Raw genomic sequence first — 144,179 nt, forward strand, 5'->3', positions numbered from 1 at the left:
AAAAGAAAGAATAGAGCAACTCTCTAGAAACCTACTTAAGGAAGAGAATGAACTAACACTAGCTATACAACAGCATTTACCCCTAGATCAGCATTTATTGAGAATAACAGCTCTCAGGGCAGAAGCTTCGGAAAACATCATCAAAAAGGCAGCAGAGAATTATCTGATTAAAAAAGAGGCCGCATATGAGTTAAGTGAAAGAGTCGGCCACATTCTAGCCGTAAGAACTAGACAGAGGTTAGCGGCGGCAGACATCAAGGAAATAGTGGATGGGCAGGGCAATACAGAAATGGATTCAGTCAGGAAGGTTTTTAGGCAGTTTTATAAGGACCTATATGCCATCGGCAACACAGGAGGTTTAGCAGAGATAGACAGGTATCTAACGGATATTCCTAAACCATTCATCACAGTGGAACAAAGGGAGGAGCTGGACTCTCCCTTCCGCCTCGAGGAATTTATGTTAGCTTTGGCTAGCCTCCCCTCGGGTAAAGCAGCGGGCCCAGATCAGCTGCCTGTGGAGTTTTATAAGGCCTTCCAAGGAGACATTGCTGGAGAAATGTTAAATGTTATGTGGCAGGCACAAAAAGAAGAGTCAATACCTGAGACATGGGGAGAAGCTGACAATATTGTGATTTTAAAGAAAGGGAAACCTGCAACTATACCAGGCTCCTATAGACCGATCACAATAATGAACACCGACGCTAAAACATATTCTAAAATATTAGCTATGAGGATCACTGGGGTTATTGAGGGGGTGGTATGCCCCATACAACATGGGTTTATCCCTGGCAAGGGCACTACACAACATGTTAGGCAGTTGATCACAATGTTCGATGCGGCAGGTACCCTGGGGGACCCTATGGCAGCGCTTTTTCTAGACGCTGAGAAGGCGTTCAATAGGGTCTCCTGGGATTACCTGTGGCAAGCATTGAAATGGAGTGGAGAAGTGTGGCTCACTGGTTAGAGGAGGCAGACCTGGAAGCAGAGGTCAGCCTGTGACCAGGGTTCAATTCCCGGCTCGGCGGGGTCTTGAGTCCTAAATTGTCCATGGACTTGACAATTCTCACTCCGGTGCCTACTCGATTCACGGGTTCACACTCTGCGACTCTGGGCAATAGCTTGCTTAATCTCCACAACTGCCCCTCGCGGCGGGATGCCTGGCTTTCACCTTGCGGATACCCTGCCAGGGTTATCTCACAGGGGAATACCAGGACGGGTTCCCTAAGCAAGCGCTTAGAAACCGCTCGGTGATTTGCGCTATATAAATTCCTGTACATTTACATTTACATTTTACAGTGGCATAGGCGAGGGCTATATAAAAGCTATCCAGACTCTCTACAAAGAGCCAACAGCAAGAATCAGGGTCAATAGGGGACACTCGGGAGCAGTTAAGATATGTAGAGGCAAGGATGTCCATCATCCCCCCTGCTGTTCGCTATATATTTGGACCCTTTCCTACGGAGATTGGAAGGTAACCCAGGGATTCTCCCAATGAGAGAAAACGGCTGCGAAGTTAAATCATTGGCCTACGCAGATGACGTTGCCATTTTGACACCTAATCCATCAGCAGCTATTGGTGAAATAGAGCATGAGGCGCAGTTATTTGGGCAGGTGTCAGGCTATAGCTTAAATAGAAGTAAGACACAGATAGTAGGCAATAGGCTTGTAGATTGTAATGACCAAAGGGTGGTAAGCTCGGCAATATAACTGGGAGTGGCAATTTCAGCAGACTTAGATGTAGTGGTACAGAGCAATATCGCCCCATTAATAGATAGGGTAAAGCTAGACCTAGAGAGAATGAATAACTTGCACCTATCTCTAGTCTGCTGCACTAACGTCATCAAGATGTTAATTTTACCAAATTTTTTATATTGTTTTAGGGCAATTCCGTTATTTTTTTTTTTAATAAATGGTTTAATGCAATAGAGATAGCTCTCAACAGATTTATCTGGGCACAAGGAAAGACGCGTAGAGCTTATAGGTTTATATCCCTGCCAAGAGACAGGGGGGGGTGGGGTGCACCAGATTTTAAATTATATTACTGGGCAGCTGCCATACAATATATGCAGGGACTGGTGGGCGCCGACGGCTTCAATCAAAGAATCACTAACTACTCCACCAAAATATATGCCGCAGTACTAGGGGCAGTGACGGAAAACTGTTTCTTAAACTGTATCGACTTTGGATATTATAAAAGAACTAAATTCAAGACAGTAGGGGCTGCCATCAAAGTCTGGAATAGTTTTTTAAAAAGGTCCCGTCTCGGGAGGTTTAATCGGTAAATCAGGCTATATAAAAACAAGTCCTTTCCGATACCAATCTTCACAGATATCGTGATGGCAGGATGGGCAGAGGAGGGGATCATCCAGTTGGTAACGTAATGAATACCGAGGGATTTCTGCAGTTTTCAGAGTTGGTAACTAAATATGGAATAGACAGGAGGGACTTCTTTAAATACTTGCAAGTAAGACGTTTTTTAAATACTAAACGAAGAGGCTTGGCGGGCTTCGTTAAAATAGATATATTGGAGAAAATTAGGTTGGGGGGAATGTACTATTCACAGTTTTTATGCATGTCTACTAGAAGGAAAAGCTGATGACAGAGAGAAATACAGTAAGAAATGTGTAGAGAAATTGAACGGAGAAGAAAGTTGGTTTGAGGACTCCCTGGATTTGGGGCGTACAATTCTTTGCTTTGCCCCCTTACAATCACAGCATTATAAAACATTGTACTCACTGTATTTTACACCAGCAAGAATTGCAAAATGGGGAGGCACTACGGGCACATTATGTCCACGATGTAATTTAGCAGAGGCAGATATGATCCATATCTTTGCTACATGCCCTCAATTGCATACCCTAATTAGAGATATAGAGAAGTTCTTAGATCAATCCCTGGATATTCAAGTTATGCTTAACCCTACGAGAATCTTATTAGGGATAGGGCCAGACATAATTGAGCCACAGAGAGAATTCCTGTTTATCGCTATGGCAGTATACAGACTAAGTTTAGCTAGGGCTTGGCTGGATAAAACCCTCCCAGCAATGCGAGTATGGTTGGCTAATCTCTTAGCGGCATACAATATGGAAAAGCCTATATACGCACGAAAAGGCAAGAAAGGAAGGATGCTAGGTCTAAGAATATGGGATCCTATTTGTAGATGGAAACGGCAGTTGGAGACTAACTACTCTTCTGGCTAGGCTGATCCCATGCCTTTAGGGGTATTTATTTCATTATTTGGGGTATTTATTATTTCTCTTATAACTTTATGTTCGGTTTGTAACCAGGAGGTGGTGCCATAATTAATTAAAGTTGTTGTAATTAATTGTAATGAAATGTAATTACAAACAAAAGATACTGCTTGTTTATTAATTGTGGAGAAAGTAAGATAGCAAATGTGTTATGATCTGTAAATATGTGCAACTTGGAAAAATAAAAACATAATAAAAAAAAAAAAAAGGAACCCCAAGTGAGTCAGCACAGGACCTTGGGGAGCAACTTTTTAGATACAACAACGGTCCCATGCATCAATGAATCAGCCAAAAAGATAAATACAGACACAGTCGATTCTGTATTAAGTGACTAAATATTTTTACTTTAAGAAGGAATACACAGAGAATTTCCTTCAACAGTTTCACGTTGTGGGGCACAAGCCTGTACCCCAATTAAGCACAAACACCTTAGTACACTCAAAGTGAGCGGGAAAGGGCTTTTAGGCAAAAAGCTTAAGTGTTCTCAAAATTGCAGTTAGAATAAGAATTTCAACATGCACCTTTACATCAACATATTAAATGTAAACTATGTATAAGGCACAAACTCGTCGACGGCGTTTTGATCACAATAGGTAACGTTACCTAGTCCCCGTTCTCCCTCTACTTGGCGTCCGTGAAGCTGTTTTCGTCTTCCTTGGCCACACTCGGCATTTTTATCACGGCACTTCCGCGCCACTATTCCCGTAAATTACACTACCGCGGGATCCTTTTCTACTCTGTTATGGTTCCGTTCACTGCAGCTCCCAGCCCACGTGATACTGCAAATATTCACTAGATCCCATACAAACCTTCTATTCTCCACTCTGGCAGATTCTCACCCACGGGAACAACTGTTAGTCACTAAGTCTACAGGCAAATCCTTGTATCTACCCCATGGGTACATGTCGTTTCATCCGTTGCCTTACTCGCACCTTGTCGCTACAACCTTTAGTAACCATAAGTTACTTTGATATATTCTGCCCGACCGAATAATTGTCTGAAGTCCTACTTCAGGCAATTTCACTTCTGTTTTTAGCCCAACCTTTAAGGATTGACTTGCCTGGTTTGTTTTTAATCAACACCACCTCTCCACCTATCACCACGTTGTGAGTCAATATCTATAAATGTCGATTTTATATATCTCCCTATATTTCTTTCCTCCCCACATTTTCTTTTAGGTTTTAGAGGCTTGAAATTAATTAGGCACTTACCAGTTGTCCTGATGATGATCCATTTGATTTAAAAGTGGGATCGAAACGCCGTCGACCAGTTTATGTGCCTTATACATTGTTTATACCATGTAATATGTTGATGTAAAGGTGCATGTTGAAATTCTTGTTCTAACTGCAATTTTGAGAACACTTAAGCTTTTTGCCTAAAAGCCCTTTCCTGCTCACTTTGAGTGTACTAAGGTGTTTGTGCTTAATTGGGGTACAGGCTTGTGCCCCACAACGTGAAACTGTTGAAGGACTTTCTCTGTGTATTCCTGCTAAAGTAAAAATATTTAGACCTCTGTCCGGCTGGACAAGTCACTTAATACAGAATCGACTGTGTCTGTATTTATCTTTTTGCCTGATTATTTGATGCATGGGACCGTTGCTGTTTATTGGCATGACATCGGTCTACAGGTATTAAAAATAAACATATAAATTCACAGGTGTTCAGCCCGTTTCTCTGGTGAAGTCACTCATTGTCATGTATTCGGCTGCTTCTTCTATTTTTAGGTGAGTACAAATAACGTGCCGTTCCCCCTCCTTCGATTCTCTCTTTTTCTCCCCCTTTTATGTCTCTCTTGCCCTCTTTATCTGTCCCCCTCTCTATCTCCCACACACTCCTGTTAGCGTTGACTACATGAATGTCGCTGCCACTTCTGGCATTCATACGACAAATCCTTTAGAATATTTGAGGACAAGGGACAATCTAGTGTGGAAGACGAGTTGCTGTGAGTGCAACTGATTGTCCTGGCACATATATGCTTTTGATGTGGGTTTTTGCTATTTCACCACATTCTTCAGAGTCTGCTGCGTACAGTGGTTCAATTCTGGTAATAAGGTACAGTTTGCCAAGACACTGAATTAATAGAAATAGCCAAGTCGGAGTGGAGCCATGAGTCACACTTTGCTATAAGGCCCAAGGCACAAGCAGATCCATCAACCGATACCAGTCTGTAAAAGATGCAGCAAACGTTACATAAAAACAAGGTATATGCTCTTTTATATCTAAAAATAGGTTATTTCTTGAACACTTGTGCTTCACTTTAGTTCATTACATGTACTGCAGTGGCATTTGTTAATAGTAATACATGCATTTTACCAAAGAAGCTTACCGTCTCCAGAGCCCTGACAACATGTCCACTCTGGGTGTGTGAGTTTATAGGTTTTATTACTAACCTGACAAGATAGCTGAAAATACCGTTGTTAGTCCCAGTATTGCTCAGTGTTGCTTTTACAGGTAGTGTGGTCAGGTGCGATTGAATGTTTTACTTTGTATCTCTTCTTCATCAAATAAAAATCAACAATGTTTCTTTTCTTTTAGTCCACATTGTGCTTGTCTCCCACTGTGTATCCTGGTGCATCATGTCGCTTTGCTATGTGAAACAATCACTGGAAACAAACACTTTTATAATTCTGCAAACACTTTTCTGTTTTTCTTCTTTACTGTTTGTCGGGTCTTCTATCATCTGGTATTTCAATGTTGCACATAATTAGAATGTTTTCTTTTTCTGTAATTCATTCTTCATACAATAACTGCACTGTTCAGGTCTGGTCTATGTCCTCAGATGTGTCAATATTATTTTTGATGTTCTTAAGTTCTTTCCGGAATCTCTACATCTCTAGCAATATTTCCATGTGAGTTAAATGTAGGAGTGTATTCACTGAGGGCTGTGTGGGATCGAACATTGACAAAAGCCCTTCTCACTTATCAGTGCCCTTATATGTTTTCCCCCTGTGTGTTTGCTTATGACTTTGTAGCTCTAATAGTAGACTAAAGCTCTTCCCACATTCATTGCACTTGAGTGGCTTTCCCCCTGTGTGCGTGTTTGTTGATGTTTTCGTAAGGTTGATAACTGACAAAGCTCTTCAAACATTCACAGCAATCATATGTTTTTTCCCGTGTGTATTCGCTGATGTCTTTGTAGGTCTGATAATTGACTAAAGCACTTCCCAGGTTCATTGCACTTGAATGGTTTTTCTCCTGTGTGAGTTTGCTACGATACCTTATTAATGAAGTGAAGCAAAAACTACTGTCACATTCACTACAATGATAGGGTTTTTCCCCCGTGTGTGTGTTCGCTATGTGTTTGGAGGTTTGATAATCGACTAAAGCTCTTCCCACATTCACTGCACTTGAATGGTTTTTCTCCTGTGTGTGTTCCCTGGTGTCTTTGTAGGTCTGATAATTGACTAATTCTCTTCCCACATTCACTGCACTTGAAAGGTTTTTCTCCTGTGTGTGTTCCCTGGTATCTTTGTAGGTCTGATAATTGACTAATTCTCTTCCCACATTCATTGCACTTGAATGGTTTTTCTACTGTGTGTGTTCGCGGATGATAACTTAATGCTGAAGAGCTACAAAAACTACTGTCACGTTCACTACAATGATAGGGTTTTTCCCCCGTGTGTGTTTGCTGATGACTTTTTAGGTCTGATAAAGATCTGTGGGGCCCCTGCCATTGGCCCCCAGAAATGGGTACAGTTCCCCAGCCTGTTCAATCCGCCCGTAATTTGGGGATAATGATTTATGACCAACTTTCCATGAGGCAACAAGCTACAAAACCCGCTTCCACATGTTTTACCATCCTGAGGTGGCTTAGGAAGCTATTATGGATGCTGCCAAGTTCGACTCAGAGGACAGTAATTTAAGCACTGATAGTCTCTAGATTGGACTGTGGCAACATCCTATATCTGGGAGCCAATAAAGAGGTAATCCGGAGATTACAGATGGTATAGAACGCTGCTGCGAGGTTGCTGTGTCATGTTCCGAAAACACCTTCCATCTCAGGCAAGCTTCGGGACCTTCACTGGCTGAGAATTGAAAACCGAACCAAATTTAAAGCCATGTGCTTTATGCATAAAATTAAACTCGGTACAGATCCTCACTACCTAGGTTCCTTAGTCCAGCCATACCTCCCTGCACGCCCATTTAGATCATCTTTCCAGTCCAAATACTCAGTTCCAAGATTTAAATCTGTCCGCATGGGGGGCGACTCTTTCTCTTATCTGGCACCCGTACTGTGGAACTCCCTCCCAATCTCTCTTCGTCATGAAACTAATCATGTTAGCGTCCATAAAAGCCTTAAGACCTGGCCACTTAATCAGTAATTCGGACTGTTGACGCATCTGTCCTTGGCGCCGGGAAACCTCCGGGTAGCTGTGCGCCTTACAAATCTATTTTAATAATAATAATAATAATAACTGCACTTGAATGGCTTTTCCCCTGTGTGTGTTTGTTGATGTTTTTGGAGATTTGATAAGTGACTGAAGCACTTTGCACATTCACTGCACTTGAATGGCTTTTCTCCTGTGTGTGTTCGCTGCTGTCTTTGTAGTTCTGATAACCTACTTAAGCTCTTGACACATTCAGTGCACTTGAATGTTTTTTCTCCTGTGCGAGTTTGCTGATGACTTTTTAGTTCTGATAACCAACTAAAGCTCTTTACACATTCACTGCACTTGAATGGTTTTTACCCCGTGTGTGTTCGATTATGACTTTGAAGGTGTAATAACTGACTAAAGCACTTTGCACATTCACTGCACTTGAATGGTTTTTCCCCTGTGTGTGTTCGCTGATGTCTTTGAAGGTGTGATAACCGACTAAAGCCTTTTGCACATTCACTGCACTTGAATGGTTTTTCTCCTGTGTGTGTTCCCTGATGATAACTTAATGCTGAAGAGTCGCGAAAACTACTGTCACATTCACTACAATGATAAGGTTTTTCCCCCGTGTGTGTTCGCTGATGACTTCTTAGGTTTGATAACCGACTGTAGCTCTTCCCACATTTATTGCACTTGAATGGCTTTTCCCCCGTGTGTGTTTGCTGATGACCTCTTAGGTTTGATAACTGACTAAAGCTCTTTTCACATTCACTGCACTTGAATGGTTTTTCCCCCATGTGTGTTCGCTGATGACCTCTTAGGTTTGATAACTCACTAAAGCTCTTTTCACATTCACTGCACTTGAATGGTTTTTCTCCTGTGTGTGTTCGCTGATGACTTTTTAGGTGTGATAACTGATTAAAGCTCTTTACACATTCACTGCACTTGAATGGATTTTCCCCTGTGTGTGTTCGCTGATGTCTTAGAAGGCTTGATAACTCACTAAAGCACTTTGCACATTCAGTGCACTTGAATGGTTTTTCCCGTGAGTGTATTCGCTTATGTTTTTGGAGGTTTGAAAAGTGACTAAAGCACTTTGCACATTCAATGCAATGATACAGCTTTTCCCCTGTGTGTGTTCGCTGATGGCTTTGAAGGCTTGATAAGTGACTAAAGCTCTTTACACATTCACTGCACTTGAATGGTTTTTGTCCTGTGTACGCGTGCTGATGAAGCTTGCGTAGTGATGACAAACTAAAGTTCTTGCTGCATGTGTATGATTCTTCTTTCTTGGTTAGTGTCTGTGGGTCGGGTATATATTTGCCTACATCCCATGACTGTATTTCCTGATGGGCCAACATGGCTGATAAAGCGCTTGTGTTTTTTCTCACACAATTTATATGTGTGCAGTATTTTGCACGTTTGATTTCTGTTTTAACAACAAAATGTGATAGGCACCAAATATTTGCCACACTCCTAATATGTAGAAGGTGTCTTTGTAGGCGATTGTGCCTTTAGATTGGATTATGGCAATGCACACTTGTGGGTAAAGATGTATCTTCCTTCTGGCCAGTGCAAATAGGGACAGTCTGTTGTATTTTAGATAGAAGAACTCCTCTTTCATTTACCTGTCTATTGTCTGGCTCAACTCTGTTGTGCTTTTCTCTGGTTGCTGTGGTTTGGCCAGAAAGAGTTTAAAATTCACCTAGAGCACTGAATGATGGCTTGTCGTCATTTTAGAAAACAGAGCACTGCGGTAATCACACTATACCGATCCCATGATCAAATCTGGTGTTGGACACTTGTTTATACAGGAGGCGGTTTGTTATTGTTGTTGCCTTAATGTTCCTAAGGTCATTTCTTCGTCTTGTGGCGTAGAGGTGCACAGCTCAGACTCTTGCAATCACTGAAGTGCCCTTGATGCTTCATCCGGGATCTGTCAGTTTGTGTGCAGGTTCCTCTGCTGCCGACTGCGCTGATGTTTTCATGGATATTGTAGCTCAATATTTCTGCTATTATTGAAGATTTACAGCATTAGCTTTGTTATTGATGGTCATTTCATACATTCAAGGCTTGTTTTCTGTTGGATGTAAAGATATTGAAAATTACTAGATTGAAACATAATGGAATGAGAATTCACAATGTTTAACTGGTTGTAAAAGACATTTCGGGGACGATTTACCAAATCTCCACACAATGCAGCGCAGCCCTCCCCAGCGAGGCTGCGCTGCGTGGCGCGACAGGAAGGGAACAGGAGAGCACCATATTTTCAAAGATATGGCTCTCTCCTTCCCTTTCCCTTGCGCCGGCACTGATTATAGCGGCTCTGTGCCATGCACACACCTTAGCACCAGATCGCTAGGGTGTGTGTGTGAGTCCAGCATAGGTTCCGTACAGGAAGGACACCCTTCCTGTACATATTACTATGCCTAGACACGAGGGAAAGCTTTTACCATATTGTATATGTGTTGCACAGTGCAGCACGCATGCAAAGTCAGAAAAGGAAGGAGAAATGAAAGCATTTCTACTTCCTTGCACCTAGTTGTGTGGTTGCACGGTACCAACCTTGGCAGGCACCCATGGCACAAAGTAATGCGAAACAATGCTATGCGCAGTGTCACATTACTTTAACGTTATTTCCAGCGCTAAACAAGTTTAGCGCTGGAAAGTAAATTAGGAAAAAAAGATTTTGCGCCATTTTGAGCCACTTTTGTGCCGCAAATACAGCGGAAATACTTAGTAAATCTCCCCCTTCTTCTTTATCGCTTTTGAAACTTAGCAAGGAATATTTCATCATACACAGATATTTAACTAAAAGTTCGGTTGATCAGGTGACATCTTATTACATTTACAGAGTAAGGGCGCTCACGGAGCACCCAAGTGCTTGAGGTATAGCTTAAGATAGAGGCATATGGTGAAGATTTCATTTAAACAACAATAGAGTTTAGAAAAAGAGATGGATCAGGCTGGGCTGCAAAATTTCCAGTAACTCTTCACGAAGTATAAAACAAAAGTAACTCTATTCACACACTTCTTCTCGTTCTTCCCTATTCACTTAAGATCATCTCAGATACCAACTCCTGTCTTTACCTCACTGTTCATAAGTCACCTTTGACACTTTCAACAGCTCCCTTGGTTCAAGCATTTCTGGTTTATTCTAACCTGGAAGATTGGAACTTTATTGTGGGTTGAGGGGGGTTTCCTTTCACCATAACATCTGTCCATCTCCCTGAAACTAGTGCAGCTTACAGCACCCGGTTCTGGCCCTGAAAGTTAACTTTAAAAAGCAAGTCTTTAGTTCTTCCTAAGGTGGATAAAGTTCTGTAAGATGCACCTCCTTCCAGAGCTTTTGTGTAAAACAGAGCGAGGGGTTCACTGTAAGGCCCGTTCTTTACATTATAAGCGCAGATAAGGTAAACAAATATTGATTCATATAATTTAATATTCAATGATATCAGTCATTTACTACTTATAGAGAATCCATCACAACCAATAATTTACCTGACATATCCCCGCAGCAGATGTGTGCCTATTACTCTGTTTCCCCCCATTTCCAACATTACATGGCATCTGGCATAACGTTGTCCTTTTGGGGCCCAGGATGCCATTTGTGACCGGATGAGCATTTGGAAGAACGGGAGGAGGTGTCAGTTATCCACAGGTGATGCGGCATTTCTACCTTTCCATATTTCTCATATTCAAGTTTACCTAATTTCATGTTCTTCGGCCCCCCTACTGCCCTCTGTCTGCACACTCACTCTGTGGGGTTCATCAGAAGTCAGATAACTGCCTCATACTCACAAGGCCATGGATCTCACTTCTTCTACAACACGTATTGCAGACAAAGGGCCTAGTTAGGAGTTTGTACAACAGATTATTGCCTCAAAACTAGGGGTGGGTGAAGAATTCCGATCTGCCAGGGGAGCTTGCGAAGTTTTGCCGACAGGTCCGGAGTTCCAAAAAACTCCACAAAGTGATACAGAACTGAGTTTTTTTTCATAAGCGGTTCGCCAACGGTAAGGTGGCGAGCGCTTGTGAGAATATATAATGCGCAAGGCCTCCTCACGGTGAGATTTCTAATTTAGGGAGGTCGCGACCACTTGAGTGTAGAAATCTGCCATTCTCGTTGATGAAGCTGCCACTCAATTAGAATGTCAATTCGAACGGCAGAAAGCAGCAGCGCCCTCTGGCGTGACGCGTAGTGCCGTTCATGCTGATTTTACAATGCGGGACAAACTCCTGGCACTAAAGATCAGTGAGAGCAGCGCAATTTAACAAACTCTGCCACTTGCGGAAGTCCTGTAGAGTGTGGAGTTTCTTGGGGTTCCGCAAGAGTAAAACTCTGCGAACTACACCAAGGCCGAATCAAAACGTGACAGATATCCGGTCTGCCTAATTTTAGTTCCCACAGGATGTAATGCATATTTAGTGGGGCGGGCAGGATACCCATCACATTTGTGATGGAATAAACCATCCGCTGAAATCTAAATCAGGCCTTTGATGTACATTGTGTCCAGTGTGACTAGCTGGGCTTGAAGGGTCTTGTGGTTTGTGGGTCTCTCACTGCTTTGAGGTCACCGCCAGGCAGAACTTCTGTCAACAGCGCCTTGTGCAGATCTTTCTTTCAGGCAGGCCCTCTGCCAGCTGTGCCTTGTACAGATCTTCCTTTCTAGGCAGTACTTCTGTCAGGTGTGCCCTGTGCAGATCTTCCTTCCAGCCTGGACTTCTGTCAGCTGTGCCTTGTACAGATCTTCCTTTCTAGGCAAAACGTCTGTCAGCTGCACCTTGTACAGATCTTCCTTTCTAGGCAGGAACTTCTGTCAGCTGCGCCTTGTGCAGATCTTCCTTTCAGGCAGGGACTTCTGTCAGCTGCGCCTTGTGCAGATCTTCCTTTCAGGCAGGGACTTCTGTCAGCTGCGTCTTGTGCAGATCCTACATCCAGGCAGGACTTCTGTCAGCTGTGCCTTGAGCAGATCTTCCTTTTTAGGCAAAACGTCTGTCAGCCACGACTTGTGCATATCTTCCTTACTAGGCAGGACCTTTGTCAGCTGCACCTTGTACAGATCTTCCTTTCTAGGCAGGGACTTCTGTCAGCTGCGCCTTGTGCAGATCTTCCTTTCAGGCAGGACTTATGTCAGCTGCTTGTGTGCAGATCTTCCTTCCAGGCAGGAATTCTGTCAGCTGCGCCGAGTGCAGATCTTCCTTCCAGGTAGGACTTCTCTCAGCTGCGCCTTGTGCGGATCTTCCATCGGGCAGGACTTCTGTCAGCTGTGCTCTGTGCAGATCTTCCTTCCAGGCAGGACGTCTGTCAGCTGCGCCTTGTGCATATCTTCCTTCAATGCAGGGGCTTCTGTCAGCTGCGCCCTGTGCAGATCTTCCTTCCAGGCAGGGGCTTGTGTCAGCTGCACCTTGTGTGAATCTTCCGTCCAGGCAGGGCTGCTGTCAGCGGTGCCTTGTGCAGATCTTCCTTCCAGGCAGGACTTCTGTCAGCTGAGCCTTGTGCAGATCTTCCTTCCAGGGTGGACTTCAATCATCTGTGCCCTGTGCAGATCTTCCTCCCAGGCAGGGGCTTCTGTCAGCTGCCTCTTGTGTAGATCTTTCTCCCAGGCAGGGTCTTCTGTCAGCTGCGCCTTGTGTAGATCTGCTTTCCAGACAAGGGCTTCTTTCCTCAATGATCAGTTCAAAGGTTGGGAGAGGTAGAACTGTTCTAGGTCATCTTCTTTATTGAAGTTCTACTGGTCATGCCACAGAGCTCGAGCTCTGAGAAGAATGAGAGTCTGGATTTTATGAGCTCTGTAGAGCATTGAGACGTCCTACCGCATCCAGCACATACTACAAGACTCCAGAAGTCAACACTACAAGTGCTTTTCCAAGGTTTAATTCAACCACTGAATCTGAACATCCCTTGCAGGAAGCTTTTCAAAACTAGGGGTACCTGGGCTTTCTCTCAGTGGCAGCTGGTGACATTTGAAAGTGGTGAGGCATAAAACAATTGTACTTCACTGTGGCGAGCGAGACTGAACCACCTACATGAGGTAGCCATATTGAAAGAAAATAACTAAGTCTTGAACTGACACACCCACTGGCTCTTTGCACGAGATGGGGAGTGAAAAACACTCGTATTCATGACTAACATTCCCTGCTGCTATTACACCAGGAAACAGCCAAGATAAAAGTGGCCCGACCCCATGGTTATGTGTTCCTCTTCGGGAAGCCCTGCAGAGGACTTCTGGTGCCTCTGCAGCTTCTGTGACTGAGAGTCTAGCAACACAGCGTGTTAGCAGGAAAAGAATAACAAAGTTCACATTCATAAAGATTAAGGACTGAGCCACACATAACAGGCAGTGAGAGTGTGAGAATCCTCCTGTTTGTCTGACATCTGGTCGACGACACTGCAGGGAAGACAATCCGTGGTGCACCGATACGTCTCTGGCAGGGTGGACTGGAGGACGGGTCATTTAGATCGTATTCCCAAGCAGGGGAGGCTATTAAGATATTATCAACATAAAACACGGCAGCATCTATAAAACGGCAAATAATATGGTGTATCAGGAGAGATGCCGATTTCCAAGCAGGAACACAAGCAGCTCGGCGGGAAGCAGAAAACAGGCAGAGAGTTCTTGCAGGCAAGGCCAAGCACTTCAGCACTCATCCCTCCTATGACTCCTGAAAAGCCTGTCATCCGAATGAAATAGTGTTTGCAGGACACAACAGATCAGTAAATATGCACATGCTATGTATATCGTATTCTAGTTTGATTTGTTTTGCTTAGTTTTACAATGCAGAGACTGCAAGATTTAGGATGCTAACGGTTATCCACAGTTGAGAGCTTAGTAAAGAACGTTGTTGATGCAGATAACTGCACTAGACATTGATACAACCGTATCGTCTACCCTGGGTGGGCGGCTTTATGTGCACCGTGTTTGAGACTCACAGACTATCTTTATTAACCAATACACCACTTGGGAAAACACCATCTTTTTATTCCGGTGTCTTTTTCAGCTCAACTGTTACGTAGCTATGCGGTTATTAAAAGAAAGTTCCTGAATAGATAGCAACGACACAAGCCCCGCAGTACGGGGTCCCCCTCAGCACTGCACTGAAGCCATAGAGCTCCAGATTAAATCGGGAGCAGGGGCTCCCCTGTGAACCTTGTCCCTCCAACTTTCGTTACGCCACTGCACAAGCTCTCCTCAAAATGAGTCGGAGGTCGGAGGATAAGGTACGCTGGAAAACCGCGATAGCATCTTGCTTGTTAACAGAGAACGCTTTTGGTTTTGTCAGCTTGAGAAACGATGGTGATCAGTTGACACTATACGTAAGAACCGTGGCATATTAATACGCAAATTCATGCAAACAGGGCAACCATGCACTGACAATCAAAGAAGACCCCTGCTGTTGATATATAGCCCAATTGTTTTCAATGATAGGGTTCCATAATTTTAGGAAGAAGAAGCATTTATGGTGGGAACGTTTAATCGAATCCCATGGTGTAATGTAAACAGTTGCGGCCGGCAAAGCGGGTGAGTACACGTGGGGGGAGGTAATCTATCAGTATATTACCTATATAAAATAAAAAACGTACATGCGTCCTCCGGGACCGCGTCACACTCCGCCGCCTTAGCTCCTGCTTGCTCTGGAGTCCTGGCGCCCTTTTAGGCAAGCTCCCTCTTCCTGCTGCCCTAATCCAATCACAACGGTTTGTGATTGGTTAGGCGCAGCCGAGATCCCCCCAGCAGGAGTGCGCATGACTACTTTGTTCGACCCTGGGGCCGACCAAATAGTCAGTACCCACAACAGTAGGTAAGCCACTCCCCCCACCCTCAAGCATGACACCCGCCCGCCCGCCCCAACCAGAAACAGAGGCACTTCTGCTTTCACGCAGTGCAAGAAGGCAGAAACATAAATGGTAGTTTTTACCATTTTTGTTTCTGCCTTCTCGCACTGCCAGAAAGCAGTGAGGCAATGCAACACGCCCCAATGGGGGAGCCGCCACTGCTTTCTCTATCTGTTGTAACTGACGATGTTAATCATTGGTAACATCTATCCGCTTTGGACAAGGTCCTCTATTTTGCTATCAAAATGTAACTCATCCTGCGCAGACCTAAACCCTCAAGTCCATATTGCATGAAGCTGGGTGGTTCTCACCCAAAAAAGGGCCCTCCATGAATTGCTGACATTTTCTTACACCCCCTGGACAGCCGTGGCAACACACAGACCAACTGCACCCCCTCAGGGATCACCAGTCTATTTGCCAGGATCAAGACTCAGATCTTTCAACCTTCTCAGCTACCCTATTTGGAACGGCCCGTCTCTGAGATTCCTGGAAGCTCCACAGTCAGTGAGCTCAGAGTTTCCTTGTAAAACCATCTCATGAGAGTGGAAGAAAAGAACAATAAGTGACACGCTCTGCACAGAAGTGTAATCTACCAGTATCATTCCATGTACCATTGTCCTACTGTTGATGTTTCGACATGCATGTTTTGCCATCTATCACAGCAGATTCTTCGTTTAAACTCTTACTCAACAGTTTGTTTTGCATCATACCTACTTAAATATGTACTGTTTCTGACGCTTACAACATCTCTGGCAGACATGCTGTGCTGTCTGTTGCTACATAAATAGGAAATTAATTGCTCCTGCAGGAAGAGTGCAGTATCCTTGCAGTCAGATGCACTTGATTGGGATAAAAGGTACCATGTTTGTTAGAAAAGCTGCAGCTATAAGAATAATAACATAGCAAGAGCTTTGCATACAATGCCATAACACAGACCAGGTACTAGAAAAACGTGACGCAAACAATGCAGTAAAACAGGCCAGGCACTAGGAAAACGTGATGCAAACAATGCAATAACAAAGGCCAGGGACTAGGAAAACGTGACGCAAACAATGCAATAACACAGGCCAGGCACGAGGAGAATCTGATGCAAACAATGCAGTAACACAGGCCAGGCACAAAGAGAATCTGAGGCAAACAATGCAATAACACAAGCCAGGCACTGGGAGAATCTGACTCAAACAATGCAATAACACAGTCCAGGCACTATGAGAATCTGATGCAAACAATGCAATAACACAAGCCAGGCAATAGGAGAATCTGAGGCAAACAATGCAATAACATAGGCCAGGCACTATGAGAATCTGATGCTAACAATGCAATAACACAGGCCAGACACGAGGAGAATATGATGCAAACAATGCAATAACACAGGACAGGCACGAGGAGAATCTGATGCAAACAATGCAATAACACAAGCCAGGCACTAGGAGAATCTGACGCAAACAATACAATAACACAGGCAGGCACGAGGAGAATGTGACGCAAATAATTCAATAACACAGGCCAGGCACGGGGCATGGCTTGGCAGCCGATGGAGCAGGTTGCATGAGCGCCGAGCTCCACACGGATCCCCGCAGAAATCCTGAAATATTGTAGCTTTCTGGCCTGCCCGGCGACACAGAGCACGGCCGGAGGGGTGCTGACCTGCCCTGGCGCCTATCCTTGGGCACATCGGACGTGGAGCGGGAGTTTGGGAGGATTTCCAGCCTGAGGTTGCTGGCAGAGGCGCGTCCTAAAATGGCGGCGGCCCGAGGACGACTACTAAAGCCTAGACCGGAGGCCGCGCATGCAAGCCAGCTGAGAGACCGAGGCACTTCTGGTGCGAAAGCGGCAGTTCATCTGCGGATCGGCTGTGAACTGAGTTGCTGACAAGAGAGGGACAGCTGCGAGCGCTGGCACCCTGCTTCGTGGTTTTTTAGAAAACAAGGGACCCCTATAGAAACAGCTAGCTATAACATAGGGAATAAAACTAGTATAAGAAAGTATTATAGCTAGATGCTGATAGCAGTAGAAATTTAGAAAATTGGAAGATTAGAATAACTCTAAAAGTATCATAAATTGCAATAAGAGAGATAGACCACCCTGAAGTATGTGATCAATAACCACATGGAAGATATTTATCAAACAGTATATTTATTTATTTATTTTATCTTTTATAAACATGATTTATTTGATAGATCAAAGTTCCAGTTGTGCATAAAGGATACATAATGATGACTACATAGAATAAAATATCATAAATTGACATTTGATATGTACAAATACATGATGGTAGACGCGAAGTTGATTTCGGCAGTGCGGCAGATGTCTACAACGCGCGTTTCGGCATACACGCCTTCATCAGGTAGCCGTCTATTGCACTAAAAAATATATATAATAATTGTGTAAATGATATATTTAGGGCACTAACATACTCTTAAATAGCAACTAGAGGTATTCAATCATATAAACGATGTTCTATTTAACATAACATTTATAATTATCTTCACATGGAAAAGTCGCCAAAATACAACACCATATTTACAATATTTACAATGTTCTTAACCTGCATATGGTGAATAAAGACATACAAAACAGCTCACTTGTGAAATACATATATATACACTAAAAATTGTTATTCTTACATACAAATATTTACATAACTTTAAAATGTCATGTTTCCATTGCACAATAGCTAATTCTGTTGACCACAAGAACATGTTCACATGGTTAGTCGGCCCCAAATTAACCATGCATTATCTAAGATTATATGTTTAGCTAGTAAATCTCTGAAATCTTGTAATAGCAAAGAGATAGATTCTCTTACCATATATCTATTTCTAGACATTCAAGATGTTATGCTGTTGCGTCGAAAGAATGTCTGCTCATAAGGCTTGATCTGCAAATAATTAAAAGCATGCGACGGATAAATAGTCACCCTGAAGATAATAAACCTCATATTGATCTCAAATATGAGATAACCATTTAGCTAGATAACAATTCGAGCTTAAAGCAGGAGGATATAATCCATATTGTGTTCATTCTGTATAAGTTCAGGGCGCCTTATATATTTCTCAGTAAATGTGGACAATTAGGATGCCTGTAGATTATTGCCTCATATGTTTACTGCCTGTTAGTGCAATGGCTGAAAAAGGGAGAATCCCATATAACGTATCTCAGTAGAGTGGATTGGTATATAAACCAATTCCGTAAAAGTCAAATAATTGCAGTTATCGTTTCTTAGATGGTAATATATTCTAAGCATAAAGTATTAAGGCGAATAATTATGTGTTATCCAAACATTATGAAATTCTTGCAAGGCTGATTCTATATCAAGTTAATTTGAAGTAAAGACTTACTGAGTAAAGTTATTTCTTCTGACAAGACCGTAGAGATGGTTGGGGGACAGGAGAGCAAGAATGTTCTGGGATGTTGTGCCGTAGGTAGCAAGTCCTGATTTTATAAACATATGAAAGGCACAAGGGGTCCGAATGAATTTGGCTTCTGGCTACAAGGTACTTAACTTAGCTCCATATTAAAGATGGATAGTTACGGAGACTACTTACGCTATGTGTTCATTTGCGAGCCAGTGGTGTCTGGACTATACAATTACGTATGTATTGACTCTGATCCGAAGATAGTATCCGATATAAACCTGTCCTGAAAATATATCAAAGAAAGAAAAGAAAAGAACACCCATAAACTACTTCTGAGTATGAAGTTCCAAATATTTCTCCTCAGAAGGTGTAATTGTATAAGGAGGCTACTTACACAATGCGGTCATGTATGAGCGGTAGCGTCAGGACAAGTATTTTTAAGAAACTACGGCGTGCCGAGGAAAATTTCCTATGGAAAAGATATAAACTATAATAAATAGTCTGTCTAGAGTATCGAGGTTTTCTAGTTATTGTTATGGTTATATTCACATATACACATTTACCTGGCATATGGATGCTTCCAATTTATAAATCCTCTCGCCGAGACGCCATGGGCTAAGGGATGGTCGGGTTTTATGTTCTGAACCGAGCCGTATAATGGGCTGATTTAAGTCTGAGCGGCCCGTGCATGAACCTATCAAAAAGTTGAGATTGTTCCGGATATGGGCGCAAGAGTATCCAATGCAATAGCCATCAAATTGTTTACGAGTGATGTCTTAATACGATTGGCCACCTAGGTAGCAAAGAACTACCACGAGGACGCTATTGGTTAGACGTGAGGGTGACGTTATATGGAGCAGTGTGATTCGTGTTTAGAATTAAACGAGAATATGGCTGCCTAGATGTTAAAAGACTACCCAGTGGATGCTATTAGTTAGTTGGTACGCTGAGATTGTGTGGAGCAGTATAATTCGCTCTCAGGGTCCAGCGTGGATATGCCAAGCTTCTTTAGTGGATAGAAGAGAGTCTACTTCTCAAAGAAGCGTGTATGTGACCTAACATACACTAATTAAAACATAAATTAGGGCCAAGACATATTTACATGTATGGGTATGATCGTATGATATAAATGATAATTCGGCAATTAGATTGATTAGCCGATGTAAACGCTTGATGAAAGCGGTAAGGACCTCCTAGAAAAAAATCGAGGAAGTCATATTACCTAGAGCTACATGTGAAGCTGTTATTATAATGAAGAATATGTGCACTATCCACCGGCTGGTGGTTGTTGATGCTAGAATTATAAATACATAGTCACATGTAGATAACAACATTTCTAGTACTACATGTGTATTGGAAATGACTCTAAATTGAATAAACTGTTAAAAGATCTTTCCTATATGTACTATTATACTAAGGTCTTTTGATCTACATTCACATGATACGCTGTTGCATCGAAATCATGGAGTAGTTTAAACGTATACTTCCTCGAATTTTTTCTAGGAGGTCCTTACCGCTTTCATCAAGCGTTTACATCGGCTAATCAATCTAATTGGCGAATTATCATTTATATCATACGATCATACCCATACATGTAAATACATAGTGGCCCTAATTTATGTTTTAATTAGTTTATGTTAGGTCACATACACGCTACTTTGGGAAGTAGACTCTCTTCTATCCACTAAAGAAGCTTGGCATATCCACGCTGGACCCTGAGAGCGAATTATACTGCTCCACACAATCTCAGCGTGCCAACTAACCAATAGCATCCACTGGGTAGTCTTTTAACATCTAGGCAGCCATATTCTTGTTTAATTCTGAACACGAATCACACTGCTCCATATAACGCCAGCCTCACGTCTAACCAATAGCGTCCTTGTGGTAGTTCTTTGCTACCTAGGTGGCCAATGGTATTAAGACATCACTCGTAAACAATTTGATGGCTATTGCATTGGATACTCTTGCGCCCATATCCAGAACAATCTCGACCTTTTGATAGGTTCATGCACGGGCCGCTCATATTTAAATCAGCCCATTATACGGCTCGGTTCAGAACATAGAACCCGACCAGCCCTTAGCCCATGGCATCTCGGCGAGAGGATTTATAAATTGGAAGCATCCATATGCCAGGTAAATGCGTATATGCGAATATAACATAACAATAACTAGATAACCTCGATACTCTAGACAGACTATTTATTATAGTTTATGTCTTTTCCATAGGAAATTTCCCTCGGCACGCCGTCGTTTCTTAAAAATACGCGTCCTGACGCTACCGCTCATACATGACCACATTGTGTAAGTAGCCTCCTTTTACAATTACACCTTCTGAGGAGATATATTTGGAACTTCATACTTAGAAGTAGGAGTTTATGGGCGTTCTTTTCTTTCTTTGATATATTTTCAGGACAGGTTTATATCGGATACTATCTTCGGATCAGAGTCAATACATACGTAATTGTATAGTCCAGACACCAATGGCTCGCATATGAACACATAGCGTAGGTAGTCTCCGTAACTATCCATCTTTAATATGGAGCTAAGTTAAGTACCTTGTAGCCAGAAGCCAAATTCATTCGGACCCCTTGTGCCTTTCATATGTTTATAAAATCAGGACTTGATACCTACGGCACAACATCCCAGAACATTCTTGTTCTCCTGTCCCCCAACCATCTCTACGGTCTTGTCAGAAGAAATAATAATCAGTAAGCCTTTACTTCAAATTAACTTGATATAGAATCAGCCTTGCAAGAATTTCATAATGTTTGGATAACACATAATTATTCGCCTTAATACTTTATGCTTAGAATATATTACCATCTAAGAAACGATAACTGCAATTATTTGACTTTTACGGAATTGGTTTATATACCAATCCACTCTACTGAGATATGTTATATGGGATTCTCCCTTTTTCAGCCCTTGCACTAACAGGCAGTAAACATATCAGGCAATAATCTACGGCATCCTAATTGTCCACATTTACTGAGAAATATATAAGGCGCCCTGAACTTATACAGAATGAACACAATATGGATTATATCCTCCTGCTTTAAGCTCGAGTTGTTATCTAGCTAAATGGTTATCTCATATTTGAGATCAATATGAGGTTGATTATCTTCAGTGTGACTATTTATCCGTCGCATGCTTTTAATTATTCGCAGATCAAGACTCAGGAGTAGACATTCTTTCGACGCAACAGCATAACATCTTGAATGTCTAGAAATAGATATATGGTAAGAGAATCTATCTCTTTGCTATTACAAGATTTCAGAGATTTACTAGCTAAACATATAATCTTAGATAATGCATGGTTAACTTGGGGCCGAGTAACCATGTGAACATGTTCTTGTGGTCAACAGAATTAGCTATTGTGCAACGGAAACATGACATTTTAAAGTTATGTAAATATTTGTAAGTAAGAATAACAATTTTTAGTGTATATATATATGTATTTCACAAGTGAGGTGTTTTGTATGTCTTTATTCACTATGTGCAGGTTAAGAACATTGTAAATATTGTAAATATGGTGTTGTATTTTGGTGACTTTTCCATGTGAAGATAATTATAAATGTTATGTTAAATAGAACATCATTTATATGATTGAATACCTCTAGTTGCTATTTAAGAGTATGTTAGTGCCCTAAATATATCATTTACACAATTATTATATATATTTTTTAGTGCAATAGACGGCTACCTGATGAAGGCGTGTATGCCGAAACGCGCGTTGTAGACATCTGCCGCACTGCCTATATCAACTTCGCGTCTACCGTCATGTATTTGTACATATCAAATGTCGATTAATTATATTTTATTCTATGTAGTCATCATTATGTATCCTTTATGCACAATTGGAACTTTGATCTATCAAATAAATCATGTTTTTAAAAGATAAAAAAAAAAATATATACTGTTTTGATAAATATCTTCCATGTGGTTATTGATCACATACTACAGGGTCGTCTATCTCTCTTATTGCAATTTATGATACTTTTAGAGGTATTCTAATATTCTAATCTTCTAATTTTCTAATTTTCTACTGATATCAGCATCTAGCTATAATACTTTCTTATACTAATCCTGCTTCGTGGTTGCATCGGGCGGTGGCGGCCTTCTGGACGGAAGGAGCTGTGACCGAAGGTGGGAACCCTAAGGCTCCGTCCCCCTGGAGCTGCGTCCTTCGAGCCAAAGAGGCTGCGACGGAACGGAGATGCCTGGCTGCACACGGAGGAGCTGCGGCACCGTCGGTCCTGCCTCGGTGAGTGGGGTGCAGCTTAGCCCGGAGCCCCTGGCTGCAGAGGCAGGCGTGGGTCTCCGGGGCGGCAGCGGACTGCGAGCTGGGGTGGTTGGTGGGTGCTGGCGGCAGGACGTGGGCCCACAGAGGAGGGACTGCCGCATGAAAGATATACCGGTTGGAGGCAGAGGCGGAGGGGAGCTGGCGGAGACACGAGCCTTGGGGGTGCGGCACTTGACCCTGGAAGGCTGCCTGTTGAGGTGCGGCGGGAGGTACTGCAAAGATCCCTCAGTGCATGATTTGGCCCCTGGACCCAAGGAGATGGATGTGGGCCTAAAGGAGGGTGTCCCTGACACAGCCCCGAGCAGCAAGGATACACCGGTGGGCTTTGGTCAGGAGATTGAGCCCCGGAATGTGGGGCATGGGTCCTTACCTGGTCCAGTGCGGAGAGCACGGTACAACTGGGGCCTGAGCAGGTAAAGGTGCTGCAGGCAAGTCCCCTGTAAGGAAACAGATTGTTGTTCCTCACCCGCCACTGCTGGACTAGTGCGCAGGGGGCAGAACGTTGCTCAGCGGGGACTGGCACCAGCGGGACGGGATCTAGCACCCGTGGATCTGCGCTACTGGGGAAGGGTGAAGATCCGTTTTCCGGGACACCTGGACCGCGGAGCGAGGAGCCACTGGCGGGCTGGGCTCCTGGGATCAATTGGAGCGGGCTCGATTGCTGGTTGCACACCTGGAGACTGGGCATTGTGGCAAGTCCATATATACCATCATGCGATCCGGGGAGCTGGAGCAAGGGGAAAACTAAAGGAAAGCAAGGTGGGGCCGAGTCCGACCAGATGGAGGCACCCCAAGATGCAGCGGCAGTTAGACAGAATTCTGGAGGCGGTTGCTGGCTTGTGCATGTCCCTGCAACAAGACATCGTACAGGTGGCAACGGGACTAGGCCTGTTTCGCATGGATCACTCTAAGCTGGTGGATAGGTTTAAACAGGTGGAGGTAACGCTGCAGGAGGTGGCGCCAGCCCAAACTGTACTGGAGACCAAGATGACAGATGCGTTGGAGCGGATACAAGCATTGGAGAAACGGGCGGAAGACGCAGAAAGCCGAAACCGTAGGAATAACATTTGCGTAGTGGGCCTGCCTGAGAAAGTGGAAGGGATGGACATGGTGCAATATTTGGAGAGCTGGCTGAGGACTACGGTGGCTGCCGATGAGATGTCGCCCTTCTACACCTTGGAACAGGCGCAAAGAGTACCTGCGAAACCACCGTCCTCCCCGTCCAGTGGTAGCAAGACTTCTGCATTATAAGGACAGGGACTTATTACTCCAAAAAGCGCGAAAAGATGGCCCGTATCAGGCTGAAAATAGCAACGTCTCTATTTTTCCAGATTATCCTCTGGAAATCCAGCGTTGCTGCGCATCCTTCCTAGCAGTTAAGAGAGAGCTGAGATCGGAAGGCCTCCAATATTCCTTGTTATTCCCAGCCAGACTGAAAATATTGTTAGATGGGGCACTCACTTCCATGATATCCCAGAGGACACATGGTCCTGGTTGGAAGCCTATAGGGCAGGGACAGACCACATGGAGAGGCGCCATCAGGAGTCCTAGGGGGAATTTCATTGGAGCAAGTCACAGCGGATCAGGAGGCGAAGGCTGGGTACGCAGAAACCATCACAGTCACAGACGGAGTTGGAAAGGCAGGGGGCTTTGGAAGCGGTGACGGCGCTGTCTGGAGAGAGGGTGTCGCAGTCATCGGGGAGTACGGACTCAGAGAGAGACAAAGCACAGTCTGACACTGAGGCCTCGGAAGCAGGAAGCCTGAGGATGCCGCAGGTCACCCCGGCCACAGCAGACGGACTTTTGGATGAATGATGTTTTGCAGTTTAGGGGGCTGTCACAGGGGCTGGTATATGTGAAGGGAAGGCTGGCCCATAGGCACTATTTAAGAAGAGGGATGTTGGCACGTTGCAGTTCACGGGGTCCATTGGGAGGCCGAACCGAGGTGAGACTTCGAACAGTGTGCAGCAGATCGCATGTCTAAGTGAAGGTGTACGGGTTGGCTAATGGAACTGTGGCTACTTGGGGGATCGAAGCGGAGATATATAATATACGCAAGCGGTCGCCAGTTGGCACTGAGCCCCCCCCCCCCATTGCCCATAAGGCACGCCCGCAGTGACTATTGGTGGGCTTAGGAGTATGTTACATGTTAAACTGGTTTGGATGGGGACTAGCAGTGTTGTTCTAGGACCTGTTCTTGGGAGGTTGGGGGGGGAGGGGAGGTTGGGGGATTGGTTCGAGCATGGGAATCACCAGTGTGTTCATATTTGTGCAAGGAGAGGTGAAATGGTTACTTTACTACGATGGGGACAATACCTGATTTACGTTGCATCACTTGGAATGTAACGGGACTACACACCATGACGAGACGACATAAGGTTCATGCGTATTTGGTCAGGAGGGGAGTTCACATAGCGTTGCTCCAAGAGACGCACCTCACAAGATCGGAGGGACTAGCATTGCAGCGCAGATGGAGGGGGCAGGTTTTTAGTACATCATACTCATTATTCGCTAGGGGGGCATTGATTTGGATTAGAGCAGGGGTCCCCTTTCAGGTGACTATGCAAACCATAGACTCAGAGGGGAGGTTTGTAGCGGTTAAGGGGCGATTATATAGCAGGGACTTAGCGTTATATAGTATATATGCACCAAATATAGACCAGGCGCTGTTCCTTGACCGCATGTCCGGCACATTGACACACTATTTCACGGGTCCAGTAGTGTTAGGAGGAGATTTTAATTCAATATCGGATGTCGCTCACGATAGGTCGCATCCCCCATTACCGGATTCTCCGGACCACAGGTTATCGAAATGTAGACAAGATTGGCAAGCCAGATTGAATTTTGTAGGTGTGTGGACAACCCATCAGCCGCATAACCGGGACTACTCTTAATTTTCGGCACTGTATGATCTCCATGTCCGACTAGATGCAATATTATGCTCGAAGTCGAGCACGGCAGAGAGGACCTACAACATAAGCGGGATGCAGCTGGCAGCCCCAGCGTGTACATGCACGATTTTACAGTGTTTAAAGATGGCCAATTAGTTGGGTGGCGGTTTAGCTGCTGCTTGCTGTATTGTACAAGTTGGATGATACGAAGTATGCATCTCAGACTACCCAATGTTACACTCCTGTTTTTCTATCACAAACTTACTTCAAATGTTTAGTTTGATTTAAGGTATTCCTGTAACTGGTAAAAACGAAGAGATGGATCTTGAGAACCCAAGTTGTCACAAGGGGAGGCTGAAAAACAAATCTGGTTTTATAGATTCCATCTTGTTTGTTACACAACGTGGATGTCACTGTGATGGTGAGACTGGGGCTGTTCTTATCAAGGAAATGCCACTGACTGCGAGCTGCCCAGACCTTTAATAGAGAGTTCAAAACCACAATCTTTTGGCAAAGAGGTCAAGCCAGGAATAAATGGGTGAGGTTTGTGCAGCCCAACTCAGTGAACTAAACATCTTGTTGGGGGTACACAAGGATTTTTTAAAGCACTTGCTACTTTAACAGAGCCCGTTTCCAAGCACTCAAAGTGTTTACAGATAAGAGAATAAAGGCATAAAGAGATAGTGATGCCTAAGATTTTATTTCATACCAATCAAGCTACTTCCTGCTTAGACTTGGCTCACCAAATGCAGCAATAGCAGGCAGAAAAGGCTTACTTTAAGGTCCAGTACTGTCTAATCTATGTTTCTTCTAAACATTAGGGGATTCAACAAAATGTATACGGTTTTATAAAAGATAAAAACATAAAAGTCATACATAGGACGCTTTTTGCAGCACGCTGCTGGGGTTCTGGACAAGGAGATTGAAATGGCTATTAGATGATTATCTCACTCACCTTCCCACCCTTCCCTGGTGGTTTCTTCTGTTGCTCCATATGCCGGTTCCCATACTCAGCCTCAGTCCCCTCAAGTAGGCTTGGTGGACATACCTCAAGATATGCCTCAAGACCAGGCTGGGGGTATCGCCCCCCCTTACACCAGTTGTTGTCACATGGGTCGGTGCCCAGTCGCCAATTTTTAGGTCAGCCCCTGACATGACCCCTGGCAATGGGTTGGGCCCAGGAGGCGCTAAAAGGAAGCGCTCCCCGGTTGGGGGCGCTTGTAAACGCAGAAAGAACATTGGATCACAGTCATCTTCAGCAGTCCACCCAGTAGTGCCTAACCTGGATGATATTTCATTAGACATGCTCAAAGCAGCCTTGCTGTCAGCACTTGGAACTAAATAGGACCCGATCCTACTACAACTTTCTGCACTGGAAAGCAACCGGTCTGCACTGATCGCCTCCTTGCAAGAGGTCCATGCCCTTCTCTCCACAAGTATCTCTCCTACAAGGTCTATGATCTCGATCACCATTTCCAGTCCCAGTGGTAGTGGCACGAGCGCAGGAGACAGAGCAGTGTCTATCACGAAGCAGCCTAGTCACATGGTAGTAGATTCAACGCCACCCATTATGCCCAGGACTGACCCTAAAGACCGTCCAGCCAACTGGCGGGGGTCACCCAGACCTCAGTATCTTTTCAGTCTCTGCAATCTCAGGGTTTCAAAGTGGGCGGATTGTACAGTTCCAATGATAGGTGGGAAGGGCTGGAAGCCATGCCACCCGGGGACTAGAATAACTATTATCCTAGTTTGGGCTCTGTTCATCTCCTACCTGAGTCCACTCCGCTTGTTGTCATGTGATTACCATGCCTCAACCCCGGAACCAAGGAAGACTTTTACCAGCTGACCAATAAGGTGGTGCACTGGCTCAATTCCAACATTGCCCCTGGGCTTAGGGTGGATAACCACATTTTCATGGTGCGCCGGACACAGTGGGTTGGTAGCGCCAAGAAATCCTGGCTGGGGGACTGTATTATCATCAATTGTAACAATCCAGTCATGGTAAACCGAATCTTAAGCCCGGTTGCCCAGTCTAACTACAGGTGTTGGAACTTAGCAATCTCGACACTTCTACAGACCCAATTATTACCAACTACGGTCCTAGAACGAGTGTCTCCAAGAGGTGGGCCATAGGGGTTGTGCAGAGGGGATGATAGGGGTAAGCACAGCAAATAGGTTTACTCCTCTGAGCTCATTGGAAGATTGCGATTGACGATATGTGGGTCTCTCGGGCCCTGTGGCACCCGCATACCAGGGTAGTGTATCGCCCCCAGAACAGGTATCGAGTGTGAATGGAGGGTGTCAATTTTGTTTTTGAAATATCGCGGGGCTGGAGAGCGAGATTGAGAACACCGAATGGTTGGCCCTTGTTAAGAGTTTTGATGTGATATACCTCCAGGAAACGGGCTGTAGACAATAATTATCACCTGGATGGCTATAAAACCCTCTTCATTCCAGCTACCCCATCCAGGACAGGGAAAGCCAAGGAGGGGCTTATCACCTTTGTTTCTCTAGCTGTGCTTGTCATCTCCGCTACCTCACTAAACGTCTCTCCCAATTTACATGTGATGTTGTTGTCCAGTGGAAAGAGCAAGCTACTTCTGGTAAACTTTTACAACCCGGGAGTTACACACCTGGATGAGGGCTATATAACTCTGCTGGTGTCTGTACTTCAGGATAGCATCTTGAAAGGTCAGAGTTATCACTACATTTTTCTAACAGGGGATTTTAAAACTCATGTGTGGGGACATCAGGCAAAGAGAAGTGGAAGCTATGGGTTGTGCACGACAAGCAGGCTTACACATGGACGATACTCCCCAGGGTATTGAGCTTAACTCCATATTGCTTGAATTTGATTTAACATCTGTAATGAAAAAGCTGCCTCCGGGGAAAACAGACATTACTCCCACCTTTATTGGAAGAGGGTGTGAGACCTTTATCGAATTCACCTTTGCATCTACCCCCCTTATTCTCTGGTTACTAATTTTTCTGTGCAGGCGAGTGAATGTAGTGACCACAACCCCATTTGTGTCTAAACAGGCTAGACCCGAACACTCGGACTTACCAAGGTGGGTGGGGGCTGGTGGCCCCCTTAAAAGTGGTGGAAGCGGGAAGGAGCGTAAAGTGGGGGTGTATTGTCCCAGAGCTACTCCACAAGTCCATTTTAACTCAGTGTCGCAGCGAGCTTGCACCCTGTCTCGGTGATGAGGCAAGTGCTCCGGACATCATGGGTGCATTTGGATCCATGTCTACTGTCATAAGGAAGTTACTATGGGCCTCAGGTGGGGGCTGTAAGCACCAGGTCCACGATGGTTCGGCATGCTCCCAGGCTTCCAGGAACCTGAGACAGGCCTTGGGTGTTAAGCCCCGAGACCGGGTGGCGCTCAAAGGTCACAAAGAGCATATAAGGCTGCTCTAGCAACTCGCGAATCTGTCCTGAAGATGGAGGTCTGGATCGATTTAGTGGAGGCTAGTACACTGCGTAATAGCTCAAAGTTCAGGGGCTTTATTAGCAGCCCATTTCTATATGGAAATAATGCTAATTTACTGGAAGCCCATATCACTGAGGACAATTGAGTACATCATTTCGAGGGTATCTTCCAGTCGGATACCCCGCCAACTGAGGGGCAGGAAAGGGTGGAAGGCAAGTCGGAACTTATTTTCACCACGCAAGAGGTGAGAGCCGGTATTCTGGGTCTGTCTAATAACAAGGCCCCCGCGCCAGATGGGATCCCGCCATATCTCTACATCGCCCACATACAAACCTGGGTGCCTGTCCTCACAGATGTTATCAATGCTGCAGTCCAGGTTGTCCACCCAGATTCTTTTGCTTTATCGATTATAGTCCCGGTATTTAAAAAGGGAGATCGTTACAGTACCTATTGTTATAGGCCCATTTCTCTTCTGGACTCTGTGGTGAAGGTGGTGGGCCACATGGTACTTGACACACTTGTATCATGGGTTGATGAAAACAACTTTTTATCCGCTATCCAATACGGCTTTCATCCAGGTCGTTCCACTGTGGAACAGTGTTTTAAACCTGTACATGGTTCTGAACAAACACACTATGGCTCGTTCCAGCCCCATATACCTAGCCTTCATGGACCTGTCCTCAGCATTCCACTGGGTCAATAGGTCCAAGCTGTGGCAGTTGATGTCCTTCATTGGCATTGACAGTAACATCATTTTATTTCTGAGGGATCTTCACCGTGATTGCCCGCTATTCAAAGGATCTGAAAGTGTCCAGTCAGCTTGACATCAAGAGAGGGGTGTTTCAGGGGTGCATTTTAGCATCCTTTCTTTTTAACCTATATATTAATTCCTTAGAGAAGGCCCTCTTGGTCACAAATGTGCATTGTCCCCAGGTAGGCAAGCGTAGCCTGCCAGTCCTCCTATATGCAGACGACGCAGTCCTTGGGCGAGGACAGCTAGGTGCCTACAAATTCTTCTGAATTCTTTTGCCCTTTTTATGAAGGACTTAGAACTTTCGTTTAATCATTCCAAGTCGTTCATTACGCAGGTGGGACCTCGTAAAGCTAAGCAGTTCACTTTTAAATTCGGACTTTCGTCAATACCGAAGACCAATGTTTTCTCCTATCTGGGAGTTGTGTTTGACGATTCCTTGAGTTGGTAGCCTTTGCTTACTTGGAAGAAAGGGGAGCTAGTGAAAGCTTTTGCAGCTGTTTTTAACTTTGCCAGCAGAGTGGGAGGGAAGCCAATAGGGGCTCTTTTGAAGACATATGAAGACAATTTAGGGGAGAGGAGTTGGCCTAATGGCTAGGGCGCTCGACCCCAGACCTGGGGAACCAGGTTCGAGTCTCGGAAATGTCGCTAATCCTCCTGTGATTCTGGGCAAATCGCTTAATCTCCCCGTGCCTAACAAAATTAATGAGTGTCCACATGTAATGTTACTGGTGCTATGTAAAGCGCTATGGTACCCGGTTCGGTTCAAGTTCGCGCTATATAAAACTCTGCAAAAAATAAATATATATATATTTGCAAAATCTTCAAACCTCCACATGCAGCGGCGAAAGAAGAGACAGACCCCACATTATCCAGGCAAGATGTTATTTATTCCGAGTGCCTTCCAAAATGCAACGTTTCGAGTACTGGCGTACTCTTGTTCACACCAAAATATATATATATATCTCAAAGGTTAGTTATGGGAGTGAGATATGGGGCCACATGGGGTAGGGGCAGTGCAAAGTGCTGCAAACTCTTTCCTGTGATGGGCCCTTTCTGTTTTTTAAAGAATGAGCTGCTGTGATAGAGAGGGAAATGAGCTGTATAAGCCTAGTGTGCGTGAGTACATTGTGTTAAAAACTGTACCAACCACCGAACCTTGTCTTCTAGGGCTTAAAAGCATCCATGATTGTTTTCTATTGACCCGGTTTTGGCTCAACCTCTTCCATTACCCCTAGGCACACCCTTGTGGATCACACAGAGGCCAGTGCCTCATGCCCTGTGGCTGCAACAGTGAGTCTCCTCAGGACATGATGCACTTTATAATGTTTTGTAGTTTTTATGCTGCATTAGAAAGTTTCATTATTCCCATTCTCAAAAAAACAGGTTTTAGGAGGGTGAGACCAGCTTTTATCTTTTTACCACTCCTCTCTAAAGGCACTGTTTTGCATACGCTTTACTTTTTACGGGTCGCTGTTAGACTCAGGTCAGGCTGCGATTCATTTCTGTACTGTAATTCATGAATTTGTATCTTGTGTTTTGATTAACTTGGACATATTATATTTGTCAATCTGTAACTTGGAAGATGTTTTATCATTTTATGTACGACTTTTATGGTTTTCTTTTATAAAACCGAATAAAGCTTGTTGATAATAATCACTAGGGGGGTTCATTTACAGGGTAGCATAGTATACCTCACAATCTCTCCATGAGTCACAGTCCACACAATGTACATGGTTGTTCCCCCTACTTCCAACCTTACAAATACCCCCAATCACCTGCCCAATCCTCTCCCTGCTGATGCCAATGTGGTCCTCCGTCATCCCACAGACCAGATTTTTGGCCCCTTTGAAACTGCCCACTCAATAAAAATGCTGCACTTGTAAATACATATCAACTACCATTTCTTGTGTTTGAAACATTTTATTGAATAATAAAAGCTAATAAACATAAGCTGATTATTAAAGCAAAACAAAACATCAGTTGCCATACAGATAAGAGACAAAAGTTGTACATAAAAATCAACATACTGTAACACAGCAAAGTTCTGTAGAGCACAATTCTTAATTTCAGGCAATCTTTAAAGTTCAACAATAGAAACGTTCATAAAGAACAGAAAAGGAAAGAAAGAAGGTGAGATACAGTGATTTCATTAATGTAATACGTCCTACATATAGAAAAACAAATCTAATTATTTTCCTTAAGCAATACAGTCTGCACACTAAAATACTAAGAGAAATGTATTGAACAATGAACATTTCATGTGTATAAAGAACAGGAAAGGAAAGAAAGAAAGTGGGATACAGAAATTTCATTAATGTAATGCTTCCTACATATAGAAAAACAAAATTAATTATTTTCCTTAAGCAATAATGTCTGCACACTAAAATACTAAGAGAAATATATTGAACAATGAACATTTCATGTGAAATTTGAATTCAATTTGAATAGTTTAACCTCCTCAGCATTATTTGACTCATGATTACAACCTGAATGCTTTCAGGAAAGGAACCGCCTCATGGGGTTCAAAATCACATCTTTTCCAACAATAGGATTCAAATGATAAACTTGAATTTCAATTAAATTTATTGATTCAGGCCGTTTTGGAGATCAGCAATTTTAAATATATACAAAATCCATACACTTTTGTAAAATTGTCACCTAAACTTGAATTCAATCCACCTTTTGATTAAACACTTCCCATTCCAGCAAGCATCACAGGACCACTTGTTGTTATCTTCCCAATTAGTGATAATGTTTCAGATGGCAACAACAATAAATATGTTTAGAATTTTACCTCCGAAAGGAAAAACATGCCATTTCTGAATCATGGTACAATAAAATGTAGGAACAGAAGGGCATTTTTAGGTATAGCATTCATTAAGGTTTGACCAGGCTTGAAACTAGAGTTCCTGAACTTTTGGACATTTAAATGTCATATTTTAAAAGAGTTCAAACAGACCCAGCACGAGCTCCACGAAAAATTGAAGATGAGTGAATTGTACTTAGAGAAAATGTGCTGATTAGTACTATATTGATGTTAAATACAGTGGTCAGGCAATGCTAGTGGATCTAATCTATTCAGATTTTAACTCCATAGTTTGTTCAATAAAGTGACTAGGCATAACACTTGAAGGTCCATCTCTCAGATCAGTTCTATTACAGTTTTATTTGCAAAAACACTAAAAGAGATCAATGGAAAATAGATTTTAAAAGCCATGGGTAGAATTGATCCTTGGTCTAAATCTAGATTATTGTCTGCAATAGAAACCAGTACAAATAGATCAAATCTAAAAGGATTGAATATGTTTATTACAGTGGTTTAGAGTAAACCCAGAAGACACACATTGGTCCTAAAACTCAGAAAATTTATATAAAGATCATGATTACATCCAATTTATGTCCAGAGACCGATTTAGATGCTTTCCTGTTTAAGTGACAACATTTGCGAATATACTTAACAAAACATTAAAGCTGGATGTCAGAAATTCTGTCTTTAAGTATTGTGTAAGAGTTATATGTGATGATTTTTATTTGATCTGAAGCAACACTATCACAAAATAGGTATGTGCACAGGTTATCATTCAACTAACATTATTAGCAAACTTAATTTGGATGGAATTGAGAAAAATTGCCTCATGTACCAAGGGTTTTATTGTTCAAAAATCCACTGGTTCGGTAATTCACAGAGTTTGCAAATGCTAAACCCCCCTTTTTGAAATGTACTAAGCCCATTTAACAATTCAGAATTTGGAAGGGGAATGTTAATAGTGTCCCTTCTGAATATGTAATACATCCTTAAGGTATGTATTAAGCTTTGAAACCATATGTGGGCTGAAAAACAGTAACAGGATGTAGTAACCCAAGGGGACATTTGTGAATCTGAAAGTAAAATGGGGTGCATTAAAAATGCCTTTATTTAAAAGCAATCGCAGACACAGTAGTGTGCTGACTCCACAAGCAACCACTTTTACCAAATGGATTATTAATACATGAACCTCAGTATTTCCTATATTGCTGAAATTTAGTCTCTAATATTTTTGTCATCTGGTGTAAATATTTGTTTCTGTTATTTTATTTCCCATTTCAATATTGTCATGAAATGTACCTAATCTTTTTGTCAAACATATTGAAATATCTTTTTCACAATTTTTGGGGCATTCTAAAAAATGTTTTCACTCTCTAACTTAAAGCTTCCTAAGAACAATACTGACGCCAGTTCCTGGTTTCTCCTAGATCATTTAGCTTTCTCACTAAACCAAGCACAATATTGATTTGAGAGAAGTGGTTATTGTAGTCATATGCACTGGGGTTCGTTTTAAAAAAACAAATATTGACCTTCCTTTATCTTTAGAAATAATACTTGCAAACATTTATATTAAATAATTTCAGATAATTTACTGATAAAGATATCAGATAAAGATCCCCTAATTTCTTATACCTTGTGGTATAAAAAATCTGCTAGAATTAACAGACTTCTCTTCTAGATAAATCCAGGTTTGAGAAGGTTTAATTGCGATTATCAAATTTCCGTTATTTTAACACATTTTCTCAGTGCACAGAGTATTTTTCCTACATTGATCACAACATTTCAAGCAATGGTCTGTGCTTAAACGTACAATGAAGGGGTAAAATGTATTTCTACCACAATCAAGAAACCCTTGGGTCTATGAGGATTACCGTTGCAAATTAAGACCTAGCTAAAATGGAATATCCCTTTAAAAGGAGGATTTCCCTCACCCACCATAGTTACCATGCTTCCTCATTCGGAATCTCCTCGCACAGTTATACCTAGTCACGGTACGGGGTACAACCCCCTCACTGAGAGGGAGGAGTTCAGGCATGTTTTGTTATAGAGAAAGGTATACTAAATACCACAATAATGAGCTCAGGGTAGTGAGGGCAGCAGAATGAAAGTTAAAACTTGGTTAAGGGTATATGGTTTCCATTATTTGTACTCCCTTGGGCCACGATTAAAAACAGGGCACTGTGGTAGAAAAATATATGCACTGTTAGTGTTAATAGGAGGTCAACATGTTTCAGCTTATTAACCCTTCAAAGAAGTGTTTGCGGCTTTCTTCAGGATGTAATCAAAAGTGCTGCTGCTCATTGTACTCAATCAATAACAAGCATTGGCATAGCCAATAGGTCTCGCCTTTGGGACCTTATAAGTGTTTAGCAATGCAGATCCAGTAACAATGTGAAATAATTTCTATTAAAAAAAAAGAAGACGGAGGAGGAGCTTCGTACGCAACCAAGATGGCCGCGTGAGCACAGGGCTCCCGAGACCCTCGCAACCTTCCGTACCTATCCTGATAATTATCCTGACTTCGTTGATGGGCTATTGAAGACGAACCACACCTGAGGCGAGAATCGTTGTCCAAATTTGAATCGGACTTCAGGGACCGAAATAACGACGATCTGAAGATTGCGGCCTGCCCCTCGGAGTTACCCAGGGCTCAAATTGGCATGGTGCCCAGGCAGAAGTTGAACAACAACGGCCTGAGGGGGTACGGACTGTCGTGCTGATTTGGACTTTCACTTTCGATTTTGAGGCTCCAGTCTGATCCTGGCTGAGAGCGTTCCCTGCGGGCAGAGGGCTATCGGACTGCACGACGATCAAGGGTGCTGTCCTGAGTGCGTGTACTGTGACTGGACGGGCCTATGCCCTCTGGTTGCCACTGATAGTTTGGTTGCGGTTCCGAGTGCTGCCATCTTCTCTCGTTGTCTATTGCTTCTGGTGATCTCCTTGTCCGCGATGGCGGCCAGGCCTGATAGGGACAAGCAGAAGTCCAAGACCACTCGGCGAGGTGGTTATACTCAAGCAAATAACATGGACCGATATGCCCAATCTAAAGCATCCCCCAGTGGACCGGGTAGGTCACTGGAAGAAACTAGGGATGGTCCGACCTCCTCGACGGAATTGACTTTGCAGGATGTCATGGGCGCCATTGACGGAATGAAAGCCTCCATCGGCCAACAATTTGAGGCTCTTGCCCACAAGCTGGACACTGTTTCGATCAATGTCAATTTGATCCGAGCAGATTTATCAAAAACGAATGAGAAGGTCGAATCTTTAGATCTGAAGACCTCCAGCCTGACGGGTGATGTGTCTGACTTGCAGACACCTCCAACGATCTTTTTGCTCGCCGGTTGGAGGACTTTGAAAGTAGGGCCCGGCGTAACAATGTACGCATTATTGGGGTCTCGGAGAAGTCGGAGGATCTGGCGGCTGATCTTTTTGTCGAGGATCTTATAATCAATCTCCTCGCACCTAAAGGACTGAGCAAGTTCGTTGCGGTTGAACGTGCCCACAGAGTACCGGGTGGTAAACCGAAGTTGGGTGCCCCGCCGCGGCCTATCATCGCCAGAATTTTTAACTTTAGGGATAGAGACGCTATCCTGCAGGCTTCGCGGGTGGGTGGACCTATGAAATATGAGAACACAACGGTAAGTTTCTACCCGGACTTTACACAGGCGGTTCAAAAGCAAAGACTGGGATTTCTGGGTGTTAAGCTGCGACTGAGAGAGGTGGGACTGAAGTACGCAATGCTTTTTCCAGCTAAGCTGCGCATTGAATTCGAGGAACGGACATATTTCTTTGATCGTCCAGAGGTGGTGGGAGACTGGCTCGACACTTTGCCTCATCAACATGGTCAGGAGGAACAATCTGAAGGATCGGAGGGCGGTCCGACGGAGCAGGAATAGGAGCATGGTTTCCGGTTTCTGAACTTTCCTGATAGCCTCAGACTGTGGTTCGATGACTTTTGTTGTGTGATTTGATGTGTCATACCCGGGGGTGGCGGGGCGATTGGTGGGACTCTTTCCTCCTCTGGGTTTCTTTTTGTAGATTAGTTTGATGCTAAGGCGACAGGCACACTGCAAGTTGGGGTGGCTATTTAGTCTTACGCAGGGGTACAGGGTGGGAGAGTTTGTAACGGGTCTTTGGTTCGGGGACGGGGGGGTGTTTGTTTGGGTGTGTTTTGGTTTCGTACAAGGCAACGTTTTGTCCTATCATTTGATCTGGATGCTGAGCTCTGAGGGGGGTTGGATTTGCTTTCACTTTCGGGATGGGGTAGGGGATTGAGACTAATGAGTTGGAATGTGAATGGGTTGGGGGACAGGATAAAACGTGGGTTTGTGTTACAACTGTTGAAATGGCTTTCCCCTGATGTGGTATTATTGTAGGAAACACATTTGATCGGTAACACTTGTCATGCCATGAACCGGAGAGGGTATCGTCTGGTCGCCCACGCAGGGTTCTCCTCTGGATCCAGAGGGGTGGGTATCCTTGTTAGGAGTTCTCTCCCTTTGAAAATTGATGCAACGGTCCTGGATGATAGGGGGCGCTACGTCGGTCTCACTGGATGGTGGGAGGGTAGAACTATATCCTTGATCTCGGTTTATGTTCCCCCGGGTTTGCAGTCAACTTCTTTTGCGGACTTGGGGCGGGTGGTGCTGGGACTTCCCGAAGGGACTCTGGTCATGGGCGGAGATTTTAACTCAGTTGTCTCTGGCAGGGAAGATCGACAACCACCCAGGGACCTCACGGGGTCACAGAATTGGCTTAGCAACTTTATAGATACACTGGGCTTGGTGGACTGTTGGAGATTGATGCACCCTACCCAGAACCAATACACTTTCCACTCGGGTGCACACGGTGGCCTTTCTAGAATTGAGTACGTCTTGATGCGAGCTGCACAGGCCCCCTCCGTTACTGAGGTTTGACATTTGGCTCGGGGAATATCCGATCACTCTCCGCTGTGGCTTCAGATGGAGTTGCGTGTAGGTGCGGAGGGACGAGTAGCTCTGATTAATCCATGGTATTTCCGTAACCCCAAGACCCGCGCTGCATTGATCAAATCTCTTGACCAGTATTTTGTTGAGAATGAGGGATCGGTGTCTTCGGCGGTGTCGCTCTGGGAAGCTTTTAAGACGGTCATTCGAGGTCAGGCGTTGTCATTGATTGCTGGCGCTAAGAAGAATAAGAATGAGGACGTGGTTAGCCTAGAGGCAGAGATTGCTGACCTGGAACGTGATCTGGAACTGGGTGTCACCCGTGTGAAGATGCATGTTTTGAGTCTTAAGCAACTAGAATATAAGGCTTTGGTGACGGATGCTGCAAAGGTAAAGAGCAGGGAGCAGCAGGGCCGACTGTATGATGTTGGGGATAAAGCTGGTAAACTGATAGCATGGTTGGACAAGAAAGAGAGGGCGAGTCGGGTGGTTCCCGTGATTGAGAGAGTGAATGGAATGCGTGTGACTGACCCCGAGGAGATAGTCCAGAGTTTTGCGGAGCATTTCCAGGACGTATAGGGACACCTGTGCCAGTGTCACCATGGTGACACCAGCATTTGTGGACCCTGGACAGATTGTACTAGTGATAATTACCTAGTGACCAACGCTAGCAATGTCACTACTACACATAGTGTGGCTGTTGTTAATTTCTCCTGGGGAGGGGTAACTGGCCTAAAAAGGGTTGTGGTAAGTGCAGACCTCCCAGTTGAATGTTTGTTGGGCAATGACCTAGAATCCTCACTATGGTCAGAAGTGGAGTACAGGACTCATGCTGAGATGTTAGGGATTTCATCACATGCCCTTGCTGTGACTAGGTCACAGGCCAAGAAGTGCCTCACTGAACCTCAGGTCTTGGATCCTGGAACAATGGACCAAGCACCTACCAAGAGTAAGAGCAGTAGGGTTAAGGCAGTGTCTTCCCTCCTACCTACAAGTGATGATCAGCCTTCAGAGGAAGCTGATTGTGAGACCCCTGAAGGAACTGTCCCAGAAGAGCTTGAACCTGACCAGGTTGAGTTTCTTGGGACAGGGGGACCTTCAAGGGCAGACTTGAGGCAGTCACAGTTAGACTGCCCCTCTCTTGAACCCCTCAGACAGCAAGCTGCTGCTGAGGCTGCTGGGAATGCTCAAGGTACCCATAAAGTATATTGGGATGATGGGCTCCTTTATTCAGAGGGTAGAGACCCCAAGCCTGGTGCAACCAGGAGGTTGGTCATAGCTCTGCAATTTAGGGGCTTCCTTCTAACCTTGGCCCATGATATTCCCTTAGCAGGACACCTGGGCCAGAACAAGACTTGGGACAGGCTTGTCCCTCACTTTCACTGGCCCCACATGTCTGAAGATACAAAGGAGTTTTGTCGCTCCTGTGTAACCTGCCAAGCCAGTGGCAAAGCAGGTGGCACAACAAAGGCCCCCCCTAATACCACTAGCTGTGGTGGGGGTACCCTTTGAAAGAGTGGGTATTGATATTGTTGGACCAATGGATCCACCCACAGCATTTGGGCACAGATTTATACTGGTGGTAGTGGATCATGCCACCAGGTATCCAGAGGCAATTCCCCTGAGGACCACAACAGCACCTGTTGTGGCAAGGGCCCTCCTGAGAGTATTCTCAAGAGTGGGCTTTCCAAAGGAGGTAGTATCTGACAGGGATGCAAACGTCATGTCAGGATACTTGACTGCAATGTGGAAGGAGTGTGGTGTTAACTACGAGTTCACCACTCCCTATCATCCACAATGTAATGGCCTTGTTGAAATATTTAACAAGACCATGAAGGGTATGATCAAAGGGTTACCTGAAAAGCTTAGGCGAAGATGGGACATCCTTCTACCCTGCCTTCTGTTTGCTTACAGAGAGGTTCCACAGAAGGGGGTTGGCTACAGCCCTTTTGAGCTTCTGTTTGGGCATCCTGTAAGGGGACCCCTATGTCTGGTGAAGGAAAGATGGGAGTTACCTCTCAAACAACCTAAACAAGATATAGTGGACTATGTACTAGGTCTCCGCTCTAGGATGGCTGAGTACATGAAGAAGGCCACTAAAAACCTTGAGGCTAGCCAGGAACTCCAAAAAGCCTGGCATGACCAAAAGGCTGTCTTGATTGAAAATCAGCGAGGACAGAAAGTGTGGGTGTTGGAGCCAGTGGCCCCAGCAGCACTCCAAGACAAATGGTCTGGACTCCACACAATTGTCGAAAAGAAGGGAGAGGTTACCTACTTGGTGGACCTAGGCACTCCCAGGAGCCCCCACAGGGAGCTCCATGTCAACAGACTAAAGGCACATGTCGACAGGGCAGACATGGGCTTGCTCATGGCTACAGATGAGGGGCAGGAGGAAGAGAGTGACCCTCTCCCAGACCTGTTGTCTCAGAACCCTGAAGATGCTTCAGTTGATGGTGTGGCCTTAGGTGGCGTGGCAGCCTCACTGACCACCAGCAAAATGACCGCAGACAAGTCTTACAGTCATTCAGACATATGTTCTCATTGACACCCAGTCAGACTAACTGGTGTACCCATGTGGTGCACACTGGTGACAGTCTTCCTGTGAAAAGCTAGATTTACAGGCAACCTGACCATGTCAGGGACTGCATAAAGACTGAGGTGCAGAAAATGCTGGAGTTAGGTGTCATTGAGCCTTCAGAGAGCCCCTGGGCTAGCCCAGTGGTTCTGGTCCCCAAACCTCACACACAAGATGGGAAGAGAGAGATGAGGTTCTGTGTGGATTACAGGGGACTCAATGCTGTCAACAGGACAGATGCACAGCCAATTCCAAGGGCAGATGAGCTCATTGATAGACTGGCTTCTGCCAAGTTTTTGAGCACGTTTGACTTGACAGCTGGCTACTGGCAAATCAGATTAGCTGAGGAGTCTAAGGCCAAAACAGCATTCTCAACCCCAGGAGGACATTACCAATTTGTGGTGATGCCCTTTAGTCTGAAGAGTGCACCTGCCACTTTTCAAAGGTTGGTGAACCAAGTCCTTACTGGGTTGGATGACTTTTGTGCAGCATATCTAGATGATATTGCCGTCTTTAGCTCCACCTGGGAGGATCACCTGATCCACCTGAAGAAAGTACTAGAGGCTCTGCAAAAGGCAGGCCTCACTATCAAGGCTACTAAGTGCCAGATAGGGCAGAGTAAAGTTGTATACCTGGGCCACCTTGTAGGTGGAGGACAGGTTCAACCACTGGAGAGTAAGATCCAGACCATTCAGGACTGGGCTACTCCAACTACCCAGACTCAGGTCAGAGCTTTCTTGGACCTGACTTGGTACTACAGAAAGTTTGTTAAGAATTATGGGTCCATTGTGACTTCTCTTAATGACCTCACTTCCAAGAAAATGCCCAAGAAGGTTCAGTGGACAGTTAGCTGTCAAAAGGCATTCGATGACCTGAAGAAGGCCATGTGCTCTGCACCTATCTTAAAGAGTCCTGACTACTCCACAATGTTCATTGTCCAAACAGATGCTTCTGAGTTGGGGGTGGGAGCTATGCTTTCACAACTTAATGTAGATGGTCAAGACCAGGCCATTGCTTTTATTAGCAGAAGGCTGACCCCTAGAGAGAAACGTTGGTCAGCCATTGAGAGGGAGGCCTTTGCTGTGGTGTGGGCCCTGAAGAAGTTGAGATCATACTTATTTGGGACTCACTTCAAGATTCAGACCGACCATAAGCCCCTCTTGTGGCTAAATCAGATGAAGGGTGAAAACCCCAAACTGCTCAGGTGGTCCACTTCCCTACAGGGGATGGACTTTACAGTGGAGCACCGCCCAGGGACTGACCATGGTAATGCAGATGGTCTCTCCAAGTACTTCTACTTAGAACAAGATGACACAACTGGTCAAGGTTAGTCTAGTGTCCCTGTGTTTGGGGGGGTTGTGTAGGAGAGTATGGTCTGCTATCCTATGGTCACCCCAATTTTTTGCTTTTTGCTTCACTGGTTTTTGACTTAATGTGGGTGTGGGCCTGCCAATTAGACCCACAGCCTGCTGTTCTCTCTCTAAATGTATGCCAATGCACTTTAGGTGCATTACCAATTGGAACATGGATCACCTTGTGAGCCCCTGTACAGTGTACCCTAGGTACCCAGGGCATAGGTGCATCCAAGGCCTACCAGGGGCTGCAGCACGTATTGTGCCACCCCTGGCCTGGCCTTACTATTTGACACAACTGGCTGATCACTCAACTGGGGCAAGGTGGTGTAATCACCCTTTGCTTTAGGTATAGTATCTCTATATCTAACATACAAAGGACACACAGTAACCTATAAGTCACTCCTATGGCAGGCCTTACCAATCCTGGAGGCAGAGTGCTTTGTTATGTGTGAGATGGTGCTCTAGCATGAGCTGAGGCTGTCTGCAGCTTTCGGAACCATGTCCTTTAGCTGTTTCCTGATAGCGTCATACCATATACTCTTAAGTGCATTATGAACCTCGCGGTTAAATGCTAACTCTGGTTTGACACCTCTCCATCTCGAGGGAGAGGTGTGGCGCCGCGGCCAGGGCGACTGACGCTGGAATCTGGGGACCACGGTTCGATCCCCGGCTCCGGCGGCAGGTTAGCCCAGCACCATGTGACTCTGGGCAATAGCTCGCTTAAACTTCCCGACGGCCCCCAGCGCCTAGAGACCCTTACGGGTGATTGTGCGCTTTACAAATGTGGACTTTACTTTACTTTACTTTACATTGTCAAAACATGTCGAGTAAGGTGTCATACGAATTGGAATACTACCCCCTCGCCAATTCTGGCGACGGGGGTAGCATTTCACCCTTCTAGAGGGACACGACATGTACAGAACCTGAACCCGGTTAAAGTTAAACAGAGCCTCAGCATCACAAAATGGATGCTGCCACCACAGACACAAGTCTGACCTCCTGCTGCTGGGAGTCCTTCCAGCGAGGAAGGCTTGGACAAAGCGTTTCCTGCCTTGGGAGGTGCTAGCACCACCCCAGACAGGATTTTGTGTAGTGGGTTAGGGAGGGCTGAATAGAATCAGACATGCCCGGGGGAAAAACACAAGATGTCCCCGTGCATATGCCAGTTCAAACCGGTGCTGGGGCACTCCAGCCCCAGCTCTGGCGCGAAACTGGACAAAGAAAAGGGGGTGTAACCACCCCCCTTCCTGGTCCCACCCATAGGAGGGACCTAGTAGGTAATCCAGCCCCTTGATTTGGTTTAAAGGTAGGAGCTGTGTCCCAAGACTTTAGATTATCCTGAACTACGCTTGAAGAAGAAGAAACTCTGGACCTTCGACATTCTGCTGCTCAGAAGACTGAAGAATCTCCCTTGTAGCCAAGGAGTGACCACCCTGTGAACACAGGCACCATCCAGCGATCAACGACTTGCTTTGCCGCTGCCTCCCGCCAGAGCCGGAGCCCGACAAGAACCAGACTCTCAGACATCTACCAGCCCGATCCACAGTCCCTGCAAAGCTGAGACGAGTGGAGGCGACCTGAGACGTGGGACCGGACCTCTTGGAAAGTCCACGAGAAGCTGACTGCGCAGCACCTGAGGCACCCTCACCGCTGTGCTTGGGGTCTTGAAAAGCCCCACCACTGAGCTACATTTGCACCAAGGACCAGCCCGCCATCTCTCACGAGATCTGTTTGTGGCCCTTTTGCTTTGTTACACTCGACGCGCCTTCCCGGTTCTTAGCCAGCTGGCTAGTGGCCATTTTGGCGACCAAACGACAACTTTCCACCGCTGGTCTGGTTGCTCCAGACTGGCCCTTGCTGCTCCTAAAAGCAGCAACCCCTCTGACCTTGCTGGTCTGGTCTGAGAGAAAAGCCTTCTTTGTTTCCTGTGTGGCTTGCATTAGCCAAGGCCTGTTTGCTCCGATCAAGAAGCCGACACCGCCATCAACTAGAGCCTTCGTGGGACAGCTCATCAGTGACTCCTGGTCGTCGTCATCGTCGCCTGGTCTACGTGGCTGAAGAGAAAAGCTTCACGACATCACCTAGATAGTGGAGAAGTGTGGCTCAGGGGTTAGAGGCGGCAGACCCGGAAGCTGAGATCGGTCCTGGACCAGGGTTCAATTCCCCGCCTCGGCGGGTCTTGGGCTCAAAAAAAATTCCACGGACTCGATAATTCTCGTTCCGGTGCCTACTCGACTCACGGGTTCACACTCTGCGACTCTGGGCAATAGCTTGCTTAATCTCCACTACGGCCCCTCGCGGCGGGATGCCTGGCTTTCACCTTGTGGATACCCTGCTGGGGTTATCTCACAGGGGAATACCAGGACGGGTTCCCAAGGCAAGCGCCTTAATGCCTTCGGGTGATACGTGCGCTATATAAATCGCAATACATTTACATTTACATTTACCTGTTTGCACCCGACAACGCCTGGTTCCTTCCTGGTTCCACGCCGGTCACTGGCTAGTGACTTTGAACATTGTCCCCTCTGCTTTCAGGTCTTCATCACTTCAGATCCACCCTTGGATTCACCGGAACTCTTCACATCAGGTCGCCTGCAGCATCAACACTCCAAGGCTCCATCTGAACTCCTGCAGAATCCCGACACACTTTGGCACCACTGCACCCGCTTCCTGTGGGTGAGGTAACGCAAGCACTCCGGTGCTCCCGAGTAGTTCCACTCTCCTAGTGTGCAGATTCCAAAGGGTTAAGTTCTAGACTGACCAGAAGACTTCCTACCTTTAACTTTAAAACTTTTACGCATCCATTGATTTCAATGTGAACTTCTTCTAACTTTGCGCACTGCAAACCAGATCCCGTGGGCCTCCTAGTTCCTAACCTTAGTTAGATCCTCGTAGCCCCAGCGACTCCCACGGCCCTAGGCCTTTCTTCCTTTCGACTTGTGGTACTTATACCACTTCTTTAGTATATGGTTTTAGGGGCCACCCGGGCATATCCATATTTTGTGCAACTTTGTATACTTATCAATTGAATTGTTTTAACGTGTTTGCTTCTGTGCTCATAAAGAGTTCAGGGGACTATTTGTAGTAAATAAATACATATATATTTTCAATATATATCCTGTGTGGCGTCCTTTCACTTGGTGTTCAAGGGGTTACATATGGTAATACAGCCGGCTTCACATGCCAAAAGAGTTTATCCTAAGACTGCTTTGTCCATGCTACCAATAGGATAGCTGGTCTATAAGGTTGACTTACAACCAATCACCATAAGGGTTGTTTGGACTGATACAAGGTGATCACTAGAACTAGTGAACATCATATATCAGGCCAACGTCTCAAAGTCTCTGCTTCACCTCTGCAAAATAACATTTCTCCCCAGACCTGGGTAGATCATTTCTACAATCTTTATTCAGTAACTCCATTTAATGAGCCGAACACTGTGCTGAGGACTGTGTAAACAGACAACTCTCTAGCTAAACCTGGCAGTTTCCTTAACCTGGCCGACATCCTCAGCTCTGGATGCAATAACCAGAGGTAGAGCTCCAGGATTAGACAGCACTGCAGCATATATCCTTCTGCTAGAAAGAGATTAATTGTCTTAGTATAACCTTTTCTTAACTAATGCCATTATCAGTGGTGCCCCAGTACCAGACTCTTGGAAGGGAGCGGGCGTCGTCCCGTTATATAAGAAGGGGGATATATTCCATCCAGCCAATTACAGGCTGATCAGCTTGATCAACTGTGCAAAGAAAATGTCTGCCCAATTGGTCTTGAGCAAGATTGAGGAATGGACTGCTGCTATGGCCAACGTATCTTCCTTTCAGACAGGCTTCAGGTAGAAGATATTCACGATTATGCCCAGGTTCGCTGGAGAACCCAGGGCCAGGTGACTGAACGATTTCCTATCAATTAAGGCGTTTGCCAAGGCTGTGCCCTGGCACCCACCCAGTTTTCTTTATATCTTAATGTTGTTCATTATCTGCCCTCAATTGATGCACCATACCTGGCAGGCACAAAACGAGCAAGTTACTTAACTTCGGTAACGATGCAACTGTAAGAGACATATATTAGTTATAGATTCCTTAGCTTACAATTACCCCCAGGCGTCAGACTGGATCTGAAGAGATTTTTTCTTAGCAGTACCCCTGCGTGTCGGTAGATGGCATCGGTCGACTCCGCGTCCGTCATCGGCATTGTGGTCGCCGGGATGACGCCGCGGTGTCTACTTAGACACCACTCCTGAGCGCTAACCACAGTGTTGACACAACGTTCAATGCCAGAAGCGCAGACCCATGCAAGACACTGGCCATTGGTACACAAAACTAGGGACCTGCAAGGGAATCCCTATCCCTATAAGTCAGTGTGCAGAATGGGGAGGGTGGGTGGGGCGGTAAGGCATCTATAACTAATATATGTCTCTTACAGATACATCATTACCGAAGGTAAGTAACTAGTTAATCTGAAAGAGACTATTAGTTATAGATAACTTACCCTAGAATAGATACCCCAGCAATTCCAACCCCGTAGGAGGGTCTGCAAACTAAGATCACACCAAGAAGTCCTGGAGAACAGAACGGCCGAAAAAGCCATCTCTCCGGACTTGGCTGTCCAGGCAGTAATGCACAGTAAATTTGTGCAGGGACGCCCACGTGGCTGTGTGACAGATGTCAACCAGCGGAACTCCACGTCCCAAAGCAGTAGTGGCTGCCGTTGGTCTGGTAGAGTGGGTGCGCAGTCCTACTGCAGGTTCCATTTTCGCCAAAGAATAACAGATCTTAATGCATAGGACGACCCATCGAGAGATGGTATCTTTGTGCACTGCCGACCTTTCTTGGTGCCCACATAATCCGTAAAGAGTTGATCGTCCACCCGGAAGTCATTAGTGCGGTCAAGGTAGATAGACAGCGCACGTTTTGGGTCCAGACAGTGGAATCTTCCCTCCTCTTTGGACGGGTGCAGAGGCGGGGAGAAGGTAGGCAAAGCGATGGGGAGACCTATGTGGAAAGAGGCAATCACTTTGGGCAGAAAAGAGGGCTTATATGGAGGACTACTTTGTCCGGATGGACAGCAAGAAAGGGAGGTCTGGAAGATGAGCCTGAAGATCACTCACCCTGCGAGCAGAGGTGATGGCAAGCAAAAAAGCAGTCTTCCAATGTAAATGTAAATGTAGTATACTTGTAAAGCGCACAGCTGCCCCAGCAACGGGGCGTCCCGGCGCTGTATAACTCTGGGGAACCCGTCCTGGCTTTCCCTGTGGGATGGTCCCTGCTGGGAGTCCCCAAGGTGGAGCCAGGCATCCCCGGAATTGGTGGGGCCGTTGTGGAGATTAGGCAAGCTAATGCCCAGAGTTGCCGAGTGTGATCCCTGATTAGAGTAAGCACTGAAGCGAGAATTATCGAGTCCGCTGACCAAGGTCCACGACCCTGCCGCGTCGGGAATCGAACCCTGGTCCCGGGCCGACTTCTGCTCTCGGGTCTGCCGCCTCTAACCAGTGAGCCACACTACTCCAATGAGGCCAAGTGGACGATTATGTAGGGGCTCAAAGGGAGCACACATAAGATAAGTGAGGAAAAGATTCAAGTCCCACTGGGGAATTACGAAAGGAGAAGGAGGAAAGAGAGGAGTAAGGCACTTCAGAAATCTGATAACAATAGGATCGATGGCCATGCTCAAGAGCTCGGGGTACCAGACTCTTTGTGCCCAGTCAGGAGCCACAAGAATGACTTGGGACTGATCGCGTTTGATCTTCTTCAGCAATCTTGGCAGAAGTGGTACAGGCACAACTCCACTCGCGACGGAAAGGGTAGCCGATCGAGATCCGCCTTGGAAACTCTAACACACAGAACTGCTGACATTGCGTGCTCTCTTCAGTGGCGAATAGATCTAACCAAGGCTCTCCCCACTGCTGAAAGAGACCTTGCACCACCTTCGAGTGAAGATGCCATTTGTGATCCATGAGGCACTGAGTTTGTCCATCCTGGCATTCAGTGAACCTGCTAGTTGTTGAACCACCAGAGATATGGCCTGATGTTCCAGCCATGTCCAAAGGCGAAGAGCCTCTTGACATAGGGTCCACAACCCCACCCTGTCCTGTTTGTTGCAGTACCACATGGCGGTGGTGTTGTACGTGAACACCTGCACAACTCTTACTTTAACAGAAGGAAGGAATGCCTTCAGTGCAAGACGAATCGCCCAGACCTCCAGAAGGTTGATGTGGTGCCTGGACTCCGCCGGAGACCAGAGGTCTCTGATCTCCGCCTCTCCCATATGGCCGCACCATCCCAGGAGTGAAGCATACGTCAGTACTGTGAACTCAGGTTGAGGAAGGGAGAGGGATCTGCCGTTGACCCAATCCTGGTTCGTGAGCCATCACTGCAACTGACTTGCAGTCCCCTCCAAAATCTGAACGTCATCGGAAAGATTCCCCTGGTGCTGCGCCCACTGGAACTTCAGGTCCCACTGCAGAGCCCGTATATGCCATCTGGCATGATCCACCAGCAGGATGCAGGAGGCCATGAGGTCCAGCAGCCTCAGGGTCATTCTCACAGAAAACCGGGATGGATGCTGAAACTTTGGTATCATAGTCTGAATATCCTGGACTCGCTGCTCCGGAGGATAGACCCAAAACTGCGCTGTGCCAGAACCGCTCTGATTCAAAGGACTTATGGGAGGGAATCAGGTGCGACTTCCGCACGTTAACTGTGAACCCCAGCAAATGCAGGAAGTCCGCTGTAGTCTGGAGGTGGGAGACGACAGCCTGGGCGAGCCTGCCTTCAACAGCCAGTCATCGAGATAGGGGAAGACTGGAACCCCTGATCTGCGCACCTGAGCTGCAACCACCGCCATCACTTTCGTGAACACCCTAGGGGCGCTGGTAAGGCCAAAGGGGAGCGTGGTAAACTGAAAAAGCTTGTGGCCTACCATGAACCGTAGGTAGCGCCAGTGGGCAGGCAAGACGCGGATGAGAAAGTAAGCGTCCTGCAAGTCCAACGCTACCATCAAATCTCCAGGGTCGAGGGCAGACAAGACCTGAGCCAAGGTTAACATCTTGAACTTCTCCTTCCGGAGAAACCGGTTGATGTCCCTGAGGTCTAAGATAGGACGCAGGCCTTTGTCCTTCTTGGGTACCAAGAAGTAGTGGGAATAGCAACCACGACCTACTTCTGGCACAGGGACGCATGTATCTCTTCTGGAATGGGATGGGAAGGCCATATGCGAGACAGAGATTAGGGAACCCTCGTCAGCGGCAGATACCCAACTCCACATCAAGCTGTTGGAGTTGCGAGCATTTCACTTGGCAGTGAAGGTCTTCCGGCCCACCATCACAGGAGGGCTGGAGCAGCTTCTCACAGACAAGACAGTCAATGGCGATGGTCTCATCAGGAGTCACACTTGAACTTGTTTGACAGCGAGCCCAGGATTCATTGGCTGCAGTTGTTTGGTACGACGAACAGGCGCTGGAACTGCTTGGTGGAGTTTGACTTTCGTGAGCAGTCCCCCTGCGTGTCGGTAGGCGTCGTCTGCGGCTCCGCGTCCGTCATTGTGATCACCAAATGACGTCACTGGAGTACTTAGACGTCACCCTCGCTGATGTCAGTTCTGTACATAGCTTTCCGCGCCAGGAACGCAGAGCCATGCAAGAAACAGACACTGGTACCATGAAACTAGGGCCCTGACAGGGAAATTCCTGAACCCTAGATATCGGTTCGCAGAAACGGGGAGGACGGGTGGGGCGGTAAGGAATCTAACACAAACTAATGTTTCTTACAGATATATCGTTACCGATGGTAAGTAAATTGTGCATCTGAAAGAAACACGTTAGTGTTAGATTCCTTACCTTAGAATAGATACCCCAGCAATACCAACCCCGGTGGTGGGTCTGCGAACCAAAATCACACCAGGAAGTCCTGGAGAACAGAACGGCCAAAGAAGAAGTCTCTCCGGCCTTGGCTCTCCAGGCAGTAATGCTTGGCAAACGTGTGCAGCGAGGCCCACGTAGCTGCCTGACAAATGTCCAGCAAGGGACTCCCCGTCTCAAACCAGTAGTAGCCGCTGTAGCCTGAGTGGAATGGGCGCGCAGCCCCACAAGAGGTTCCTTTTTAGCCAAGGAATAACAGATCTTGATGCACACAACGACCCACGAGAGATGGTCCGCTTGTGCACTGCCTGTCCCTTCTTAGCTCCCACGTAGCCAACAAAGAGTTGGTCGTCCACCTGGAACTGTTGTGTGCGGTTCAGGTAAAAGGAGAGCGCACGTTTTAGGTCCAGACGGTGGAGCCTCTCTTCCTCTTTCGAGGGATGTGGAGGCGGAAAGATGGTGGGCATGGTAATGGTCTGTCCGATGTGAAAGGCAGTAACCACCTCGGGTAGAAAAGAAGGACGAGTCCTCAGAACAACTTTGTCCGGATGGACAGAGAGGAAAGCAGGCTAAGAGCCTGGCGCTCACTCACTCTTCTGGCCGAGGTGATGGTAACCAGGAAAGCAGTCTTTAGGGTCAGAAGACGGAGAGGGCAATTATGAAGTGGCTCAAAGGGAGCGCACATCAAAAAGGTAAGAACCAGATTCAAGTCCCACTGAGGCATCACGAAAGGAACAGGAGGAAACATGTGCGTGATGCCTTTCAAGAATCTATTTACAACAAGGAACTTGAAAATAGAAGGCTGACCAGGAAGCCACAAGAAGGCTGAAATGACCGAAAGATAGCCCTTGATAGTGCCCAGGACAGAGCCCTGCTGGGCGACAGAAAGAAGAAAGAGGAAAACCTCTGAAAGAGGGGCAGAGAGAGGATCCACAGCCTTTGCTGTGCATCATGCCACAAATTTGTTCCACCTGCAGGCATATACCGTTTTTGTGGGGGGACGTCTGTCTGGCAGAATAGCATCACAGACTTCAGGAGGCAAGTCAAATGGCCTCAACTGTCGCTGCTCAATCTCCACGCATGGAGGTGGAGGCTGGACAGGTTCGGGTGGAGGACCGTTCCCTGCTGCTATGACAGAAGGTCCTCCTGAAGAGGCAGTCGAATCGGGGGATCGATTCACATTCTGAGTAGCTTGAGATACCAGTATCTTTGTGCCCAATCCGGAGCCACAAGGATGACTTGGGCCCGGTCGCGCCTGATCTTCTTCAGCACTCTGGGCAGAAGTGGGATAGGCAGAAAGGCATACAACAGACCGCAACTCCACTCGCGACAAAAAGCGGCGCCGAGCGAGTGCCGCCTTGGAAATTCCAACGCGTAGAACTGAAGACATTGCGCGTTCTCTTCGGTGGCGAATAGATCTAACCAAGGCTCTCCCCACTGCTGAAAGAGACCTTGCGCCATGTCCGAGTACAGACGCCATTCGTGATCGATCATGCACCGGCGGCTGAGTTTGTCCGCCCTGGTGTTCGGCGAACCTGCCAGGTGTTGAACCACCAGGGTGATGCCCTGATATTCCAGCTATGTCCAGAGGCGCAGAGCCTCCTGACATAGGGTCCACAACCCCACCCCGCCTTGTTTGTTGCAGTACCACATGGCGGTGGTGTTGTCCGTGAACACCTGCACTACACTTCCCCGGACAGAGGGAAGGAATGCCTTCAGTGCAAGTCGGATCGCCCGCAGCTCCAGAAGGTTGATATGGAGCCGGAGACCAGAGGCCTCGGATCTCCGCCTGTCCCATGCGGCCACCCCATCCTAGGAGGGACGCACCCGTCACCACTGTGTGCTCCGGTTGGGGAAGGGAGAGGGATCTGCCACTGACTCAATCGCGGTCCATGAGCCACCACTGCAGCTGTCTCGCAGTGCTCTTCGAGATCAGGACGTGGTCAGTCAGGTTGCCCTGATGCTGTGCCCACTGGAACTTCAGGTCCCACTGGAGAGCCGCATCCGCCACCTGGCGTGATGTACCAGCAGGATGCAGGAGGCCATCAGCCCCAGGAGCCGCAGGGTCATTCTGACCGAAACTCTGGATAAAGGCTGAAAGATTGGAAACAGAGCCTGAATATCCCAAACCCGCTGCTCGGGAGGATACACCCAAAACTGCGCTGAGTGTAGAACCGCTCCGATGAAGAGGATCTTCTGAGAGGGACTCAGGTGTGACTTCGGCACGTTGATGGAGAACCCCAGCGAGTGCAGGAGACCGGCCGTACTCTGGAGGTGGAAGACGACTGTCTGGGGCGAGCCCGCCTTCAACAACCAGTGGTCGAGATAGGGGAAGACTGGAACCCCTAATCTGCGCAGATGAGCTGCAACCACTGCCATCACTTTAGTGAACACCCGGGGGGCACTGGTAAGGCAGAAGGGGAGCACGGTAAACTGAAAGTGCTCGTGGCCTACCATGAACCGCATGTAACGCCGGTGGGCCAGCAGGACATGAATATGGAAATAGGTGTCCTGCAAGTCCAACGCTACCATCCAGTCTCCAGGGTCTACGGCAGCCAGAACCTGAGCTAAAGTCAGCATCTTGAACTTCTCCTTCAGGAGGAAGCCGTTGACGCTCCTGAGGTCCAAGATAGAGCACAGGCCCCCTTTGCCCTTCTTTGGAACCAGAAAGTAGTGGGAATAACAACCACGTCCTACTTCTGGACCAGGAACGCGCTTGATGGCCCCCTTGGTCAAGAGGGCCCTAACTTCCTCTCCCAGAAGTTGCAAGTGATCCCCCGACATGGTACTGTGGTGGCATGGTTGGAGGGGTCGCCTCAAAGGGGAGGGAGTAGCCCCTTCGGATGATTTGCAGCACCCACCTGTCCGAAGTGATGGAACGCCAGTGGAGTACGTGATGGCAAACCCTGCCTCCGACTGGCGTGGAATAAGCCTGAAAGCTCGGACTAGGAAGGCTTTGAGGCAGAAGCTGCGGGAGCTGATGTGGACTGACCGGCTCTCTGACCCCCTGCTGCGCCACGGCGGGTAGCACGTCTGCGACCGCGTTGAGGCTGTACAAACGTGTAGGGGTGCCCCTTCCGTGGCCACGAAAGAGACGAAAAGCAGAAGTTTGCTGGCGCTGGCCCGACAGGCCCAAGGACTTGGCCATAGCCCTGAAGTCCTTAAAGCGCTCAAGCTCGCTATCTACTTTGTCGCCAAAGAGGAGACGGCCATCAAAGGGCATGTCCATGAGTGTGTTCTGGACATCTACTGAAAAACTGTCGGACCTCAGCCAGGCGTGACGAGTAATCGCCACAGTCGTTGAATTTGCTCTGCCCAGCGAGTCCGTGGTGTCAAGTCCACATCGGATGGAATACCGTGCTGCGTCTCGGCCGTCAGCGACAGCCTGGGCGAGCCTTCTCTGGGCCTCTGCCGGACACTGGGGCAGCACGTCCGCCACCGTATCCCAGAGAGTGGGTGTAACAGCCCAAAAGGCATGTAGTGTTAATGGACCGCAATCCTAGGCTGACCGAGAAGAACAGTTTCTTGCCAAACTGATCTAGCCTTTTGGATTCCTGATCCGGCGGAGAGGTCGGGAATGTGGTCTGGGACGTGGAGGCCTGGATAACCAGACTCTCGGGGGTGGAGTGGGTGGACAGAAAGCAGGCGTCGCCCGGAGCCGGGCGTTGGTCCACGTACTGATCCACAGGGAGAACTGTGGAGGGCTTGGACCTAGTGCCCATCAGAAAGTCAGTGAGGGCCTCATTAAACGGCAGCAGAGGGTTCGTAGAGCTGACTGACGGTTGAAGCACCTCGGTGAGGAAGTTAGTCCTCATGCTGCTGCAGGGAGCTCAAGGGCTAGGGCCTTTGCCGCCCTGCGCAACACCACAGCATAAGTAGCCCCCTCCTCCGTAGTCACGGAGGGAGGAGAGAGAAAACCAGTGTCAGGCAAAGTGTCTAGACCACTGGCATCCCCCAGCTCATCTGCCCAGTCCTGACTTAACTGGCACTGCTGTGCCAGAGGGTCCTCAGACCCCTCCCAGTCCTCCCCTTGATCCGTGTCCTGATTAACAGGCATGTCAAATGGAAAATGTCAAAGGTTCTTATATAGCGCCTTATCACCGATAGGTCTCAAGGCGCTTGCTTTGGGAACCTGTCCTGGCTGTTCCCTGTGACATAACCCCTACTGGGCATCCCCAAGGTGAAAGCCAGGCATCCCGCCGCGGGGGGCCGTAGTGGAGATTAATCAAGCTATTGCCCAGAGTTGCAGAGTGTGAACCCGTGATTCGAGTAGGCACCGAAGCGAGAATTGTCGAGTCCGTGGACATTTGGGCTCAAGGCCCTGCCGCGTCGGGAATTGAATCCTGGTCCCAGGTCTGACCTCTGCTTCAGGGTCTGCCTCCTCTAACCAGTGAGCCACACTTGCATAAGTGACAGAGCCGGGTCATAGGTGAAGGGCTCACCCATCGACGTCGGAGACGCGCTGCTCCGACGCCAAACCGGGACTGGGGCTAAAACCAGGGACGGTGTTGTCCGAGGATGGCGCCGGGGTCAGCACCAGTGGAGGAGTCATAAGGTCAACTGGCGTCGACCGGGATCCAGGCCTGGATCCCACGGGGTCCTCCACGCCGAGACCGAAGTTGCCGACGGCACCGGGGCCGAAGCCGCCAGCAAGTTAGGACTCCCAGTCGGGCCCGCGGGCCCGAAGCCGCGCCGGCAGGTGTCGACGGCGGGAAGAGAGTCCTCTTGGCAACGAGGAAGTCTCTAATATCGCCCGGAGTCGCATTGAGTCCAGGGAGCGGAGGGTGTGGGACAGGATGCGACTCCTGAGCCGCGTGAGTGGCGAGGGGAGTCCGAAGAGCAACACTGCTTCTTTTTGACATGCCTAGACTTACCCGAGTGCGAGGACTTGGATCCGGATGATCGGTGATGACTGCGGCTCCGCGACCAGTTCCTCGACTTCCTCCCCGACTGGGACCTCGAGCGGCACAGAGTCGACTGCCGGAGCTCGAGGAGCTTACAGGAACGCTCCCGCCTAGCCTTCGACGTCAAGGCCCGGCTTGTCATCCTGGCCGCCCCCCAAACAGTAGGGACAACGGCGGAGGGGGTCGGTAACAGACATCAGTCGGTTAAAGGCATTACACAGCTTTAAACCGGGCATCCCTACTGGCACCAGGAGTCGAGTCGACTCGACAAAGATAGACAAAAATGTCCAAAAAGTTTGTCAAAAAATGACTAAAGGTACGTGCTCTTCCCGGATCTGCGCTAGCTGGCGCGGAAAAAAGAAGAACTGACGTCAGCGCGCGAGGGCGGCGTCTAAGTACTCCAGCGACATCATTCCGACGATCACGACACCGACCCGCAGACGACGCCTACCGACGCGCAGAGGTACTGCTGACGAAAAACTTTCCGTATCCAGTCTGACGCCTGGGGGTAATTCTAAGGTAAGGAATCTACCGGTGCATGACTTACTATGCCCGGTTGCTCTAAAATAATTTGAATTGACTTGCTGCTAACTGGTCTTTACTGCTGCTATTTTAGAATTGACTTTTCATATATCGCAGAATTTTAAAACTTCTCGCATTTTAATTGGAAATCATTTTACTGTGCATTGGGTGCTTTGCTTAGTGTTGTTTGGTCCCTACCTGCCTGTGCCCCGTTCCACAGCGGGTTTTCCTGTTTGCGTGGAGGACACGGCGGCAGACAGCTAGTCCCCCTGCTCCCATTGGCTGGTACCGGTCAGGTGGTGCGCCAGACTCGGGGCCGGCCATATTTAATGGGGACGACTGGAATCCTCAGTTGGTTCTCGTTACCGGTGCATGACTTACTATGCCCGGCTGCTCTAAAATAATTTGAATTGACTTGCTGCTAACTGGTCTTTACTGCTGCTATTTTAGAATTGACTTTTCATATATCGCCGAATTTTAAAACTTCTCGCGTTTTAATTGGAAATCATTTTACTGTGCATTGGGTGCTTTTGCTTAGTGTTGTTTGGTCCCTACCTGCCTGTGCCCCGTTCCACCGTGGGTTTTCCGTTTGCGTGGAGGGCACGGCGGCAGACAGCTAGTCCCCCCGCTCCCATTGGCTGGTGCCGGTCAGGTGGTGCGCCAGACTCGGGCCGGCCATATTTAATCGGGATGACTTTCTCCGCGCACAGCGGACGCGCGCAGCAGGCGTGCGCCGAAGTTGCGCCCGTCCGCGCTAAGGACGCGCAAGGGGCTAGTTGGGCTGGACCTCGTTTTACTCTTCATAAAAATCGTGAGTTATATTTCCACTCTGCACTTCTTGCACTTAGACCTGGGTTTAAACGGTGTCATTTCTCTTCTATTCCTGACAACCTGGTTAATCTCAACTGGTGCAAAGGGGTTTCTAGATCCATACGCCCTCGCCATTATTGTCTTAATAAATCTAGGGAGATATGGAAGTCAGTTTCCCGTTCCTAACGATTTAAGTGAGGCTGGCCTGCTCCTTAATGCTAGGTCGTTGGCTCGTAATAATGTTGCCTTCAACGACTTTGTCTCTCAAAAAAGGCCCCCTTGGGTCTTTATTACCGAAACCTGGGGTTCTGAAACCTCCGGCCCTGACTTCGTAGAGGCAGTCCCCGAGGGCTATTCTTTGGCCAGAATGGATAGGTCAGGACAAAAGGGAGGTGGCCTGGGTATCCTTTCCAGAGACACTTTTACTTGTAGCACTAAGCCTCTTTCTTTACCCTCTGATAAGTTTGAGGCTTTGTATTTCTCTATTAATTTCCTTCCCTCTGCCTCTTTCTCTGGTATTCTCCGTTATAGACCCCCTGGCCCCAGAACGACCTTTGCCCATGACATCCTTAAATTGATAGAGCCCTACGTTGATAAGCCCCACTTCAGTATTCTCTGCGATTTTAATTTTCACTTAGAGGCCATAGAATCGAAGGATACTGCAGTACTTGTAGATGGTCTAGCGGCATGTGGTTTGGGTCAACTGGTCATTGGCCCCACACATTTGGCCGGCCATACGCTGGATGGTATCTTTTCAAATGATTCAAGACTTTTGGCAGGAACTCCCATCCCCTCTAGGATTACCTTTAAACTCCTGTGCTTAGCCCATGGTGCTTTTTACGGCGCAGGCTCAGAAGGTATCAGGGCCCTTCTGTGTGTGTATTCCCCCAGTAGAACCCTCCGGTCTTCTTCCAAGAATTTGCTTGTGGTCCCTAAGTTCACAAAGGCAAAGTGGGGAGGCAGAGCTTTTTCTGTTCTAGCTCCTAAACTCTGGAACTCTCTCCCTTTGGAGCTCACTAGCCAATCCTCTTTAGCGGTCTTCAAAAAACACCTGCAGACCTGGCTTTTCTCCCAGGCATATTAGGGACTGCGCCTTTTGTGGCTTCCTGGTTCATCTATCTGGTAATGTGGTCGTTTTGTTTGCTTGTCTGGCGCCTTGATGCTCCTTGGGGCTAAGTTTTGCGCGGTATAAAAATGCTATTCATTCATTCATTCAACACTAACGTGTTCCTTTCAGATTCTGTCTTTCAGATACTAGCTTTTTTGGCATAAGGATTTTCTCCAGTGTGGAGTTTCTCATGGTGAGATAGCGTTTTTCTCTGCAGCTTTTCTGGCATTCAGAACACTCATAAGGTTTTTCATCAATATGGAGAATCGCTTATGGTTAGTGAGGCTGTGCCTATCAGATAGGAATTTCTGGCATTCACTGCATTGGTAATGCTTTTTCCCTGTGTGCGTCTGCTCATGTAGAGTGAGATTGTGTTTAAAACTGATGCTTTCCTGGCACTAAAATATTTTGATGGTGTGTTTTCTTATGGCGCTTGAAATTATCTCTACCTCTAAATCTTTTCTGACATTTAGAGGACTGATAATTTTCTTCTCCAGTATGGATTCTCATATGTTTAGTGAGATTACATTTAAGGCTGAAACATTTTTGGCATTCAGAGCACTGATAAGGTATTTCCCCAGTGTGGGTTCTTATATGCTGAGTGAGACTGCCTTTTTTACTGAAACATATCTGGCATTCAGAGCACCTATATGTTTTTTTCCCCAGTGTGGGTTCTTATATGCTGAGTGAGACTGTTTTTTTCACTGAAACAATTGTGGCATTCAGAGCACCGATAAGGTTTTTCCCCAGTGTGGGTTCTTATATGAATAATGAGACTGTTTTTTTGGCAGAAATATTTTTGGCATTCAGAGCACTGAAATGGTTTTTCCCCAGTGTGGGTTCTTATATGCTGAGTGAGACTGTTTTTTTCACTGAAACATTTGTGGCATTCAGAGCACCGATAAGGTTTTTCTCCAGTGTGGGTTCTTATATGAATAATGAGACTGTTTTTTTGGCCGAAACATTTTTGGCATTCAGAGCACTGATAAGGTTTTTCCCTAGTGTGGGTTCTTATATGCTGAGTGAGATTGCTTTTTATCCTGAAACATTTGTCGCATTCAGTGCACTGATAAGGTTTTTCCCCAGTGTGGAATCGCATATGTGCAGTTAGAAGTGATTTAACATTGAAATCTTTTGGGCATTCAGAGCACTGATAAGGTTTTTCCCCAGTGTGGAATCTCATATGCCCAGTTAGAAGTGATTTAAGTGTGAAATCTTTTGGGCATTCAGAGCACTGATAAGGTTTTTCCCCAGTGTGGGTTCTTATATGTTGAGAAAGAGTTCTTTTGTCTCTGAAACATTTCTGACATTCAGAGCATGGATAAGGTTTTTCCCCAGTGTGGGTTATTGAATGTTGAGAAAGACTTATTTTGTCTCGGAAATATTTCTGGCATTCAGAGCACTGATAAGGTTTTTCCCCAGTGTGGATTCTTGTATGTTGAATGAGTTTGCTTTTGTCAATGAAACATTTCTGGCATTCAGAGCACTGATAAGGTTTTTCCCCAGTGTGGGTTCTTGTATGCCGAGTGAGACAGTTTTTGACTCTGAAACATTTGTGGCATTCAGAGCACTGATAACGTTTTTCCCCAGTGTGGATCTTTGTATGCCGTGCGAGATTACGTTTTACACTGAAACATTTCTGACATTCAGAGCACTGATATGGATGTTCCACAGAATGGGTTATTGCATGTCGAGAAAGACTTTGTTGGTTACAAAACCTTTCCTGGCATTCAGAGCACTGATAAGGTTTTTCCCCAGTGTGGAATCTCACATGGGCAGTTAGAAGTGATTTAAGTTTGAAATGTTTTGGGCATTCAGAGCACTGATAAGGGTTTTCCCCAGTGTGGATTCTTGTATGTTCAGTGAGTCTGCTTTTGCAACTGAAACATTTCTGGCATTCCGTGCACTGATATGGTTTCTCTCCAGTGTGGGTTATTGTATGCCGAGTGAGACTGTTTTTGTAAATGAAACTTTTCTGGCATTCTGTGCACTGATGAGGTTTTTCCCCAGTGTGGGTTCTTGTATGCCGAGTCAGAGTGCTTTGATCACTGAAACGTTTCTGGCATTCAGAGCACTGATAACGTTTTTCCTTAGCCTTAGAGTGGTATCTTGTATGATGAGTGAGACTGCGTTTGTCTTTGAAACTTTTCTGGCAATTCGGGCACTGATAAGGTTTGTCCACAGAGTGGGTTATTGCATGTCGAGATAGACTCTGTTTGTTACAAAACCTTTTCTGGCATTCAGAGCACTGATAAGGGTTTTCCCCAGAGTGGATTCTCATATGTTCAGTGAAATAAGATTTACGGTTGAAACTTTTTTGGCATTCAGCGCACTGGTAAAGTTTTTCCACAGAGTGGGTTAATGCATGTAGATATAGACTCGCTTTGATACTAAACCTTTTCTGGCATTCAGAGCACTGATAAGGTTTTTCCCCAGTGTGGATTTGTATGTGATGTGTGAGCCTACTTTTTAAACTGAAACATTTCTGGCATTCAGAGCACTGGTAAGGTTTTTCGCCAGAGTGGATAAATACATGTCGAGAAAGACTTTGTTTGTTACAAAACCTTTTCTGGCATTCAGAGCACTGATAAGGTTTTTCCCCAGTGTGGATTCTCATATGCTCAGTGAGATAATATTTACTGCTGAAATTTTTTTGGCACTCTGAGCACTGAGAGAGGATTTTCCCAGTGTGCATTCTCTCAAATTCAGTGAGATGAGATTTATGGCTTAATCTTTTTTGGCACAGGTAACTTTTTCCCCAACTTGGGTTATTTTGCTTTGATTGAGGCAGGTTTGAACACTGAAATTGTTTTAACAGCCCGTGTTTTTAAAAGGTGTATTCCTAGAGTTAATATCTCTACATTTAGTTTTCTCTTGCTTATAAGCCACGGTAAGAGTGAACCCGATTTTAGAGTCGGGCTTGTTTAGATAATGTTCAGCATTTATCTCTAAAAGACATTGTGCGTAATCTTCTTAACACTTGCATTGAGCAAAATATGTCTGGATGCAGCCCTGTAACACATGTCGAAATGTTTGTAGCAGATAATAGTCTTTTGGTTGTAGCCTCTCTGGCAGCAACTTATTTTGTGACTGAAGTTTTTCTCAAATCTATTTGTATAGGTTCTTAGCAATGCAGTGATAAGGTGTTAGTCTGATATTTAATGATTAAACTGAGAAGTACCTTTTTGCACTGGCGTAAAGGCAGTAACTGAGAACATTAGAACGTGCACAGTACTATTGTGGATCATTAGGCGCAGAACATCAGTTCCTTTTACCCTTTCTATGTTTGGTGTAAGGTTAAGATTTGTAGTTCTGAAGACGAGGATTTATTTACATTAGCTATAGCGCAACGGTGCTCCTTTAATCCATTTTGATATTTAACAGTTTTACATATCATTCACGCACAGCAGATAATGTCGAGGCGATTTACATAGAATTACAGAACAGCACACAATAAAAAGAAAACAATCTGAGATGGTCATGAACACAATAAAGTGGTGAATTTTTAAGGTTTTCGCCAGAGTGAGCAGAGTGGGTCGAGGTGTTATATCCCGAGGCAGATAGTCTCAAACTTGCGTAACTGGTTAAAAACAGTTGTTGCACAAAGGTGATTTTCCAATCTTTTGGTTGTTAGCGTGTCAGCTTCGGAGACTTCTTTCAGTGTCTTTTCTTTGATGGTTTGCAGAAGAAACCTTTTGTTATATCTTTCTTTAATGCAGTGTGTGCTTCCTCTCTGGAATTACATGATGCTTTAGATCATGCGTGCTTTAGATGAACGTTATTCTGTCATGCTGAGGCAATTTGTCTTTCTGATAATATTTCAGATGAGGATGCTGTGATTGGTCTTTCTGGCATTATTTCTGATGCTGTGTGCACAGATATGACTTTGCTCTGGGTTAATGAAATGCAAAATTAGAGACTTCACTTACAGGTATAGTACTTTCCTCAGCTCCCACTTCCTCGCCACACCTAGATTTTGGAAATTGTTCAAACTTAGAATGCTGGATGTCCTTCAGTTTTTCAAAATAATCCTTCTTATGGCACTAACATTCAGTTGCTTAGTGCTAAATCTTGCTTTCTTCATCCGTAATTTCAATCACCTATAGTATAAAAATTAAATAGTTAATACATGTAGATTTCCCCAAAAATAATTTACAAGCCATATCAATGCAGAATTGCAGAATTTTGAAAATGTTCAGCTGTTCTTCAGACAGAGCAGAGTGTAGAATGGTAGCCTGAGAGTACTTGGATGTAGGAGTGAGGATTTGTAGAATTTATTAAGCTCACAAAGGATACATGTACCCTATGGACTTGTAACATAGAATCCCAAAGGCAGACATTAAAGTCATATGGACAGGCACCAAACAGATATTAAAAAAAGAATACTATTAATTAATTTTTAATGTAGATTTCTGGGACGGGAATTTCCCCTCCACGGACAACAGACGTTTCCCCTGCCCTGAGTTACCACCTACTTGTATCTGGTATCCTGACTTTTGAGCTCTGGACTCTGCCGCACGCAAATCTATTGTGTATTGCGAGGACTATGCCTAGACCTATCCCTCAACTATGGTTCAGAGTATGAATCAAGGGCAATGAAATTAAGGCGTACTTTCATGTGTTCATTTTGTTCCACCTGATTATCAGTTGTTAGGTTTTTCTGCACCCGGATGTACCGGGTGCAGAAAAAATAGGACATCCTTTTTTTCCAGACAGAAACATTTTACTGAAATGACGCACCAGACTCTGGGTGCAGCAGAAGCAGCCAAGAATGATGCTGTTTTTTTACTAACTGGGGAAACACACAATTCTTCCCTCTGTTAGAAAATGCTTTCCTCTTCCCTCCCCTGCTTCACCCATCTACCCCCAACCAACCACATGCATATATCTACCACCTGCTTAAAACAAGTAAAAGCAGAAAAACACTATGAAATAGTGAATGGCATGTGGTTTGACAGGCAGAAGAATCTGTTCCTCGTGGCAACTCCCCAGTCCACGGCATCAAACTTGTAACTGAACTTTACTGGGATAAATCTACCACAAAACAATTACATGAGATTTTTCGGCCACTCCAGTACTGTGCAACCTCTAACAAGGGACTACGAGAGGTCTTGGACTGGTCCTGTGACCTGGAGGGTCACATCAAGTGTGCCCTTATTTAACCCCTTGCGTGCGGCCGCGTTTCCCCCTCCGGTGCTGAGCTCTAATGAAAACGGGCGTGGTCATGACGGAACGGTTCTGTCATGAGCTGACGGAACGGTTCCGTCATGAGCACAGCTCAGCCGTAGCTCATGACGGAACCGTTATGTCATGAGCACCGAAGGGGTTAAGGCAGAGTACTGTCATGGGTTTAACAGCTAGAGCGGTGGTGGCAATGCACCCTGTTGTAAGGATCAATAGCCTTATGATATCTTTGCATCATGGTCAGTGGAGTGGCGTCCTGCTGACACACTTATGTAATGCTCCATTTCTATGCCTGTGTCCAGACTTTGCGCTAACATCAAGAGCGTGTTTAGGGTGTTGGTATGCGTAGCATAGAAGCAATGTGAGAGTGCGACAGAGTAAACCGCATCTCCTGCCTGCCAGTTATGTGCACAAGTGGGACCATCTATCCCTCTTTTATACCCTAGTTCAAAGTCCTCTGTTACCCAGGAATAAAGTGCTCTACAAAGTACCCAGGTGCCTGCTGTGACACCAGGGATGGTAACAGCCTGATAGTCTATCTAAGTTGCAGGGACATCACCTGCAGGCTGAATTACTTAATGTAGAAGCTGGGTACCTGTCCTGAAGAACCTAGAAGTCTGCCTAGAAGCCTGCATGTCTGGTAAGAAAAGGAAGGGAGTTTGACTATCCAGCAGGAGGACAAGGTTGTCCGGGAAGAAGCAAGGTCCGACACATCCTCATTCTCTGTAGGGCGGGCCGGAAAGCAATCCAGCAGGACCAGCTAGTCTGAGGGACCCCGCCCCCCCCCCAAGACTCTCCAAACAGTTCAAGGCAGAAAATAAAAGTCTACGACAACATGATTTTTGAGGCCCAGTAGGACGATTGTGTGATGCCAACAAGCCTGTTCAAGGTTTCACTTGTCAAATTCCTAACACAACAGGGTCTGAATCTATTGACTTCCTGTAGAGCCTGTGTTGGGCTTTTAGCTGCTGGATTTCTGAATACTCTGTGTCAGAAGCTCATGAGGGACTACAACTACTCCAGTGTCGAACACCCTGTCTGAGCTTACGCCTGTGGTCCAGCCAGCCACAGTGTGGGCTCAATTGCTGACGGTCGGGCCTCCAGAGGCGGCTGCACTTACCGACAGGCCAGGTGTGACTGCTACCTTGGGACTGCTGATATTCAGGCAACTGCAAAGAAAAGACAGAGTGGGTGCCCTACTGAATGCAGCACTATATCCAGGACAAAAGCACTCCACAAAAGCCTGCTGATGGGTCACTGCTCTCTCGAGTCTTCGGGCGTACCATTCAAATGTCGGGAAACAGGAAAGAGACCCAGACAAGACTGACTCATCCTGTGAAAGGGTAAGACGCTTACAACAGAGCATACAAGCATTGGGGTGACTGGAATGACAGAACTGACCCTATACTATATTCATGATACTCCTAAATGCCCCTAAAGGGGAAGAGGGTATCAGAACCGGACGCACCAGTCTGCAGCACATGATAGTCTAGCATGCCTGCACCATCCTTTCACCCAGACTGTCCATAAATTTGATTTTAGAGCTGTTACGCACATAGCAGGGGGAATCTCAGACCATTCGCTGGTGGAGGTGCAACTCGATGGTCCGGTTGTGGACTTCATCCTACCCCCAGGGGTTGATCTGTGATATTTAAAAGACAAGACGTTCAAAGCTTGCATGAGAGATAGAGCAGAATTCTATTTTAAGGAGAATGGGCGGCCTGTTGAATCAGCTTGCATGCTATAGGGTGAATTCAAGGCAGTGATTCGAGGCCAGACACAAGCCTTGATTGGGAGAATGTCGACGGAACGTAAATTGAAGTGCGAGGCTCAGGACAAGGAATGTGCTTTCCTGGAGGTTCGCTTGGCAAGTGGGGAATCAGTTTCTCTCCCATTACACCATCAACTGAAGCAGCATACATTAAGAGCACTAATGGAAAATAGCGTGCACTAATGCGCTGGCTACCCAGCATTGTCTATATGATGTCGGTGATAAAGCCAATGAGTTGCTTACATGGTAAGAGAGACCAGACAAAGGACGGAACTGGATCCTTGAGGACACTGACAACAAGGGGACAGAAACACTGGGAGAGACTTCCTGAAAGACCTGACCCTGCCAATGCTAACAAATAAGGACCTAGACGCACTAGACCAAGACCTGACAGGCTAAATAAATTAGACATTAGGAACCTTGCAAAAAGGGCAAGCGACGGGACCTGATGAGCTCCCTTTAGAATTATATAAAAGCATGGTGGATAAAATCAGGGAGTACCTCCAGAGTATATGAAAATAAGGGTGTCTCCCGGAGGACCACAGAACGTCTGAGGTGGCGGTCATCCCAAAAAGGACGAACCAGCAACTGAGTGTGGGTCTTATTGACTTATCTCCCTGCTTAATTTTGAGACTAAGGTCCTTGAATAGGCCCGGCGATCTGCCTGCGAACAGTAGCTTTATGCCACACCAGGGAACGCGCTTAAATCTCTGACACCTTAATGGATTACTACACGCAACAGGGGATTCCTTTGCTGAACCAGTGGCACTGCTGTCAAGCTCTTGAATGCTGCCCCTCTAGAGTGCATGCACGTCAATAACACAGTCTCCCGAGTCTTTGCCGTCCGACAGGGATGTTCCTTGTCTCCTATGCTCTTCACACATGCGTGGGTTCGCCAGGACCTCTCATATGGGGTATTCCAGTTGATCAAGAGTGGGATGAGAGAATCTCCGTCTACGGTGATGTTTTGCTGTAGGACACGTAATCAGCCTTCTCGAGTGAACAAATCCTACAAATCTTTCACATATTTGGAGATTATTAAAGATATAAGATCAATTGGAAGACGTCCTTAATATTCCTGCTGGTGGCAGGGACCCTGCGGCTGCACTCTAGGTGCACAGTTTGAGTGGCACTACATGGCTTTAAATATTTGGTTGTGGTCATTACAAGAGAGCACAGGCAGGAACATACTCCCGAAATTAGACCGGCTTCGCTGGGATGCCCCACACTTGTGGGCGCTCCCGCTCTCCTTACTGGGCCGAGTGGCCCTATTTAAAGTGATGACCCTCCAGGGTTTCCTGTACATCGTGCAAAAAACGTCCTTTAAGATCCCACCAGACATTTTCTTTTAAAAGGTAGACTGAGAACTTTGGCTCCTATTGTGGGATGGTGGAACTTCACACTGAGTAAGATGCAGAGGGGAGTTTAAGGTGGACTGGCGGTCCGGAGCATTCGCAAGTATTATTGGGCCACGCAGCTGGTGGCAGTCAACAACTGGGTTTTTCGGACTGTGAGGATCCTGCTTACCGGGTAGATAGATTGGCCATGGGCAAGAGAGGTTACCCCACGCCGTGCTGTATCGAAGAAAGTATGAGTGCACCCTACCTACTCATATCCATAAAGTGGTAAGGGTGTGAAGAGAGGCTACCAAGTGTTTAGGCTGAGAAGGTAAGCTGACTGAAATTACTCCACTGTAGGATGGTGATCTCTTAAGTGCAGTGGGAGGATTGCAGGGCTTTGCAAAATGGGGATTGATTAGCTTAGAACGGCCGGGCGATGTGTGGAGGAGACAGGCACTTGTGTCCTTCACAATCCTACAACAAAGGTATATTAGGTGACTAAAGATGGTTCTGACATTTGCAGGTGGGTCACGCTCTGCAAGGTCACATATGGAAAGGGGGGAGTTGCCTGATGCATCCCCAATGGAGGACCAGCTGCTAACTAATCCCCAACCGAAAAAGCAATCTCGACCATCTATAGGAAGTTGATCTACAATTCTCTGGATCCCTTGGGGATGTTTCCAGGCGGCCATTCAGCAACTTTTGTTCCAAATCTGGAGTTGATTTTTAAAAACCAATAACTAATCACCCTCACACTCTTGGAACTTTCTCCCTGATTAATTTTCTCCCAGGAAGTGGGATTCATTTAAAAACAAATTCTCATCACGACTGCCAGGTATTCCCTGGTGGTCCTGAATAAGAGAAACATATCAGACAGCCTGATCTAGAGAGGAAGGGCCGTCCAATGTATTTACATCAATGCCACTCAAGTAAGGCTGGACACATGACAATCCAGCTGACTTGCATTAGGTCAGGCAGACCATCGGTTTGTTGGACAGGATACTCCATCACGCTTGTGCAGGATTACCCTGCTCACCAAACTCTAAATCAAGACCTTTATCTTGTCTGTGCTATGCATGTATCTCTAGTTCTGCTTCATTATGTCCATCAGTCTTTGTATTAGTTACTTGTTATTGAGGCGTGTGTGTTTAGTACAGCGTAATCTTACGGTGTGTGTGTGGGTTTATTTGAACCCTGCGGTTTAATCTGCACTTGTTGTTTATGCGGTGTTATCACACCCTTGTAATTATAAAAAGTATGTTACAGGCAGCCAGGTGTCTCTTGCCCGTGACTTCTGCGGAAGTAATGGTGCACAGTTAACAGCAGCAACATTGCAAAGTGTCAAGAGCCTGATTTAGAGTTTGCTGGCAGGGTTAGTTAGACACAAACGTGATGGATATCCTGGCCGCCGTATTACAAGCACCACTGAATATAATATATGAGAGCCTCATTTCTTTCTTTCGTACTTTCTATTTCCCTTGTTTTTATTATCTTTACTAGCTGTACCCGGCCACGCGTTCCTGTGGCTCAGTCTGGTTAAATGGAAAAGAAAGAAAAGAGTAAACGTACGTTTCTAATATGCTTGTGGGTATACAATATTTTTTGTTGTTCCATTGTCTGTGCAGATGTAGAGATTGTCTGGTTTGCCGACTCCAGAACACGCAACATATAATTGTCCCTGTGAGAAGCAATCCGTGTCTAGATCTAAACCGCACAATTCTAAAGATTGGCCCTGAGCTTTTTTTTTTAAATGTTTTTAAAGAAACTGTTTCGAAAAACACAGTTTGTAGTACATGTATCATAGCAAGTACTCATGTTTTTTTTGCTGCTTGTTATCCAGTTTTTACCGATATCAATTTGATACATGTTTAAATCACATCACATCAATTAATATAACAGAAACAAACAGTACAGATGGTAGCTTTTGGGCGCATCCTTAATATATAACATGTAACAGAACCGCAGGTCGCGGTTGCATCGTGTTCTTTTAAATTATGTTGCAAACTGAACCAACTCCTCCCCCCTTCCTCCACCCACTTCACGTTCTGCCATCCTGACACCAACTGTCCATCCTAATATATGTAGACTATTGTCTCTATGCGTCCCTTGTAGTTGTTGCGCATCAACCAAATCGATAGGGTCTGTTCGGGCTTTCGATTAAAAACACGCACGTATTCGACACGCACGTATTTGAATCCAACGTTGTGTATATAAAAACACGCCCGTTTTCGAATCCAACGTTGTGTCAAAATTTCAAAGCAATCGGTGGAGTACTTTCGGAGATTTGAGATTTTGAACAACAAACAGTTACATTTTTATTTATATAGATAGATTTTACTTTTTTTTATCCTCTTTCTTTTTCTGTTTCTCTCTATTCCTGGCTTATCTTTAATTCATTTCTTAATTTAAGAATGCTTAGCCTCCTAAAGCATTTTATTAAATCATTTTAATTTCTTCTTTCCTGTCATGGGGATGACTGCACAGATATCCTTACAAGTAGGATCTTTTGAATTCTGCATGAACCTATTTACTAATGGTCCTAGTTGAAGGTGTCATTTAGAAGTTAATTATATGTTTCTTATGTGTGGTAGGGTGGGTATGTGTGAGAATGTGTGTGAGTGAGAGAGTGTGTGTGTCTGTGTGTCTATGTTATGTTATGTTATTTGTACTTGTAAAGCGCACTGCTACCCTAGGATGTCCTGCCGCTGAGTACTGGTGACCTGGGGAGCATCAGCTGTTTAGTGGGAGAAGATTCATGTTTTCAAACCCTTGCGAAAAGAAAAAAGGTTTAGCACATTTCTGAGAGGGAACGGAAGTTCATTCCATGCTTTGGAGGCACAGTGGAGAAAACTTCTGCCTCCCCAATTAGTTTTCTTAAAGTTGGAGGTTTGGACTAATTTGGATCCGGAGGAACGTAGGAACATACCATGTAAATCTGGTTTTAAGAAACTCCGGACCAATCCTATTAATGGCCCGAAAGACGACACAAAGTGCCTTGAAGCGTGATATAAGTGGAACTGGGAGCAAATGCAGTTCTTAAGTTCTCCTTTGACCAAAGCAACCCTACGGGTTCCCGTCAGCATTCTCGCTGCCGCGTTCTGGACCAGTTGCAACTTGTTCATATGTTGTTTCTGAACATTAAGATAGAGGCTGTTGCAATAGTCCAGACGGGACATAATGAGTGCAGTGACAACCGTCCTTAGGTTGTCTGCCGATAGGAAGAACTTCATTTTTTTGCTAAAGTTGCCTGATTCACTTGGTCCCCTATGGTGAATTTGTTATCCACCATGACTCCCAAATTCTTAGCTTTCCTAGAGAGTGTAGGGCACGATCCCAGATCCTCCGGCCACCAGTCCGGGGTCCAGACCCAGGGATTATTGCCAAATTTTAACACCTCAATTTTAGCCGAGTTGAGTTTTAAACGGTTGGACGACATCCGGGTGGAAATAGAGCTCATGCAATTATAGAACCTCTCCCCCGCCTCCCTTTCCGCTCCCTCTGTCAGCGATAGCACAATTTGTGTGTCATCAGCATAGGAGGTGACCAGGAAACCAAACGACTGGATGACACTGGCCAGGTGTACCACGTAGATGTTAAAAAGCGTAGGGCTCAACGCCGAGCCCTGTGGCACCCTGCCGAGCCCTGTTGCCATCTAAATCTACCGTCTGACAGGAAGGAATGTAGCAGTTTCCATGCTGAGCCCTTCACACCAATATCAGAGAGCCTGTTCAGCAGGACCTTACGGTGGACCGTATCAAAGGCCGCGGATAGGCCCAGGAGGATTAAGATGGCATTACCTCCCCTATCCACGGCTTCTCTGATTTCCTCGGTTGATTTTATTAAAGTCAGTTCCGTACTGTGAAAAGCTCTAAACCCATATTGCGATGCGTCCAAGGAGTTATTGGCAGAGATAAAGTTGCTGATTTGGCTATTTATTTCTTTTTCCAGTAATTTGGCAGGTAGTGGAAGCCTAGAGATAGGGCAATAATTATTCGGGTACTTAGGGCCAAGAGATTACTTCTTTAGAAGAGGAAGCACAGAGCCTTTTTCCAATTTTTGGGAAAAATTCCGGACCGTAAAACTGCATTAAGCAGGGGTGTGAGCCGTTCCAAAAGTTTCCGGAATTTGCTTACCAATTCCATTAGGACACGGATCACTAGGGGCACCCGATTTTAGCATAGACAACAATTTGACCAAATCTGCTTTCTCAATTGGGGTTAAATGCTCCAGTAGTTCTGCCGGGGCACCTAAACTTCATGATCTGTTAGATTGAAATCAGTCTGAGTATCATTGATTAGACCATCGAGTGAGGTAAAAATTGTTTCTACTTTACTTTTAAAAAAGCCAGCTATTTTATTACAAAATTCTGCATCCCCCTGTTTCTTTGGAGTGGCGGGGTTAGCTAATTTAGAAAAATCATTCCACTTTTAAAAAAGCCTTCCTTGGAGTCATCGGACCCGAGTAACATCCGTCCAATTTCCCAGCTTCCTTTTCTGGCTAAGGTTACTGAGGCATATGTGAACTCAGTCCTGGCACAATCTGTCGAGTATTTCAAGTGATGGCGCCACCGTTTCATTCTCACATACATGCTATTAAACACGGGGTTCCTCAGGGCTCTATATTGAGCCCTGCACTTTTTAACATCTTTGTACAGCCCCTAGCCCTGCTGGCAAAAAGCAGAGGGTTGTCATTGGTTTCATACGCCGATGACACCCAGCTAGTCATCACTTTTTTCGAGGAACTGCCAAGACAATCTCATCACATTGAAAGAGGACTTGGTAGCTATCTCTGACTGGATGGCAGCTAGTTGTTTACAGCTGAATGCTGCCAAGTCAGAAATTCTAGTGCTGGGTAGAGACAGCTCCTAATATTTAGGCGTCAACAAGTCCTGTATTGTCCGCCTGCAGAGAATCCAGAACCCAGCAGCTGGCGCCCTGCTAGCTTTGCCCAGATCTTGCTCAGTCTCGCACCTTCTGCCTAAAATTGCACTGGCTACCGATAGCGAAAAGAATCCAGTTTAAGTCTTTGTGTGTGGCTCACAAAATATTGACCTACCAAGGACCGCAGATTTTGGCGAATCTGCTGGCCCATTATGTACCGGACTGCCTTTTGCTTTCGGCTAATGCGGGCTTGGTTTGCACTTCCCGTTTTCTCAGAGCTAGAGCGGGCGGTTGATCATTTAAAGTTCATGGTATTTTGTAACAAGAAGTACTCTTTTTTAGCTTCCAAAAGAGCTTGCTTGTAACTGGAAATACAAGTTTTTAAATTCTCCTCTGCTATGTCATAAAATTTTCGCCAATTCACCTCTGCAGGAGAGGCCCATTTGGGAGTCCACTTTTTGTGAGAAACAAGCTGATCACAGGCATCCAAAAACCAATTATTATAAATGGTCGTGGCCTCCTCCACATCCAGCGGGAGCTGGTACATCGAGTTTTCCAAGACATTTCCCAGTCCTTCAACATCCAGCTTGTCTGAGTGTCTCAGGTATTCCGGTCACTAAATCCACAATTATAGTTGTCCGTAGGCACCAGGATCTGGTCTAAATCAGGATTTGTACGTCAGGCTGGCCGGGAGCTGCGGGAGACTACGTCCTGATGGCCATGTTGCTTGGCCATGCCCGCATACATGTCAATATTGACTGGAACAGGTTGGCAGTCAAGTTCACCTCTGGTTTTGAATATTAGCAGGATTTAAGGTACAGGGGTCACTACTGACTGGAGTTACTTAGCAGGATAATAGGTCTCAGGGAGCCAATACTGACTGAAGCTGGTTAGTATGATCACTAGTCCTCACAGACTCCTCACATTCCTCTCGAGAGAAGATCCTGCCTCCTACTCATTAGTGTCGTTTCAGTAACTGTTTCTATCATGTGTTCAGGTTTCATTGTCTTGTATTAGGAGAAAAGTGTATAAAAATACATTGTGTAGCATTAGCATTATATACTCCAACTTGCTTTAGGGTGGATGCTCTCGTCCATTGCAAAGACAATTGTCACTTGTTAGTTTGCTTGGCCTTTTGCTATTTCTGCATTAAATGTATGATAGATTTGTTGGCCTCCCAGTGTGTTGTGATTTATTTTACATATCACAAGAGATGACGAGGAAAATGACAGTCCAGTATACACATTCTTCATATAAATCAACTCACAGTATACTGTTCTGGAGGTTCAGTCCCACAGACATTATCTCTAACTGAACGCGGGAACCCTAGGAAGCAGGTGCTTTTCAAACCAGTTGCCCTCTGATGCGGCGTCTGTCCTCGTTATTGGATAAGTCAGTATGTCCTGAATTTTAGGAGGGTTACCGTATCTAGTGCACCCTGTTAGGCAGTGCTCACCTGTGGTAGTAAGATGTTAATAGGCACCTTATCACCTATGCACGGTGCAGGGCTTTGAGTTACAGAGCTCCTCACGCTGTGAAGAAGATTAGGTCACATTTACCCATTTTCCCATACTTGGTCCTGATGAAATGCCAACAGATTGCTCCATGACTACACAAGGCATGAAAAACGTTGACCTGAAGTATAGACCCCAGCTTACCAGCAGGCTTATAGGTGATCGACACTTTCACACAGTGATAGGGGTCATTAGTTCCTCAATTTCTCTGCTACTGTTTTTAATCTCAACATGGACCAGGTAGATCACATTAACTATATTGTGGCAACTGGTCGATAGTTGATCTTATATTCAGACTTCACTAATCTCACATCTTATGACACAACATCTTCCGTCCTACTATGCTCATCCGTCATACTTAGTAAAAGATCTCTGACAAAGTGCGCTCTTGTGCTGCCCGCCAGGCATTGTAGCGCGGCCTGGTGAGGAGTATAGCCCAATGATGAAGCATGTCACCTTCAGGTGAGTGAAGGCAACTTGTCTTAAAAGCACATGCTTCCTAGGGTGTCTGCGTTCAGTTACAGATAATGTCTCTGGGACTGAACCTCCGGAACAGTATACTGTGATTTGATTGTGTTTTATTTTAACAAATGTACATAGCAGATATTGGTCCTTCCTTCTTTCACAAACATGATCGGATACCTGCCTCGGAGCGCACTTCTTACAGACGAGTATGGGGTTATCATGTTGCTGCTACAAGCTCCTTACCTGTGCGAGTTATCGGGAACGATGCAGGGCCAGACCGAAAGCAGCCACACGTGGAGATCAATGACAAATACTGAAAAATGAACAGAGCTTCCAAGCTGGTGACCATTACTTAATTGACCTTGAAAATAAGAGACATGTTTTTAGTATTCTGGTGACTCATGACCATAAAAAACAAAGGTTATAAATTCAATATTGTGTCAAATACTTAAAAAGTGGAACTGGATGTGCTGAATCGGATGTTGTCCCAGGTCATGCGTGACACCTTCCACCACTATTGCTTATGGGACTTGTAGTTTGGTTTTCCTCATTAAAAGGATGGGCTTTAAAGTCCCAGTGTTCTAAGCGATGTTGGTCAAAATCAGAGGCCTGAGTGAGGGTGAAGCATGACATGGCTCTGCTTAGCAGTGAGATGAACGATAGTTCCTCAGCCCTTCCATTCTTTGACAGACAGAGCCTGGTCAGCCGCTTATATTTTTTTGCAATGGGAAAGAAACTTTTATTGCAGCTTCTGTCCTCTGAAGAGATAAAACCCCTGGGCGTGTTTAATTGACTTCTGACAAACATGAACAATCAAGAACATGAGTTTCTGGAAAACTATCAAGCACCCAATCAGAATCAGCCGCCCTCCACACCCAGGAATTCTTGAGGCTTTGGAGAGGGTGAATTGCACGTGGCATAAGAGGAACACTACATCGACTCAAAGCTCACTTCTCAGGGATGTACTGAAATGCCAGCCTCAGGGCACACTTAGACAGCTCTTCACCTCCTCCTCCTCAAACTGTTGACCAGCTATCAGGGCAAATGAGCCTTCAGCAAAGCATTGCTGGCTTGGTTCCACACCGGACCAGGCAAGGCGGTCAACTCCATGCTCCTTCAAGTCAGCAAGCACTCTTGTCGAGCCAGTCCTAACCCCACATGGATGTTCCCCATCACAACTATTTTAATGGTACTAAGTTATGTTTCTGCTAAATGTATGAGTCAAAAAGTGAAAGATTTAACTAGGAAATGCTGAAAGAGAAATCATGACGTTTTTCAATATTTCTGAGTCTGCCACAGTACACAGGAGCATTATTTCTCCAGGATTGAATCTTTCATAGGTTCACATGCTTGTATCTTCCCCGTCGTCATGGTGGGAGTCTCACGGTAACAGAATGACCAAAGCAGTATCATAGAGAAGAGAAAACTGCATAGATAAGCCCATAGGGCCTGAAACTATTTGGTAACCAGACCTCCTAGTTGTTTGGTCCAAAACTCAGCCAATCAGCACCCCTGCCCTGACATCACACTCCCCAACAGAACCTTCCTGCCTCAGATTTCCAACCGCCTTCGTGTGAGAAAGGGGTCTCCCTGAGCTCTGCTCAGTTTGTTTGTTCCAGTGTGAACTTTTGACCTTTCTAACTGAATTCTTTCTGGATATAAGGTATTGTGATCTATCTTTTTACCTTATAATGGCTTAAAGCTCAAAGAAGAAGCTTTTCAGGCCTTGCCGATCCTGTGGGAAAGCTAGGCTTTTTTCTGAAGACCCACATAAGGACTGCTTATACTGCCTTCATCCCAAGCATGTTGCTAAGGACTGTAAATACTGCAGAACTTTCTCTGCCAAAACCTTACGGGGACAGAGAAGCTTGCCTTCTGTTGTGGCTTCAAAAGAAGAAGGCCACCTCAGATTCTGATTCTGGAGAGGAATCCTCAAGTCAGCCTCCCAAAAAGAGGTAAACTTCTCATTTTGAGGAGGTGGTGGATCCTAAAAAGGGTAAAAAGAATGGAAAGGAGGCGTCATCTCTTCCTCCTACTCCCTTGAAGAAGCCGTCTAGTCTAAAAGGAGCATCTTCTGCTCCGTCGACCAGTTCTATGGTGTCTCCTGTTAAGATTGTGGTGAAACCGTCGACGACTCCGTCAACCACTACAGTGTCGATGACGACCATTCCGACGGCGACGACTGGGATCAAATCTATACCGCCGACGACTACGCCGTCGAGACCAGCTACCCCGTCGACGAGGCAATCTTACTCGACGACCACATCGTCGACAACAGGATCGATGACGAAGCCATCGACGACCTCGACGACGACCTCCTCGTCGACAGTAATTCCGTCGACGATTACCCAGTCGACGACAGCTCCGTCGCCGATGAATATAGTGTCAACTGCGAAGGCTTTTAAATCTCCGCAGTCGAAGACAGTGATCTCTTTAAGATCTTTTCAATCGTCGACGGGATCGCCGACGATTAGGAAGTCATCAGAATTTATGGCATGGACAAAGATATCCCCTCTGCCTCCATCCACATTACTGGAGCAGGATTCTGAGGATGAGGAAGCTTCTGGAGTGGCATATAGTCCTTCTCAGCTTCACATTAAGAGCCAAGACACGGATGAAGAGCGAGTTTTTTCTTTTAAAGATACTGCTCAATCCAAATCTTCGAGATATGAATCTTTTCAGGAACCTTGTGACTATGATGAAGAGGAGCAGCAGGAGGAAGCAAGAGAGGAATCAGTCTCGCTACCAGGATAACTTGCTGCTTTTAAAATTATAGCGCACCTACTTTGTTTGCTGGCACCTTCAGCTCGAGCGTTCTGTGCAGTGGAGCTAGCGCTGTCACAGAGGCTGTATTTACTCTATCTCTGCCGCCATTGACGGCGTGCAGCGAGGCCACGCCCACTTCGAGGCCCCGCCCCCCGCCCTGTGTATATAAGCGCTGAATGCGAGCGCTGTGTGCATGAGTCACTTTCCCTCCTGAGGCAAAGAAGCCGGGAGACAGATTTACTATTTTTTAACCTTTGTGTCACTGATAACTTGCTGCTTTTAAAATTATAGCGCACCTACTTTGTTTGCTGGCACCTTCAGCTCGAGCGTTCTGTGCAGCGGAGGTAGCGCTGTCACAGAGGCTGTATTTACTCTATCTATACCGCCATTGACGGCGTGCAGCGAGGCCACGCCCACTTCGAGGCCACGCCCCCCTGCCTCTCTTAGCCCCCATAAAACATGTGCTTTCACCGGACGCGCAGCAGACGGGCGCAGCGGGCGCGCCGTTTGCGCGCCGAAGGCGCGCCTAAGGCAAGCCCGTCTTCGCCCGTCCTCGCCAAGTCATCGCCTCTCGCCAGTCCCCCTGGCCGGACATCATCAGTACCCCATCACTATGACAGGGACAACTACTTGCATATAACCTGGTAAGTCCTTGTGTCCACCTAACAGGTACGCTTGGTCAAACATGCCTCAAATGTAATAGCGGTAACTTTACTACTGCTACCCCCCACCGCATCCGACAACTCCAGAACTCACCTATAATTATTCCTATTACGGTCCTGCATCTCAATGTTAGGTCACTCTCCAAACACTATTCCGAAGTTAACACCCTCTTACTGGATGAAAACCCGGATATTCTGTTCCTCTGTGAAACCTGGTTACGTGATGACATCTCTGTCATACCTAATCTTACGCTTCCAGATGAATACCATATGCTTAATCTGAATAGAGATGGGAGAGGTGGAGGCATTGCTGTCATCTACAAGAAAATTTATACTTGCACATTCACCAAAGAAGAACTTACTAACTGTGAATGTGCTTACTTCAAAATCAATATTAACCCTAACTTCACTATGTCAGGTCTCTATATTTATCGTCCTCCAGGACCTGCCTCAAAATTCATTGAAGCTCTTCTTGAGACAGCTAACTCGTTAGTGACTAAAACAGCGAACTTTACCATATTAGGTGACCTCAATCTTCATTTTGATCTACCTAATGACCCTACGATCAAAAGTCTTCTTGCTGACCTCTCCGCCTTGCAACTCAACCCCCTGATCCACACTTCTACGCATTTAGCTGGACACACCTTAGACCCAGTATTCACTAACATCGAAGAGGCTAAAACTGAGGTGCCCCTTCCAATGGGATGGACTGATCATCACCTCATTAAATTGACTATTCTAAAATAAAACTACGTACAAAAACGCACCAGTCCAACGGCTAAAAAGACCATGGCACAAACTTTCCACTAGTGATCTTCAGGCCACTCTTGGGGAAATCCATCTTGAGAATAACTCAGACATTGACTCAGTCTACAGTAGATTCCATAGCTGGATCACGGGAGGACTTGATACTCTCATTCCAGCGAAGTGGACGAAAGGACGTAGTACACCGACTAACCCTTGGTATAATGACATCCTTAAAGCCATGCGCAAAGACTGTAAAAGAGCTGAGCGTCTATGGAGAAAAGAATACAACAACGAAGACAAAAGTAATTATCCAGCTAAACAAAAATTGTACCACAAAGCCATCCGTGGAGCACGATCCGCCTTCTATGCTGAAAAAATCAACTCGAGTGCCACTCCCGCCAAAGAAATCTTTAAGCTTGTTAAAGAACTCCAGAGCTGTAAATCCCCCTCCCCCAATATCTCCACTGCCCAACAATGTGAGGAGCTTGCCACATTTTTCGTCGCTAAAGTACAAAAGATCTACAGCTCCTTCCCACAACACTCCCCTAATCGTGTCAATTGCACTAACCTCCACCCTTACGGCACAATTATGACCAACATTCCAGCAATATCCGTTGACAACCTCATCAAAATGTGTCGTAAAATTAAAATTGGTTCCCCTTCAGACCCCATGCGTCCGGCACAATTTCTGGAGTCTCTTGACTTCTTCCTACCTTCCCTGGCCTCTGTTCTCAATCTCTCCTTCTCTTCAGCCACAGTACCATCTGCATGGAAGCAAGCTTGGGTTTCACCTATCATCAAGAAACCCTCCCTAGATCCTACCAAACTGGAAAACTTCCGACCGATCTCGCTGCTTCCATGGCTGGCTAAACTTGCTGAAGCCCATGTTAATAGTGTACTGTCCCAACATATGGTCCAGAATAACATCCTGGACCCATCCCAAAATGGGTTCAGACCGGGCCATAGTACGGAGTTTGCTCTTTTGGCCACTACCGAGTATCTCCGGACGGTCCTAGATGCCGGTCAAAGCGCTGCGCTGATTCTTCTTGATCTCAGCGCGGCCTTTGACACGGTGTCTCATGACATCCTTCTTGATCGTCTGGAGACATTCGGAGTATCTGGCCTGGCTCTAAGGTGGTTCCATTCTTTCCTTAAAGACAGATCCTTCCGGGTCTCAGCACCCCCTTTTCTATCGAAATCTCATCCAATTGCACAGGGAGTTCCGCAGGGCTCTGCGTTGAGCCCATCTCTTTTTAATCTTTATGTGCAACCTCTTGCAACAGTGGCTAAAGAGTGGGGTCTGACACTGGTGTCATACGCCGACGACACACAGTTGGCCATTATTCTTACGGAAGGCCCGTCCATCTCGGCTGCTAGATTCAAAAATGGTCTCTCGGCAGTTGCCCAATGGTTGACGGACAACTGTTTACAGCTTAATGCTGGAAAAACAGAAGTGCTACTCCTTGGTAAGAACACCAGCCATTGGAATGAGCACTGGTGGCCGTCTTCCTTGGGCACCATACCACCTCCCAAATCCCTAGTTAAAAATCTAGGAGTGTGGATGGATGCCAGACTTAACTATCAGACCCACACCAAAAAAGTCGCCGGCACGTGCATCGGCTTGCTGAGAAATCTCAGCCATATACTGGGCTTTTTTGATGCTAAAATCCGCCAGCTTATTATACAAGCAACCATCCTCTCGCGTCTTGACTACGCCAATGTTCTCCTTTTAGGTGCTAACAAAGGAGAGATAGCACGGCTGCAACGTGTACAAAACTCCGCGGCGAGAGCCCTGGTCGGCCTTCCACGTAGATGCTCAGCCAGAGCTACCATTCGCAAACTACATTGGCTACCTGTTGACGCTAGAATTAAATTCAAAACCCTAATCATGACTTTTAAAATCCTTAAATTGGACAGTCCCACACTACTCCGACCCCTCCTCACCCCTTATGTCCCATCGCGCATTCTGCGATCATCTAATCAACATCTTTTATGTGTTCCTCGCACTAAACTCTGCCGCATGGGCGGCCGCTCCTTTAGGGTTTTGGGAGCCAAGTTATGGAACGAATTACCCCTTAACATTCGCTCTTTAGAGAGCTTGTCTGCCTTCCGGAAAGCTACTAAAACTCACCTATTCCCTGCCCCGTAACTTCCCTCTCCTCTACGCCTCTGGTCAGGTCTGTGACTTCATTAGCGCCGGGACGCCTCATTGCTGGGGCAGCTGTTTTGCGCTTTACCAAATAAAGAATAGAATAGAATAGAATAGGATCACTGGTAACGGATCTGAGACTCATGATTATTGATTACTATCGTCGTTTCCCCGAGGCTAATGCTCCGGTCTCGACGCCTACAGTACCTCGAATGCAAGATCCAATGGCTCAGTCTACGCCTCAGACGCAAAAGCTGCGATCGCCACCTGTGGCTACAATCAGAGATGATCTGACCGACAGTGATGGGGATGATCAACCTGAAGAAGGTGAACTTCTATAGGATACCACAGAGGGACAGGAATGGAATCAATATGTGTTACCAACAACTCCTTCTCCTTCGCCTACTCCAGCGTCTTCGCCTCCTCAGGACATTGGAGGTTTTCACGATATCGTGGAAAAAGCAGCTAAGCAATTTGATCTGGAGATGCCGGTTCAGGAAACTGAATGTTTTCTATATGATTTTAAGGATGACTCCAGAAAGTCAACAAGATCAATTCCAATTATTGAACATATTTGGGATGAGGGTCTGAAAATCTTGAAGACGCCAGCATCAATTTCTGTTTCGGTTCCTAGAATCGAAAAGAAATACCGTGCACCAGAGTCCTCTCCGGCCTGTCTGATAGGGCATCCACGCCCAGAATCGGTGGTGACGCAGGCGGCGCAAAGAAATTAGAAAAATCTGGTCTCCACTTCTATGGTTCCACCGGATAAGGAAGGAAGGAGAATGGATGGAGCTGGAAAAAGATTCGCAGTTATGGTGGCGTCTACCATTAAAGATGCCAATGCTATGGCACTACTCAACCGCTTTAACAGGCAAATGTGGTCAGATATAGCGCCACTTTTGGCTTTGCTTCCAGAAGATAACAAGCATTTGCAATGCAATAGGTCTCGCATTAGGAAAGTTTGAGCTATTGGTATTGTAAATGAGAATTTTTTTATTTATGTGTTGGTTTTGAAAATAGTGAAATTAATATCTTTGTCATTTACAATGCCAATAGTTATAACTTTCGCAAATGTGACACCTATAGCATTTGTAATGCAATATGTGTTGTATTTACGTGACTTAGATAAATTGATATTACAAATAACAATGACTTAATTTTTGTAATAATTAATACTTAAATAAAAGTGATTGTAATTTATAATGGGATTAGCTTAAACTTTTGTAAATAACTTTTGTGAAGATTATGTTCAGTGTATTTTATTGTGACTAAAATCCAAGAACAGAAGTGAAATATTAACATCTTTTTGTGACATTTGTAATAAAGATTGAAACATTGAGAGAACATATTTGAACCAGATGTTGAATGGTTGCACAGATTGATGCTGTGGTGGCGCTGAGTGATGTTGTGGTGGCGACGAGTGATGCTGTGGCATTCAGTGATGCTGTGGTAGCGCATAGTGATGTTGTGGGGCCCCTGAGTGATGCTGTGGTGGTGCTGAGTGATGCTGTGGTGATGCGATAGATAGACAGAGTGAGTGCGATAGATAGAGTGCGATAAATGGAGTGAGGGCGATAGATAGAGGAGGGCGCTATAGATAGAGGGAGGGCGATATAGATAGAGTAAGGGCGATAGATAGAGTGAGGGCGATAGTTAGAGTGAGGGCGATAGCTAGCTAGCTAGATAGTGAGGGTGATAGATAGATAGTGACGCACTGGCGGCGCAAAAGTGACGCAAGGGCTCATAAATAAGCCCCTAAGTTCACAATGAAGAATCTCGGGATGAATGTTGGGATGCAACCTCCATTTTTATTAACTTGTTTCTGTTACAACATCAGGCTTTTTGAATGGTGGCTCACTATAGGCCCCTAGCTACTCACTGGGGGTAGGAACCAATATGTGCATTTGACAAAAGTGCAGGAGTGATGTGTGACTGGCACACGTGTAAATGTGTTAAATAATATTCCTAAAGAAAATCTGCATTTTCTACCCTGCCATACTGATACTAGCTAATTATAGTATGTTGAGCATGCCTCTAATCCCCTTTCCATGTTTTGGACCAGTCAGTCAGGTGCTAATCCACTCTGCACGGGTCACGACCACACACCTCAACTAAATGCTTTAAAAGCATGAATTGAGTACTACAGAAATCCATTATATGCATGTATTTCCCTGCTTCTGCTGCCTAATTAACAGTCAGTTGATTAGCCATTGTAAAGCTCAAGGCGAGTCTGCAGTTGAATAAAACAGAACAAAAATAGCTTCTTTCCAAAGGCTTGTGCATTCGTATTTGGAGGATAAGGCGTCTAGTTTCTATACTTATAGCATTATTTGTTATCCCTAAAAGTGTTCTGTTCCATGTGCTGTCCATATAAAGGAAGCGCTGTCTGCACACCCACAGCTCCAGGTACATAGCACAGCTCTTACACAGCTGAAATACAATCAATCCCTCCTATTATACCCATACAGGGCATGTAGCTCTGTTTCATAATGTGTGTGAACGCCTATTCTGGAAATCCAACAGTGACACGTCCATAGCACTAATGAACCACTCCCTTCACTTGTAGCTGCAAAGAATGCTGTATCTCTGAGGATTTCAAAAAAATGTTGCGTCATTCAATGAATTGTAGGCAAACACCTAATAAATGACTACTCACATGACTTGAGTTGTTGAGTCTTCCATGCTCTTGTCTCCTCCTCACATAGAGTGTTCGGTGCTCCTGTTCTTCTAACACAAGTGCGTGCACTGGCGTGGGTGTAACTAAGTGCGTCAGCGCGCTGCTTGCAGAGCAGACTGCACGCTGCTATTCATCCCGCGCCAGGCAACAGTATTTAAGGGTGTGTGGTAAAACAATATTATCTACGTTTGAGCACTCTGGGCTTCATATTCCACCGGTGAATGACAGTATAATAGCGTTGTGTGATGGAATGTCGGTTTTGCAATGCTGTTGCTAAGTGCCTAATTACCTACAGGTAATGACATCGCTTGAAGTGTTTGCCTTATAAATAAGTTCCTTTCGTCGACAAAGAGGGTGTACTTAGCCTGAAGAGGTGAAAACACTTCCAAAAATAAGCCCTCTGTACACATATTGTGTTGTGAAACAGCAAGGCATTTGCCATTTATCCAACGAGCGGGTACTTATAGCAATAGTTACACAGCGGATGCCTCAACTGGTTTTTGTCACGTGGTCAAGACCGTTTGTACAACTCGGAGGATTTAAACAAGGAAATTACTGGGTCAACATTGGTGTCTTCTGTCCCACTTAGGACGTTCCGGAAACATAAAGGACCGATCGTGCCATAAATTAAATTCATATCTCCCGCAAGTGCAAAATGTTCATTATTCATAAAGCACAGAATTGTGATGCGCCCAAAGTCACTCGCATCCGACATCGTGTACTTTACACAGCTTAAGAGTAACTTATGCACTTGTGAGTACACTATGCACGGGCGAGTGAGAGAGAGTAGGGAAAAGCAGGTGGGCATTCAGAGGCGAAACCCGAGAGTGGCGAGGCTGGCAGTGCAGACTAGAGGAACACCCACAGGGCTGGTTCGAAGAGTTGGTGTCCCCGGCTGAAAGAGAATGCGCGAAGCCCCTCTTTAATTTGCATACACTGACACATTGAGGGGCTGTTTGCATCTCATCAGATGACCCTGCTCCAGGAGCTGCTTGGTGCAGACCTCTCCTGTGCTGCAGTCATAAAAAAATCTCAGTGTCAAAAGCAGTAACTCTGCTATCTGCAAAAAATAAACATCTTTCATCTGCATGATACAAGTTTACTTCCCTGTAGACACATTAGCCCTCTATACTACTTTATGACTTAAAGCGTGACTAGACAAAACACAGACCTTGAAGTTTGCATGCAGTTCCTTGAGGCTGGTTTATAGCTCACTGTGTTATAATTGAAGGATTGCAATTTATGACCTGCAAGTCATAAAAAAAATCTCGGTGTCAAAAGCAGTAACTCTGCTATCTGCTAAAAATAAAAATCTTTCATATGCATGATACACGTTTGCTTCGCTGTAGACACATTAGCGCTCTATACTACTTTATGATGAGGTAAAGTGTGACTAGACAAAACACTGATCTCAGCAGCAATAGCCGCCAGAGTTACCTTACCATTATTATTATTATTATTATTATTATTATTATTCCATGAGATTCCATGACATTTAGATGGCACACAAAGCTCTCAGCCGCAGGTGGCTTGATCTCAAAAGATATTTTAAAAAGCAGCCTTTGCAACCCATTAAGCCACAGCATATTTACTGTCACATTTCTACTTGTTTCCTATTTCTTTGTGGAAGACTTTTAAAAGCAAGTGTATTAGAGGACTGTCAAACTGCTGTTCATGACTCATCCCCTCATTACTTAACCCTCTGTTTGTTGCCACATCTGGACCCCCAGTTTATGGGTTCCCGAAGTAAAGTTTTTCCAAATACAGCACTGAACACTAATCTTATTTCTGTTAGTTTTTGTGAACGCGACTCGAATGTACTGGAGCGCACTAGGTGAGAACCAGTTACACGGCACAACCTAGTACGCCAGGCAAATGTTGACTCGTTTCACTGAATACATCTGTCTGAACTGCGTGTATGTTCAACAGACCCCCACAAGCCACTGTTCCTTCCCAGTGCGAGTGAAACCGCTCCTCGCAAAGCATTACAGTAAATTAATGCACAACGCGTTTTCAATGTAGAACACAGACCAGACAGTGAAAAACCTTAAAATTCACGTGTCACTAGACACTGTAATAACACGGAGCTGCGGTAAAGCGCTAATATTCAGGCGGATTCTAAGATTTAAAAAATATATATTATTTTACCTCACTGCTGATGAATGGGCACGAGCTTTTAGATAACACATGCTTAACGGAAGGTAGTCCTTGCAGTGAATTGTTTCAGAAAGCAAACAAGAATGGGCTGCCACCAATTCTTTAGAGATATTTATTTACATGAAAAGGAAAACCAACGCTGCAAGACATTCTGCCACGAGGCTCGGGTTATGCAGCACTAGAAGAAAGTTACACCGAGTGTGTCTGGTGCTGTATTACATCTCCAGCATTCACAAACTCGGTGATTAATAGCGCGGCTCCTCCGAGACCGGCACTTACAGACCAATAAAAAATAAGGAAACCCTCTCCCTCCTCCCACCCGGACCTCCGTGCACCCCCTCCCCGCGTTCCCACCACTAATAACATAGCTGTATATTACCTGCCCCACCTCACTCAGCACGGCAGCCCCCTGTCCTCAGTCGTCACGCCAAGAATGCGGCAGCCGCAGCCTGGAAATTCCCATTGTCCGCTCGCTGAAGCCATCCGCACAAAAAACGAGGCGCGCGACGCGATCCGATTCTTTGGACAGGAGCAGCAGTGAAAGATGATCTGAATCTGGTCAGAGGGACCCTGTGGCCCTGCCTACCGTAAGGTTCAGCCTCTAAGTGACGTCAGGCGGGCACACGCACTTCCGCGCAGGCGCAGAGTGTTCTTGGCCGCTTCTCTGCTTGCTGATGGCATACAAGAGGCGTTGGACGGGACGAGAATAGCCCAAGGGACCCGGTGAGTGGGGTCGGGGGCTGTGTGTGGGAGTGGGGTGGGAGGAGGGGTGCGTGTGTGTGTGCGTGTGCGTGTGTGTGCTGTGTCTGTGTGCTGACTTGCTGGGAATCTGAGGCAGGGGATGTGCACGGCGCCGGGCTGGGCGTGCGCGCCCACAAGGTGAAGTCGACGCTCGTGCCCGGCCCCTGTCTCAGATTCCCAGGAGACGGGTGACAATAGTTGTCGAGCTAGACATGCTTCGCATGTGTTCTAGCTCGACCTAAAAAAATAGTTTTATATGTCACTACGTGCAAAAACCATAAATCGATAACAATATGACGTTGCAGAATTATGACCATACTTTAAACTGGCATCATGAGAAGGATACCGCTTCCGCTCGTTTGAACGATATACTTAACATGTTTGTTCTTATCTTTTAAAATTCTTTTTTAATCATTTTATAGGGATATAATATTTGTATTATGACATTGTTATGGTTTTAAATAACTTAAACAATAAAGATTACTTACTTTAAAGACCTGGCCAAGCCTCATTTGGCTGCTGCCGGGGCCCTGGCCGATGATAAAGTGCCTCCAGGCCGGAACGTGGACGGCGTGCTCAATGCTTAGTGGTGCCGGGAGATGTAGTTCCTCACCCCTGTCAGTCACAGGTTTGTGGCAGGCAAGCAAACAAAGATTAACGGGCTCCCGTTTCAGTGCAAGACAAATTGCCCGAAGCTCTAGAAGGTTGACTTGGAGCCCGGACTCCGCTGGAGTCCAGTGGCCTCTGATCTCCGCCTCTCCCATGCAGCCACCCCACCCCAGAAGTGATGCATCTGACACCATTGTGAACTCTGGTTGGGGAAGGGAGGGGGGCCTGCCGTTGACCCAATTGTGGTTCGTTAGCCACCACTGCAATTGGCGTGCAGAGCCCTCCGTGATCTGGATACAATCGGAAAGATTCCCCTGATGTTTTGCCCACTGGAACTTCAGATCCCACTACAGAGGCCGCATATGCCACCTGGCATAATCTACCAGCAGGATGCAGGAGGTCATAAGGATCATTCTGACTGAAACCTAGGATAGAGGCTTAAAGATCGGAATCATAGCCCGAATATCCCAGACTCGCTGTTTGGAAGCATAAGCCCGAAACTGCGTTGTATCAAGAACCGCTCCGATGAAAAGGAGCTTCTGAGAGGGAATCAGGTGTGACTTTGGCACGTTGATAGTGAACCACAGCGAATGCAGGAGGTCCGCTGTAGTCTGGAGGAGGGAGACGACAGCCTGGGGCGAGCCCGCCTTCAACAGCCAGTCGTTGAGATACGGGAAGACGTGAACCCCTGATCGGCGCAGATGAGCTACAACCACCGCCATCACTTTCATGAGCATCTGAGGGGCGCTGGTAGGGCCCCAAAGGGGAGCACGCTAAACTGAAAATGCTCATGGCCAATTAGTGAACCGTAGGTAATGCCTGTGGGCTGGCAGGTCGGGAATGTAGAAATAGGTGTCATGCAAGTCCAGCGCTACCATCCAGTCTCCAGGGTCGAGGGCAGACAGAACCTGAGCCAATGTCAACCTCTTGACATTGGCTCAGGAGGAAGTGGTTGACGTCCCTCAAGTCTAAGATAGGACGCAGGCATTTGTCCTTCTTGGGTACCAGAAAGTAGTGGGAGTAGCAACCACAACCTACTTCTGGCACAGGGACATGTTTGATGGCTCTCTTGGCCAGAGAGCCGCAACTTCCTGGCAGAGAAGGGCCAAGTGATACTCCGACATGTGATGGAATTGAGGTGGCATTGATGGAGGAGTAGTCTCGAAGGGGAGGAGGTAGCCCCTTTGGACTATCTGCAAAACTCACCTATTTGACAGGAGGTTCTGCCAGTGGGGGAGGTGATGGCGAATCCTGCCGCCCATTGGCCCAGGAGGGTCGGGCTATGAAGGTTTAGAAGCTGCTGCAGAGGGGGTACTGGTGGACTGGCCCCCACGTTGGCCCCTGACCACGACGCTGCGTCCCACGTCCCTGGCCACGCAGAGGCTGAACAGTATACGCAGGCCTGTGGCTCTGGGCGGAACATGGTGGGACATCCCTTCCATAGCCACAAAAAGAGCTAAAAAGCAGACTGCGCTGGGCGAGAGTTAGTACCAAGGCTTAAGGATCATTCTTAGCCCTAGAATCCTTAAAAAGCTTGAGCGCGTTGTCCGCTTTGTCACCACACAAACAACAGCCATCAAAGGGTCTGTCCAAAAGAGTTGATTGGACATTGCCCGAAAAGCCAGTAGACCTTAGCCAGGCAAAGCGTCTCAGTGCTAATGACGTTGAAATCGTCCTGCCTAGTGAGTCGGCGGTGTCCAGCCCACATCGTATGTGAACTTTGTTGCACCTCTCCCCTCAGCAGCTGCAAGGGAGAGCACGGCCCGTGACTCTTCCGGGCACTGAGGCAGTACCTGCGAGACAGTGTCCCACACATAGTGGGTATAACGGCCCAAGAGACATGCAGTGTTCACAGACCTCTGTCCTAAGCTGGCGAAAGAAAACATCTTCTTCCCATGATGGTCCAGCTTCTTGGATTCCCTATCAGGTGGAGCAGTAGGGAATGCACCATTGGAAGTAGAGGCTTGGACCACCAAGCTCTCAGGAGTAGGGTTTTGGGAGGCGAAAATGGGGTTGCCCGGGGCAGGGCGGTGGGGTGGGGCAATCGTCCTATCCACAGTAGCCCCTGTGCTGGGCTTGGACCAAGGGCCCAGAAGGATGTCTGTGAGGGCCATATTGAACAGCAGCAGGAGCTCCGAAGAGGCCGCTGATGGTTGATGGACCTTGGTCAGGAGGTTAGTACTGATTGCCACCATAGGAAGCTCAAGGTTTAAGGCCTCAGCCACCCTACGCCACACCACTGCGTATGATGCAGCCTTCTCTGTAGCCAGAGTAGGGGGAGAAAGCATACCAAGGTCTGGAGAAGTGTCCAGAGCACTGGCCACACCAAACTCCTCTCTCCAGTCTGGTTCTTCCAACTGGTATGCTAGAGGGTCCACAGACCCCTCCTAGTCCTCAACTTCCTCTGGTTGCCATTCAGGGTGATAGTAAACACCAGGGTAGAACAAGGGTACAAAAGTACCAGATGGTGCCGGTATCAGCGTCCGTTCTGCTCCGTGTCCATGTCGAGCGGGAGGCCGGGGTAGACAACGGTTGGGGACACAACCTGCAGTGGAAGGGGTGGAGGTGTCGTCAATGGATTAGACGCCGGAGGTGGTGTCGTAATGTCGACCAGCCCCAATCCAGATCCAGGAGTTGATCCATGGGAGCACTGCGGAGCCGAAGCCGCCAGCATCGAAGGCCAAGAACCCCCAGCCGAGTCTGCAGGGTCCGAAGGCGCACTGGCCCAGTAGGGGCACAAGCAGCCCCCATGCTTACTCCTTTTGTCGGTTTAGACCCCATCAGAAAAAGCAGAGAAGTTTTTGGATGTTTATTTTAGATACGGTTAAACATGGTCTAAACCAGGAAATTCAATAGGAACAGGCCATGTGATACAATACCAGTTAAATTACCATGGTAAATCAATCACTGACCGAAGGCCGAGTGCCCATGGCATGGAAAAAGGCATCAGTAAGACCTATTAGGAAGAATACTACAATCCCTTGGACGGATTTGTCTAATCTCAGACCGATATCCCTACCTCCATTCATGGGAAAGCTCACTGAAAGACATGTAAACAAGCACCTTTCGAGCTATATATCGAACAGGCCGGCAGTCTAGACCATTCGCAATTTGGCTTTAGGCCGAAGCATAGTACTGAGTCGGCACTGTCAATAACGGATGATCTACACATGTACCAGGACAGGGGTCATTCGGTAGTCCTGGTACTGTTAGATCTGTCGGCAGCGTTCGACACTATATCTCATAATATTCTGCTCGAACGGCTTGCTAAGATCGGTCTTGTGAGTACAGCACTGGCCTGGCTAAGAAGTTTCCTATCTAACCGGACTCAATCGGTTAAAATGGGCACATTTCGCTCGGTGGAAACTGAGATTACCAAGGGGGTGCCACAGGGCTCTTGTTTGAGCCCAACTCTTTTTAACATCTACGTGGCCTCCCTGGCTAAAATCTTTAGAGAGTTCGGTTTCATCCCAGTATCATACGCGGATGATACCCAGCTCCTGTTTCCTTTTAAAACTCTTACCGACGAAGTGAAAACATCTTTTTCCAATGGCATGAAGGCAGTAGCAAATTGGATGACTTCTAACTGCCTCCAATGCAACGTAGGCAAAACGGAGGTTGTATTCTTTGGGGAAGCGCAAAGATCCTGTGGACCCCGGACTGGTGGCCGCAAGACCTTGGCCCGGTCCCAGACCCTAAATTGGTTGTGAAAAATCTAGGAGTGCGCTTGGATCGTGAACTCTCTTTTAAGCAACATTGTAACATCATTGTGGGTTCCTGCTTCCATGTCATCGGCTTGTTGCGAAAGGTCTTTCCCCTGCTACCGGACTTCACCAGGAAAACCTTGGTGCAAGCTCTGATACTTAGTCGTTTCGACTATTGTAACGGCCTCCTGTTATCGGCCAATGATGGAGTACTAGCCAAACTCCAGATGATTCAAAATACTGCGGCCAGGCTGGTATTAAATGCCCCCCCTAGAACACCGTCTAACCCTCTCTTGGAGAAATTGCATTGGCTCTCAGTCCGTAACAAGGTAAAATTTAAGACCTGCTGTTTAATACACAAGAGCCTAAATGGACTGGGGCCATCGCACTGGAGAGATAAATTCATTCCATACAACCCGGTTAGGTCCCTTAGGTCCAGTAACCAGCTTCTCCTGAGAGTGCCAGCTGTGAGAAAGGCCAGACAGGGTGGCAAGACCCTATCTGTAGTCGGTCCGATTTTATGGAACAAGTTTCCCCTTGAGCTGAGGCAATGTTCTGAACATCTGAGCTTCAGAAAGAACTCAAAACATTCTTGTTTCAGAACTAATCTGCTATCCACTGACTGCTTGACCATGCTTCTGGTATTTTGGGCGCAGAGATACTCCGGAAGGAGTCGATTCAAGCGCGTTATAAACCCGCAAATAAATAAATAAATAAATAAATGAAACCATCCATGGCGTTTGTTCCAAATTCTATTTTTTGCAATTCCTATATACTATATACACCTCAGCAAAATACATCTATTAGTGGCACATGTTTCATCTTCCACCTTATTTTCTTCAGTCTTACTATTATCTTTCATATTTTATTCCTTTATTTATTTATTTTTCTTAGCTTTATATATGTAGCAGTTACATACCTGCGCGTCGCAATTAATCATCATATACTGTCCTTATCATCGCTTGCCACGGAGTTCCCTGTTAGTACACGGCCTAGTCAATTCGGATTAGGTCGGCAACACTACACCACCCAGTCAATTTGGATTAGGTCGGCCACACTGTATAAATACATGTGTAGCACGCTATGACTACATTGCTATTCACTTTCCTGATTGCAATACTGTTTCAACAAACAGATGCACGAATACTGCTTCATATAAGGAGTGACATTGCTCTTTATATTATGAAAATTGATTCATTTTAGCTGTGTCACAGACAGTATAAGGTGGTAATATTGCGTAAAGTTAGGCATTGTGCTTCACATATATGTTTTTTACATCGTTCCAATAAAGTTTTGTCAAGGTACACAGACGATTGGCCATCTTTTACCATGTGATACACCCGCTGCAGGTCAAAACACCTTAACCGGATCACGCCAGGTTTAGTTTCCGATAGCAACCAAAAAAATGCCAATACTGATACCATTCAAACTCAAGCAATTATCCCACACACCAGATGACCTAAACACTCTGGTTGAAAATAGTAGAATTCTCTTTTTCTTTTTCAAGTACACTTTTTTACTTATTAGTTATTATTTTCTCTTGATTTTGTATTGTTTACATTTATAAACAATGATTCATTAACAAAAAGATAACTAATAAGTAAAAAAGAGTATATGAAAAAGAAAAAGAAAATTCAACTTTTTTCATCCAGCGTGTTTAGGTCATCTGGCGTGTGGGATAATTGCTTGAGTTTGAATGGTATCAGTATTGGCATTTTTTTTGGTTGCTATTGGTATATTGGTCCGAACCTTACTGAATAAGAGCCAAACCCTTTCTTGTTTTTCAGGTTTAGTTTCCGGGCATATTCGCAGAAAGAAGGAACCTCATATCCGGAGGCTCCAAATGACTAAAAGGTAAGTTCGAGCCATTGACACGCCCTAGCTTTAATCAAGTCCGCATAGTTTTTCACAGTACCCTAATTAAGTTTGCATAGCTCCTGCTGGCGCATCGTTATCTCGTGACATTATAAAACACATTTAACTTAACATATGTGGATATTTTGTAACTCTTATTATTCTTCTGCCTATATTTTTACCCGGTCATAGTAAAAGGCACGAGTGAAGTACAATTGTGCATTCTTTCTCCTCTGCAAATTACACACCTGTGTAACGAAACCCGCTAGTTTAAGCCTCCATTTTGTAGGCATTTTAAAGGCTTGATTTCGAAGTATATTATATAAGCTGTACTGTAATTTCATTTTCGCCTTATAGTTACTTCATTTATATTGCAGTAATCCTTGAAATCACAAAACAGAATTGTACTGACCCCTTTCATCTGCACCGCATTGCATCAAAGTAAGTGCTGTGCCGTTCTACATTAATCCCTAATACTAGTATTGACTAGCTATTTATTATCGATCTTCAGTAGGTCTCATTGCTATTACATTTTCGCTAAATACAAACATGCTTTAAGTTTCAACTAACCAGGACAATCCTGTGTATCTTTAGTCTTTAGCTTTGAAAATATAGCAGTGACATCCAGTAACTATCAGACATCACTGTGCTATCTTGTTTTTCTGGCGTCGCCTGATTCCTCTCTCTATTGCCCATCAGGCATACAGGTATAAATAGAAAATAGTTTTCGGATTTGTAATTAAGGACCCATTCTCTATCACATTTGTCCATTTACTTATGTTTAATAATTTTTAGTACACCATTATTGAAACACCACGAGGACTTACATATTTCATCCGCTTACAATGTACTGACGGCGTCTTTTTGCCCTTGGCAACTGAGGTAAATATTAGTTAGATACCTAGAATCGCTGTCAATCAAAAACGTTATTAAATGTGAGCAACTATCAATATGCGTCTTCTACCTTCATCGTTTAGATTATACATGAAGTATCGCACTGTCTTCATTTACCGTTCAACACGATGGTTCTCCAAACCCCATCAATAGTAGGTATACTATTTCTGACACCATGAGTTAAGCATGTGACTTTGATACAAATAGGGGTCACCATCGTATACATACACAAATGTTCTGGGTGCCTTTTCCTTTCTTCCTCCCCCCCCCCCTTTTTTAATCATTCACATAGGGTTCCCTTCACTATCTTTATATATTGCCTTTTTCACATCTAATTTTATTCCATTAACCTTACTATTCACTTCTAAAGTAATTATCTTGAGTCATATCTTTCCATTTTCACTTTTACTCTCATTCTTCTCCCTTATTTCATCCAATGCAAATGTCTTCTTTGTATACTTATCGCTCATTGTATTCGTGAAAGAACCTCCATCATTCATAAAGACAATGTTTACTTCACAGATTCATCAATTGTTTGTACTGTGGCCCTCTTCCTGGCGAAGGCACCCCTGTTGCGCCGACACAGACGTAGAATTCCACCAGTCATTTGAATTTGTGCCACTCAGTCTCCAATTGATCTTGTTTTTTATATATTGTGTCAATCTATCAGTGTTGAGCAATATGTCATCATACCAACAATGTTTTAAATGTGTCTTCAGTATGTCTGTGAGTTTGTATGATGGACATGAAAGTGGATGAATGATTATTATTTTTTTTCTAATTGTTTAACACTTAATAAATGCTCATTTTGTATTCTTGATAAATAATTTGTGCTCTTTGGTTCTTTCTGACCTTTGTCTATTGATTAGCATTTAATTATTGTTTATTGAGTGGTTGCCTTAAATCTGTACAATGATTGATTTTTCCCTACCTTAAGGAACCTTATCTTAACTGTAGGCGGCCTCTTCTTTTGCGCTTGTCAGCAATCCTTAGTATCTGAAGGCTTGTGAGTCAACGATCCTTCACATAGTAGAACATATGTGAAAAAAGAAAACCCAAATCATTTCAGTGATTCTTTTTGTGCCATTTCCACTTCCCCATTAGATGCTACTTACCTTGCTTGGAATGCTGAAAGTATATATTAGCGGACACTTCCAATATCAGGCGTACCAATCTGCAGGAGAACAATACCAGATATTTTAGCCACCACTCACACATGGATGACAGTGAATTAATTGATGGACCTAAAAACATCAAGAAGTAATCAATATAGTTTTCTACCATTAAAAGAGCTATGAGCGAATTAAAGTTACATCATCATGTCTGCAGCAACAAACTAAAGTTACATCACACAATGCAAGACAGACAGGTGGAAAGGTCATAAGATTGCGGAAACATGTATGTACCTAATTTATCTGAACGACCTCATTCATAGAGGTGCTCCAAGGAGAAGATGTGGCCACCATACACTCCAATAGGGGGCCAACACTTCCGACTCTAAAATATAAGATCCCCTGAACAACAAAATTAAGAGTTATTACATGTACAATAGTCCTATGTAATCAGCAGTGCTTTATTTCCTATCTCTACATGCATCCAGCAGTATTGATAACCTTTGCAGCCAACATATGTTTCGTCAATAGGGTATATCCACCATCGACTTCATCAGGCTACAAATAAACAGAAAACCATACATAAACTACAGAGTATCATGCTTATGTAGTAATCAACCACGGTATCCCTGCTGCAAGATCTTTTGTGTAACACCGCATTCCAAAATGTTCTTTCTTGAGATTAAAATTATAGTTAAGAACCGTGAAACCACAAACAAGACAATGCATCCAAAGGAAAGATTGAGTTGTGCGCCCTCGATACCAAAGAGAAGAGACCTAGTGACACCTCAAAAGAACACCCGTATTAGGAGGACAGTTGTCCAGAAACAGACTGCAAAAAAGAATACCAGGTGAATATTTAATACAAATAGGAAATCCAAATAACCACTCATATTACCCAAAACAGTGATAAAACTTGCCGCATTAAGGGCTAAGGCTATCTGCCTCCCTCTTAAAGAGCGCAAGGGAAATGTTAGTGGATTAGGGAGACCCAGCAAAATATAGGCAGGGAAGCACAGGATATCTGTCTCGAAGGCTTCATTTATGTCCTGGAGTATCAGGTCCCAGTATCTTACTAATTTGAGGCAATGCCAAAGTAGATGTACTAATGAGCCTGCCTGCCCGCAGCCACGCCAGCAGTAAGCCGGGGTCGGTCTTTGTTCGAGTGCTTCTGTCGGGCCGCAGTTAAGTACCAGTATGAGGCAACTTTATAAGCTGCTTCCGTACCCGGGATGTTGTGTGCAGTGTGATGTGTTCTAAAAAAATATGTCCTGCCACTCCTTGTCTGTGAGGGATCTGCCTATTTCCTCCTCCCACCTTAACTGTCCTTAGAGTTCGTTGGTGTGGTGTCTACTGAGAGGAAATAATATAGTTTTGATATAAGGCGCTTGCCGTCGCTTTTACTAATAAGCCACTTTTCATACTGGGTTAATGGACGAGAAGCTCCTGGTCTCATCTCCGGGTAGGTTACCCAGTGACGAATATACCTTTAAATCCCCCATTCTTTTTCCCCGCAGGGAATCACAACGCCGTCGTTACAACGAGCGTGTTGTGATTCCGCATACCATTACTCCGCAAATCAGAACAACGACTTGCAGAGGAGGGGCGCTGTAAGTTGGAATAGTATATTCCAACTCCAGTCTGTGCAGACACTAGGGAAGGTGTTGGATTTTAAATCCAACACCTCCCCGCCCCCCGCAAAGTGTTGTTCCGACTTGCGGAGTAATGGTGTGCGGAATCACAACGCAGTCGTTGTAATGACTGCGTTGTGATTACCTGCGGGGTAAAAAATTAGTTGTAAACGCTGTTTACCCCCAGAGACACGCTTGATTATAGGCGTACTAGTCAGTTGCTGGGATTTCGTAACCTTTCTGAAGCTGATCAAAGGGAAAGGCCCTCTCTTGATTACACCCCTTCTCAAGCCACTGCTGGAATGTTTTTGATTTGCACCCAGGCGGGAAGTCAGAGTTGTCCACCAATGGAGTGGGGAGGGGAATGAAGTAAAGCCATGGCGGATTGCAGTTGCGTCCCATACTTTTAGGGTAGTTGTCATCACCGGGGAGAGGTAAAGCCTCCATGCGTTATGCCTACGCGGGAGCAAAATCTCTCCCCAAGTCTTCGCTCCTGCAATTATTTGGTTACTAAACGATCAATGTTTCTCTGAAAGTGGGTGGTTCCACTCAAGAATGAAGGGTAGTTGTGATGCTTGAAAATACCTGGACAACACAGGGGCCCCCCACCTAACTTGGGTTTTGTGATCTGCACAAAGCTGAGTCGCGGTTGCTTCCCACCCCAGATGAAGTGGTTGATGGCCCACTGTAGGTTCCGCAATGTAACCGCAGTTGGGGAAAGGGAGCTAGTTTGAAAGATGTACAATATGCGCGGCATTATTGTCATTTTAACTGCTGCAACATGACCCGCCCAAGAGAGACCCGATCATGACCATGTGGAGAGGGTTTCAGTAGTCTGTTCTAGAAGTGGCCCGTAGTTAGCCGTTAGTGTCTTATTAGGGATTCATACTAAGAAAATCCCCTGGTATGGTATGTGATTGCTGGTCCAAGTGAATGGGAAATGCCTGGACAGGGCCTCTACTGTGCCAGGGGTAGTAGACAGATTCAGTATTTGTAACTTGGGAAGGTTTACCTTGAAGCCAGCCACTTCACTGAACCACGAGAATTTGCCACTAGGGCCACGAGCGAGGTCTCGGGATTTGTCAAGGACAGGAACACGTCGTAAGCGTAGAGGCTTATAGTATCTATGTCAGCCCCCAGGCGGACCCCGGAGATCAACGGGTTGTCTCTAACCTCTGAATTTGGTATATCCCGCTTGGATAGATTTGTGATTCTTTTTTCTTCAAGCTGATATTTGGATATTCTCCACCAGTACTTATGGTGGGTCCGATCTTCAATCGGTGTTCTTTTCTTATCTTCATTATCTCTCCTCCTGTTTTCTCACTTCCCTCACTTTCTTGTCACTCTATTCTTAGTACATATAAAAAGAATTCCTGTTAAACTTATCTTTTTTTCACTTGGTGATGGCTGGTGCTTGTTTTACTTACACTGCAGTCAATTCCACCTTTGTTATACTCTTGGATTCTTGAGTCACACTGTGTAGATGTGTATTTAGGTCTAAAACTAACACTGTTTAGATGTGTATTTAGGTCTACAACAAACTCTGTTAAATTTTGGATGTATAGACACGTCAAGGAGTGTATACAGCATGTTTTGTTTTACATAACATATGGTTTATCTATGTTTCTCAAATGTATATACAAATGTTGTTTTTTATGTGTTTTTAAATATGTCAATCTCTATATATGTTAGTGAATTGTATGGTATTTATATATTTGTTTTTGTCAATGTATGCAATTTTGTATGTCATATTTATACTAGTATTGTTTGATATTTCCAGCCTTGAGAAAGTCTTAGTGCAAGACAAAAAACGTGTTGGCAAACTGCGTGCTGGGAGATCTTATACGATTTTTTTAATACTAATAAAGAATTGATGAAATCACAAGAAGATTGACATTCAATTGACTCTGAACTGCCTGGATCTTCTTTCTTGGAATTGATGTTGGTTTTAATCTGTCTCATTGTCCAATTGAGGGTATACAGATCCCTTAAAAAGCGATTACTTAGCTAGGACTGAAAAGAAACTTATAAGGTGTGCTTTGGATAGCCTCAATGCTATATGTTCATATTTGGCATCGACGTTGAGCAATGAGACTGGACGATAGGAGGCACATTCAAGGGGATCTTCAGATGGTTTTATGATTACTGAGATGGAGGCCTCCGAGAGGGAATCAGGGAGTGCTCCCGTATCAAGAAATGAGTTAAAAAGCTGTTTCAGAACAGGGGCTAGTATCTGACAGAATTTGTTATAGAACGAGGGGGGCGGGGAGGGGGGGGGGGGGGGGGTTAAGCCATCCAGGCTCGGGGACTTGGAGGTTTTGAGACTGGCTATTGCTGTCACTACCTTGTCAACTTGGATAGAGCGATCAATGTAAGTTGCAGTATCAGTAGGCAGCGCAGTCAGCTGCGCACCATGGAGGTAACTACCTATGTCTCTATGTGTAGAGTCTTCCTCCGCACTAAGTTTGCTGTAGAAGGCTCAGAAAGCTTCTGCAATTTTGCGTATACTAGAGTCCCGGACGGGTCTTTGATTGCCGGTATTGTTACGGTAACCTCTCTTTGGCGTAGCTTATGGACTAGCATGCAGCCAGAAGGATTTCTGTTAAGGAAGAATTTGTGCCGGAGATGCACTAAGGCATATTCCGCTCTATCTAGGTCCAATCGGTGGAGAATTAAGCGTTTCTTCTTCAATTCCCTCCAGGAGCGGGGGGCACCGGTGAGTTTGTGTATGAATTCTAGTTCTGCTACTGATGCCGCTATTTACTTCCTCTGTTCCTTCCGTAGCTTGTTTTAGCTTGCTGATATGGCTATTAATTCCCCTCGTATAACTAGTTTTAACGCTTCCCACAAGGACGCCGGGCGAACCTAGTCTCGGTCATTGGTGGTGAGATAGTCTTTGATTGCCTTGCTAATAGCTTTAGTTATCTGGTCGGAGTGAAGCATGGCGTCAAGAAGAAGCCTTCGTGACGGGCATGGTTGAGAGGCACCTAGGTTCAGCGATAGCGTTATCAGGGCATGATCAGAGAGGGAATGGGATTAAATTGTTGCTTCAGCTACGCATTCCCAATAGTGCATCTGTGATGAGAAAATGATCAATAGGGGCATAGGATCTATGGGCCGCAGAAAAGTATGTGTAGTCTTTGGCGGGGGGGTGTGTCTGACTCCATATATCATTAAGGACGCAATTCATACGCCATTGATGTCCAGTCTGTGTGAGGGTCCCAGCTTGTGTAGCGAGATGCCCCGAGCGATCTAAGTCTGTATTCATTACCAGGTTAGGCCCCCCCACCCTATCACCACCTCCCGGTCTTGCGAGGCTAAGACTTGTGTAAGGTAGGTAATCAAGAAGCGTTCCTGGTGTTCGTTCATTGCATAAATAGATGCCACTGTGAACCGTTTATGACCCCACTGGAGCCTAATCCATAATGCTCTGCCCTTGTGTTCAGCTATCACATCAGTGACCTTTCCCTGGAAGCTCTGGGCAAGCAGTATGGCAACCCCATTTATTTTAGTTGTGTCAGTGGTCCAGTATGGTCTGGGAAACCTGGGTGAGCGCATGCGGTGGGTGTCCCTGACAAGTAAGTGGGTTTCCTGCAATAAGCATATGTCTCCCCGGAGTGTTCTAGATAAGATAAGATCGCTTTGCATTTTACTTGACTATTGAGACCTCGAACATTGAGGCTCACCAAACGTATATTATGCATTGCACAAGTTTAGGAAGCCCCTATGCAGCTTGTTCACTTCGTCCTCGTCGCGCCTGCGAGGTAGCGATGGTGCGCCATACCATGAAATTCGTAGAACTCTTGGAGCCCTTCTGGAGACTTGGCTGGTGCGGAGGAGAAGAAGTGAAAGAAGATAGAATGTACCCATAACCAACAAAAGGATATACTGAAGAAATCAACAGGAGCCAAGTCTGTCAAGACCCAAGAGTCAGTATGAGGCGACGACAGCCAAGGGAGGACTGTTCTGGAGGACCACCCTCCAAGAGATTCTGTGTGGGACCCCTGAGCGACCCGCAGATTGTACAGTACTGGGAGCATCCTACCAACAGCCCCTCTACTGCCTCCTTCAGTGCCTCGCAAGTCCCTCCGTACCCCCGGGAGCAGGTTCGTCTTCAGCTCATGATGCAGTTGAAAGGGTGGATTCCGCTGATAGGACCTGTAGCACCGCCTGTCTCTTTTTACTAATGGTGGCCAAGTCGGGCTGGGCCCGCAGTGGTTGCTTGTTACCTTCTGCCATGCAGTTCGTATACACTTAGGAGAGGCGGGCTACTCCTCAGAATCATCCTGCGTGGTGATGTGCAGGAGGGCACAGGCTTCCCTGAGTGATCTGATCTGATAGAGAGATCCTTCATACTTGAAGATGATGCGGAAGGGGTGGCTCCATATTAGCCTTCCGTAGGTGTTCTGTTACAGAGCGGAACGTCCTACGTTTCTGCAAGTTGATCCTGGAGAGATCCTGGTAAAAGGTTAGGGAATAGCCTTTGAAGTGGACCGGTGGGAGTCTCTGGCTTTTCTAAGAAAGTCCTCTTTGATCTGAAAATCGCGAACGCAAACCAGTATATCGGCTGGGGGACCTTTCCCCAGGCATTCAGATCCCACTCTGTGAACCGAACCCGGTCTAGCTGTAGTGCAGAGGTTTCAGGAAGTCCGGAGACATGTCGTAGGAGGTCTGTGACAAACTTGCGTAGGTTGGAGCCCCCTGCTTTGGATGGCACACCTCCTGGATCTGTTCTGCAGGTCCTCGTTGCGAGCCTGAAGGGCCAGCTACTGCTCTTTTAGCCGTAGCTCCCCTTTTTGAAGCCACAAGAACTGCTCCTCCCGGCCTAGCTCCCTGTCTTCAAGCTTGGCGACTTTCTCGCCCACCTCGGCCTCCTCGCATGTCACCTATCGGATTTCCGATGCTAATTCGGTTTTCATCATCTGCAGGTCTGCACGTAGTGAAGAGAAGAGTGTTTCAAGGAATGCCTTAGTGACCGTACCCTCTCAGTCATCTGCGTCTAGCCGAGCCTCATGCCCTTGGCTTCTAGCCTTATCTTCCATCCTGGAACTGCCTGACTTTCCCAACATGACGCCTTGTATTACGAGAAGCGGTTGAACCCCCCTGTGTCGATTTGAAGACTGTGCATGACTGGTTCTCTATCGTCTCCGTAGAAAATGAAGGAGTCATCCTGAACCCTACTCATATGCGGAGATTACCCTCTTAACTATTGGCATCCTTCTCTCTTCTTCATCTCCCGGACTTGGCATTATTGGACTGAACACAGCTTGGGAGTCGCCCACAAGAATGACCTTCAACCTCTATGAGCATTTCTTGAAGTTCCTTATTTGAGGACCTCTGCATTGCTGGATCCCCCGTGAGAGTTGATGTGTCTACTTTTTAGATTGATTGTTTGTCCCACTGTGAACTGTACATCATCGCCCTGAAGAAGGTGTAGCCCCGTCCGGGGGCCTTACACCTAAGCGTGCGTCAGCGTTTTGTGTCATCTGGGGTCTACTTGGCTGATCTGTTGTCCATCCCCCTGATGACTGTTTTCCATCTATTATTATTGGATCAGCTCATGGCTATTATGTACCTTGGTATTGGATGCCTGGTTGTGGTATGAGAGTGTTTGAAATGCTGGTATGTATGAAGGTATGAGAGTTTTTTGTTTGATGTCGATATGTGGGACTATATTTGTCAAATCATCAGTTTTTTAGAAAAATCCCCATGTGGTTTGTCATTAATGTATTGAATAAAATGTTTTTCTATGTAATAAAACTTGTATCTATTTTTCATTATGTGCTGAATTAATCTGTTTTGATTTGGGTGGTTCTAAATGTATCAAAGGACCTCCTTGTGAGTTCTATATTAAATCTATATGGCAGGTATCTTTTCTCTTGTTGTATTTTGCCTTTCCGAACATGTTCCCTGCCATGGCTTTGAGGCTGAGGGGAATAGCTATCTTTGTGCCAATTATTCGATGTGACCCTGCAAAGCGAAAGATGGGCCAAAACTTGGGCAGGCTGCTCATCACATGCCACAGGAGCACGCCACAGGAGTAGGCACGCTTTTGATCCCTACTGTTCACCGGGACACCTGCACGCTCCAGAGTTCTCCCACTCTGTGGTCCAGGGTCGTGGCGCAGTCCGCAAGCTCTGTTCGCCTCACCAGTCCAGGTTGTCCACACAGCCCCTGGGGGGAGAGGGGATCAATCAGCTCCCCTGTCTCCGCGGTCCACGGAGCTCTACCCCATGGAGGATCATCACTCGTTTGGTGGACATCCGTATACTATAGGCCGCAGGTCACGGTCCAGAGACCGCTGGTCCTCTTAGCCTTTCGTTCTTTCGCACAAAGGGTTCTATGCTGCTTCCGCAAGGATCCGCTTGTACCCCCTTCTCTCAGGAGCTTGTATTTAGTCCCAGGGACACCTACTGGGGAACAAAGGGCTCGAATGATATGCTTATTTAGGCGGCGGCACGGAGTGATCTAAAAGCGCGTCCTAGCTGTCCACCATCTTGGCCACGCCCCCAATTAACTTTTATAGAGGCAAAACAGTGTTTGCAGTGTTGGGCAGTGTTACTTGTCTAAGAGTAGAGTTTACATTGTCTGTGTAGTGTTACCCATGAGTGTAATGTGTATAGTGTCTGGGCAGTGCTGTCTCTTGTCCTGGAGTGGTGTTTACAGTGTCTGGGCAGTGCTATCTGTTGTCTGGCGGGAGTGTTCACAGTGTCTGAGCAGTTCTATCTGTTGTCAGGCGGGAGTGTTTACAGTGTCTGGGCAGTGCTATCTGTTGTCTGGCCGGAGTGTTCACAGTGTCTGAGCAGTTCTATCTGTTGTCTGGCGGGAGTGTTTACAGTGTCTGGGCAGTGCTATCTGTTGTCTGGCGGGAGTGTCTACAGTGTCTGGGCAGTACTGTCTGTTGTCTGGCGGGAGTGTTTACAGTGTCTGAGCAGTGATATCTGTTGTCTGGCAGGAGTGTTTACAGTGTCTGGGCAGTGCGATCTGTTGTCTGGCGGGAGTGTTTACAGTGTCTGAGGGGTGCTATCTGTTGTCTGGCGGGAGTGTTTACAGTGTCTGAGCAGTGCTATCTTGTCTGGCGAGAGTGTTTACAGTGTCTGAGCAGTGCTATCTGTTGTCTGGCGGGAGTGTTTACAGTGTCTGGGAAGTGCTATCTGTTGTCTGGCGGGAGTGTTTACAGTGTCTGTTCAGTGTTACCTCTGAGGGTAGTGTTTCCAATGTCTGAGCAGTACTACCTGTTGTCTGCTTTTAGTGTTTACAGTGTCAGGCAGTGTTACTTGTCTGAGGGTAAGTTTACAATGTCTGGGCAGTGCTATCCCTTGTTTGTTTTTAGTGTTTACAGTGTTGAGCAGTTTTACTGTTGTCTTAGGGTGCTGTTTACAGTGTCTGGGCAGAGTTTCTATTGTCTTAGGGTAGTGTGTACAGTGTATGAAGTGTTGCATGTTGTCGGGGGGAGTGATTACAGTGTCCAATCTATTGTGTTTTTAGTGTTTACAGTGTAACCTGTTGTCTGAGGGTAGAGTATGTAGTGTCTAGGCAGTGTTTCATGTTGTCTGAGGGTAGTGTTTACAGTGTCTTGGCAGGGTTTCTGTTGTCTTAGGGTAGTGTGTACAGTGTATGAAGTGTTGCATGTGGTCGGGGGGAGTGATTACAGTGTCCAATCTATTGTGTTTTTAGTGTTTACAGTGTTACCTGTTGTCTTATGGTAGTGTTTATGTTGCCTGGGCAGTGGTATCTCTTGTCTGAGGGTAGAGTTCACAGTGTCCGGGCACTGTTACCTGTTGTCTGAGGGTAGAGTATGTAGTGTCTGGGCAGTGCTTCATGTTGTCTGAGGGTAGTGGTGGTGACCCTTGACCCTGCTCGCAGGGCCGGTCGCTCCACACACCGCATGGCTCCCTGTGTGTGACCAGGACTCCTGCCCTTCACCGCTGCTGCCGCGAGTTCGCCGCTGCACCCGTATTTCTGAGTATTGTTGTTGACTGTACCCAGTGTTTTACTTGCATTGTGCCCTGCTTATTGCCTGTTGCCAGTATATTTTGTGTTTCTCCGTGACTGTTTTTCCCGCTTCTGTGCCCCCCTGCTCCCCGCTTCCCATCGCTGCTCCCCTGCGGCCCCGTCCCTTTTCCTTCTGTGCCACGCTCCCTCTGTCGCCCATTGGCCACCCCGCTCCCACCTCCCAGCTGCTCCTCCCTCCCACTTGGCCATTTATGGAGGACGCCGCACGGAAGCGCAGCGGACGCGCCAATTGCGCGCCAAAGGCAAGCCCGTCTGCGCCTGGACCGCGCCCAGCGCCAGAACACCAGGACCCCGCCGACACCAGGACACCCGACTAAGATACGACACCGCCGCCATCATCGCACTCAACACCGGACAACCAACCGCCTGCTACCAAGCCAACCCAAAGCGCACCCACGGACCCTTCACCTGTCAAGCCTGAAAATTCACCTGCCTTCGACCCCGCACCCTGCCCGCCAAACCAAACACCAACAACAACCACCTTAAGTGCATCCTCCTCAACACCCGCTCCGTTCACAAGCACGCCATCGAACTCTGGGACCTCCTCGACGCATCAGCACCAGACGTCGGTTTCCTCACGGAAACCTGGATGAACGCCTCCTCAGCCCCCGACATCGCCATAGCCATCCCAGACGGCTACAAAATCACCCGGAAGGACCGAACCAACAAAACAGGAGGAGGAGTCGCCGTCATCTACAGGAACACCATCAACGTCACGACCAACGCCGAAGACATCGTCCCACCGCCGAACACCTACACTTCCAAATCCACACCAACCCCCAGACCACCCTCGGAGGAACGCTCATCTACAGACCCCCAGGCCCACGCACACAATTCAGCGAAACCATCGCAGGCTTCATCAGCCGCACGCCCTAGCCTCACCAGAATACATCCTCCTAAGAGACCTGAATTTTCACCTGGAAAAAAACAACGACAACGCCACCTCCACCCTGCTCGACAACCTCACCAACCTCGGACTCAAGCAACTGGTGGACACCCCCCCACCTCGCCGGCCACACGCTCGACGCCATCCTCTCCGCCAGTAACCACGTCATCTTCAACCACTCCACAAGACTCCACTGAACCGACCACAGCTGCGTACACTTCATCTTCAAGAAGACTACATCTCACCACCTCGCGCATCGGATCCTCCGCAGATGCTGGAGCAAAACCACCACAGACCAGCTAACCACATCGCTGAGCCAGAACCCACCAGCCGACACCAATCTACCCGACACCAACAACGCAGCCCACAACCTCGCTCAGTGGATCACCAACTGCGCCAACAACCTCGCTCCACTGAAGAACCCCCAAGGCAAGACCGGCAACAGAAAACCCCCATGGTTCACAGATGCCCTCAAAGCCGCAAAGAAATCTTGCCAAACACTCGAAAAGACCTGGCGCCACGAACGGACAACAGAAAACATGACAACCCTCAAAAACACCACCCGCGAATACCACCAGCAGATCCGGGCCACCAAGAGGACATCGATCAAAGAGCAACTGGACAACAACACCCACAACAGCAAGGAGCTCTTCAGCATCGCCAAAGAGCTCTCCAACCCCAACGCCAGCAACAACGACATCACCTCGTCACAAGATCTCTGCAACGCCCTCGCCACCTTCTTCCACCGCAAGATCGCAGATATACACGACAGCTTCGGACCCCAATCTCCATCTCTTGACACCAAACCAGCTACCCCCACCACCACCCTCAGCGTATGGACCCCCATCAGCAGTGAAGACACCATCCACGTCATGAACTCCATCCACTCCGGCTCTCCCTCCGACCCATGCCCCCATCACATCTTCAACAAAGCCGACACCATCATTGCACCCCACCTTCGGAACGTCGTAAACAGCTCCTTCGCATCAGCCACCTTCCCTGAGAGCTGGAAACACGCAGAAATCAACGCCCTTCTGAAGACACCCACAGCGGACCCCAAAGACCTCAAAAACATCCGCCCCATCTCTCTTCTCCCCTTCCCGGCTAAAGTCATCGAGAAGACCGTCAACAAACAGCTGACCGCATTCCTCGAGGCAAACAACTCGCTCGACCCTTCCCAGTCCGGATTCCGAGCCAACCACAGCACCGAGACCGCCCTCATCGCAGCGACAGACGACATCAGAACCCTGATGGACAGCAGGGAAACAGCCGCTCTCATCCTCCTAGACCTCTCAGCAGCCTTTGACACCGTCTGCCACCGCACCCTAATAGACCGCCTCAACAACACTGGAATCCAAGGAAAGGCCCTGGAATGGATCACCTCATTCCACTCCGAGGTCACTGAGATCATCTGCGGCGTACCCCAAGGATCCTCACTTAGCCCAACACTCTTTAATATCTACATGAGCCCCCTCGCCACCATCGCACGCAAACACAACATCAACATCATCTCCTGCGCCGATGACACCCAACTGATACTCTCCCTCACCAAAGACCCAGCCATCGCCAAAACCAACCTTCAGGAAGGTATGAAAGAGGTAGCGGACTGGATGAAGCACAGCCGTCTGAAGCTCAACTCAGACAAGACGGAGGTCCTCATCCTCGGACAATCCCCATCAGCCTGGGACGACTCCTGGTGGCCCACGGCGCTGGGCACCGCACCGACACCCATGAACAACGCTCGCAACCTGGGATTCATCCTGGACTCCTCCCTCACGATGACCATGCAAGTCAACGCTGTTTCATCTTCATGCTTCAACACGCTACAGATGCTCCGGAAGATCTTCCGATGGATCCCCACCGAAACCAGAAGAACAGTCACCCAGGCCCTCGATACCAGCCGACTGGACTTCGGGAACGCCCTTTACGCAGGAACCACGGCCAAACTTCAGAATCGTCTCCAGCGCATACAGAACGCCTCCGCACGACTCATCCTCGACATCCCTCGCCACAGCCACATATCCGCCCACCTGAGAGACCTCCACTGGCTCCCCGTCAACAAAAGGATCACGTTCAGGCTGCTCACCCACGCACACAAGGCGCTCCACAACACGGGCCCCGAATACCTCAGCAGCCGCCTCTCGTTCTACACCCCTACCCGCCAGCTCCGCTCCACCAGTCTCTCCCACGGATTCGTAGAACCACCACCGGAGGAAGATCGTTCTCCTACCTGGCAGCAAAGACTTGGAACTCCCTCCCCAAACACCTACGACTGACCCATGACCATCTCACCTTCAGGAAACACCTAAAGACCTGGCTCTTCGAGCAGTAGCGGCACCCCTCCAACCCCCACTCAGTGCCTTGAGACCCTTATAGGTGAGTAGTGTGCTTTATAAATGTATTGATTGATTGATTGATAGTGTTTACAGTGTCTGGATGGTGCTATCTGACGTCTGTGGGTAGTGTTTACAGTGTCTGGGCAGTGTTGCCTGTTGTCTGAGGGTACTGTTTACAATGTCTGGGTGGTGCTATCTGAGGTCTGAGGGGAGTGTGCACAGTATCTGGGCAGTGTTGCCTGTTGTCTGATGGTAGTGTTGACCCAATTTGCAGTTGCAAGATCCCACAGCTATCTGAATACTTTAAAGGAGGGGCGGTGCTATTCTCCAGCCAGAACGCAAAGTCTTCTGTAATCAGGAGTGGGTGGAGGTACTCGTCTGTCATCGGGGTGGAGGAATGGTTCATGAAGTTGGAAGGCATGGCTTGGCAGTTCGGGCTGGACTGTTCCCATGAGGCACAGGGTCAGACTGATTTGCATATAGCCATGTCTGAACTGGGGTGGCAGAGTGGGCTAAAGAACGGTGATGGATTAAACCCAGATCTTTTGACTGGGTGTGAGTGTTTGATTGGTTCAGATGCTCCGTCCATTACCACCCCCTTTTGTACCACTAATGGTTCATGAAGTTGCCAGTGGCAGTAGCAGGAGAGGATTCTGAGGCTGACATTGGGGCACAGCGTGATTCTGATCTTCACAATCTCCCTGATTTTGGGTTTTTTTTAGCGTGAAGTGGGTCATGGAAAGGGTTTCTCCGAGTATTGCTGCTACTACAACCCCATGGTGTTGTTGGTGTGTTTCAAGGAGTATGTCTGAAGCATGAGATGCTGCAGCACACGGCACAGGAGTCTAAAAGGCAAGTCTCTGGGATGAGGTGGGTGTGAAGTTTGGGATTTGCGATAAGGCTGTGTATATCTGGTGCAGGCATCACAGCAGATCTTACAATAAAAAGATTTCAAGAATTGCTTTTTTTTAATGCTTTCTGTCAGCAGATTACACTTGCTGGACGTTGGTAGGATGCTGCTGGCCTTGAGGATCTCACTCGGTTTAGGGTCCCTGGTCACAGTTTGTCATTCATGCTTTTCCAGCTGGGTCTGGTGGTTCATTGGATGAATGCGCCAACTGTAGGGGCCTGTATTTAACCTTATGGTCACAGATTCAAATCCTGGCAGGTCCACTCACTCTTTCATCCTTCTGAAGTCGATAAAATGTGTACCAGTGACTTGGATAACAATATAATCTGTTATTCAGCACAATGAGGCCCTTCTGGGTGACCGTGTGTTAGAAATGGGGGTCTCTAGTTGGCAATGATTTGCACCTTTGTCCAAAAAGGAACCCTTCAGGATAAGGGGGTACACTACTGAAATAACCCCAGCTCACTTCCTTGGTAGCTTGGCACGAGCAGTCAGGCTTATATCAGAGGCTGTGTGTAAAGCATTAGCACATAACCAACAGTAACAAAGTGAAAACACCACAAAAGGACACCACACCACTTTAGAAAAATGTCCAATACTTTATATATTCAAAACAAAAACAATACAAATCCAACATACAGTTCTTCAAAATATGAACTGTTCCAGAATAACCTTAAAATACAGTTCCTTGAAGTCTGTAGCTCCGTTTGGTGCTACAGCGGTGCTGAGAACAGAATCCAACAGTTCCGTCAGACTGCATCGGTCATGGGGTCGGCAGACTCGTTAACAGTACCTTTTAGTTGCAGCCGATCACGTTGGTGCAGGCCGGTCATTGAAACCGTTGTGGTTGCGTTGTGAAGAGTAGCTGTGCAGCGTGCGGTGCCCTCAAGATTCGTACGGGTAGCAGCTTGGTGACGATGGTCGTCGGTAAGACCAGAGTTGCAGTGCGAGATGCGGCTGTGCCCTCTGCGGTGCCTTCCGGACATGTAGTCGGCGACAAAGTCTGCTGCTTTCCCCCTCTGTGGCAACTGAAACTGCGATTCCAGAGGTGGTACCCAGAGGTAAGTGAAGTCTTTGCTGTCCTGGAGACTTCGTGAACAGGAGGTAAGTTTGGTTTGAAGCTCTTGGAGATACTCAGCACAAGTTTAAGAAAGCTCAGTCCAGTCCTATTACTGCCCAAAGCAGAAGCAGCAACTGCAGGCCAACCCAACAAAGCAACAACCCAGCAAAGGGGCAGTACTCAACCTGCAGTTCTTCCAGCTCTTCTTCTTTGCAGGTTCCTTGATTCCAGCGAATTCTAAAGTTCTGGGGTGTGGGCCCTAATATTTATACTCAGTTCCTCTTTCTTCCCTTGGGTGGAGAGTGTCTGTGCCCAGCCCATACCAGTTCTGTTCTCCCTGGCCCGGCTTCCTGGCAGGAGGTGGAGACAGCATTGTCCAAGGCAGACCAGGCCCATTCAGGTGCCGGGAAATTCCTCCCACTACACTAAATGCAGCCCAGGTCTATTCAGCCCAGCCCTGACTCATCCATTGAAGGCAGGACACACCTCGACCCCCCCCCAGTGGCTGTCTGAAGAGAATGCACACCCCCAGCCCCTGTCACTCCAAAGCCAGATAGTCAATCCAAAAACTCAGCAGAGGCACACAGGATCATAAAACTCATCTTTACTAATCTTTACTCATCTGAGTGCAGGCATACTAAACTCCCTTTCTCTATTTTGTCCCAATGGGAAGATATACTCGTAAAATCTTACAGAGTATTCCCCATTCTATCCTATGGGACAGATAACCTTTCAAAAGTGAACAAGCATTTGCAATGCAATAGGTCTCGCATTAGTAAAAGTTTGAGCTATTAGCATTGCTGATAATAATGCAACGCCAATGACTGAAACATTTAGTAATGCGAGACCTGTTGCATTGCAAATGCTTTTTTATTTCTGGTACGACACAGACCGTATCAGTCTCTACGTCTTAAAGATACTTTTAAATGGTTTGTGTATCCCAAAGAAATCCGGCTCCTATACCATTATGAGTTAAGCCAACCAAGTCATTTATAGTGCTTAGAAACAATAGAAAGGCGACATATAGTTGTATATATAAACACCTAACTTCCTATAGACGCTGCTAACATAAACGAGGTGGACCCGGAAGGTCTCCTTGGAAATGTTCAATAAGCAGCAAATTTGGAAATATCAGGTACATTTCATTTCCCTCCAGAGTGCTCCACTGCGCAGTGGACCTTGTAATTCTGACAGGGCTGGTAACACTTGTTACCGGCCCAGTCAGCATTACCTGGCCACTGATTATGAGGAACTTAGACTAACTGAGCCGCTTACCCTGCTGACAGTGACAGCACATCTCCAGGAACGTATTCAGACTGTTATACTCCGGTCTGCGATACGAACCTCAGCCCAGAAAGTGAACAATGCTGTAATACCACACTAATGACAAATTATACGCTATCTAATTGCCAAATAACTATAATAAGAACATACACCACTATGAAAAAAAATATTTATGCAATATGCGCTAGGTAGAAAAAGAGGCAAAGAAGGTAATTTAGGTAACATGATTTGGCTACAGAGTATAGACAGGAAGAGTGCGAGGTGTGCTGAGTTCTGTTCCCTCCTCACAGTTGGACATCACTGTCCAGTTTTGGGCATGAGTAACACTGTGCCTGATTGCAAGATTATTGCTGTTCTTTATCGAGGCATTAGTCTTGAGCCTCAAACTTGATCTCCCCAGGGCCTTAATTATAGCGCTGGAACAATCATTTGTCTGCTGCAGGTCGCCTCGGTGCTTGGAGATGATGGGTGTTGGAAAGGCGATCCCAGGGGAGACAGAAGGTGTCTGACTGCCCAACCCGAGACCCACCTCTTTGTATGGAATAGACCGAGCGCCGTAGGGAGGCCTCCTTGGCGAGGCTCCTCTCCTACAATCGTATCAGCGGAGCAATCACACTACCACAGACGGACACCACACGAAGGGATATTCTCAAGAATCTTTATATAAGAAATGAAGGCACGTTCTCGTTGTAGCATAACACAGGGATCGAGGGATCCGTAAAGTCTTGGTTTTGGGAAAAAGGGGGTAGCGGGACAGTCTTGGTACCAATTGGTGCGTGGATAGTTCAGGGGGTCAGGCCGCGACAGCGTCAGCAGGGCCTCGGGATAGTTCAGCGTTGATCAGGCCGCGACAGCATCAGCAGGGACTCGAAGGTGGTTCAGCTCGGTCAGGCCGCGACAGCGTCAGCAGGGCCTCGAAGGTGGTTCAGCTTGGTCAGGCCGCGACAGCGTCAGCAGGGCCTCGAAGGTGGTTCAGCTCGGTCGGGCTGCGACAGCGTCAGCAGGGCCTCGAAGGTTGTTCAGCTCGGTCAGGCCGCGACAGCGTCAGCAGGGCCTCGAAGGTGGTTCAGCTTGGTCAGGCCGCGACAGCGTCAGCAGGGCCTCGAAGGTTCCAGGGCAAGAGTTCGGATCATGATCAGCCGCGACGAGGTCAGCAGGGCTTCGACTCCAAGATACAACTAGAGTCCTAATCCAGGGCTGGCCCAGATATAGGACTGGAGGCCTTTGATGTCCGGACCCTCGCGCCTGGGGGTCAGAGGGGCCGGGATGAAGGTGTCCAGACACCCAGCAGGGGGGTGGAGCCAGCGCCCAGGGAGGCTGGAGGGCGATCGATACCAGGCGTCCGGGGACGGCTGGAGGGCCATCGAAACTCCCCTCCTCCGGGATCTGCCAAGTGGCCACTTTACCACCTGGGAGGATCTTGGTGCCTCGATGTCGGGGCTTTGCTGGGGCCGGGGCCAGGGCGGCTGCGGCCACGTGCTCGGGACGTGATGGGCCCAAGATGGAGTCGGGCCGGAAATGGTGGCCTGGCATGGTCGCCGGACCGGCAGGGTTGGCGAGCAGGGTCCGCCGGGGTCCCAGGGAGGGGGAGAGCCGTAGGTTGCCAGGGGGGCTGCTCTCGTCGAGGTTTCGTGAAGGTTCGTGTCAGGGGGGTCGACAGCAGGTCGATGGAGGGCCGATGTCGCCCGGGGCCCGCCATGCGGGAGGGGTAGGACCACGCCATGAGGCCGGGTCCAACAATGGGCTTTCATTTTTATTTCGAGTGCAATTGAGCCCGTCCTATCCGGTCTGATTGCAAAAAACGGTGAAATGCACAGTACCGACTAACGCAGGTTTATGTAAACGCCGAGGAATTGCCTGGATGGCTGTTTATGGTGCAGTACTCAAAGGATGCTGCGTCAGGGTTTAATGGTGCCGGTGGTTGCAAGTGTTGGGCACCGGTTCTCAGTTTCGGGGCGCGTAATATCTATTTTACCATTAGACTGTTTCCCAGAGAAAGATAGAAAAGGCAGCAAATGAGAGGCAAAGGGACAAGAAAGGGAAGAAAAAGAACATGCAAGGTGAAACAAACATGAAGGAAGTGTAGGCGGTGGAAGAAAGAGGCATGATGTCGAATCGGGACTAGGCAGGCCCAGTATTCGGCGTACTGGGCATTTGGCAGCACCGAGGGCGGCCTCTTAAAAAAAGAAAAAAAACTTTTTGCCTCAGCACTTGAAAAAAAATGATGTACAAATTAAACAACGACGCTGTCTAATGAACATTAGTGCTGACTTCTCCAAAATCAGTCTCAAGCTGAGATTTCACACTGCATGTCAAACATAACAGACCCATTCAGACGGGGTACGTGTAGAAGATTTAGCTTTGTTATACCACTTTACCAGGAGCAGGTGTGACCTTGTGACGCAGTTCCCTTTTGAGTCAATATTCCATGTCTGGTGCAAACTGGACTCAACGGGAAGGGGTAACCTTTTGTTTACGAGCGCTACGTGTGATACTGGTCAACACAAACCTCAGGAGATGAACCGTATTGTAGGGGCTGAATTTGTGTGTTCTTAAATGCTCCCAACATAAAGCTAGTAATTATTTCATCGAAGATTGATTGAACAAGGAAGCATCCTCGAGATTACAAAGAGTGAGTCTGTTTCCAAACATCGTCACTTCCGAAGAGACAAGTGGTGAAGCATAGGAGCAAACTTAGCATCTACCAAGTTTCATGTGCTTGCGTCACGTTCTGTATTGAAAACAGCGGGCCCGTTTTGTTTAATTATTTTACAGTGTGTTCTTGCTCCCCCGCAACGCTTGATGGGTCTTTGTTGTGAGAAGTACATCTGCTTAAGGCCGTGCGAGTTAAGCACTCCCTATTGCAATCTGTCGCGACTTGCAAGACATAAGATTATGTCTGAGATGGCAATCTCGACTTCTCATCCTTCCGATGACAATAATTTGAGTCCCATTTAATTCGGCAATCTTACCTTGATGCTGTGCATTGTCTTAGCCATGGCAATGTTTCAAATGTATTTTAAAAACAAGCAACAGCATTGCAAGCTTTCCTTAGCTTACGTAAACCGAGCTGGTATAGCGTGTGTATCACACCTGTATACTTCCTCATACTCACAATATAGAACAAGTTCTGCCGCTGAGTAGTTTGGGCAGTGTTAGGGGGTGTTATCTGAGTCCGGGGACGCATTGCTGACGAGCTTACTAAAGCCATTGCAGACAAAGGATGTGACCGCGTGCTGCAGGAGACACGAGCTGTGAAAGTGTGGGAGAGCGCGAGAAGGGACGCGCGCGTTTACAGCATGTGTCTCCTAAAGCGCGTGTGTTCACAGCACGTGTCTCATAAAGCGCGCGGTCACAGCCATAGTCTGCAATGGGTTTATTAAGCTTGTGCACCTCAACTGTCCCACTTTGCTACTTACACAGCGACAATAAGTATCGCTGGCGACAGCGCTTCGCGCTGCGACGACCGCTTCGCGCTGCGACGCTAGCGAGACCTCAAAACGAATGACCCTGTAGTTCACCATCAGGACATGTCACACACACCAGGACATGTACTACTTTTCAAATACACTGTATCCTGCCCAGAGGGGTACCTTGGGCCTACCTTAGGGGTGCCTTACATGCAATAAAAGGGAAGGTTAGGTCTTGGCAAGTGGGTGCCCTAGCCAAGTCAATCTGGCAGTCACAACTGAGCGCATACACAGCAGTGGCACGTCAGCGGCACCTTTAAAAGGCTGCTGGTGTGGGTGGCACAATCAGTGCTGCAGGCCCACCCTCATCATTTGATTTACAGGCCCTGGGCACACACAGTGTACTGTACTACGGATTTACTAGTAAATCAAATATGACAATCATGGAAACACCAATCCATAACACAATTTACAATAGGAGCACTTGCACTTTAACACTGGACAGCAGTGAGAAAGTGCAAAGAGATACCAAACCAGCAAAAACAGAGAAAAAACAGGCGGTCAATGCAAAAAAACAGGGGAAACACACCAAAAGATGCCAGGTCTAACACTGTGCACTTTACACATACACATATTATGCTTTTCACTACTTCAACAGATTGGCATATAGAATGACAGAGAAGCCATCAGTTTTGGAATTCCATCTACAACAACCAATCACATTGAGGCCCAACATAGCGATAAGGATTGATGATGTTATGAACAGCATCGGGGTACCCTCTTTGATAGTCTTCACAGAAATCATTGTACATTTAAGCAGGAGGGCAGGTCTGGGTCAGTAATGGGGTCAGCAGGGCTGGTAGGGGTCAGTAATGGGGCAGCAGGGCTGGTCGGGGGTCAGTGACGGGGGCAGCATGGCTGGTCGGGGTCAGTAATGGGGGCAGCAGGGCTGGTGGGGGGTCAGGAATGGGGGCAGCAGGGCTGGTGGGGGGTCAGTAATGGGGAGGCAGGGCTGGTGGGGGGTCAGTAATGGGGTAAGTTGGGCTGGTGGGGGGTCAGTAATGGGGTAAGTTGGGCTGGTGGGGGGTCAGTAATGGGTCAGCAGGGCTGGTGGGGTCACTAGTGACGTCAGCAGGGCTGGTGGAGGGTCAGTAATGGGGCAGCAGGGCTGGTCAGTAATGGGGGCAGCAGGGTTGGTGGGGTCAGTAATGGGGTCAGCAGGGCGGGTCGGGGTCAGTAATGGGATAAGCAGGGCTGGTGGGGGGTCAGTAATGGGGGCAGCAGGGCTGGTGGGTGGTCAGTAATGGGGCAGCAGAGCTGGTGGGGGGTCAGTAATGGGGTCAGCAGTGCTGGTGGGGTCAGTAATGGGGTCAGCAGGGCTGGTCGGGGGTCAGTAATGGGGTCAGCCGGGCTGGTCGGGGTCAGTAATGGGGGCAGCAGGGCTGGTGGGGGTCAGTAGTGGGGTCAGCAGGGCTGGGGGGTCAGTAGTGGGGTCAGCAGGGCTGGGGGGTCAGTAGTGACGTCAGCAGGGAGGGGGTCAGTAGTGACGTCAGCAGGCCTGGTGGGGGTCAGTAATGGGGTCAGCAGGACTGGTCGGGGGTCAGTAATGGGGTCAGCAGGGCTGGTGGGGGGTCAGTAATGGGTCAGCAGGGCTGGTGGGGTCAGTAGTGACGTCAGCAGGGCTGGTGGGGGGTCAGTAATGGGGTCAGCAGGGCTGGTGGGGGGTCAGTAATGGGTCAGCAGGGCTGTTGGGGGGTCAGTAATGGGTCAGCAGGGCTGGTGGGGGGTCAGTAATGGGTCAACAGGGCTGGTCAGGGGTCAGTAATGGTGTCAGTAGGGCTGGTGGGGGGTCAGTAATGGGGTCAGCAGGGCTGGTCAGGGGTCAGTAATGGGGTCAGTAGGGCTGGTGGGGGGTCAGTAATGGGGCAGCAGGGCTGGTGGGGGTCAGTAATGGGGTCGGCAGGGCTGGTGGGGGGTCAGTAATGGGTCAGCAGGGCTGGTGGGGGGTCAGTAATGGGGTCAGCAGTGCTGGTGGGGGGTCAGTAATGGGGGCAGCAGGGCTGGTCGGGGGTCAGTAATGGGGTCAGCAGCACTGGTCGGGGGTCAGTAATGGGGTCAGCAGGGCTGGTCGGGGGTCAGTAATGGGGGCAGCATGGCTGGTGGGGGTTAGTAGTGACGTCAGCAGGGCTGGTGGGGGTCAGTAATGGGGTCAGCAGGGGGGCTGGGGGGTCAGTAGTGACGCCAGCAGGGAGGGGGTCAGTAGTGACGACAGCAGGGCTGGTGGGGGTCAGTAATGACGTCAGCAGGGCTGGTGGGGGTCAGTAGCGACGTCAGCATGGCTGGTGGGGGTTAGTAGTGACGTCAGCAGGGCTGGTGGGGGTCAGTAGTGGGGTCAGCAGGGCTGGTGGGGTCAGTAGTGACGCCAGCAGGGCTGGTGGGGTCAGTAGTGACGTCAGCAGGGCTGGAATGGGTCAGTAGTGATGTCAGCAGGGCTGGTGGGGGGTTAGTAGTGATGTCAGCCGGGTGGGGGTCAGTAATGGGGTCAGCAGGGCTAGTGGGGGTCAGTAGTGACGTCAGCATGGCTGCTGGGGGTCAGTAATGGGGTCAGCAGGACTGGTGGGGGTCAGTATTGGGGTCAGCAGGACTGGTCGGGGGTCAGAAGGGCTGGTCGGGGGTCAGTAATGGGGTCAGCAGGGCTGGTCGGGGGTCAGTAATGGGGTCAGCAGGGCTGGTGGGGGGTCAGTAATGGGGTCAGCAGCACTGGTCGGGGGTCAGTAATGGGGTCAGCAGGGCTGGTCGGGGGTCAGTAATGGGGGCAGCATGGCTGGTGGGGGTTAGTAGTGACGTCAGCAGGGCTGGTGGGGGTCAGTAATGGGGTCAGCAGGGGGACTGGGGGGTCAGTAGTGACGTCAGCAGGGAGGGGGTCAGTAGTGACGTCAGCAGGGCTGGTGGGGGTCAGTAGTGATGTCAGCAGGGCTGGTGGGGGGTCAGTAGTGACGTCAGCCGGGTGGGGGTCAGTAGTTACGTCAGCAGGGCTGGTGGGGGTCAGTAATGGGGTCAGCAGGGCTGGTGGGGGTCAGTAATGGGGTCAGCAGTGCTGGTGAGGGTCAGTAATGGGGTCAGCAGGACTGGTGGGGGTCAATAATGGGGTTGGCAGGACTGGTGGGGGTCAGTAATGGGGTCAGCAGGACTGGTCGGGGGTCAGTAATGGGGTCAGCAGGGCTGGTCGGGGGTCAGTAATGGGGGCAGCAGGGCTGGTCGGGGGTCAGTAATGGGGTCAGCAGCACTGGTCGGGGGTCAGTAATGGGGTCAGTAGGGCTGGTCGGGGGTCAGTAATGGGGGCAGCAGGGCTGGTCGGGGGTCAGTGATGGGGTCAGCAGGGCTGGTCTGGGGTCAGTAATGGGGGCAGCAGGGCTGGTCGGGGTCAGTAATGGGGGCAGCAGGGCTGGTCGGGGTCAGTAATGGGGGCAGCAGGGCTGGTCTGGTGTCAGTAATGGGGGCAGCAGGGCTGGTGGGGGTCAGTAATGGGGTCAGCAGGGCTGGTGGGGGTCAGTAGTGACGTCAGCAGGGCTGGTGGGGGTCAGTAATGGGGTCAGCAGGGGGACTATGGGGTCAGTAGTGACGTCAGCAGGGCTGGTGGGGGTCAGTAGTGACGTCAGCATGGCTGGTGGGGGTCAGTAGTGACGTCAGCAGGGCTGGTGGGGGTCAGTAGTGACGTCAGCAGGGCTGGTGGGGGTCAGTAATGGGGTCAGCAGGGGGACTATGGGGTCAGTAGTGACGTCAGCAGGGAGGGGGTCAGTAGTGACGTCAGCAGGGCTGGTGGGGGTCAGTAATGACGTCAGCAGGGCTGGTGGGGGTCATTAGTGACGTCAGCAGGGCTGGTGGAGGTTAGTAGTGACGTCAGCAGGGCTGGTGGGGGTCAGTAGTGACGTTAGCAGGGCTGGTGGGGGTCAGTAATGGGGTCAGCAGGGCTGGTTGGGGTCAGTAGTGACGTCAGCAGGGCTGGGGGGGTCAGTAATGGGGGCAGCAGGGCTGGTGGGGGTCAGTAGTGACGTCAGTCGGGGTGGTGGGGGTCAGCAGTGATGTCAGCAGGGGGACTGGGGGGTCAGTAGTGACGTCAGCAGGGAGGGGGTCAGTAGTGACGTCAGCAGGGCTGGTGGGGGTCAGTAGTGACGTCAGCAGGACTGGTGGGGGGTCAGTAGTGACGTCAGCAGGTCTTGGGGGTCATTAGTGACGTCAGTCGGGGTCAGTGAGAGGCCCTGATCTCCCTCAGACTCACCTCCTCGGTCTCTCCTCTGGGGGGGGGGGAGGGGGTCAGTAGTGACGTCAGTGTTGGGCTCTGGTCTCCCTCAGACTCACCTCCTCGGTCTCTCCTCTCGGGTGGGGGGGGGTGGATCCCTCCTCTCCTGATCTCCGGCGGGGAAAGCTCCGAGTCTGAGTTGATCCCGAGAGCGGAGGAGACCGCGGGGGCTCCGGGCGACATTAACCTCCCGACGGGCATGAGCGGGGTCAGTTACTAATATACTGCGCATGCGCTCAGCTTTGTACACTAATGCCTCACGACTTCTTGGCACATGGTCACAGCTGGAATACTAATGACTGATGGCCGTACTGCGCATGCGCACTGCACGGAAGGGATTCCAACGTCAGTATTGCGCATGTCCAGCGCAGGTATACTATCAAACTCCACAATGTTATACTAATCATGCATGATTGCACTGCGCATGTGCCTTACACGGAATACTATACAATCACGGTTCGTACGCATGCCCACATCTCTGAGGCCGGGCAGTTTCTTCTGCGCATGCCGTTATCTCACAGAAGCGGGTCCAGATGCATCTGAGTCTGCTCGTCTCTTCTTCCTCGAGCCTCCAGGTCCAAAATATTGTGAAGTGGCCGCTTGGGACCTTGGGTAATCTGGAGTGTTTGGACTGAGCGCATGGGCAGCCCTGCCAAGGTCACGCATCCGGCGTTAGACTCACGCATGTTCAGGCTGGTGACTGCCTGACTGCACTAACATGCATCAGCCTGCCTGTATCGTGCTCTTGACCCCGGCACGAGGCGCTCTCTATTTGCTCAGCTGCACAGTATTGCCTGCTCATCCTGGCCTGCGCTGGGTCAACAGCCTGCTGCCTCGCGTGGCAGTGACTATTTACACTGCAGGGCCTCATAAAGGAGTGTTGGTGCCTGCAGGTGAATCAATAATTCTAGCTGAGCTTGAGGGCGTCTGTCACAAACATGTCCAGGTCCTGCAGCCAGCACCCCATTGGATTACGGAGCCCGTGCCTTCCCTGTTGTTGTTTTACGACAGGGCGTCCACCCAGCTGTTGCCACGCGGGATCAGACTGACCACTAACAGGCGGCAGCTTTCTGGTAACTTGCCGTGCCCGCCCCAGTCAGAGTGATACAGTAAAGTCCGTGCGCTGCACTGGTGACCACCAGCATTGAGAAGGTCATGGGTCACGCTGAAGTGTGGCAAGGAGTTTCTGTTTGCAGGCAGGATATTTTCAAACAAGTAATCCTGCAGCCCCACGCCTGAGCAGCTCCCAGCACTGGCAGACAGACCCCCATGCGCTCTCTAGCGGTGTGAGGCCTTTGGTACCCATGCGCTTTTCACGTGTCCATTCATTCATTCATTCATGCCCGCTAGAGTCCGTCCCAGTGGAATCTGAAATCAAAACAGATTCACCCACACTTGGCACGTGTGTCCTTTGTCTCACTGCAGGCAGGATATTTTTAAATTCTACAGCTGAGCACCCCCAGGGGGCCGCACTCATGTTGTTATTCTTGAACTAGACAAGAGCATCATTTTCTGCATCTGCTGATCAAATAAATCGCTCAGCAAGTCCCAAGATGAAGCTGCTTAAGAGTGCAACGTATGTGCATGGTGTGTAGGTATCCCATGTATTATTGCGGCTTCTGCAGGAACGCACCCTATAGAGAATCGAACACTTTCAATTTACATGGGACGCTCCCATTTCGTTCAAGCTAAAATAAGAGCTTTAAATGGTCCGGTACTCACAGGTACTGAGTACCGGCACTTCTTAGTTTTATCACTCTGAGTGCCGGCACTTCTTAATTTTATCACTCTGAGTACCAGCACTTCTTAGTTTTTATCACTATGAGTGCCGGCACTTCTTAGTTTTATCACTCTGAGTGCCGGCACTTCTTAGTTTTATCACTCTGAGTGCCGGCACTTCTTAGTTTTATCACTCTGAGTACCAGCACTTCTCTTCTGCTGAGAAGAGTACTGGTACTCATGAAACGCTGGTGCTGGCGGCCTCTCTGACAGCTAAGGCACTTCTGTAGACCTGAGTCGAGCCCCCGCTGAACTATTCAGCTTGGGCTCATTTGCATACCGTCCGGGTGTTCACCATCATGCTGTGTTGCAAACACAGAAATCGAGGCAGCCCGGTGACAGCGCTATCAAGAAAGCCATGGGGTAACAAGGCTCAAGTGGCTTGAATTCCACCTGACTCTTTTGTGTAAGTGTCTGCTTATGTGTATCTGCTTGCCTGTGTTTGTTTTTGTGTGAGTGAAATATGAGAGAAAGGGGAGCGAATAGAGACACTCTTGGAAAAGATATTAAAGGAAATGTGTGGAATGCTTGTGTGTGCACGTCTGCTTGTTTTTTTCTGTGTCGCTCGAGAATATATAGCATTGTGCCACGCAACAGCAATTAACAGTATTGATGTTGCAAATATTACAAAACAAGGAAATGCACACACAAAATAAACAGTATTAATGCTGTAATTGCCAGGAACGATGTTACGCATTTTTCAGCTTTAGGCAGGTACAAGGGCAAACCTCTTAGCATTCCATGAAATGTGCCCTTCACTGAAGACAGTCTTAAATATCTAGTGAAATTTGAGGCTGCGGATACCGTAATGCATAAATGGACTTTACCTCTAACAGTTTGGGCAGCCAATGCACCCCAAGTCTCACAGCAGAACAGAAACGAGGACAATTATTCTGAAACTATTTTATTAGTTTTCTTTTTGAAGTGTCCAGTGTTGACAAAATAGCAAGGCACCATCTTACTGCCTCTTTCTTTGCAACAAGCAGTCCACTATAAGTGTAATTAAAAACAGGATACAATTCCAGCTCTCAACGTGCTTTGTCTAGTATTATGCAGGATAAATTACAATAACAGGCAAATATCACAAAAGAACTCGGAGGAACTCATTGTGATTGCTGAGCAGCAAAGAAAGAGGCAGGCAAGATGGTGTCTCTCACTTTTGATGGTTTTGATCCAGTGAAAAAGTAAATTGACAAGTTTTCAGAAAGCTTATGTGTTGCTAAAAAAAACAGAACAGGCTGAAAGTGCATATTTGACAACAACCTGGATACATTTGTCCTTTACTTTACGTGCAGGCAGTGCGTCACTCAATAAACCCTTGTTTAGCAAAGACCAAAAGAACAACGCTCCCATGTTTTTAGCCCTTTACTACACTAGATTATTACTGCTGCTTAATTGCTGCCATTTCTAAATGAGTTATAGTTATTTACTATATAATTAAGTGTCCAAGAATATTTCCACTCAGATGGTGGTATGCTCAGTCATATACAGATATTTAAAAAACTTCCAGCTATGAGATATTATCTCAATCTACAATATTTATCAACTGGGTGTTGTAAAATAACATAAGAAATATGCTATATGCACAATTTGAGCAGATTGAAAAAAATACTAATTAAAACGAAGTCTGCAATATGTGTATTCAAGTGACAAGAAAAAAGACACTTAACTTCCTCATGAATTAAATGGAGCAGGAAAGGGCAGGGAGAGAAGGGGTTTCTGTATGGCAAAAGTAAGCCCCATGTCCACTGACTAGCGTGGTTCTAGTCAGGGTAACCTAGATACACATTAAAAGAGGACCTGTGCTCACCCTCTGGTAGCTTGGCACAGAGCAGTCAGGCTTATCTAAAGAGGCAATGTATAAAGTATTTGTGCAACACACAGACACACACACACATGCATGCACGCAGATGCAGACACACACACACCACCCACATTTAGAAAAATAGACAATACATTAATAAATAAATTAAGATCAAAAAGACAAAAATCCAATTAGTAGAAGTCGAGTTGTGAATTATTAAAGAATAAAAATAGTTCTAGTGCTTGGAAGCAATAAGTGCCAGTGCGGGTTATCTGGTCATGCTGGACAGAGCCAAAGTCAAAGGCCGGCTACAGGACCTAAGCAGGCCTCGGTGAACAAAGTATCTTATCCTAGGACAACAGCGAGGTGCGTCGATTTTCTTCACGCAGTGGTGGTGAAGCGTCAGTTCCAAAACCGAGATGTGTTTGTTCCGAAGTAATGCACCCGTTTCTCCACACAGTCGAGGGATGAGTTCTGCAGGCGATGCTTCGGTTCCGATGCGAAGCACTTGGTCTGCTTCTGCCACAGGGACAATGATTCGAATTCTGCTCATGCAGTCAGTGGACGCACCAGTTTCCCTGAAGCAATTATCTGCGTCCGCTTCCAGTAAACGCTTCCAGTAAATGAGGGACAGAATCAGGTGTAGAGATGTTAATCTCCCTGAGTCTCAATAACAGAAGGCAATCCAACAAACCCTTGGAGATCACTTTGGTGCTCAGCAGGGTCAGAGAATAGCAGACAGCAGGGCAGCACATGAGAAAAGCAGTACTTCCAGGGCAGCTGCGAAGCAGAGTGACAGTCCTTCAAGTACCTCAGCAGTTTTTCCGACAGTGTAGTTACAGGTTGTTAGAAATGGTATCCCTGGCTGGCCAGGGCTTGCGCCAAAGTCAGTCAGAGACCACCACTTCCATGTCAGGGCAAGGGAGTTACACGCTAAGATAACCCCTGCTCACCCCCTTGGTATCGTAGCACGAGCAGTAAGGCTAAACTCAGAGGCAATGTGAGTTAAGTGTTTGCGCGTGCACCCCCAGCAACAACACCCAAGGCCCATCACAAAGGAAACTCCACACAAGGTTATATGTAAAAATAGCCTTTGTATTATACCAAAACACATCAGATAAAAACACACACTTTACAATGTGCCAACAGGCACGGGCAGAATTTACAGGGGATATGTACAAGACAGGGCCACCTGGACCACTGTCAGGAATAGGCACTTTAATACCTAGCACTTAGAACATAGAATATAAAACCACTGTGGCACAAATTAGAAAATAGAGCACACCACCAGTAATCACTGGTAACAGGTAAGTACCACCTACGCAACCCTAACCACCTTAGGAAAATATTGCGCAGGGAACCAGGACCTCCCTAGCAACACCTGTACTAGGAGAAAACAACCACCTAAGTTTCACCATACATTTAGGGGTATAGGCATAGGAACACTAAACACATGATGCATAAACATACATTCAGCGGTGTAAGGACAAGGCACATGACGCATCAAAACACCTTCAGAGGTGCAGGGAAGGAAAACACATGATGCCTAAAAACATTCACCGGTGTAAGAACAGTTGCGCAGTACTCACATAAGCCACCACCTGTAGCAGTCCCTAGGCCAACTGGCCTTGTTGGGGCTAGGATGCCCTGTGTCCCAAAGTCAGGGGCCTAAACGGAGCAGCTGCCCAGTAAGTGCTGGGCAGCTGTGAAGACAATGATTGGGTCAACGCTGGAGCCTCGTGGGCCCAAGAACAACAATGACTGCCCTCTGAGCCCCTCTGGGCTCTAAACAAAGGACTGGCCCCTTGGTGCCTCGCTGGTTTCAAAAACACAATGTGGGCAGGGTGGGAGCGGCCCGCTGCCTTCTGGGGCTGCTCTAAGTGAAAAGGTGCCCCCTGAGCCTCCGTGGCTCTAAAGAAAGAAATGCCCCCACGAGCCTCTCTGGGCTTGCAACTTAAGGAATGCCTGGAGCCTCTTGGGGCTCTCAATCACAAAATCTGTTCCCAGTCCTGAGGCAAAGTAGCCGGGAGCTGGAGGTACTTTCAAAGCATTTCCTGCATTTTTGATGTTACAAAATCTGCTTGTTTTTATATATAACTGCTTTTAAATCTGTGTGGTGTCACTCTTACCATACCTGTGTCTCCACGCGCATCCTTTGCAAAATCTTAAGCGCCCAGCCGAATTGAATGCTGCTCGCGCTCTTTCCTCTCCCAGCCGCCGCCATCAGCACAGGCGTGCGCGCTGGCCACGCCCCTTTAGGCCACGCCCCCCGCCTGGACTAGAAAACGCTTCACTTTCAAGCGCCCGTCAGAATCTGTTCCCAGTCCTGAGGCAAAGTAACCGGGAGCTGGAGGTACTTTCAAAGCATTTCCTGCATTTTTGATGTTACAAAATCTGCTTGTTTTTATATATAACTGCTTTTAAATCTGTGTGGTGTCACTCTTACCTTACCTGTGTCTCCACGCGCATCCTTTGCAAAATCTTAAGCGCCCAGCCGAATTGAACGCTGCTCGCGCTCTTTCCTCTCCCAGCCGCCGCCATCAGCACAGGCGTGCGCGCTGGCCACGCCCCTTTAGGCCACGCCCCCCGCCTGGACTAGAAAACGCTTCACTTTCAAGCGCCCGTCAGAATCTGTTCCCAGTCCTGAGGCAAAGTAGCCGGGAGCTGGAGGTACTTTCAAAGCATTTCCTGCATTTTTGATGTTACAAAATCTGCTTGTTTTTATATATAACTGCTTTTAAATCTGTGTGGTGTCACCCTTACCTTACCTGTGTCTCCACGCGCATCCTTTGCAAAATCTTAAGCGCCCAGCCGAATTGAACGCTGCTCGCGCTCTTTCCTCTCCCAGCCGCCGCCATCAGCACAGGCGTGCGCGCTGGCCACGCCCCTTTAGGCCACGCCTCCCGCCTGGACTAGAAAACGCTTCACTTTCAAGCGCCCGTCAGAATCTGTTCCCAGTCCTGAGGCAAAGTAGCCGGGAGCTGGAGGTACTTTCAAAGCATTTCCTGCATTTTTGATGTTACAAAATCTGCTTGTTTTTATATATAACTGCTTTTAAATCTGTGTAGTGTCACCCTTACCTTACCTGTGTCTCCACGCGCATCCTTTGCAAAATCTTAAGCGCCCAGCCGAATTGAACGCTGCTCGCGCTCTTTCCTCTCCCAGCCGCCGCCATCAGCACAGGCGTGCGCGCTGGCCACGCCCCTTTAGGCCACGCCCCCCGCCTGGACTAGAAAACGCTTCACTTTCAAGCGCCCGTCAGAATCTGTTCCCAGTCCTGAGGCAAAGTAGCCGGGAGCTGGAGGTATTTTCAAAGCATTTCCTGCATTTTTGATGTTACAAAATCTGCTTGTTTTTATATATAACTGCTTTTAAATCTGTGTGGTGTCACTCTAACCTTACCTGTGTCTCCACGCGCATCCTTTGCAAAATCTTAAGCGCCCAGCCGAATTGAACGTTGCTCGCGCTCTTTCCTCTCCCAGCCGCCGCCATCAGCACAGGCGTGCGCGCTGGCCACGCCCCTTTAGGCCACACCCCCTCTCCATACAAATGTGCATGCACAGGAAGCGCAGCGAATGAGCGCAGCGGGAGCGCCGTTTGCGCGCCGAAGGCGCGCCTAAGGCAAGCCCGTCTGCGCCCGTCCGCGTTAAGACCGCGCAAGGCGCAGGAATCCCTGCCCAAATTCCCCATTGTACCAGGTACGCTCCCAATGATCTTCGCCAACTTCGAGGTAGGCCTGGCTGCCCCTGCAAAATCGATCTGTCAACAGCAGTCAGCTCCTTCAGCTGCAATAAATGCTGCTGGTCTCTCAAATTCGACTCTGAGCTGCCAACCCCCCCCAAACAACAACGTCCCTTCTTCACAGGTGGCCTGATAAATGCCCGATCGATGTGTAAACATAGTCAGGACATTCACGATCTCATTACTGACCATGACCTCGACTGTCTCATGATCACTGAAACCTGGCTCACTGAAGACTGTAACCCCGACATAGCCGTAGCCCTCCCTCAGGGTTACTCCTTCTATAGACAGGACAGACAGAAAGGTAGAGGAGGAGGTGTTGCCATCATACTGAGGAATACCTTTAACTGCCACACCTTTTGCCTTGACCCCCTCACCGACACAGAGGGTCTCGGCTTTTCCATTAAGCTCAGCCACTCCCTCTCCCTCTCCGGTGGCCTGATCTACCGCCCTCCTGGAAATGTTGCTAAGTTTCTTGACTCTTTAAATGATGCACTGGGACACTTTCTACTTCGTTACCCGCACTTCACCCTCCTAGGAGATTTTAACCTGCACCTCGAGACCTCTGCTGACGCCCAGACCAGAAACTTCCTGCGGACACTTGAAATCTTTAACCTACAACAAAGCGTCAAGTTGCCTACCCACTCTCTTGGTCACACCCTGGATGGTGTTTGTTCCAATTTCCCGTCTATCACCACCCTGTTCCCCCTTCCCCAGATTTGGACAGATCATTGCCTCATCCCCTTTCACATTTCTACCTGCCACCCTCCTACTAGCAAAAAACGCACTTCCTACAATGCTCACTCTACAAATTGGAAAACGGTCCAGAACAACCTAATCCTTCATCCCTTTTCCCCAACCAGTGCCCCCTCTCTATCCGGTAACATCGATAGAGATGCAGTTCGTCTTCATAACTGGCTCTCACAAGAAATCACTAAACGATGCCCACTCAATCAACAGGGTAGCACACTGAGGAAAAATAAAATCAAAGTTCCCTGGTACATGCCTGATTTAGCCTCCGCACATCTTCTCTGCAGGAAAGCGGAACGCAAATGGCGCGGAACCTACAATAATGACGACCGTAGCACTTATATCTCGCAGAGGAAAAGCTATCTCTCCTCCATCAAATTGGCTAAAAAAACTTACTTCGTAAACGCCATAAACGAAGCCAGCCAAAAGCAAAAAACCCTGTTCACAATAGTAAAAACTTTTACCAACCCCAAAGCTCTACAGCCTGAAATCCCCCCATCCCAAGAGCTATGTGACAGGATTTCTGATTACTTTGAAGATAAAATTACTTCCATTCGAAAAGACTTCCCCCCTCCCCCTCCAACACACAAAATCCCCGACGCAGACCAACCGTGCCTGACCGCTAATAGTCTTAAAAACTTTACTCCAGTAACTCTGACTCAGACCAGAGAAGCCATTCTTGCGTGCAAATCTGGCTCCCCCTCTGACCCCTGCCCCCCCAAGATTCTCCACCTCATCATTAACGAGGTCAACCCTATCATAAACGAAATAATCAACCTGTCCCTCAGCTCCGGTTCTGTTCCTTCTGTATGGAAAAAGGGCATGGTTAAGCCACTTATGAAAAAGGCAAACAAATCCCCAAAAGACTTGACCAACCTCCGTCCCATCACCCTGCTACCCGCTCTGGGTAAAATAACAGAACAGCTAGTACACAAAGAACTTAAGACTTTTCTTGACTCCCACAATTTACTCCATCCCCAGCAATCTGGGTTCCGGTCCAATCATTCAACTGAAACCGCTCTAATCGAACTGACCGATACTATTAAATCCCTACAGGATCAAAGGAAGAAGGCCATTTTAATCCTTCTTGACCTCACGGCAGCTTTCGATACCATATCCCACTCCATCCTCATCAATAGACTTATTGATATCGGCATCACTAGTTCAGCCTTATCATGGATCAGATCCTTCCTCAGCGATAGGTCCCAAACTGTCACCCTTGGCTCCTTTCAATCCAATGAGAAAAAGGTGTCTTCCGGAGTCCCTCAAGGTTCCATCTTAAGCCCCCTCCTCTTCAACATTTATCTCATCCCTCTTCTTACTTTGATAGAATCATTCGGCATAACCGTAACTTCCTATGCTGATGATACTCAGTTGATCATCCCCCTAGACGACAACTCCAATAAAACAGAGCTCAATCTCAAACACTGTCTAACGGCAGTCTTCCAATGGATGGATGCTAACCATCTTCGCTGCAACTCAAATAAAACTGAGATCCTCCCCATTGGAAAGAATGCCTCGTTCTGCCCCGCTCTGTGGTGGCCTGACAACTCTGTAGCCCCCCCTCAGACAGTCACCTCTGCTAGAAATCTCGGGGTCATTTTTGATTCTGACCTCTCATTCGATCATCATGTCACGTCCGTAGCAGGAAAATGCTTCGGCATAATAAAATCTCTGAGAAAGTTCTTTGATTTCCTCCCCCTTGACTCTAGAAAGACAGTTACAGTGGCCCTCATACTCTCACGAGTGGACTACTGTAACGGTCTTCTGGCAGGGACAAAAAAGTCCACTCTCTCGAAACTTCAAAGTGTTTTACACACTGCTGCCCGCCTTGTTCTAAAACTCCTTCGCAGATCATCAATCTCCACAGCCCTCAAGACCCTGCATTGGCTCCCTTTGCACAAGAGAATACTCTTTAAAATCCTCATTGTTGCTTTTCGAGCCTTCAACAATACAGGTCCCGCTTACCTTACCAGACGTTTCCCTCACTATAATCCAAGTCGTTCCCTTCGATCCTCACAAGAAAACCTTATGACCTCCACCAAATTCAATCTGAAGTCTAAAGGCGGTAAAACCCTTAGCACCCTGGCCATCAAAGCCTGGAATAGCATGCCAAGACATCTCAGACTTCAGACTCTTGAGAAACCTTTTAGGAAACTCCTCAAAACCTGGATTTTTAATCTCCCCGACGACTGGACTAAAGCCGCCATCTAGCTCCCCCCCTCCTACCACTCTGTGATTTGGGCTCAAGGATTCACAGCGCCATGATGCTCCTTCCGGAGCGAACGCCGCGCTTTACAAATACCCCTCCAAATACCAAATACCAAATACTATAGCTTTGTGTACCTCACAAAACCACTGTCGCTTTGTGCACCTCACAAAACCACTGTTGCTTTGTATACCTCACAAAACACTGTTGCTTTGTGAACCTCACAAAACAACAGTCACTTTGTGAACCTCACAAAACCACAGTCACTTTGTGAACCTCACAAAACCACCGTCACTTTGTGCACCTCACAAAACCACTGTCACTTTGTGCACCTCACAAAACCACTGTCACTGTCAATTTGTGCACCTCACTAAACCACCGTCACTTTGTGCATCTCACAAAACCCCCGTCACCGTTTTCTTTTTGCCCAGTACCATAAAAAAAACTGCTCTGCCAATTTTATTACGTTTTTAGTAGACAAATCTTGCTAGGTCAGTCAAAAACACAACATTAATATCATGTTTCCTACAGGTGAGACTTAGTCCTGCAGGTAATTATGCTCCACAATTGTGAGGCCTCCAAATCACTCTATCCTACTTGGTGCCTTTCCTTCACTAACAGTTTTCTTTCTTTTAAAAAAAATGTATTTATTGATTTTTCAAATATAACAGTCAATTTGACAACAACAATCCGCATTGAAGCACATCATAGAAGTATATCTTAAAGATATAATGACAGAAAGTACCATCATAATTGGACATAGGGAAAGCGATCACAAATCGGTGTGGTCAGTGAGTATATTTGTGAAATGGGCAGGTGGAATTTAGGGTGGGGAGGAGCCTGCAAGTGAGTTACGAGGGAATCTCAATTCAATCTGTAGAGTTGTGTTCAAGGGTTCACAGGTGCAGGGGGAGCACGCAGGGGTACCACATGTCTCTGGGTGAGATGGGGGGGGTGGAAGTATGGCACAGTTCTCACTAACACTATTGTAATGTGTCTGACTTTCAAGCCAAGCTGGAGGAGTGGGGACCTTGATACTGCCCCAGTGGAGCGCAACCTCACGCTTGGCTATTAGGAAGGTCATTGAGGTCAATCAGTGCATAGGTTGTGGTATTTCCTTAGTATATTCTAAGAGGGCCAAAAGGGTGTCAGTGTGAGCACTGCATCGGTCATAGCCGAGATAGGGGTGAAAACAGAAGTCCAGTATACGGATATCATTGGGTTGTCCATGTCAGGTGTGCAAAATCTGCTTCTGTGGCAAAGCATTTGGGACAATGGTTGGATCGTGTGGGGTCTAATTTAGCAATGTCCGAGGAGGATAGATAAGTATGATAACAAAAATTAAAATGCAACAACTTATGCCCAGTTAACTGAAATATGTTGGGTCTGTGACCAACAGTAGAAACATATTTTAATCAGTGAGGGGGATTCCACACTCCTCTGCCCAAGTTTCATGTATGCGCATGGTGGTGTCTGGTTTCATAGTGATGCAAAGGTGGCAGAATCAAGAGGTCATACGAACGCCATACGTGTCAGACACCGCAAGCATCAGAGGTGGAAATCCGCTGGGGCTAATGGGTAAGAGGAGAGGAGAGATACGGCTATTGTTTAGTCGCTGGAAGATAAAGTGATCCACGTATGAAACGTCATGAAGGCGGAGTCAACAGATAGTTGCAAGACATGTCCGTCAGGGAACACTAAGCATTTTCTTAATCTCCCATTCACTACACTGACTGGGTGTCCTGTGCCATTGTAATGAGTAATTCTGTTTCCTTTTTATCTCAAACACGTTTTTGTTTACCTTGATTTTTAGTAATTCACTTCAGATTTAAGTACTAATCCTGATGAAGGCTACTGTACCAAATTTACTACAGGAATCGAAACACATTAATAGCAACAAATTAGCGTACTGGACCCCAGTTTGTCTGTACACTGTTTGGTACCAACAGGCATATTACTGTGAGCTCTGATGCTTGTAGAAAGGTGACTATGGTAAGCCTTGTGTGTTGTCCTCTGTAACAAAGTAAGCTGTTTGGAAAATTTTGTCTAATTATCATTTATTGCTACAGCGATTAAATATTCATCAAGCTGCAGCTACACCATGGTGGTCAGGCTTCTTCTTTGTTTCAGCAAATGCATCACATTGATTATTGCTAATAATTACCAGAGTCATTTGGGAGTACTCAACACTAAATACCAGGATCATAAATACTACTATGAAATCTCACTACCACACGTACCTCGAAACATTTTCCAAACACTATGGCACCCGATGTATATTTGGCGGACGGGTTACTCCGTCACAATGGTGATGGATATCCTGTCTGCGAAATATAAATCCCATGGGATATTATGGGATTTATATCAAAGCAGACCAGATAAGTCCCCTTTGTGACAGAGTAACCCGTCCGCAAAGATTTAATTCAGGCCCTATATAGGAAGCTTTCTCTGCCTCAATCATACAGTTTTCAACAATAGTTAGTGTGATGCCCTCCGAGTATCTCTTTCATTAGATCCTCAGCGAGCGTGAGGCCACTCACACGGCCTTATTTACACACAATCTTCAAAGGCTGGAAGGGGTTTCCCGAGGGATCACAGGTCTGCTCCTACCATCAGGCGGTGATCAGAGCAAAGCCAGAGACGGCACAAGGGAAGTATAGACAAATGGCAGACATGCAGTCTCTGCAATGCACACTAGATTAAGGCTCAGACTCACTGTTGAGAAGGTCTCGTTTAGGAGTCCCGCATCAGCAGCAGCCGTCAGGAAGGAGAGATGGCAGCCAGTTATAGGCGGTGCTTCTGAACCGCCCAGAAGCCGTAGCCCAAGAGGTGCAGGGAACAACGCAGTCTCGAACTGAGGGAAATGCAGGGAATACATGAGTTAGAAAATTCAAAGGAAAACAGCTCCTCAAACCATAGTGAGTACTACACTTGAAAACAACAGAGGTAACTGCATGAGGTAAAAGAGAGGATGGACACTAAAACATTCACGCCTGGTATCTGAATCCAGCATTCACTGTGCAGGGGGTCATATTATGGGGCCACAGCTGGGTCCAGATGTGTCAGGTCATCTTCCACATCACAATCACGCCTTGCATCGAGACAGCTCACACTGCACCTAAACTATGAATATAGAAGCTCCTAGCCCTGCCAATGAGCAACACTTTATGAGAACAAAGCATTCCAAACTTATCTAAAAGTCACTCAGATCTGGCAGGGCTTTGGGTGCAGCAGGGTGCTTCATAAAAGTATTGATTCATCTTCAGGAGGAGGCTTAGTTTATTCTGAGAGTGTGTTTCCGTTGTGTGAAATAACTAGCTTCCCACAGGGTGTGCAGCCGGGGCACTTGGACTCCATCTTGGGGACCGAGGGAGGTTGTGCACCTTCACAGTGGAGGGTGCCACTCAGGGCTCGGTGCAGCAGGCTGAATACAGAAGTGGATCCCAGGAAGAGAAATGGTTTCTTCCACAGGACACGTAACTGTGGATAGATGAGCTACAGGTGCGGAGATGAGTGGACGCTGAATTGGGGGAACGTGTGTGCGGAGTCCACTGGGACCCCTTGTGTGGAGATTAAGGGAGTTTTCTTATAGCAGGCATCAGGGAATTCCCTCACCTGCTGTAGTGCATGAAGAAGAAGACACTGAGGCGTGTAGGGGGTCACTCTGGGGGGGTGTACGCCTCATTCCTCACTCACAGGACCAGTGGGTATCTGGGCCAGCTGTTCTTCCTGGCGAACTGTGGCTCAGTACTCAAGTGTCCCTGTCAGGGCTGAGCAAACACTTGGATAAATGAGACGTGGTGGACATTCCAAAACGGTTTACTTGTCAAGTACACCTCTTTAGCAATAGGTGCACAGCATGTATTGTCCATTAGTTGTCTTGTTGCTTCTTGGCAGGAGAGTTCCTTTTCCATTAGAACAATATTTCCTCATTTATCTGACGGTTTGCATATAATACTCTTCGTTTAACACACACACATTTATATATGTTCTAGAATAATAAAATAACATGGTTGTATGATAACTTTTGTATAGCATGGTATGGTATGGCCTGTCATGGTATAGTAAAGGATATCACAGAATGGTATGGTATGGTATGATATGCTATGGCCTGCCACTGCGTAGTATGGAAAGGAATAGCCTGTCAATGTATAGCATAGTATGGTATGGTCTGTCAATGTATAGCATAGTATGATATGGTATGTCATTGTATAGCATAGTATGGTATGGCCTGTCATTGTATAGCATAGTATGGTATGGCCTGTCATTGTATAGCATAGTATGGTATGGCCTGTCATTGCATAGCATAGTATGGTATGGCCTGTCATTGTATCGCATAGTTGAACTGTGCATGCGCTTAATGCACTGCAGGAACCGAGCTGCTGCTCGTTTTTAATATTGCCTCGTTTTTCATTTATTTTTATTCCTCATTTATTATCCCCTGTTTTTAATAGCGCTCGCTGCACCTGGCCCTTACCTGCATTTAACTTGGTGACACCCACCGCTGTTTGGCGGGTCCGCTTCCCGGCGCAGGTCCGTTTTCAGCGCCATCTTGGATAGGGATGGCTTAACACTATCGCTGATTGGCTGGTATCGCGCTCTAGTCGCCAGGAGGACGCTAGGCGGATACTTAAGAGAGTCATGCAGACGCGCAGCGGATACGCGCTGCGGGGACGCCAGACTGACGCCGGAGTTACGCCAGAGTTCAGCCCGTCTGCGCCCGTCCGCGCTGAGGACGCGCTGCAGGACGGGCTGGACCCTGGGCTCTCCGTCGTTCATTCTCCCCCTCCACCAGAGAATCTCTACAATACCCTTTGTTCTCTGAGACCTCGTGCACTTTGCTGCCATCACCGGCTCAGACCTGAAGTTCTGAGCCGGGCTCGTTTTTGTCCCTCGTGCAACAGCTCCTTTATTTGTTCTAGTCAATCCCCTATGCGTACCACCCCTCCTCAGTCCACCAGTTATATTTCTCAACCCAAACAGGGTTTTTTGGTCAATGCTCGTTCTCTGATTAAACATGGGATCGAATTTCATGACTTCGTTAGCTTGAGAAATCCAGATTGGGTTTTTGTTACAGAAACTTGGGCTTCTGAGTCCGCTGGTCATGATCTTCTCCTGGCTATACCTGAAGGTTATTCCTTTCTAAGGTTAGACAGAGAACGTTGTAGAGGAGGTGGAATAGCCATTCTTTTTAAATCTACTCTCTCCTGCATAATAAAACCTTTATCAGTCTCCACAGATCCTTTCGAAGCACTCTATTTTTGTATTACGCACACTCCGGTGAGCTCTTTCTCCGGCATACTGCTTTATAGACCCCCCGGGTCCAGAGTCAATTTTTGCCCAGAACTTTTTAGAATTTTAGAACCTTATTTTGGTAGGCCTCATTTTACCATTCTGGGTGACATTAATTTCCATTTAGAGGATTCTGCATCTAAAGATACCTCTTCTCTGCTTAATTCCTTGGAGGCTTGCGATCTTGTCCAACTTGTTCTCCACCCGACCCATCAGGCGGGGCACATCCTTGATGGGATTTTCTCCAACGATTCCAGACTTGAAGTCGGTTTACCGGTACCAATTACATGGTCAGATCATCTAGCAGTCCCGCTTTCTCTAGACATTCCTTGTCCTGATGTCACGGCTGACACTGGTAAAAAACAATCTAAAAGGAGCTTCAAAAACTTTACTAAGGAAGCACTTGCACCTTTTTTCCGCAACATCAGTATTTCAACTAAACAGAAGGTTGATGACTCGGCTCAAGACTTAACTGATGTCATTATCAAAGCTGCTGATGAGCTAGCCCCCCCTTCCCTGAAATTTGCAGCTAGACAGAAGCCATCTGCCCCTTGGTTCTCTGCCGATCTGAGGCTGCTCAGACAACAATGTAGACAGAAGGAACGTGGCTGGCGTAAATCTTGGGATTTAAAAGATAGAGAAGGTTACAAGAGTCTACTACGGGAGTATAGAAAGCGAATCATCAAGGAAAAACAGGTCTACTTTTCCAACTTAACCTGTTCGTTAACATCCTCCAAAGAGCTTTTTAAAATTGTAGACTCCCTTTGCTCTCTTCAGGTTCCTGATCCAGTTGTTGCTTCCCAGGAGCTATGTGATGATATATCGAATTTTTTCTATAATAAGATAGACGATATCTACATAGCCCTAAAGGCGCAGAGGAACTTACTCAGCTTGGAGGATTCCGTGCAAATCACACGATTGGAAGCTTGGAATGTAGACTCCCCTCCATCCCTTGAACACTTCCCGGCTCTTACGCTAGAAGATCTCAGTAGCTTACTGGATAAAACTAAATCTTCATCCCCTCTTGACCCTCTGCCCCTTAAGGTACTTAAAAACTGCAGAGAGATAATTCTTCCCTCTATGCTTGAGGTAATGAATGGAGCGCTGGAACAGGGCACTTTTCCATCACTCTGGAAGAGAGCTATTGTAAAGCCGCTTCTGAAAAAGACCACTTTAGACCCTGGAGTGCTGAAAAATTTTAGACCCATCTCTCTGCTGCCAGCCCCTGCTAAGATGTTGGAGACCCACTTGAATCTCCATCTTTCGAACTTCCTCGACGCCTCTGGCTTCCTGGATGGGTCCCAACATGGCTTTAGAAAGCTACATAGCACGGAGTCTGCCTTGACAAAAGTCATGGACAACATCCGCAGAAAAGTAGATTTGGGTCTTACCACCGTACTGGTGCTGCTTGATCTTTCAGCAGCTTTCGACACCCTGTCTCCCTTGACTTTAACATCTAGGTTAAGGGAGGCAGGGGTAGTCGGACCAGCGCTCAGTCTCCTGAGCTCCTTTTTACAACATCGAGAGCAGCGTGTCATGCTAGGTGAATACCTCTCCCCTGCCAAGTCTTTGCAGTGTGGGGTGCCACAGGGGTCGGCATTGAGTCCGACCCTGTTCAACATCTATGTGGCCCCCCTTGCAAGACTTGTAAGATCTCAGGGGATGGAGGTAGTGTCGTATGCTGACGACACGCAGATTATGGTATCCCTGACCCACTCTGTCAGTGAAACTGCTTCTAACTTCAGGGCCTGCATGCAACTTGTTGCAGAGTGGATGGTCTCCAACTCCCTGAAGTTGAACGGGGACAAGACAGAGGTCCTGGTCTTTGGCAAGGACCAGGACATATGGTCAGATGACTGGTGGCCTCCTTCTCTAGGTAGCTGCCCTATACCTACCAAATCTGCTAGAAACCTAGGGGTCATCTTTGACACCCAGCTCTCCATGGAGCTACAGGTGAATAGAACGGTGGCGACCTGTTGGGGTGTTATCAAGACCCTGAAAAGGATTGTACACTATCTGTCCCCACAGGCGCGGAAACAGGTGGTGATTGCCCTTGTTGGCTCAAGGCTCGACTACTGTAACGCAGTGTACGCCGGGGCCAACAAGGGCTTGCTCCAGCGTCTACAGGTCATACAGAACGCGGCAGCGCGGTTTGCTCTCGCTTTGCCCTGGTTATCTTCTATGACCCTAGCGAGGAAGAACCTCCACTGGCTCCCCATCCCGTCAAGGATCATTTTCAAACTCCTTTGCCTTACCTATAAGGCTCTAACTGCAGGCTCGGCTGATGCCCTTGGTTCATTACTTATTAGATATGTTCCGAGTAGATGTTTACGTTCCAGCGAGCAACACCAACTGGTAATCCCCAGAGCCAAGAAGGCCAGATGGGGGTCCAAAGCTTTTTCCATATTGGCACCTCTCACCTGGAACTCACTCCCCCTCGAAATCAAACGACTTCCTTCCCTTGACCTCTTTAGGAAGTCATTGAAAACCTGGCTCTTTATTGAGGCATACCAGTAGGTTCTGTTTCTGTCTGCTATCAGCTTTATATTTTTTTTGGTTTAGGCGCCTTGACGCCCACTGGGCATAGCTGCGCGTTACAAATAATATTTCATTCATTCATTCATAGTATGGTATGGTGTGTCATTGTATAGCATAGTATGGTATGGCCTGTCATTGTATAGCATAGTATGGTATGGCCTGTCATTGTATAGCATAGTATGGTATGGCCTGTCATTGCATAGCATAGTATGGTATGGCCTGTCATTGTATCGCATAGTATGGTATGGTGTGTCATTGTATAGCATAGTATGGTATGGTCTGTCATTGCATAGCATAGTATGGTATGGCCTGTCATTGTATAGCATAGTATGGTATGGCCTGTCATTGCATAGCATAGTATGGTATGGCCTGTCATTGTATAGCATAGTATGGTATGGCCTGTCATTGCATAGCATAGTATGGTATGGCCTGTCATTGTATAGCATAGTATGGTATGGCCTGTCATTGTATAGCATAGTATGGTATGGTCTGTCATTGTATAGCATAGTATGGTATGGTGTGTCATTGTATAGCATAGTTTGGTATGGTCTGTCATTGTATAGCATAGTATGGTATGGTCTGTCATTGTATAGCATAGTATGGTATGGTCTGTCATTGTATAGCATAGTATGGTATGGCCTGTCATTGTATAGCATAGTATGGTATGGTCTGTCATTGTATAGCATAGTATGGTATGGCCTGTCATTGTATAGCACAGTATGGTGTGGTCTGTCATTGTATAGCATAGTATGGTATGGTCTGTCATTGTATAGCATAGTATGGTGTGGTCTGTCATTGTATAGTAGGCTCTGCCTAGTCTGAACTGCCATAGTTGCCTGACAAGAAAAGTCCCACACAAACCGCCGGTAACGTGGTAGTTTTACTAAAGTTTCACAAAGGATTACAAATAAACAGCAGAAGACTGTACTCACTGCAGAAGTACCGCTCTTTGCACCGCGACCATGCTCCACTTGAAACATCGTGCATTCCCCAGCAATGGAAACACACGGAGAGAAGACAGCTTTGCGGAGCATGCTACAATATATTTCATCAAAAATAATGTCCAAAAGAAACACGTTCTTGAAATCCAAACCTGTACTTGTCGACATAGATGGCACGAAGAGGCCGTGTGCAGCAATCTCCAATACAGTGCACACACATTGATTATTAATATACATGCCACTAGTTTCCATCTCAGATAAACTTTTAAATTAAATTGAGTCCTTTAGAGGATAACGCTACACCATAAACGTTTCACAGGACCTTGTAAGCAACCACAGGCAGATTAAAACGTACTGTAGAAGAACGTGCAATTTAGATTGAGGAACCATAACCCACATTAATTTCCAGTTTGAATGAACTCCAAGACTCCTCCGCATATGAAGCATGTACAGGATGGGGCTTTCCGCTGACAAGGACACTGGTGTAGTGCTCAGGATCACACAAACTGTCATTGTAGCAAAAATTCCTAAATCTTTAAGCCAATGAAGTACACACATGCTAGGCCTGTCCGGTGAAAAGGACACTGGTGGGGCTGGCATGCCTTGTAGTACGAGTTACTTTTCTTCGGTAACAATGTATCTGGTAGAGACGATTCTAACTGCAGATTCCTTAACGTAGAATTATCCCCAGGCCCGAGTCTGGACCCTGAAACATTTTTGTCCAGCATCCCTGCGCGCCGGGGGGACAGCATCACTCGGCTCCGCCCATTCGTCGCCCGCGTACATGGCGTCAGCGAGGTCACATAAGTCCCACTCCGGCACGCCTACGTCAGTTTTCTTCAGAGAACTTTTCTGCTCCACAACGCGGAGCCACCAGACAAAAACTGTGGGAGTATGGGAACAGTGTGCGAAAGAATTGAAAAAGGAAAAAAGGAATGGTGATGAACAACACCATAAGTAGCAGTGCCAACACTGTAGTGGCCAAAAGCAGGGAGGGGAGAAAGAACAGAGCACAGCCCTGAGTAGCCACCCTACCAGTATGTAGACAGTTCCCCCCTTGAGACAAGGACTCAAGCAAAATGTCAGGACAACATGTATCAGTACCACAACCCCAACCAAGAACAACGAAGTGGCACCAGTTCCAAGACAAAGAGGGAACGACAAACCTGCAAGGCAACCCCAGCACAGAGTGCGACAACCCCCCCCCCTAAAGGGACAAAGGGCAAGGCAGGGCCAAATGACCCCAATCCAGGGGTTAACAGAGGGGCCAGGACCCTTAGGAACAAAGAGGGAGGGAGGGAAGGGACGAGAGGAAAGGCAAGCCTCAATCCTGGAACAACCAGAACAGAGGGGCACAGGAGTACCCATAGACCCATCCTCCAAGCACCAATAGAGATGGAAAGGAACAAGAAACAAGACAACCATCCTGTCAAAAGAATAAAGAATGGACTCACAAAAGACATAGCCACCCACCGGGAGGCGAATGTAGAAGACGAAGCCCAAGGTCCTTGCAGAACGGGGAAGAAGGGCGGCTCGTGAAGGAATCTGCGGCTAGAATCGTCTATACCAGAAACATTGTTACCGAAGGTAAGTAACTCGTACATCTGATAGAGACTACTAGCCGCAGATTCCTTAACGTAGAATAGATACCTTAGCCATACCCCCAGGGAAGGAGGGTCTGCGAAGGACCCCAACAGCCAGGACAAAGCAGGGGGCTGCACAGGGGACTAGTCCAACAGACAGGGCGAGGAGCCCCGCCCCTCCAGACAGGAGGAACCCCCCCCACAAGCAGAACACCACCGACCCCAAGAGGGGTGTGAGGAGAAGAAAAAAAGAAAGAGGAGGCCCGTTCTCACTCAACAGAGGAGGCCGTAGCACCCCACGCCCCTACAAGACAACAGAACCTCCATCCAATGCCAGGACAAGGAAGCCTAGAGGGTCCAAGGAAACGAGGGAAAAGAAGGCGAGCCCACCACAGGCGAGCAACAGACCAGACAGAACAGAGCCGACAGCAAGAAAGCAGTCGGAAGCAGGAAGAAAAGCCTAGAGCCCCCGGAAGACCGGCCAGGCTGCGCCTGACAGAAGGAGAAACACAAAACTACTGCAGCCCCCAGGACAGAGGACATGAAGGCGGCGAGGAAGAAGAAGAGCCCGGACACACCTCAGCGAGAGGTCTGCACACACGACGCAAGGAAAACAGAACCAGAGCCACGATGCCAGGCCGCAGACAGCGGGTCAGACCTAGTAAACAGCTCAGCGACCCCAGGGAAGACATCCCGGGGCACCACCAAGGCATTCCAATCCAGCAAGGGGAATTACACCTGCAACATACATAAACGCCATGGAGAGCAGAGGCCCGAAGGCGACCACAACTCCCCAGCACAGCATTAGCTATGTAACAGCTACCACTACCCCACATAGGGTAAGTTAAGTCCCAAGAGATGGGAATCCTCTTTGGAAGAAACTTCCACAGCAGAGGACAACAGAAAAGGTCGCGGAAGGCTTATCAACCAGCCCAAGAGAAAAAACAGGAGGCCTAATCTCAGGGCCAACCTGGTACAGGTAAAGTAAAAACACACACAGTGAAGAAGGGCCGTCCAGCAGCCAACAGAACCACAGCCTCAACAAGGAGGACTCTAGTGGCCATAAAGCACACAAAACTACAACAACGAGGGCGACTCGCCCAAAATGAGGAGCATCAACAAGAACTAGCCCAACTCACCGGTCACTGAGGGGTCCGCCGACCCCCATGGCGACGCCAAGGCCGACTCGACCTCTGGCGAGGCATCCGCCTACACGGATGGACGAAATGAACCCGGGGACTGACAAGGAGTCCCCCGCCAGCCTCGACCCACAAGGGGATGAGAGGGGCTCGCTGACCCCTGTGGTGCCGCCGAGGCTGACCCGACCTCTGACGGGGCAGTCACCTAAGTGGAGGGACGGGAAGGGCCTCGACCCATAACAGGAGGAGAGGGGTCCACCGACCCCTGTGGCGCCACCAGGGTCAGCAGCCCCCGGCGCCGGAGCGACGTCAACTTGGCCTCAGGCAGAACCACCACCTGCCGAAATGGCTGAATGGGGCTCGGGGATGCGACCCGAGCCCCGGCGACCTCCGCGACACCACAGGGACTCCCACAGGAGTTTGCGGCGAAGCAAAGGCGCCATGGTCTGAAGGAGGGACCCCCGAAGGGCCGCACCCCAACGTCACCACATCCTCCGAGCCTGGAGCCGAACCAGTGGGCACTGGGGCCGAAGCTACCGGCGACGCCGTGGAGGGCCCCGCAGAGCACAAGGGATCTGTCTCCATTTGGTCTCTCGACACCCCTTCACCGGGAGACGGTGGATAGGGGGATGATACGGGGGGCCGCATCACCTGCGGAGAGCCCACGCCCCCAACAGGCCAGAAACCAGCCCTCAGGGACAAACTGCGACACTTACCAACAGGGGAGCGACACTCCTGCGGCACAGGAGAGAGATGAGGACGACGACGATGCTGGCTGCTCCGAAAGCCACTGAAGTCGAGCGAGGTGACGTAGCCGAGCTGGACATGCGAGCCAAAAGAAGTTTCATCCGTCGCTCCCGCCGTGACTTCGGCTTCAACCTTTAGCACGACTCGCAATCAGTCGAGCCGTGATCCTCCCCCAAGCATCAAATACAAATGAGGTGAGGGTCCGTCGCCGATATCAAACGTCCACAAGACGAACAAGTCTTGAACCCCGAAGGCATCGCACACTGTTCCCACACACTTAAGATCGCAGAAAAAAAGGGGCCTAAACAGGCCCAGAGCACGAACTGGATCCGCGTTGCACGCGGAAAAGTAAAAAACTGGCGTAGGGGTGCCGGGGTTGAACTTATGTGACCTCGCTGATGTCACGTACGCGGACGACACCGGGGCGGAGCCGCGTGATGCCGTCTCCCCGGCTGGCAGCGATTCTGGGCAAAACATTTTCGGGTCCAGACTCACGCCTTACGTTAAGGAATCTGTGGCTAGTAGTCTCTATCAGATCTTCAAACTAGAGACTTTATCTTTATCTTAGTTTCTATAGATTTCCTTTAAATATTTCTTCTTTCAGTAAGTTCTTTTGTACCACGCAGCGCCATACGTTTTGAGGGTTGTGTTTTCCAATTTGTGTATGATGTTCTTCAGCTCTCGCTGTTTCTGGTGTCTTCACACTTTAGATTGTTTCCACACTCTTTGTTTTGAACCTGTTATTCTTAAATCCGTTTACTGCCTAAGGCTCTGCACTTAGTAGCAGCCACCTTTTCGAATATTTCTTTGTGTGGCTATTGTGATAGGTTTCTTTACATCTTACGCTGTTTTAGTTACATTTCTCCTGTTTGTGTTGTCTTAGTGCATAAGTCACCTTGAGCTGCACAGGGGTTTTGGCTTTATTTTCGTGTCATTATCCCGTTCTTGAGGGATGTGAATGGGTTTTACTCCCACTTCCATGTTGTAGCCACTTTTCCCTTATATGAGGGGTGGTTTAAGGGGTGTCTCTCCCTTTTTCTCAGTTTATGGGTGTCTGTCTCATTTAACGCAATGTTGTCATGTTCCTCATGTTTGTAAGTCACCATGTGCTTCATGCTGGTCATGCAGTGTGTATAAGTCACTTTGTACTTCACATTTTGTTTTTATTGTAGTGGGGTTTGTCTCATCTACATAGTTTGCATCATGGGTCACTGTTCCATTTTTGCACTCCAAAGTTTCTTGACGTTGTAATGGGTTGAGTGTCATCTACTCAGTTTATGTTATGGCTTACAGTCCCATCTTTGTATTTATGGTCCCTTACATGAGGGGTGGCAAGTTGAGTTACTGTCCCTTCTCCATATCTTACATGGTTTTGTTCCTTACATAAGAAGCAGGTACGTGGATGCAGTCCACCCATAGTGTTAGAGTTCTGGAGGTGCGTTACTCCCTTGATTCTCTTCACAGTGTTAGAGTTCTGGAGGAGCGTTACTCCCTTGTTTCTCTTCACAGTGTTAGAGTTCTGGAGGTGCGTTACTCCCTTGTTTCTCTTCACAGTGTTAGAGTTCTGGAGGTGCGTTACTCCCTTGTTTCTCTTCACAGTGTTAGAGTTCTGGAGGAGCGTTACTCCCTTGTTTCTCTTCACAGTGTTAGAGTTCTGGAGGAGCGTTACTCCCTTGTTTCTCTTCACAGTGTTAGAGTTCTGGAGGTGCGTTACTCCCTTGTTTCTCTTCACAGTGTTAGAGCTCTGGAGGTGCGTTACTCCCTTGTTTCTCTTCACAGTGTTAGAGTTCTGGAGGTGCGTTACTCCCTTGTTTCTCTCCACAGTGTTAGAGTTCTGGAGGTGCGTTACTCTCTTGTTTCTCTTCACAGTGTTAGAGTTCTGGAGGTGCGTTACTCCCTTGTTTCTCTTCACAGTATTAGAGTTCTGGAGGTGCGTTACTCCCTTGTTTCTCTTCACAGTATTAGAGTTCTGGAGGAGCGTTACTCCCTTGTTTCTCTTCACAGTGTTAGAGTTCTGGAGGTGCGTTACTCCCTTGTTTCTCTTCACAGTGTTAGAGTTCAGGAGATGCGTTACTCCCTTGATTCTCTTCACAGTGTTAGAGTTCTGGAGGTGCGTTACTCCCTTGTTTCTCTTCACAGTGTTAGAGTTCTGGAGGTGCGTTACTCCCTTGTTTCTCTTCGCAGTGTTAGAGTTCTGGAGGTGCGTTACTCCCTTGTTTCTCTTCACAGTGTTAGAGTTCTGGAGGTGCGTTACTCCCTTGTTTCTCTTCACAGTGTTAGAGCTCTGGAGGTGCGTTACTCCCTTGATTCTCTTCACAGTGTTAGAGTTCTGGAGGTGCGTTACTCCCTTGTTTCTCTTCACAGTGTTAGAGTTCTGGAGGTGCGTTACTCCCTTGTTTCTCTCCACAGTGTTAGAGTTCTGGAGGTGCGTTACTCTCTTGTTTCTCTTCACAGTGTTAGAGTTCTGGAGGTGCGTTACTCCCTTGTTTCTCTTCACAGTATTAGAGTTCTGGAGGTGCGTTACTCCCTTGTTTCTCTTCACAGTATTAGAGTTCTGGAGGAGCGTTACTCCCTTGTTTCTCTTCACAGTGTTAGAGTTCTGGAGGTGCGTTACTCCCTTGTTTCTCTTCACAGTGTTAGAGTTCTGGAGGTGCGTTACTCCCTTGTTTCTCTTCACAGTGTTCGAGTTCTGGAGGTGCGTTACTCGCTTGTTTTTCTTCACAGTGTTAGAGTTCTGGAGGTGCGTTACTCCCTTGTTTCTCTTCACAGTGTTAGAGTTCAGGAGATGCGTTACTCCCTTGATTCTCTTCACAGTGTTAGAGTTCTGGAGGTGCGTTACTCCCTTGTTTCTCTTCACAGTGTTAGAGTTCTGGAGGTGCGTTACTCCCTTGTTTCTCTTCGCAGTGTTAGAGTTCTGGAGGTGCGTTACTCCCTTGTTTCTCTTCACAGTGTTAGAGTTCTGGAGGTGCGTTACTCCCTTGTTTCTCTTCACAGTGTTAGAGCTCTGGAGGTGCGTTACTCCCTTGATTCTCTTCACAGTGTTAGAGTTCTGGAGGTGCGTTACTCCCTTGTTTCTCTTCACAGTGTTCGAGTTCTGGAGGTGCGTTACTCGCTTGTTTCTCTTCACAGTGTTCGAGTTCTGGAGGTGCGTTACTCGCTTGTTTTTCTTCACTGTGTTAGAGTTCTGAAGGTGCGTTACTCCCTTGTTTCTCTTCACAGTATTAGAGTTCTGGAGGTGCGTTACTCCCTTGTTTCTCTTCACAGTATTAGAGTTCTGGAGGAGCGTTACTCCCTTGTTTCTCTTCACAGTGTTAGAGTTCTGGAGGTGCGTTACTCCCTTGTTTCTCTTCACAGTGTTAGAGTTCTGGAGGTGCGTTACTCCCTTGTTTCTCTTCACAGTGTTCGAGTTCTGGAGGTGCGTTACTCGCTTGTTTTTCTTCACAGTGTTAGAGTTCTGGAGGTGCGTTACTCCCTTGTTTCTCTTCACAATGTTAGAGTTCTGGAGGTGCGTTACTCCCTTGTTTCTCTTCACAGTGTTAGAGTTCTGGAGGTGCGTTTCTCCCCTGTTTCTCTTCACAATGTTAGAGTTCTGGAGGTGCGTTACTCCCTTGTTTCTCTTCACAGTGTTAGAGTTCTGGAGGTGCGTTTCTCCCCTGTTTCTCTTCACAATGTTAGAGTTCTGGAGGTGCGTTACTCCCTTGTTTCTCTTCACAGTGTTAGAGTTCTGGAGGTGCGTTACTCCCTTGTTTCTCTTCACAGTGTTAGAGTTCTCTGGGTGTTTTTCTTCTGTGTTTCTCTTTACAGCGTTGCTGCCTGTGACCAGGAATGGAAGCTATGGCCGCCAGACTCTCAGCTGGGTGAAGGGACATCACCCAGGGAATTCAAGACCACCTGTCCCCAGAGCACCAGTGTCTGCCTGCTTGCCAAGACCAGTGTGCACCCTGTGAGAAAGATGAGAGCATCAGGGCCCTCCCGTCTCATTCTCCCCCCCTCCCCTCTTCCTCGACCGAGGCACCTGGCACAGTATAGAAGTGTGGGAGTTGAGCAGGCAAATGAGCAATAAATATAATAATAATAATAATAATATAAACTTTATTCGGATTATTACAATCCATAAAAGCAATACAATTTAAAAAATCTTCAAAGAGATCTAGTTATCAGTTACTTAAAAGGATCGCAAAAAGGAATTTCATTAGTATATACAGTACAAATATATTTTCTTAAAGGTTTTTCCTATGTCTGTATATACATTTCAGAAAATTAAGGACATGGTAACATGTGGCTTCGGTATCCAAAAGCTGCAGGCTCAACATGGCTACTCTGCATTGTCTGAGACCCCACGATTTTAAGAGGGTCAGTAGCCAGAGTTTGCGGTGTTCCTGATAAAATTTACAGAACAGAACTGTATGAAGCGTGGATTGACCTGATATCCCATCACATGGGCATGGAGGTGAATTTAGGTCCCACACGTTTGGTGTTGGGAAAACCACCAGTTTGTGAAATAAGTTCAGTCTGAATCTTATCAGGAGGAATCGTTCAAAGGTACCAATGTCAAGATTTAAATAGGGCTGCATTGAAGGGGTAGATTGAACCAGCATGGCGTGCTGCGCCGACTGTTTCCCAGCCTCAGCCTGAAGTCTTAGTTTAGTCAAATGGTCCAACGCTCGCTGTTTTAAGTTCTCATTTGCGAGTTCTCCAATTTTTTCGGGATTAAGATAATATTTTTCCATTCCAAGATCGCGAAGAAAGGTCCGAATGTAGGCCAGCCATTTAATTCTCAAAACATAGTCCAGGGACATTGCGTCCGCCACTATCATTTTTGTGAGGGCATTTTTGTCTGATGTCCAGATACGTCGCCAAAGTAAAAGTGGTTGTAACTTGGCAAGGTCTTCAATATATGGTGCCCCTAATTCCAAGTGGCAGGCGTAAGTGGAGGAAGTTTTGGGGGCAGATAGGATAAATCTGAAAAATGTATTTTCTGCGGTTTGCAGAGAGGTGACGTCCATATGTCCCCATAGTCCTGCTCCATATAAAGCTGTGGATTGGCATTTGGCTTTATATATAGTTATCAGTTCTCTGGGTGGGCGTTTTCCTAATTTTTGAGAGAACGATACCAAAGCGGCTAGTGCTCTTTTAAAGCAATGGCTTCTGGCTTCTATTGCTGGTTTCCAGGAGAGTTTATTGTCTATCATGACCCCCAGATAAGAGTATTCTTTGGTTGAGTCAATTTTTTGACTATCGAGGTAAATAGAATTTTGCTGTTTTTTCCCAACCCCAGCATTCATTACAAAAGTTTTTTTCACATTTATGTGGAGGTCAAGAGTTCTCATAAACTGGGAATATCTATTAAGGGACCTTTGGAGTTCACGGGGAGTTTGTGCGAGAAGGACGGCGTCATCCGCATACAGCAGAGCGGGGATCGGGCGATGTTTTGCCAGGGGGAGATCACGGGCACCCTTTAGTAGCTCAACCTCCAAGTTGTTGGTATAGAGGGAGAAAAGGAAGGGTGCCAGGACACAACCTTGTCTGACCCCACGCTCTACTGCGAAGGACTCCGTCAGTTCTCCCTTTATTCCGTAACGGACT

General features: G+C 47.1%; 1 protein-coding gene across 4 annotated transcripts; it reads right to left on the reverse strand.

Moving 5' to 3' along the window:
- Positions 1-5,614: 5,614 nt before the first annotated feature.
- On the reverse strand, positions 5,615-116,304 carry LOC144805557 (uncharacterized). 4 transcript variants are annotated; one of them, XM_078672084.1, is made up of 6 exons: positions 116,130-116,304; positions 92,241-92,299; positions 92,057-92,145; positions 72,406-72,523; positions 60,938-61,108; positions 5,615-9,647 (listed from the first exon to the last, which is right to left on the reverse strand). In XM_078672084.1, the coding sequence occupies exon 6, from the start codon at positions 8,926-8,928 to the stop codon at positions 7,936-7,938; it is 993 nt and encodes a 330-aa protein (XP_078528210.1). In that variant the 5' UTR covers positions 8,929-9,647; positions 60,938-61,108; positions 72,406-72,523; positions 92,057-92,145; positions 92,241-92,299; positions 116,130-116,304; the 3' UTR covers positions 5,615-7,935. The 4 variants fall into 4 exon arrangements, with proteins under 4 accessions (XP_078528210.1, XP_078528207.1, XP_078528208.1 ...); XM_078672081.1 differs by lacking the exon at positions 5,615-9,647 and having other exon boundaries at positions 57,170-61,108; positions 116,130-116,298; XM_078672082.1 differs by lacking the exons at positions 5,615-9,647; positions 116,130-116,304 and adding an exon at positions 116,050-116,084 and having other exon boundaries at positions 57,170-61,108.
- Positions 116,305-144,179: the final 27,875 nt, after the last annotated feature.

This window comes from Lissotriton helveticus (genome assembly GCF_964261635.1).
Source record: "Lissotriton helveticus chromosome 1_1 unlocalized genomic scaffold, aLisHel1.1 SUPER_1_unloc_14, whole genome shotgun sequence".
Lineage (NCBI taxonomy): Eukaryota > Metazoa > Chordata > Amphibia > Caudata > Salamandridae > Lissotriton > Lissotriton helveticus.

What these genes read in the sequence shown, in the direction of transcription:
- LOC144805557 (XM_078672081.1), bottom strand. Translation starts at nt 59,703, where the DNA reads ATGCACACTGGGAAAATCCTCTCTCAGTGCTCAGAGTGCCAAAAAAAT.